Source organism: Manacus vitellinus, unplaced genomic scaffold (genome assembly GCF_001715985.3).
Source record: "Manacus vitellinus isolate BGI_N305 unplaced genomic scaffold, ASM171598v3 scaffold_3_pilon, whole genome shotgun sequence".
Lineage (NCBI taxonomy): Eukaryota > Metazoa > Chordata > Aves > Passeriformes > Pipridae > Manacus > Manacus vitellinus.
The window spans coordinates 26216151-26360329 of record NW_021940535.1 but is presented as its reverse complement, the minus strand read 5'-3'; the positions used below and the strand labels follow the sequence as shown (position 1 = coordinate 26360329).

Here is a 144179-nt window from a genome sequence, read left to right as displayed (position 1 = left end):
TGTGAGGTACTCTACTGGTTCTGTGGAAAAGATGAAACCATATGTAAGTTATACCATTGCTCTTTGACTTGATCATCACTAACGAAAAGAAAAAAAAATGGTGGTGTCTCACTAGCTTGTAAAACTTCCCAAATATACACTTCTTCTGAAATGTACAACTTGAGAACTGTTAAATAAGAACCTGGCTTGGACCATTAATAAGCACCATCTGTTAAATGGTCATGTAAGATTTTTACATCCAGAAGGATTGTTTTAATTTTAAATTTCATGGATAGATTTTTTTAAACCATATAACGTTCTCCCGTTTTTTAAGACTGAATGTTGTGACTGATAAAAATGTGTGCATTTTCATACACAGAGCCAGACAATACAGGTTTTTAGCAGTGTTTATTTTTCTAAAAAAACAAAAGAAACCAATGAATTTGAAAGGAAGTTATATCTGTCTTTTGATTGCACACTTTTTAAACAAAAATAATACAGGGTGGAGAATGAAAAATACAATTTTTATGTTGCTACTTCGAAATAACACCTATGTCTATGAATGTTCAAAATTAAAATATATATACCAAGAATGCTAAAATGTCTATTTTACATTATCTACAAAATTATGTTCTAACCCAGCCACAAATCATAGGAAAATACTTTGATACATATGAAAAGCTATAAACATAAGGAAATTTTGAAGGGAAATAACACACATAAAAGCTCATTAAATAATTACAACAACAAATAAATAGTTTGTTCAGCTTTACTTTTTGATTGCTGCCATGCATATTTTAATTTTTGGTATACTGAGATAAGAGAAAGGTGAGCATGCAAAGCATCTTTTTAGAATGAATCTGAAAGCAGATACAAGGTGTTGTATTTTTAAGCTGTTGTCAGAAGTTCATAAAACATGATATAGAAGGCAATAGATGTGATAACTGTTCTCAGGAAAACACACGACAAAGCATCTTTTTACAAAATAGACTTCAGTGAAGACTCATGGCAAATTTTCTTTGCCTCCATGGGTGGAGAAAATGTAAAAGTTTATAGTATGGGCTTGGAAAGCTTGTGTTATTCCCCATCTTGAGCATCTGGAAAATCACCCAAAATGTCCATATGCTGAGAATGCCCCTTTTGATTTTGGTCAAAGCAAGTAGTGTCAACTGAGAACACAGCAATGGCAGACTTGTCTTTAAGCAGTCAGAAGGGTAAAGCAAATGGTTACAGGTGAGTTCAGTTTTGGCACGAGGAGAGGGAGATGAGAGAGGAGAGAATGTTTGACTTCTAACTTGTACTATGTTTGCTGGATTTACTGGCTCTTTTCCTCTCTTTGTGATGCTGGATAGGTTTTGCTTGAGAGGTTCCCTCGAAGTTGTGGCTGGACTCATTGTGCTGCCTGGTGTATCGCTTGCACTTGCAGGCTGTGACCACAGTTATTTTGTAGGTTCTTATACTTCCATCCTGGCATTGAAGCTGGATCCTCTGAGTGCGAGTTTTGTCGTTGACACATCTCCACTCCTGCGAGCTCCGCCTGCTCCAGTACTTGGTTCCGTAACCTCCTCCAATCCAGTTGGGGAGCAGTGGCAAAGGGAGGCATTCACCAGCACACACCAGTTCCTTCAGGGGGTTAATGCTGGTGCACTGGCCATCAGAAATGTACTTGGTGGATCTCAGTTCCCGGCAACCAACTTGAACACGATCTGTAGAATGCACAGAACAATAAACACTGAAATTCAGAATGGAGCAATTTCCTCAGCCAGTCATTTTCACATTAACCAGGTATGTTTTGCAGAAGTTAAAAGTAGGCTGTAATCTTTACAGGACATCTCTTTACTATTGTGTCCCCCAACACAAGGGCCTCAAGCGCTGATGGTATCTCTGGGTAATACCAGAGCATAAAGAAATCCTAATGATATGCACTTCAGCAGTTGTGGTAGAAGAGGCAATTTTATTCTCTATCCTTCTTCTCAGGGACATACCTTTTAGAAGAGAAAAATGCCCCAAGGGAAGAAGTGTTTCCTGTTTGTTCTCAATCTAGGGAATCTGCTCTGTGATGTTCACAATTATGTTGGATCATTAGCAAGGGGGAAAATAATGCTTTGGAAATGGTTTGTTTGCTTCTAAATGAATTTCAAACAGTGTGTGTCTTCTCTTTCCATGGTTACAGTGGACTGAGTCTCCCATGAACTCTGTGGCCTCAAACACAGATACTGCAGAAGTGGTAACAGCTGAAGTTACCAGGGAATGGGGTTCTGCCTATGAAATTTGAATGATTAGCAGTAACAATTTCAGAGGGGTCATTTTGCCCTCAGGATAACACCGTCTTTGTATCTGTAGTAGTCTGTATGTTATATGTTACATAGAGGATCCTGCAAATTCTCTCAGGCAACTGACAGAATCAACATGCAGAGCTTCTCATACAGGCATGTTTGTACCCGTCTATATGTGCGGCTCTGCGCTCCCTGCAATAAACACAACTGTTTATTTCAGTAATTACACTTTGAAATAAACGCCCACAGCGCGCTTAATTTTAATAAGCAATCTTTACTGGCTGTGCTCTCCCTCTTTCTGAAGGACAATTACGGCGCGGATTCTACACACAATGCAATTAACTAACGCTTTTAAAATAGAAGTAATTACTAGAAACATTTCAGAATGAATCATAAAAGGCTTTGAAGGTACATCTACATATCTCAGCTACAGGCTGCTTCTGTTTCTACTTGGATTTTTGGAAGCAAATTCTGAACAGAGACACTGCATTAAGATTACTTCACCCTATCCCCTGTGTCTCATGGTGGGCAGGCAGAGGGACTGTAAATCTGCAGGCTGACCCCAGGGACTAGTGACAGGGCTGCTGTCCTGATTGCCTTGCAGAAAAGATTCAGGCTTGCCTTCCTGCAGCTGCACTCAGGAATGTACCTGGAAGCAGCTGGTCACAGATCTAAGTTTGTCTCCTGTTTTTCTGTCTTTCCTGGCTCAGCTTTTTGCCAGTGACAGCTCATTGACAACGAATACCTACTGGGCTGTTCCAGTAATCTTATAATGATGAGATGTTTCCTGTGCGCTTAAAACCTCTGCGTTCACAGAAGCTGACACACCTGGCTTAGCTGAAAGGTATCGGTGTCACTCGTTGCCTTCACTTTCCAGGGATGACTATTTTTATCGAACTGTTGTGGGTTGGTGTGTGTATGTTTCTCTGTTTGGATTTGTTTCATTTTGAGGAGGTGGGCAGGGGAGGGAACAGATAAAGTCAGCAGGTTTCCAGATCCCCGTGTATCTGACATATATACATAAAACTCAGCAGGAGAAGACTAGATATAAGAAGGCAAGTTAGAGCAGAGATCATAGGTAAATTATGAGCTGATTTGTTTACATTTGCTGGAGGTGTTAAGCGGTTAAGAGCTATAGCAGGAAGTAAAACCAAACAGCGGGAACGAAATTCAGAGTATTTCATTGCATTTGAAAAGTAGCTCAGACACCTTCCCTGCTCGTAGTGGGAGATAAGAAAGCGAGCGCTCTGGAAATGCCTTTCACCCCTCTTCCTTTATCTCGCTTCCCTGCCGGATAACCCACAGAACGCGGCATTCCTGGATGAACCTCCCTCAGGAAGTAACCTGGCCGAGCGAGCCGGTCCTACAGGACTCCCCAGCACGGGGGAGGGCGGGCTGTTGGCTCGGGGGCCGCCTGGCGAGGCAGATCCCGGCCCGGAACCAGCAGCATCTCCCCGCGCCCCGGCTCCCCCCAGGCGCCGGTTCCCTGGAGCGCCGCGCTCGGGCCGGGGGGAGCACGGGGCGCCGGGCGGGATGCGCGGCTCCGGTCGGGGGCTCCGCTCCCGGGACCGGGACGGGCGCAGCTGCCGCCCGGGGCTGCGGGACGCGGTGGAAGTACCGCCGGTGGGATACTCACTGTTACGGTCGGATCCAGTGCTGGTGTAGTGCCTGCCTCCGTTCCTGGCTTGATTCAACGTGCTGTTGCTGCTTGGGCTCGCTGCAGCGGGTTTAACAACGTGTGAATAAAGTATCTCTGTGGCATCGTTCTTGAAAGCCAAGTAGCTTCTCGTGAAGATGAAAGTCAGGAGAAAGCCATAGAAGTGAATGGCAGGGAGAAGCATGGCTGGTTCAGCCTGTGTCTGACAGAGCTGGATGAAATCTTTTCCTTCTGCTTCTTCTGGGTAACTCTGCAATTGCTCTTGAAGATTTCCTTTATATATTCAGGGAGGTTTGGCATTCATTCAGGTGTAAAGTTGTGGATAGCTTCAGAATGAAAACCCACAAAAGGGGTGGGATCCCTACATGAGCTGCGAAGACCTTTCACCAATAGGAGAGAAGACTGCAGTAAAGGAGGAGTTAGATGCACTAATTGTAGGATTCCTATTTGGGGCTTTTGAGGGTATACAGAAAACTCTTAGGCACCATCAAACAGCAGAATTCGGACTGAGACCTAGAGACGGCCGTGTCTACTCTGCCATTCCCTGTAGCCCCATGTGCCTGGCACTTTTGTGTGATGTGACTAACACGGTGTCAGAATGAGTCGCTCTTGCTCCCCTTATGCGAAGTTTCATACCGTCTTCTCAAACTGAGATGAGCTCTGTAAGGATGCAAAAATTTATAGAACTTAAAGAAGACTGCTAGTTACACAAATACTGTCTGCAGTATACCAAGATCATTTAAAAAAATATTGTGAATAATTTAAAGCTGCCTCTAGATGCTTTAAATTATGCAGCTTTGATCAACAGGGAGCACTGCAAAAGAAATTGCTTGTTTTAGAGGAATATTCTCTCCCTGGTGTGCAAAGTTACAAGTATGTATTTCTGTATCACCACATAAAAAGTATCTCCTCTAGGCTCTTAGTACAAACATATCCATATTCATAGCCTCTCACCATGCTCATTCACCAAACTAGTCTTTTTTAGTTTTGTACATTGCCTAGAGCATTCTTATATTTTAATGCATTATTTCATGTGATAAAGGAAACAAAGAGAAAACATGCAAATCTCTTTCAAATTTTCAGAAGAATAATCCTTACTTTGGCACAGTTTTACTGTGTCAGGCAGTTACTTGATTTTACATAAAATTACATGGCCCAAATCCAAACACTAGTGTAAACTGAGATGCTGCCAGTAGGTCAATGCTTGTCTATATACTGGTGAATGTTCTATAGATTTTTGCTATAAATAAAACAACAGTGATCAACACTGAAAGGTCTAGCGTTCTAATTAAATGGAACCTTTTTCTTGGGAAAAAACACAACCTTGCAGAGGGCCACATTATGTAAAGGTTAGACTCTAATCTCACTTACACACTCAGTAACTGAGTTGATATCTATAGTCATACCGGATTTTATTGCTGTAATAAAAGCAGAAGTGGAACAGAGGTTAGTTACCTCTACTGCCAGGATCAAAATCTCAGTCATTCAGAGAAGATAACTTTGTTTCTTCCTAGTCACAAGCAGAGGTTTGTCTGCATCAGCAACACTTTCCTCTTGCATCACTAAGAAAGTTATCCTGGATTTCAGCAGGAGTAAGAACAGATCCACAGTAAGTGCCAAATTGATAGCCTTTGCTTAAAGGACACAGGAAAAACAGGAGTGTTGCAAGGTGAAGTGAGTTTTACTGGCAGAGCTGTGTGTGGGGAAGTTGAGTTGATTGCCTGCATCTATTATGACTAGCCCAACCCAGTTCTGGAATAACAAGAATGTTGCAAGGCAGAGCGAGATCTTTCAGCAGAGTAATGTATGGAGGAGTGGGATCACTGCTATCCCCTGACAGAGCTGCAAGTTCCACTCTCATGGAACATCTAATTCAACCACAAAAGCAAAGATGTGTGTTTTACCTTCCCTTGAAAAAAAAGTTTTCTTAAGCAAATATCAAAAAATATATGTACATTACAGACCATTAATATTTGAGCTTTTTTTTTTTTTTTTCAATAGCAGTGAACCAAAGGTCTACTTTGTTGATGTTCAGGTCCTACTTCATTTTTTCTCATACTCACAAATCATAAAGATCTTCACATATCTCACCTTCCCTCCAGGATAGTCTCTGTGCTGAATTGAGCCACTATAATTAAAAGCATGGAACCAATTTTCCAGTTATCCACAGTACCCGTGTGTACGAGTCAGGGGACCTCTTCCTAGTAGAGAGATTTTCCCACATTAGACAAGACTTAAGAAAGTCAGAAGTTTCCTTGAAAACTGTTTTCTTTGAAATAAGGCATATAATCTTCTCACAGGGCAAGTGCATGGGGCTTTGGAGTGGTTATAGAACTGGGTCTACAAGGAGCTTGCTAAGACTTTTCAGCTTTCAATGAAAGCTAAAAGTCATCCTTTCAAATTTAGTCTACTTGAAACCATTAAGTTCGTCACGTAGATCTCTTGGTCTTGTCACTTAGAGAAGGAAGACCTCAAGACAAGCCTCTCATGTCCTTTGTAAAGGAAAAGTTTGACCCTGAATTTGCCACAGGAAAGAGAATACAGATTACCTCATTTTTCTGTGCATTAGACACAGAGTAGACATTATTTTAATTTTATTTGTATTTTCCACCTGTTAAAAATATGGTATGAAAGTATCATAATTTCAGTTCCTTGGTCAGTACAGTCAGCCTCCATGCTTTGAGAGGTAAGCAGGCTTTTGAGGAGTTTGTCAGTTAATTTGATTTATACTTTCTTAATCAAACCTAGAGCTTGCAGTCTTCCACTTTTTCTGAGTCTCCCTGAGAGAGTTTAGAAGTTGCTCGAGAGGAAGGGATTCTAGTCAGTCAAATTTGGTCATTCTTCCACAATGAACTTCAGAATCAAAAGGTGTTTCTTGTTGCTTAGCTCAGAATGAGTTCCCAGACTTTACATATTTTTTACTATCATTAGTTAGATGTTGTGATAAATTCACAAAGGTGAAGGCTGTAAGTTACCACTGTAGCTTCCAAAACAGACTTATACAATGTATAGTCCTCATTTTAGTCAGATTCAATGATTTGTTTAGAAGATTGCTCTGCTTAATCTGTAATATTGGCCATAAGGAATATATTACACAAGGTCTTTGAAGTCTGTACTGGCTTCCTTTTTGCCTCTGGGCATAACTCAGGATGTTCTTATTGATCTATAAAACCCTATATGCTTTGAGTCCTAGGCAATAAATTCTATCTCCTTTATCTTCCATTGTGATGCTCAAGATCAGCTGGGGCACACTGACTGTACCTGAGTGTCTGGAGAGGTTAAATGCTCAGTGTGAAAGGTCCAGGAGACTGGATTTCACTGCTCCTAAGGATCCAAGAGAGCTTTTTTCAACTACTTGGCATGGTGTAAAGGCCATTGTTTAGTCAGGTGCTTGAAAGGTGACTGTTGGGAAGGCACAGGGCAGAAACCCATTAACCAGATTAATTTAAATGTTTGTACATATACCCAGAAATAAAGTGCTACATTTAACTACACACTTTTTTCAATTTAACTGCTCCTCTTGTCTTAACAGCCTTGCTTCTGAGTGAACCTAAACATAGTGGTAAAGCCATCCATCATGCTTCAGAGAGGATGGTATCCAGAGTTATACACACCTTAACTCTTGCCTTTTCCATTTTCTGTGATGGAAAAAACACATTTCTCTCAATGGATGTAGAATTAGGCATACATTCCCTAAAGATCCCAGAAGAGAATTCACTTCTTTATGGTCATTTATAAGTCTGTCAAGATCCCATCCTCCATGTTTCTTAGACACTATAATGATGTCCAAAGGGCAAAGTTTTGTGCAGAGTGCACACACCTGTCTAGCAGCACAAAACAGCCACAGGGAATAGAAGGGTATGCACTGACAAGTACAAATGACTGTCAGAGAGCCTTGTCTTTGCAAATCACATGATCACTGCACATGCATAAAATAAGAAGGAATCCTCAATTTTTCATAAACTTAGGCCTGTCCTGTTTTAATAATGACAGGAAAAGGCCAAAATTAGAATGAAGGCACCTTGGAAATAAAGGTTGACAGTTTGGTTTTATATATTTTTTTTTTTAATCCCAAAGACCATTAGAGTACTGCACTTCTGACTTGTTTTCAAAGGCAGATACTTTGAGAGTAAGTATAGGCTCAGATAAATGACTGCAAAAAAGAAACTGACATTTATTACTTTGCACCTTAAAACAGAAATGACTGTCAGGCTATTTTCTGTTAAGCAATAAGCATATTAGTAATGCACTTCAAAGCAGCATAAAATGTGATTTGGAGGATGATAAGAGAACTTGTCTGAAAGTGAGGTAAAACTGTAATAAGTGCAACTGTTGAGAACTTGTAAGCTGTTGTGCAACAAGTTAAGTGTAATTTTAAAGCTCATACAGAAAACATGTTAGAGAACCAAGATATGTCCCCGTGCTGCAAATTCTAAAACCAAAGATTTTTTGAATACTTTTTTCTATAAAGACAGAAGTTTTTCTAGACAGACACTTTTTAATTTTCTAATTAAATTACATTTGAGAGATTAAATGGAAAACATAACATATATTCTTATTAGGGAGAATGACTAATTAGTTCTGATTTATGCCTTCGTCTCTCTAAGATGCCGTATTACAATTTTATTTTTTCTCTACTTGCTCTTATACATAATGTAGACAGAATAATTTAGGTCAGACTGTGGCTTCAATGGAGGTAATTTATCACTTTTATTAAAAAAGACACTGAAAAGGGGGAATATCTAAGTTTTTTAAAAAATTCTAGGAAAATGTACAGTAGAATGAAGAACTGTCCGTGCTAATTATAATTGCCACCTCTTCTTAAGCATTTGCAGTAATATTTTAACACAAGATTGGAGACAATGTGGCTTATCATCCAAAACAAGTTTTATGATTTCTGCATGTGTTGAAGAAGAAAAACCAAATATGTTTTCCAAAGGAAAAAAAAAAGAGAATAACAGCTTGTCCACTCAGGATAACATTTTTGGAAACTCTTAAATGACACCAAAATGTAACACTTCTATTTTAAAGAGATTTAGGGCAATAAATATAGATTTTATTTTTTTTTTAATGCACATAGACACTGAAGTCAACTGGACTTCAGTATCTACATACTTTCTAAAGTGTTGCCCTAAGGAGTGAAAGTCCTATTGATTTTCAGTGAGCCAGTCACTTAAATGCTTTTGAAAATTTTACCCTCAGGTTAAAATTCTGAAACTCCTACTCAATGTTAAACAGGCAAAGTCCCATCAACATGCCCTAGTTGCAAATAAAATAGAAACTGAGTAAGGGTTTTGAAGTCTGACTTGTTTCTTTACATGTAATTAACTGAACTCTTAATATATCACTATGTTTCAGTAAACTGCTTTGTGTTTCTAATTATGTGGTCTGAACTGATTACAGTGTATTTAAAAAATGCACACTCTACAACAAACCAGCTAAGAGAATCTGGCACAGTGTCAGGATTTCCTAGGCAAACACTTGCCAAACCTGTTGTTAGATCCAAAGTCATAATTTAAAAACAAGCCTACAAGGTATCTAGAAGAAGATCGCTCTTTCCTTCCTTCTGCACCATCTCCCACTCCCTTACAAGGGAATCACTTTACCTTATCAAAACAGAACAGTTACTGACATTTGTCTCCTGGTAGGAAACCTATCCCTGCTACGTTCAGATTTTAGATTTGACGAGTGCACATTCTTGTTAAAGAAAAAAAAGTTACCTTCACCAAGAATGTCCAAATTCTTCAATCAGATAAACATGCACAACTCCCTGCTGAAATTAAGGAAGTACCTGAGGGCAAAACCTGGCCCCAAATGAGAATTTTAATAATTGTAATACTGTGTAATCCTTTCCCTGCCAAGAGACAGAAATGGCTTGTTCTGCACAGCAAATTCACAGACTTACCACGCACTCAGTGTCACGATTTTGCTTTTAGCCCGTGAACCACAATATATTTGATCAAAGTGTATAGAACTTATTTTATTAAAATTAATCCATCCAATATAATGGTGCATTGGTACAGTACTGAGAATTTCTTATTTGCACACATGGGATCTGCTATAAACCACCAAATGTTTCCACATTATCACCCCAGACACAGTTTTAAACACTGGGAACCTTAATTAACATGGAAATCTGTCTCTTTCTCCAAGAATCTATCTTGATGTGTTGGTTTTACTCTTAGCTACTGAGCATATTTCCTCCCTACCTGAAGTTAGTTTCAGTCACCTAGTTCTCTTTTAAGTCCTAAACTGTTTCATGCAGTAAATGAATGAGTCAGCCTGAATGAAATAAAGACACAGAACCAAGTATGACCTGACTGCACAGGCACTACAGCCCATTCCAGACTTCCTTTCTAGCAATTTCAGTTATCTTGAATTCAGATGTAAAACAAAATGTAACAGAAAGAGCTGATAGATCCCTGCTGATTGAAAATCTCCTCACTGGAATGCTCTAGGATCTCTTTTAAAACATAATTACATTTTTACAAAAGTAAAGCTTAATAAAACTTACTATGACTACAGTAGAACGTTAACTAATGAAGTTGCAATATGTACACCAAGAGCTGAGTTTCGAAAATCCTAGGGCTAAGTGCCTAATAGTTTTCTAGGTATTTTTACAGTGAGAACACTTTGTTGTTGTTGTTGACTCATGTCATTCACAAATATAATATGTAGAAACATATGTGAAGTCATCCTGGCGAAGAGCATGACAAATGCTATTGCCATAAAGTTGGGAGGTGGGAATAAATATTCAGTACGTTCTCCAGGTTCTGTGTAAAATTTAATATCAAAACACTTTAGGGAAGAACAAGAATAGCAATTCTTTGCAGCAGTAGATGTCAAGATTTCAAAATCTTTTCTTCAATCCAAGTCAGAAAAAAATCCTCACATTCTGAGATTCTTTACAGAATAAATTTCAGATAAAGAAGAAAATCTAACCAAATGTAACTATTTTGATTTTTGCTTTTATTAGTCTTGACTTTTAATAGTGGTAGTTCAACAGTAGCAGGATAATCCCTGCCTTAAGCATGGCATTAGGTTTTAAGGGATTATTTATCTTATCTAAGCTTAGAAGTCTCTCAGTGTACCTTCATGGTAATAAGTAAGCAGTACTTGCTTGATCAGAGTTTTAAGCAAAACTATCCTCTAGCCTGAAGTGCAGTGGGATTTCAGTCTTCATCTAATGCTTTATATATCTATATGATCACAACAGATTAGCATTTTGAAATAAAATATAGTTAAAGTAATATGGTTACAAAACAACTTGACAATGAGGCTGCTGTCAGCGGATATAATCAGCAATGATTATTTTTAAATGACTGCTTCTCCAAATATTAAACTTTGTCCTTACTGTTTAAAACTGGCTATAACAGTAGCTCTTGTCATTGTTGACCTCACATCACTGTCCGGGAATTAAACAGGCTTCACAACAAATGTGTGTTACCCCATATTCAAACCTTACCATTGTTTATGCCTGTAACCTTCAGGCAATGAAGACGTTCTCTTTCCAGTGCAAAGCATGGTTGTTGTGAGCGACATTTATTTTGGGACTTCAGTATTCGGTCTATTTGGAATTACAAACTGGTTTAGATGACATATAAACAGTATTCAAGAAAGGAAATGTCAGAACATTCTGTTTGTTCACTTGGCCTTTCTGCAATTCTTCAAAGCTTTTCACAGGGTTGCTTTTCTAAAACGTATCCTAACATGGAAACATTAGACAAATAAAGCTTTCATAACTGTCAACATCTGAGTTTGTTTTTCAGGAGGAATATTTCCAATAAATTTTCCCACTGAGGAAAAACAGAGTAGTTTCCTCCCTTCTGGGAGTTTTCATCTGAAATGTAGCTCCATCTCACACATTCCTGCTTGCCTGATTTAAACAACAAAATGATTTTTACTGTAATTGAAAAATCCTGCAGGTGAAAATTCCTGGGCTGATTCTTCCCTGTTGGTAACTAGACTGGCCTCCTGCAAGTCTAGGAGATGCATATTTGCTTCATAAGGTTAGATGTATCAAGCCACTTTGGTATACACAGCCAGCAAGAGATGGTGTTTTGCTTAATTTTTGTTTTTCTTGTTACTTACTACCTTTGCTAGTTCTAAGGAGAGTAGTATCATGAAATTCTGTCTTCAAGCTTCCCTTCAGAGTTTTGCATCACAGATGCTCAATTCCATCTACCTCTTGTGCAGATGAATGGAATTAGCACCCCGTGCTGAATCCCTCCTTCTCTTTTTCCATTGCAAACTCTGGCAAGCTGTTGGAGCATAAGAGATGTGATAACAACTGCCTGTCATTTCCATGTCTGTCCGCCTGGTTCCACTGTGCAGGCAGCACCTTTAGCAACCAAGGTATGTCTCCAGAGAATTTTCTGCACAGTTGAAGAGAGGAAAAGCACTAGAGATGCTTATGAAGGGTGCATACTTGCACAATGTCAGAAAAAGTCAGTAGAATATGGAGGTCCAGGAGGCGATCTGGGGACAAATTTTATAAAATAGGTATTCTGATGGGATTCTGGTAGGTGCTAATGCATTTTACACTAATTTATGTCAAAAATTAGTGGAAAAGAATTTTAGCAGTTTCAGTGACAAAGTTCCTGTTACTGTAGAGCCCCTTACAATAGTAAAGAACCATATCTAAGGTTCTTTCCTTTAAATAAATTACATAATAGAAAATTAATTAAAAATTACTTCTATATGTACAAGAAGTTATAGCATAATTTCTGTTTAATAGGTGTAGAGGATGTCAGTAAATGCCTCTCAAATGCCTACATGAACTTTTAGATTTTGCCCACTCTAGGCTATACCCAGTTTTACAACTGCTTTTTACTTGAACTGTACCACATTTACATATGTAGTCTGTTATAAATTGTGCATAGAATAGGTATTTTGTGGTCCTTCTAAAAAATTATATGGACAACATAAAAAAGTATCTCTTATGCAGAAAAAAGTATTTCGTTCTGGGCAACCCAATACATAATTCTTGTCAACATTCAGTATCAGTATAAGGTCTGTTAAAAAAAGAACTAAAACTGAAGTGCTGGAGCAAATTTATTCATTAATGACTTTCTCTGTTCTTAAGTGAGAAAAATTGTTATTTCATTACTATTAATTCAGTCATTATAAACAAAAATGAAGGGATATGATGATTACTAAGGACAGAGATATATATGGCCATGAAATGCACTTTATTTTACATTCTAGAAAACACTAACTGTCAAAAATAAGCTGTTTAAAATAGATCATTTTTTTTATAAACTGTCAGAAGGAAAATCTACGCATTAAGGGTCCAGTTTGAATCTTGCTAAAGTCAATAGAAATCCTTCAATTGTCTTACAGGGAGTTGGGTTTAAAGCCTCCATGGAGTAAAACACTCACCAAGGGAGTAGCTGGCCAAGTTCCGATAATCTGTGTTTGGAGCATGCACATTAAAATAACCCAAAGCATTTTCCCAGCAGGTAGCACAGGAGATCTCATAGTCTAAAATATAAATACAGCAATGGCATGTCACCATCAGCCCAGGAAACTGGTATTTAACCAGTTTGGTCTGAAAGGCCAATAGGAACTTTAACTGTCTATAAACAGCAACCAGTGTGGTCTTTTTATTAGCTTTTTTTTAATTAGCACTATTAGATTCACATTTGCAGGTTAAAAAGAAACATCATATTTGTGCATAGCATGGTTCTAAAATTTTTGATTTATCCAACTTGTTAAAATCGTTTACATTTTTTCGGTGTTTCCATTACTTAATGTTTATTACTAATGTCAGCACACTTGTGCTAATTATGTGATGGCAGTCCTTCCCAACTACTTGTTCCAAACATCTGGGGGAGGACTTTGTCTCATTCTTCCTGACAGAAGTCTAGTGTGCGTTGAGGTCATTATTGAACGCATCATACCCTAGGAGCCCCTTCCTCCCCAATATGCGTTGCTTCCTATGGACTTTCATCACTGAGACTCCAATTTCAACCTCATGCCACATGCAGTAATGCCACTATAAGAAATTTGTGATTGTCCTTGGAAGGGAAGCTTGGGAATCTTTCCATTTCCATTTGAGTCCTTTTTGTATCACTAACTGTTCTTTGTTTTGATACAATAGGTAATGTAGCAGTGACTTAATACCATGTCACCACGTAAGACTTAACACCACTTTGTGAAACTACAATACCTAAAAAAAAATTCAAAATATCTTAATTATCCCCCACAAAAAGATAAAAGGAAGGAAGACAGTCCCAAGAATATAGACACTGCTAAATGTAATCTTACTTCAGGATTACTCTTGGCTATTAAGGTCCTTTTTGGCTAAGGATGTGAGCAGAGGATTGAAGTTGCTCATTGTTTGCCTATTACCTTCAGCAAAACATCTGAGGAGGAAGAACACTGAGTTTGCTCTCCAAATCTAGCCTTCAACTTTGTGGTGCACATAATCTTTGCATGGTAAAAGTTCAGGCTGTATCATGAACCTTAATTGGTTTGGGCTTCAGCATCAAAAGTTGATGGTGTACTTGAAAATATCTCATTAATCTAATCTCATGATTTTGGGGCCATTACAATGCTTTTTATGTCTAGGATTTGCATCTCTACTGTCAAGCATGTGGGGATCTCAGAATATTCTCAAGACCTAACTCTCCCATAATTAACACCACAAACCCTTAAACTAATACCAAGGCAGCATTTTAGCATGAGTACCAGGGGATGGAAAAACTCTCGCTACACTCAGAAACACTGATTATACTCAGTGGCTTTGTGTGGGCCAAGCTTTTGTTCAGGCAGCCTGCCTGGCCTGCACCCAGGCAATATCAATCATAGTAATGGTTCATCAGCTAATGCTGGGAGGTTGGTTTTCTTTATAAGAGTGTAAATTATTTAAAGTCAAGCTGCGAGTGGGCTACGTACAAAAGTAGAGATGGAAAATTTGCGGGACATGTGGCTTAGTGTGAACATGTGTGCAGTCAAACCCACTTCTCAGTTTGTAGTCTAGACATGGCCTTATGGCTTGGATTTGGAAATACTGAACCTCGCGGAGATGAAAGTAGGATTTAAATACCCTGAGGCAGATAGGTTGGAATGTGGAGAAAACCTAATAATGCAGGTTACTTTAATGTCTGCAGTACGACTGTGGTCAATCCAGCACTTTTAAATGGGGAGGAGGGAATTTTATGTCATCAAAATTTGGCAGGTACTATTCGAGATAAATAGTTTGAATCTCTAGTGACTGTGGTTTGGAAACAAAATTAAAGTTTCTGATAAATTTCTGTAAATTTTTTTTCCGAACGTTCAGCTAAACACAGCTCCTCTCTTGGAGGCAGCTGTAATAATAAAATATTTTACATTTATAAAGTGCTTTTCATCCTGAAAAGTCCCAACAGACTTTGCAAACTGCATTCAATCAAAATCACCTAAATGTGACTAAACTGCATAGGGAGCAACAACCAGACATGGAGGCACAACACATACCTTGGACCACAGAAGTTTTGGCCAAGAACACTAGACTGACGTTCTAACACTGTTGAAAGAATAATACATTTTTTTATTTACATGAAATGTCCAGGACACTGGATTTTTCAAAATACTCAGTTAATTGTAGACTTTACCACTTCACTAAGTACCTGGGAAGGCAGAAGCAGTGAAATTATTTGGTTGGGACTGGAATAGTAGTAGTCTGTGTGTCTTGAAGCTAATGCTTAGAGTGTTAGGCTTTCCTTGACAGATATATGTGGATATTAGTTCCTGTGTATTGCATGCAGATGATACAGTTGCCAGGTACAAAGCCTTAATGAGGTTGCAGACAAGCAAAAGAACTTTCCTATGGGAGAGTGAGGAACTGCATGTTACTAGCAATCATTTGCAAGATTGGTATGCTCTACTAAAAAGAAAATACTAAACATAGCAATAATTTAGAAAGAAAAGCAGTACTGCATGCAAGCAACTAATACGAGTAATAGTATCAGGTGAATGTATATGTTAAAATCACGAGCTTTTTTGTTACAGTGGAAATAAAATGGAGGATTTAGTGAGTGTTCTTTTTGTTAGCTTACAGAACTGTCATATAGGATTGTATTTTAGCCCAAGAATGCTCAACACAGGTTAGGACCAAAGTGTACACTTCTTTAGAAGCAGGAACTCTCCTGCGGTTTGACTGCAATTGTGCATAAGTGAGGCGCGATCGAGCTTGCTGAGGAGTAGCTGCACCATTCAATGAAATGCTGTTAGTTAAGACTGAAAAAATAAAAGACAGTACGTGGCATTAGAAATACCAAATCAAATTGAAACTGTACTTTTGTATATTGAGTCAAAAGTCTCAACAAAATAAAAATTTATTTCACCAGAAGAAAGAGATTTCACTGATTCTTTGTTTAGGTACTCCATGCTACCTCACTCCTGCCAAAGGGCCAGTCCTTATCCAAGAATTTTATGTAAATTATCAATAGAATACTTACGGACAAAACACAACTCATATGGTATAGATAATAAATGTGTATATAAAACATTTTAAAATGTACATTTGCTTCTTCCCTTTCAAACTGTAAACTAAAATCTACATATTTTCCTTTTTTTATCCCTTTTTTTTAATGAGTTTTTGTAAGAATTCTCTTAAAATTGGGACAATTTCATTTTAAAAGAAAGAAATTATATCAATTGATGTTGCTTCTTGGGACCTATTATTCATCAAAATTGGTTTTTAGTTTTCCACACATGGTCTACTGGCCAAGTTGTGTGTGTTGTTCTGTACCACAAACTATAAAGTCTTTATATAGTATTTCTTTGTTTCAAGGATAACTCTTTAGAAAAACAGAAGAAAAATACTCTCTTTTTAAGTATATGGAATGCAAATTTTTCTTGTTTCTGAGTTTGTACAAGAAACATAAAATAAGGAAAACTGATTTTGGATGAAGGCTTTAAAAGAGCCAAGGAAAACCAGCCATCCACTTTAGTTGGTTCACAAGGATGATTTATTTTCTATCAGCTGGACATTTATCTGAAAAAGATAGTCATTAAAGCAAGGCGTTATTTTTCTTAAGGCCTAAGAATCTGAGACTATGAAAGCCACAAAAATTGATGCAAATAATTAATTCTAAAAACTACAGATATGGCAAAATACTTGACATGCACAAGAAAAGTATTCAGATGTTATTTGTTACTCTTTTTTCATTGGAAGACCAAACAGAGCATGGCTCCAATTTTGCTTCATTTCCCAAAGCTTTTTTTTTTTGAGATTGGAAGGCCAGGGGAGATTGCTAGGTGATTTTATACAATACATCCAGGTTCTTTTGTACTGAACTTCATTACCTGTATTTGACTAAAGAACGTGTTTCAGAAAGACACTGAAACGTGAAGGAAGACTTCAGCAGAGGCAAAATCCATCTCTTCTCTGCTAATTTGGACATTCACCCTTGCAATTAAGAATATATCTCTTATCTGTAGCCTGATGGTTTGGGCTTTCGTTTTCTGGCCACAAAAAGACTTCTCAGCTATTATACTACCCAGCACTTCCACTTGTAAAGGTACAGGCCCACTAGGTTTCAGTGACCTCTTAAGTATTCTTTTATTTCTCTCTCATTTATCACTGCTCAGCCTCTCAGATAGGACCAAGCTACTCTGCTGAACACAAAGGAGTTATTTTTGTCTGTAAGAATATGGCATGAGGCCTGCTATACACTAAGTACAAAATATCAAGGCATTCATGACAAAAATCTAATGTAAGAACAGTGCTGTCAAATTCTCGGCAGTGTCAGAGTGAAGAATACCTTGATAAAAACAGTTATATCTGTGCCTACCTTTTGAAAGCTTTACTTCACCATGCAAATAGATACCTCTAGAAAATTAATTAGTTAAGGTGGACTTCCCTTGCCTCTAATAACAAGAAGTAGGTCTGTTTCAGGCTGATTGCTAATTTTTCATTGAATACTGGTAATCTGTACCTCTGCACAGTCCATTTATGCATTCTCTCTAGAAGCATCTCAGAGCAGAAAAAACAGATTCATTAGACTGATCTCATTGAAATGTACTGGTTTATGTATAAGAACATTGGTTTTGGTTCTAAAGCTGTACACAAATGGGAAGTTGGTGCTCTCAGAGATATGAAACAAATATGTTCCTAGAACTTGTGAGATGAAAGTTGGTGCCACTTAATGTGAACTGGGAGCAAGGTTATGTCTTCAGGAAAGTACTGTGATTTCACACCAAAATTTCCACCCCCTAGATGTCTATTTCTTTTGTATTTTACTAGGGAAAACTCATGAATCTGCAGAAGGCCTTAGCAATTACATTGCCCCACATAGCAGCAGAATGCTACGGTCCAGGTGCATACCAAGGAATAAACACAGTGAATGCAGACATTTTAAAACACTGAAAGGTACATATAGTTGCTCCTCTTGTTTCATAAGTGCTGTAGAAGTCACTGAGAAGTAAAAAACAACAAACTTTTACTAATAAACAAGGATTAAACACAAAGATTGGAAAATAATCAGAAAATCGGAGATGGAATACAGTGAATCAAAAGGTGGAGCATAGTATTAAATAAGGTGCTAAATATCTTCATATCATCATTAATCACTTTTATATCAAATTATGAGCTCTACCTCAACCATTTCATAAAAACCTATGACTTAAAGCCAAAAGAAGCCCGAGTTCTTTGGTTTATTGGTTTGGGGTTTTTATTTCTTTGTGCAACTTATTTATTTGTCATTCTAGGCCAGCTCTCTACATAAGAGGTCACTCACCACAAATCACAGTGCTTGAGAAGAGGCTAAAAGATGGATGAGGCCAAGACACAAAGCTGTGCTGAGAAATGTCTGCTGGGAAAAGGACTAATATGCGCAGGGCAGGAGCAGAGGGAGCCATGGAACCATGAAACCACCTCCTGAACTGTGATAGCTCTAGAATCTACCTCCTCATACAAAATAGATGGAAAGGCACACTAGGAAAAGAAACACTGACGCTCTTCAAAGTTAATGAAGTCAATCACAAATGTGAGTGTGGAATCTACATTGTATGTAATCAACCTTTCTTTACCTGTGACAATGTATCTTCTCTTCCAACAGAGAAATTGCCTTTTAGAAGCAGTTCTGATTCAGCAGAGGAAAGAGGAAACAGCAAAGGAGAATATCTTGGTGAGAGCAGTAGGAAAGGTGAGGGGAAAAGTTTGCAAACCTGTGTAAGTTTTATTAAAATGTTGATCACTGTAGTTCTTGCTGACTCAGCAGATATGGTTAGGCACATGGTACAACTGAGAATCGGACTGCTGATTTAAGACCCAGCTTTAGACTCCTCATTTTGAAAAGGTTTTGGAAGTGTTGGCTTAAATATCAAGAATTTATGAAGCAGTTTGTACAGCCTATTGCAATGAGCTCCTTCAGTTTAGTTGACACATAAATAATGAACAACACACTAGAGGAACCATAGATTCTATTTTTATTTCTATTTGGTTTTTCCTATCTTACTATTTTGCTAGTAGAGAATTTAAAGTGATACCATATTCTTTCATAAACACAGAACCAGGTTGCACTCAAATACACACCTATAGCCACATTCAGTACAAAAGCTTAAATTTTCATCTTCTGGATTTCTGTGAGATTTTTTTAGTCTGTCACATTTCCTTTCCCTATTGTTACTACAGCCTCCATGGGGTACCATAAGTGAAGATTTACCAGAATGCTCCATTGTAAGATCTTTCTTTTGTGCTGGCTTTTGTCCTGGCAGGAGATAAACCATCTCCTTCACTCTGTCTGGGACACAGATGGGTATGGGCAACATTCTTCCACTATTGAGTCATTAATCAAAAGGATCTATTTTTCCACTTTTTAGTGGCCTCCCTTTTTCAAAATTTTGTCATTGAGTAGACAGTTGAACATTTTCTATTTATATAAGCCTGATCTTTTCCTAAACCAGCTTGGATTAATTAATTTAGTGTCAATATTCTCTAAACCATGCAGATTTTCTACAGTTTCAATAAAATACAGGCACTTGAGAGTTTCCTGCCTCCATTGAAAGATAAAAATGGGCAAAATGTAATTCATCAATAAAGAGCACTGTGTACCAGTTTTTTTCCCAGATATGGCAGTTTGATAAAATGCAGAATTTTTCCTTGAGCATTCAAATATCGAAAAAGGTTTGTGACTTTCAAAACTCTGGTGTCAGTATTTGTGAAAGAGACGTACAACCCTTCCTCATTCATTCAGGTGGATCCAAAGGGCTATGTTGTGCACCACCATATGGTGGATAAATGTAGTGAAAGCATATGTTTACATTTGCAAACAAGTTCTTCTTTTTTTTCTTTGTTCTATAAAATTCGTTTTTGCCTAGATACCTTACAGCTTCCCTAGGCTTATCCATTCTCATGCTAAAAGAAAGTTAGAAGCACTATTCTAATCAAAATCCTTCACAAGCACAGCCTCTAAGTAACCCAGACTGTCAAAGACCTCTGTGCATAAAGTACTGAAATGTAACTAATTTTGAGTGTTGTTGATACCCATGGCAGCATTTAACCACTGACATTTTAACCTGTGCTTCTTCAGTATTTATCATGCTTTTAATACACATCACAAAGCAACCTCAAAGCTTTTGAATGAGATTGAACTAGAAGATATGCTCCAAAAGCACACCTTACGTTCTCCAGCCACAGGACCAGGCTAGAAACACCTTCCTGAAACGTGTAATGTGGATGTTAAGTTCTCAGCACTAACCTTTTCATGGCACAAATTCTTTTCCATTAGCCTGCACTACTTAACTAATGTAGACATCATTCATGTGGCTCATCTGAACCTACTTACAGAGCAGAGACTACTTTGATGGGTTTTGCAAATATGACTGGAAATTTCAGTCCATCCAGCAAAGTGAACTACAAATGGGAAACAAAACTGGGGCAGGCTCCTCTATGCTTGAGGATTTGTTGCATGTACCTCAGGTGTGCAATGTAGTAGCTAAGTAAAAAGCCCTGGATCAAAACTTTTCTCCTTAGTCAAACTGAGTCTGGAATAATTAACTTCCAGAATATACCTTTTTTTTTTTTTTAACCCTTGGTGTGATAGGATGAATGTTTTGAGAGATTTCCCTAGAAGCAGGATATTCTACTGAATTTCCTAGCAGCAACAAAAGAATTTTGAAGAAGAATTTTGAAGACAGCATTATTGATAATGTATGTTATACATTTTTGTAGCAAATGTGGGTAGAGTCCTTCTCAAATCTTTGTTCGCAAAGCCTAGCCATGATAATGACGTTATACATTTGCCTGAAAAATGTACTTTGTCTGCTATGTTTTTATTTCTCATTAAGGACACAAATAGAGAGATAGGGTGTCTTTTTTTAAATTAAAAAAATGGAGACAGAATCGCATCTGTGTATAATTACAGCTGAAAACTTGCAGATCTATTGTGAGCTCATCCTCAGCAAAACCTCACACAATCACCCCCTTTTTATGGCAACAAATGAGTTTAATAGCCTGAACTTTTCCACATCATATATGTAAAATGAAGTGGCATGTTAGGAAATATTATCAGTACCACTGTATTTCTAATGAGCTGTTTCTAGGTTTCTAGATTAAGCTTGGCTGTAAATTTGTAAGCACATGCAACCATGTAGTACTTTCCCCTTATATGATACAATAAAGAATCTTAAAATACACAAGCTATATATTTAAAACAAAGTAACCACAAATTCTTACAATTCAGAAAGCAACAATATTCCTGTAAAGGGAAGACATAATTTACAGAAATTACTTTTACTAGGCACATCCAATTTTGACTTTTATGAGGCCTAGATAAGTAACATGGATTTCTTAAGTTATTTTAACAACAAATTGAACTATTCAAGCTTTACATTCACTTTTAGTATTAATAATGCCTATCAGATTGATGCTTGCACTTACATAAAGCTCTTAATTTAATTTTAAGAATATCAGACAGGTTTTACTGGGTCAGACCAATGGTATATCCAGGCAAGTTTTCTGTCTCCAGCAGTGGCAATAGGAGAAGCTATTTAGAGACTTATAAACCAAGATGTTCTCAGAGATCCATTCCTCTTTCTCTTCCCGCAATACACCACTGTTGTGTCAGGGTGGCAAGAGGTATATCCTCACCCTATCGTGATATTGTCCATCTGTTTGTCTAATCCCTTTTGGAACCTCCTGACACAGTTTGCCCCTGAAATTCCATGTGATAGCAAGTGCCAGAAGTCCACTACTTCGTGTTTAAATAAATGCTTTTTAGATTTGTTTTAAGCTGATGTTCTATTATTTTCCAGTTCTCATATTATAGAATAGAGTGAACAGAAGTTCTGCCTCTACCTCATCCATGATTTTCATGACTTTGTAACCCTTCATCACTTTTCTTTCCAGCCTTCTCCTTTCATGGTTGAAGACTCACAAACTTTTTTGTCTCTCCACATAAGGTAGCTGCTCAATTGCATAATCATTAAAGTTCCCCTTGGAGTTACATGTTTTTACCCAGAATGCCAAGGCATTTTTAAATTTTTTTTAGAGCTTCTCAGCAACTTTGGGATTCAACTGCCATACTGGTGAAAAGAAAACTGAAGCTTTTCATATTATCGATCTGATTGTTACTTTTCTAGTATGATAGGTAAATACTCTATTATTTATTTATAGAGGTTTAAAAAAATTACTTTGGGAGAATATAATTTGATTTTCCTCCTTACTCAATTCAACCTACTATTTTATTCATAAGTATTCATTAACTTAAAATGTAATATTTTGAAGAGTACCTCATTTTTGCCATAGCAGGCTAATATATTTAGCTGTGCTTCAGTAATACTTACACTTTCCTCGAATACGCTATTTGCATTTATTCCTTTAATGCATTTATCTATATCTACAGCTCTTTTAATTATGTTAGGCTCTCCTGGAATGTCTTTAAAGTGTTGCTCAGAGACTTTGAATCATGTATATTCGTTGCCTTCTCTGACACTCAGTATTTCTTCTGCTCTAGCAACTTAGGCTGAACACAGGTGTTGAAAACTTTTGCTTTCATTTGAGCGGTGTTTTGTTCCACCTTGTCTGTTAGAGATTTAATTTTGCACTAGTAACTGGTATTATGTACAAGCACAGAAGCCTATGGCCACAGGTAGCTATCTTTTTTTCTCCCAGGAGAAAAATACAAGCATTGTGCTGACTGTTAGTGATTTATAGAACACAAAGGCCTCATTCATTCTCATTTTAAGGTCATCGCTGTGTGATCTTCTTTGAACAACTTGCAGATAAACATCAAGAAGGCCTCATGAATAACAATGACTAAACTGTCAAGGCAGTAATAGTATGATTGAAGAGAGCATCCTCTAAATGCAACATATACTAAGGAATGTGGAGAAAACTTCCATGTCTTACAGCTGTAATAAAATGGGAAGTGCATTTTTAATATAAAGGTGAAGTGGAATACTGGTTGGAATCAAGCCTTAAACAAATGGCTTATTTAGCCAAAAAGAGAGGGGGGTTGCATTTTGAATATAGCAGAGTGATGTGCAGGAAGCTCGGAGAATACAGTATCTTTCTCTGGCTCCTTTGTTCCTCTGTGGGAGGGAACTTTATAGCATTCAAGAAAATTCCTTGATGGTGCTGCTGTTTCATATGAGCACATTGACAGGATGCACAGTTTGGCACAATTGTCTATGTCTGATCTGAATTACAAATACCAGTGGTGGCAAAGATTCAAACTGACCTATACTGGTGGAATAATTCAAGTAATTATTCAGGGAATTGTAGTGCAAACACATTTAGTTCTTTAGGTCTGGAGTTCAAAATGCTGCAAAAATCTCTTGGTATGCTGCACAATCATGAGTTCCATGCTGCACACGTAGATTAATGATGTGGTGAGGTATCTCGTGAGACTGAGACGAGACATACAACAAGGTTCTAAGGAGTGATAAACTCGGTTTATTTAATTCCTAAATAAATTTCATAGATGTGGGACACGTGAAAATTGGATGGTAAAGATTCCCATGCCCAGATCAACTAGGAATGTCATGTATACTAATTAAGGAAACAGAAACAAGAAAATAGTTTGTATGTATTTTTGAGGTGCACACAATTCACATTTATACAGGTTTCCAGTCTCAGTGCCAGATAAGCCTAGTCATAAAGGATAATTGATTGGTTTTATGCACCATTGCACAGTGTCTAAAGGCATTCACAATCTATGGTTGATTGCATTTTGAATATTGCCAAAATGAATACAATCCCCTCACTGTTGAACAAGATCATAATATTTATATTGATAATTGAGAACCTTGAATAATTCATAGTCCCATCATGTCTTTTCTATAAAATTAGGACTCTTTTATGTCTGAAATCAAAACCAGTCCAAATAGTTAGGATTTTGACAGCATTTTTCAATTAAAATTGTTTATTTGTGTAAGTTTTTTCTTTGTCCTATAAAGATGAAAATACATTCTCATTCTCATTTTGGACTTGGATTCAATTCAACCTCTAGGTTTTTTTATATGTTCTTATAGTAAGCTATCTGCTCTCACAAAATGAAATATTAAGGAAGTTCTTAGTTTGTGAAGCTGAGAGAACAAAACAATGTTTCCATTTAAAAATTCTTTCAAAAGTTAGTATTAAATACAAAGACATCTTTCAAGAAGAGTGACCACATTCATTTTGACAAAGCACAGGCCGAGGGAAGAGTATGTTCCTGTCTGAAAAATGTCCTGCTTTTCAGACAAGATTTGGAATAAAAAGTTATTTAAATATTTCTGATGGAACATGGAAACAATCACTATATCCTGTGAGTGTCCCAGTCAAACAAGAACGCAGGATCACTTTTAACATACCAATTTTCAGGCACTTGAAAAATTATTCTCAGGCTCAAACTTCACTGCATGCATTTCAGTATTTTAAAAGTCTTTAAAACTATCTTATTAAAGTATCTTTCAATCCACTTTCTTTTTTCCCCCTTCCAATTGCAGAAAGCCCTGATATTTGGGCTTCAAGATGAGAGTCAGTAGATCTTAAATTTATTTCCATCACTGCTGTTCTGTGCTTTTAGATTCTGTGCTTTGAATCCTGCATTGATAAAAATAAGTTCTTTAGTATAAAGCTTCAGGATTTATTGATTAAAGTATCTATTCACACAAACCAATGAGAATAATTTTGGTTGCTGGGCTCACAATAAAAAGTTCTAAGGTATCTAGATATCCTAGAACAAATTTGACACCTAAAAACCCTAAGTGGAATAGGTTCACCATTGTAGTATATCCAGTGAACAAGCTCATGGAAGACTTGGACAGAAATTCCTGACACAAATCTGACAGAGGAGCAATTTGGGGTCCTCTGTACTCACTGGATTTGGGGTGTAGAAGATTTTCTCAGAAGAAAATACACACAGAAAGACTGATGGAACTGGCATGTTGTGCTGATGTTGGACAGTCTTTGTGACAAGGGGAGTCCCTTTGAGTACTGTGCCCTTGCCCAAAAGTTACCTGTGGATGTTTTCTTCATTCTTTACAGGCAGAGGAAAAGAGCACTGGGCTGCTTTGGGCACCTAACAGATGTCACAGCTGCAAATTGCATTTTCTATTGGCTAGATCAGTTTACAATCTGCCCTGCAAACTGATTTCAATTAATTCCCTTCTAGACAGCTAATTTTTCCAGCATGGCAAGTTCAATTACGACTTTCTGTAAGTGAGAGGGCTTCCAGGAGTCAGGCAAAGCAATACTAAGTTTTATAACTCAGGGTCCCTTTTGAATGTAGGTAAAAGTCTTCTGCTTTTGAGCATTAGATAAAAAGAAGATAATCTTCCCTCTGAGAAGAATGCCATTGAAGCAAGGCAATTTAGGGATTGTTAAGACAGGGGTGCTTACTTCTGGTGGGTTTGATCTTATCCTTATGTCTCTATTACTTAATTTTTTTCTTGCTTCTTGTCTACTCTTCCTCACCATCCTTGTGATACAAAATGACATGGGCTATACAATAAAAGTGATAAAGTATCACTGATGTAGATGAGTCTGCTGAGAGTCAGGGTATAACGAGAAGCTGCACGATTAAGAGTTTTAAAGCCCAACGGTGAAGTCCTGAAGGGCACCAGAGCATTGAGGATAGAGGTGACATACCATGATGTTGTCAGGAGGCTGCAAAGGCACTTGTTCATGCTGGCTGTTCTGCGAGGGCCGTGAGGTCTGCCTGCCGTGCTGAGGTGGATGAGGATGCTTTGAGGTTGTGGAACACCATTTTGGAATTTTACTGTGGGATGTCTCAGGTGCCAGTTCCAAATACTATTTGTATCACTTTTGAAGTTCTGTGAGAATTCTGCAGAACTGCTTTCTATCTTTGTTGAAGATATTTCCAAAACAATAATTGGGACTCCTTTGGTTCTTTTAGGCAGTATGGGAGAAGATCAGAGACAATTATTCAGGATGCACTGTTTAATTTTAGCACACACATTGTATGCCAGTTGTTTATGTATGTGGTTAGCACAGCAATATAGGGGAGTGGGGGGAAAACCAACAAAAATCCCAAACCAGAAAGCCGGTTGCAATGAAAGGCAGTTCAGCTTGTTCTTGTTTGTGGTGGGGTTTTGCTGGTAATTATTCTGGAAAAACCCCAGTATTTAACTACAATCCCATCTACTCTGGAGTCAAATATTCAGCACTGCTTACTAGTGACCTAGCACTAGCAATAAAAGGCATAAGTTTTACTGGCAGTTATTAATGTTCTAATAATATGTGGTTTAGTCTGTTCTGAGAGTTAAGATGGTACTGTATAAAAAGCTTGCAGATACATATCCAACTCCAGCAAATTCCCAACAATGCACTGACAAACACAGGAAATCTTGTAGAAAACTATCCCAGTGTAGACTAGGCAATATTTTATTTCTGTCCTTGTTGAACAAAATATTTTAAACACACAAAATGCTTTGTTTCAAAGTAGCATTTTTGAAATCCAAAAGTTCAGCTGTTGCAATTCTTCTTTCCACTCTGAAGTTACATAAGTTTCCTGGATCTCTAGAACTTCTTAAAAATGTTCAGTTTTAACAAACAGTAATATTTTTTAGGTAAAAATCTTCTTATCACTTTGAATGAGCTCAAATAAACAAAAGCTGTGCATGTGTATGTAACTAGAATTTTTTTTATTGTATTATACATATACTTTTTAATAGAAAATTTTTCCTACTTAGCAATAAGAAGCCACACAAAACATGGACTTCCTTGTATCAATAAGCTTTAACTAACCAAATCTGTTCCCTCACGGCAAACAATCAGGTAGCTTTGACACCTGCAGCTACTGGAAACATTCATCTAAGAAGAAATCAAACTGGTGGAAGCCTGAGGAAATATAAATACAGTAAATGGATTGAAAATACTTCATCTGGTGCTTACAGATTGTGCAATCATGAAACATTTTGCTAATAATCCTCCTAGAACTCACTAAAAGTTAGCTTACTGTGGGGTTAGAGCAATTATCAAATATAACAAGAGGACAAAATAAGAGGAGAAAGCAGTATTATGGATTAAAGCTGTGTTTATGCATCAAACTATATAAAGGTAGAACAGTACTCTAAGATGATAATTCCTTTTAAGGTCTGCTGGTATACACATCTAGCACTTTTTTAAAAAAAAGTTCTTCTGTAGAAGTGGAAATGGGCTCTATTCATATGTGATTTTGTAACAGTGCATCTTTTTAAAAAGAAATTGCAAACGCATCCTGACAGACAAAAAGTCAAATTCTCAAAGGATCAGTGTACTTAGAAGTCCAAGTAGTTCTCTTTATAATCCATGTTGTTCGAACAATTCCTCTGCATTTGACAGTTTCGAAGAGTCTACACTAGACTCAAATTGTGCTCTGCTTTGGTGACTGTTACTTGTTCGAGTTCTCCACCACTTTTACAAATATACTCTCAAGTATCTTCCTCCCCAGTACAGTTTTGTGATCTTGAACTCATATCTTTGTTAGTCATTGGCCTAAATAATGCCAATCCATATCAGTACACTTACCATACCTCTACATATCATTGCATGAAAACACTACGAAAAATGAGAACAGGGGCATAAGAAAACTTTCATCTAAATTTATTAAACTGTCAGTGGAGTCATCATGCCTACCAGCTGTAGAAAAACCTCTGAAGTCAGTCACAACTGACTCAGTAGTTTGTAAGAATCTTGAAGTTCATGAAGTTGCTTTTCAAGCACCTTCTTCTGTTTTCCACCATTCAATGTTACCTGCTCCCTTCTTCTCCAACATGACAGCAAGAAGGAAGAAACAGAATCAGAAACAGTTGTGAAACATAATTATGCTATTTTCATTCTGCTGCTAAATGTCAATAACAACTAATTTATGAATGTGATTACAGGAACATAAGGGAAAAACAGTGGATTGATTCAGAAGGTCTGTTCCAAGCTTTGAGCGTATTTTCTGTGCAGGACAGTACTGTAATGGTGGCTTTTGCTATGTACAAAAAGAGGTCACTGAGAATTAATCCATTAATTGCCTTTTATACACTGCCACAGTGTCCAGATGTCATTTGATCCTAGCTCTTTTACAAGCTTAGCTACTTTTTAGCACCTTTAACTTAGGTACAGAACTGAGTATTTGGTAATAATTATAAAATAAGAATAGTCATCGTAGTAACGTAGTGTATAAGTAATTCATTCACACAGCCTAGGTCAGTAGACCTTTGATAGACTAAACAAAAGTTACCTGATCTCAGTATATCAAATCAGTGAGGCAGATGAGTCAGGGTTTTTCCCAGGGCAGAAGGCATGAAGAAACAATGTCAGTGCTGGGTAGCCAATAAACATAATGAATCCCATTTTTAGATTAAGATGCGTGATTAGTATTACATAAATAAAGAATTTTTATATAATTCAGATAATAATTTTAAGAGTTCTGGTATTGAGATTGCACTCCTTTTCCCTTTAATGAATGTACATGCAAGTTCTTACATGTATAAATTCAAACTCTTCTTCAAGCTTCAGTTTTATTTTGTATTGCATGTAATCATTTGCATCTATTTAATATTACACTATGAATTCACTACAGGACATGTATTTGCCATGTTATATCTTCACAGCATTAACTGACCAATGAAGTTATTACACTTGCTGCTGTCACTGGGAATGCCTGTGCTCTCTGAACACATTTCCTGAACACTTCTGGTTCAACAGGTAGTGTTCAGGGGCCAGCAATGGACACGGGCCCTCCAAACCCCAATGTAATTCATTCAGACCTGCTTTTGTGCATCTCTACGTGGCAGAGTTTTGCACCATATAAACACAGCCCCACTGCCAATATATTAAGAAGACAGAATAGCAGAAGTTTACATCTGAAAATTACTTTGGCAGCCATGAAAATTGAAATGGAAATTTAAGGGCTTTTTTCAGTATCTGCAGGTTATAAAAGCAGCCCAGTGACAAAAAATTCTTTTAATTAATAGGGACACTGCCATCAGTCATTGGTAAGAACAGTATTGACTTCTACTTATAGAGAGCTCTGCAGACATTATTCTTCTAGAAAACAGCTATTACTTACAGGTTAAGGTAGTCAACTTTGTTAGGAAGCAGTATTAAAAGTTTTAAATGTGCACAATATGTTTTTATGAAAAATACCAACAATGTTAGTAACTTGATTTCAAGTATTGAATACAGAAGATTTACTTATGTGACTAACAGTGATACTTTTATAGAAACTTCTCTATTAAAATATCTTTCCATTAAGCCTCAAGCATTCCAAACTTGCACGTTACAGAGAACCAAAAATTCCAGTTATCATGTTCTGGAAAGCATATGTGATCATAGCAAGGGAGATATATATTTTATATATGTATAGGACAGATACAAACCATTGTGGAAGTGCACATATAAGATTTTTAAAGATTAGGATGTAAATTTCTAAGACTAGAGTAACAGGATCACTTGACATAATGATGTTGTTTACAAAATTTTGTTTACATACCCATAACAGAGCTGCAGCACACAATAATTTCTTTTCTGACTGTTGATCAGACTTGGAAGTCAATCTGCAGGAACACCCCAGCAGGCAGAATGGCCAGAGAACAAAGTTGAGTTGGCTGTGTTGAAATGAAAGATATGTCCAAATTTTGCTGATAGAAACATAAGACAGTATTTATATATATCTTGGAACTCCTCTCCAGCAGGCCTGTCACATTTTTGGTGGTGGTGGTCTTTATTCTCCAGGATAGTATTCAGTTGTCAACTCAGAGTGAAGCTGGATTAGAACAAGGTAGTTCATCCATATGGTGCAGTCTGTTGGGAGAATTTTGCCATAGGTTGCATCTGGACTATTTTATCTTCTTCCCTTACACTTACCATTGTGTATAATATATTAATTTATATTACACATAATACTAGAAGAACTAAATAAAGTTTCTGAGGCAGGAGCCTAACCATTCCAGTTAATCACTAGCTTCAAACTGAAAATAGTCAGAATTGTTTAGATACAGGATCAAGTTTGTATTATTTATTGGAAAAGAAGCAGTCTCCCAAAAGTCTGCTCCTGAACCTGTTACAGGGTCACTGGGATGTCGTCAGTGCCATCCACAAGATTAATAGCATGAGTGAGAGAAGCGATTCAAATTCCTGAATGTTTCAGACAGTGTGGAGTATTTGAAACATCTGCACAGGGCTTGCAGCTACTGGACCTACAGGAGAACTGCACTCCTCTGGAGGAATAGCTGGAATGCAGGTGGGATATCCTACTGATCTTTCCTCAGGCTTCTGCGTTTCACTTGATAAACACTGATAACATATTTCCGGTTACAAGAAGAAAAGAGGAAATATGCATTTATCAACAATATTTTTCATTTCACTTTCCAAGTGAAATTTATTTAACAACCTCAAAAGCAAGTTAATTGCACTAATGTCTAAGTATCATTACTATAACAGGAGCAATTTTAAATTTGTCCTAGATAATGCGGTTTTTGATGGATGTTCTGTAAGTATGCAGAACTGCATAAACATGTGAGATGGAAAATAATTCTGTAGTAGGATCTACTTTTTCTGGGGAGCTGGACTAGATGAGCTCCAGAATTCCCTTCCAACACAAATTAGTTGATTTTTTAAAATAAAGATGCAGTTTTTAAAAACACCTTCTGTGAAAAAGCCATACAGTACAGTACCTTTGATGAGAAGTATTTAATCATAGGAGATAATAAAGAACTCTGTGATCACCCTACTGTAATGTTGTATATTGTATCAATTTCTAAAAAAAAAAAAAAAAAAGGAGGAATGAGTGCGATCTTACCACTTTATTTTTCACTGTTAAATATTTTTCTTTTTACAGTAAATAAATGCGCTCTAAAAATGTAGGTCTTGTCAGGGAGATGCACTGAAACTCACTCAACATTAAATTAAGGTCAATAAGACTACAAAGATGAGATTAATGTGCAAGTAGTTTAAATTTTCTGTATGAAAATGAAAATAGATCTTACTTAAAATATTTGGGACATTGCATGAAAGAAAAATCTCTACTTGTATATTGAGAAATGGAGACCTTCAAAAAGGTAATTTTTAGAAATTATACAGGACTTGAAAAACAGAAATTGAATATAAACCCTGAAAAATACAGAGCAATTCTAATATCATAGCCAAAAACCAATTGAATTCTGAAGATAATAAAGTTCGGTATTTAATAATATCATGTTAGACATTGGTTTTAGCATGTTCCATCTTTCCAAGCCATTTGAACAACAGGTTAAGTTACAAAGAGCTATTGTGCTATCAGTTTTCCAGTAAAGCCCTGTCCAAATCATTGGGAAGTAAAAGAATGGCAGAATGGTTTAGCCCATCACCTCATTATTGTCCAAGTTTCACTTGCTAGACTGTGATAAACCTCTTAAGTGTTTTCCCCAGAGAGGATGGAGAATGTGGGTGACTGAACTAGAGAGCATCCAATGAGACAGGTTATGTTTTAAACCAGCTTTAATCTGAATTTTACTATCCAAACCAAATCCATGTTTCTATAATGTGGTCTCTAAATTGATACAGTGACAATCTCCTGTACCCTTGGTGTGTGGTTGAAGCATGGACATACCAGGAGGCCTCCAAAGTAGGGAAGAAAAGGTGTCACTCTATGAGCCAGATGAACTCCCCAAGGCATCTGTAACCTGGTGGTTTACAAAAGTAATAATCTCCTGTTCTGCCCTATCCCCTTTGTCTATCTGTGCTTTCCCCTATTTTTATGTTCTGTTATCAAATACTATAAAGTTGCAACTGTGTATCCTTATATAAGAACATTAAGTATTTTTACTACATAAATATAATGAGAACTTTTTGGAAAAACATGTACAGCAAGTCAGTCATTATTCTGGGTAACCTGAAGGATGTGTGATCATTTCACAGAAATTTCACACAATATTCTGAGTTGGAAGGGACCCACAAGGATCATCAAGTCCAACTCTTACGTAAATGGCCCATACGGGGATCAAACCCATGATCTTGGTGTTATTAGCACCATGCTCTAACCAACTGAGCTAATCTCATTTGATCATTTATGGACAGCAATCCAGGGATAGGACTACATAGGTGACAGATTATGTATTTTGGAAACAAAAAACACCACCAAGCTAGTGTAAAACATGGTGATCGTTCAGTCTGAACAAAAAAAGTACTCATTTTCTGCTCAAGTTCCTTTAAACTTGGTGGGGATTTTAAGTATCAATTAACAGATGCAGAAAGATATTAAATTTACTGAATTTTAAAGTCTCCATTTAAAGTCTCCATCCAGACTAAGTCTGTAGTTACCAGTTAAAAGAGATAAGCACCTCAAACCCCCAAAACATATCTGAACGAACCCCAACCCTTGTATGTCCCACCTCTGTGACAGAACGCACAAAATACTTTCCAGTGGTTCCCTCCCTCTCTCTCTCCTCATACTTTATTACTGAATTTGCCTGTCCTATCATGTTAATTGGACTAGTTGATATGTCACTGTTATTATCAAAGTTTTCTTTAATAATCATCTTGTGTTTTGCAATTCTAAAATGACAGATCTGTCTTGTTGATTGAAAACATTGAACTTGAATGTAGAATGAAAAAAATACGGATCTCTGTACCAGTTTCTTCTTCTCCATTGATTTCCTCTTTTTATGATTTTAAATACCCTAGAGATATTTTTAGAAGCTAAAATAAGGTATTAAAGACATTTCTGTTGTCACTTTTATCCCTTTATGATGTCTAGTCTTTCTTAGTTGAGGTTTCTATTTGTTTAAAGCTACCTAGCTGGAATGGAAGCCACCCACATAATTTTTCCAAGAAAATTAAATATTTGCAATGTAATACTTGTACTGTAGTTCCATTCCTCCATTATACATACTACATCTAGCTTCAGTGGTCTGAACAAGCGAAGGCATGCACATAATTAATTCCATGAGGGACAGCTTATTCATATATTTGCACACACAACTTTTGCTCTTTGTGTATCAGTTGCATATAATTTACAATGACTATTTCTGCTAACGAGTACTCAGTGTAAATTAAATTCTAAATAAAGCTCCAAGTTTTCAGACATATTTTTGTTGTTGCTTGATCAAACATTTTCTATTGTCCTACATGCATGCGTGCACACACACATACTGGAAATGGCTTTTTCTATTCTTCAGCTTGTGCTATGCAGTAAAATGGTTATATAAATAGCAACATGGCAACAGTTGCTTGCACATGTGGATGTCATAAACATTTTGTGTTCCTTTACAGCCAAATTCAATTCAAGGCGCTGTCGCAGCAGTGGGCCTCCTCCAGGAGCCGGCACGGGAGAGGGTCTCTCAGGCACCAAGGTGATTTGCAAGTTTCAAGGGAGTAACACATACGGTGTGGATTAGCTGTAAATTAAACACACAAGTGTTTTCTTTATAAATGACATATATATAGGAGGAATTTCTTCACATAAAGGGTGATTAGACATTGGAATGGACTGCCAGCGAGGTGGTGGAGTCACTATCCCTGGAGGTCTTTAAGGAAAGTCTGGATGTGACACTTAGTGCCATGGTCTAGTTGACATGGTGGTGTTGGATCACAGGTTGGACTCGATGATCCCATAGGTCTTTTCCAACCTAATTGGTTCTTTGATTCTGTGATTCCAGGGGCATGATGACAGGTCTTGTACCCCCCAGCCCTGCCCCACCCTTGCCCACCACGCAGCTCACACTCCTTTCCCACACATATACATAAATGCACACAGGATCTGTGCTTTAAAACAACCAACCAACCAACCAACCAACCAAAAAAAAAAAAAACCAACCAACCAACCAACCATAGGAATGTTGTTTAAAAAAAAAAAAAAAAAAGGCACCCTTTTTCAGGATTGTGAGTAAATATGACCCAAGGGGCTTCCCAGAGGTATCCCAATTCCCTCTCAGCTGTTGCCCCCCAGGGCCTCCCATCAGCCCACCCTGGCCACCTTCCTGAGCCCCAGCTCCCTGCAGAGGTGCCCCTCACTCACTATGGAGCTCCTTCCCCCAGCACAAAGCCCTGCCTTGATTAATGCCCAGGCTTGGGCTCCCATTTCAGTGTTATACCATTTCTACTGTGTCCACTTCTGGGCCCCTCAATTCAGGAACGACATCGACATGCTAGAGCATGTCCAGAGAGGGGCAATAAAAGTTGGTGAAAGGTCTGGAGCACATGTCCTATGAGGAGCAGCTGAGGGAGGTGAGGTTGTTTGGCCTAGAGAAAAGGAGGCTCAGGGGTGACCTTATCACTCTCTACAACTACCTGAAAGAAGGGAGTAGCCAGGTGAGGGTCCGACTCTTCTCCCAGGTAAACACTGACAGGACAAGAAGACAGTTTTCAGCTCTGCCAAGGGAGGTTTACATTGGATATTATAAAGAATTTCTTCACAGAAAAGGGTGATTAAACATTGGAATGGACTACCCAGGGAGGTGGTGAAGCCACTGTCCCTGGAGATTTTTAAGGAAAGTCTGGATGTGGCACTTAGTGCCATAGTCTAATTGACATGGTGGTGTTTGGTCATAGGTTGGACTCCATGACCTCAGAGGTCTTTTCCAACCAACCTGATTCTTTGATTCTGTTATTCCAGGGGCTCGACAGCGCATCCTGTTCCCCCCCAGCCCTGCCCACCCCGCGCCTCGCGCTCCTTCCCCGCGGCCGCCCAGGACGGCGCTCTAAGATGGCGGCCGCTCCCCGGCGCCGGGGGCAGGTGAGCGGGTGGCTTCTCCCCCCTTTCCTCCCCCGCCCGGTGCGCGCGCCGCCGGCCGCCGGCGGAATGGTGGCACCCCTGGCGAGACCCTCGCACCCCGGCGGAGCCTCCGCCTCCTCCGGTCTGCGGGGGGGAGAAGCGGGAGATTTCCGCACCGCCACACCCCGAAGCGAGGCGGGCTCGGTCCTCCCGCGGCGGCGGAAGGGGCTCGGCTCCCCGACCGCCCTGGGCGGCAGCGGGCGCGGCTCCTCTGAGCGAGCCGGTCCGATCCTTCTCAGGCACCGCGGCACCCCTGAGGTCTGCAGCCCCGCCGGGGCCGCCGGCTGCTGTGGCGGAGAGCCGGGAATGACCGGGAAAGAGCTCTAGGGCGGGGAGAGGATGAGCTCTCACGTAACGCAGTATGCAGAATACAAATCTTTGGGCACAGCCTTCCTGACTTGTCGAACTCGGAACCCGGGATCTGTGCTGTCTGGAGTAGGTGTGCTTTCCCCATTGGCACTCCGCTCTCGCCATCGGTCTGTCCCTCTGTGCCGGGGACAGACATCAGCACGCTTGGGGTGTCGCTTTTCTCCGCAGAAAAACGAGCTGCTTTTCTGCAGAGAACACTTAGTGTTCCCTAGGCAGATTTTGCCCATGTAGACAGAAAACTACAGCCATTTGTCCCAGGTTTTCCCCCCTGTGTGACAGCTGCAGTCTGGGAGCCATTCCGAGTGCTGGGCAAATGGGCACTGTCCCACGCCCGCTCCGTGGAACAACTGGCCTATGTGGAGTCCCGGGAGTGCTTGGCTGCTTCAGCTCAGAAAGTGCCACAGGTCTCCCTCGTTTGCAAGTTAACCTGTGTATATTCAGCATGCCCAGAACACACTGGAGTGGTTGTGCAGCCAATACAGGCCATTCTCGACATGCCTGTTGGTGCTCCCAAGGCGTTTTATATTTGTAAAGTTGTATCGGTTTTGTGGTTTAAACAGTAGTGATCCTAATGATGTTGGGCATAATAGCTCATGTAGAAAGCTCATTTCTTCTGATACACATTTTACTTTTTATCAGACACTAGTAACAGAGATCCATAATTCTCTTGTTAATGGGTTTCACTGCTTTTACAAATTAGAACACTTCAGTAATACACTCTGAAAATAAAAATTGTGTCTGCATTTTTCAACGTTTAATGTACAAGCAGTGTACTGGATGCATAATTTTAGAATGTCATGCATATAGTAAAGTTGCATAGAATGAAGTTGCAACTGTATTGCAAAGTAAACAGTTTCATGTTTATCACGTGTATGGGTTTGGCTGACCTGAGTGAGAAGCCTGTCAACAGTCAACATACATTACTTTCTCATTTCACGTCTATCAACTATGATTCTCCACAGGAAAAGAAAATTAGTGTAAGTCTAGCATAATTGTTGGACTATTTTTATCAATTTAAAATAGAGATTGCCAATTTAATATCTTTATCTCAGACTATATTACAGTTTGCAAGGTGCTGTGATATAGATATTCTTTTTGCTGTGCATATTACTTTAAACACTGAATTTGCATATGTTGTAGTGAATCCATAATGATGCAGTATATTATACTGACAAATGTACTATATACTGTTAGGCAGTAGAAAACCAGCTGAAGACCTGCGGCTTTAAGAGCAATGGGGATGTCATAGGATTGTATCTGGCTAGACAGTAAGTAAAATATGTTTGTCCTTTTGACTTTTACTAAAAGTAGAGCACACAGTAAATTGTAACCTTTCGTAGTGCTTTCTGTATCAGGTACTTGCTGAACATCATTTATATGTGAAATACCAGTAAAATATATTTGTACCTAGTCCATACACGTTGTGAATGAAGAAATGCTGAAGGTACAGTAAGACACACAGCAGAGCTGTTCTCACAGTGAAGCAGTTACCTGCCTCAGCTCTAGATACACAATCCATCTCTAGCAACCCAGAGTTGCTCCAGGATCTGTGAATTCACAGAGTTCTGCATGAACTTCTACCACAGGAGCAGAGGAATGAGGCTTGATGGCTAATCTCTGCCTGTTCTAACTGGCTCCTAGGGCTGGGTGGAAGGAGTATCAAGAAGGCAAATGTAAAAACACAGAACCTGCGGAGTCTAAAGACTGCCAAATTTTTGACCTCCCTGAAGAAATCTGTTACTGCAATAGTGAAACTCACTGGTAGCACCTTTGAAATTACCTGCATCTCTACTGTTAAGAACTGAAGGGAGGGCAGGGCAACATGAAGTGAATACAGGCACAAGAATGCTTGTTTTGGGCAGGCAGTACTGATCACAGAACTGATCTCCTCTTAGAGCTTTATGAAAAGGCTTGAGATGTAGGGCAGATGAGGAGAAGAAGCCATGCTGAAGGAAGGCAAAGCTTTCATGAACCTGTGGGTGATCTAGGTTGATAGAGGTGTATGTTGTAGTATGAACATGCTGAGAGGCTACCATTGAGGGATGGATGCATGACAGGACATACTTCAAAGTTTTTGGAAGGCGTGCTTTGAATTTCTGGCCAGGGCATAATTCCAAGTGTTGCATACCTGTTTGCAGCCTCACGACTGCATCTACTGTTCGTAAGGCTGATATCATATATGGGGAACTAATGCAGTTTAATAATTCCGGGACAAGGTTTTCAAGGTCCCTGGGTCCAACGAATGCAGAAAAAAAAAAAGGTATTATGGAATCTCAACGTTGTCTAGCTTGTTTTTAGTGGAAATCAGGTGGTATTGAAAATCTAAATGTGTCCACTAGTGTGTTTGAATTCCTTATCACATCTCTTGATTTATACTGGGAAGGTATTTGATGCTTTGTGAAGTAAACTTAAAGCATGTAGTTACTGTCAAATTTCTTTTAAATAAACATTTTAGAAAGAAGAAAACATAAAAATTAAGGGAGAAGTTTAAATAACGGAAAAATTACAAGATACATATATATATTCTAAACAAGACAAGAAAATTACTATAATGTGTATGCGTAAGAGAATTAAGACTGTGTATACAGTCTTATTAGGCACATTCTTTGATTTTAAATGCTTGAATGTATGCCCTCACTGGCCATATTTTTTGATATAAATAAAAAGAAATGTTCAGATGGCAGATATAGAAGTGATTTGTCTTCCCATGAAACCATTTTGAGGCAGATGATGCAAGATGGCTTCTTTGATGATTGGATAGAAGTGAACTCCTTTTATTCTATACCAACTTATATAAACTTGAAGTACAGCCAAACTCAGTATCAGACCATGCCTCCTTAACTGTTGGTTTGACATATTTTTCTGCTGGCTGAAAAAAGAAAGTAAAAAAATAATAATTAAAGTCAATCAAATAAGAGGGAATGAGTTTATATTTTTTAAAACACTACTCTTAAAGGGACATGAAACAATGTAAATTTGGACACTGAAAGCTGTCATCCTAGGAAAACTGATTAACTTAGCAGTAGGTAGAAAAAGAGTGCTGCAGGCCAAAAAGGATCAGTTTATAAAAGACATACAAAGTTTGGAAGGCATCTAGAAAGGGACAGGCTCTTTTAAAAATGTTAGAGGAATTAAGCTCTACCTGGGGCAAATTAAATGCCTTAAATACTACCAAAAAAAACAGATCAAGGCTTGGAGATAGTCAAAATGAGGCTGTTAGACAGGGAGTAAAGCCAATTAAAATGTAAACCTGTAAACTAGATATAGAATGGCAGTGACAAAGAATATGAGGAAATTTTGGCTTTGCTTCCTGAAAAGTAGTGCAGGGGTTTACAGGAGAATTAGATAGTAGCTCTGTAGGAGTTCTGTATGTCCTGTCAACACTCATCTGCCTGTCTGTGCCACTTGCAGTAATGTCTTTTCTGGTTACTTGTGACAATAGACACAAAAGTATGTATTTGGAGAGTTAGTTTTTATAAATTATCTGAAGAAGTTAAATAAAGTGTTTAATGAAGTAACAGCATGGGATAATCTGCCTTTCTGAAATAAAGGACACTAAAGGTACAGCACCTCAACTTTGCAGGGTTTGCTTTTGACAGATTTTTTATTTTCAAATGCAAGATCAAAAAAGGTGTCTATACCTGGAGGGTGTGTTGAAAAAAACAAACAAAAAAACCAACATGGGAAGCTAGAGACTAGGCTTCACAGCTGGAAAAACAAACATGATTTTAGGCTGATGATGTGAGGTTAATTTTTGTCAATTCTGTTCATTCTTTCTGAAACACTGGTCCCAGTCTTGCAACACATTAAAATCCACAAGGAAATTTTTATTATGTCAATTAAAATTTGTAATATAAAAGTAATCTACAATTATTCTAGTGGAAATTAAGAATATTTATTTAAAACAATGAAAAATCAAGATGAGCAATTAGTGAAAATTACTCAGCAGCTCAGTAATATTCTGTGTAATTTGTTATTTATAGTACACTAGCAAGCTCAAAGTGCTAGATACACAATTAAACAAAAAGCCCTACTGGCACATGGGAGATAGTTTCAGCCTTAGTGGATGTACTAAGTTTATGTGAGAGCAGGAGAGGAGTGAGAAAAGGGCAAAAGATTTCACAATATGCACTAATATGAAAAATAATAAGAGATGTGCATTGTTGTGCTCGGTGTCTGGCTTCTGTTGGCTTCTCTGGCACTGTGGTCGGACAATCCCCACTGCACCTTCAAAGCAATTTTCCTTTTAGATTTGTGTCCTCAGGGTGCCAAATTTCTCCTCCTGTGTTCTGAGCAGGATTTCCAAACTGCAAAGTACATGGCACTCAGACTCCCTGAGAAAATAAATGCTATTATGGAAAAACAATTAATTTATCACTTATTTTGTTGCTTGCAAGTGTGTAGAATGCTTACACTGTCTCTGCCATCTTGTTCTTTTTGTCTTTCTCTGATATAACTTGTAAGGAGTGTACCTTTTTAGTTCTTGTATAATATTATTTATAAAAAAATTAAACAATTTGTAAAATTATTAAGCACTCTTGTTAAGAATTTTGTCTCTTTTTCTTTTCTTCCACCAGAGGACTAAGAAGTATCCCAAGTCTCTCACAGTTTAATAGGTTAAAGTATTTGTGGCTTAACAACAATAAGGTAATAAGATATTCATTTAAAGAGCAGAACAGTGCATCTATGCTCCCTGATTATTATTTTTAATTTTTTTCTAGCATAAAGCATTATATAATTGTCAAGCTAATAAATTATTTTTAATTTCCAGGCATATTTAACTGTGAAATGAGAAAAGATTTTTTTTTAAACATCCCAGGGTTTAAGCTAATATATTTTCCTTTAGATTCACATCAGATTTATAAACTGTGTTTATTTAAGAAGCTGAGTTTTTTTGCTAATTCCTTAGCAATAAAAAGAAAGCAGTTCCCAGTGTAGCTGGTGTACCCTCCCCAGCAGAGCAGCAGCTCTTGGAACAGACCGAGGGGCGATGTGGTTATAGGACAGGAGAGGACGGCAGGAAACGCGTAGCTCTTGTTTCACGCCCTTGCAGACATGCAGAGTTTATTTCCTGGCGGGATGGTGGTCGAAGTGAGGCTCCTGTTTGCCCTCATGCACAAAAGGGTGACATACAACTCTTTGAAATGAGCTTCTCCCTGTGCATGGGAAGCAGCACTGGAATGCTGGGGATGATGGGGTATCTGCTGCTGTTACACAGGTCACTGTGTCACCTAAACTTGTTGGACTTAGATTTCCAGGCGAGTGGTTAGAGTGGGACCACATGCCCCGACCCGCTGGGATAAGGGAATAGGGTCGGGCACTGCACAAAGGGGTCTCTCACACGATGGAAGGTCTGTGAAGCAGTGTCACTTTATTCAGAGAACTCCAGGACTTAAATAGGGCAGATCTGAGGGGAGGAACTTGGGCTAGGGAGGAGCATGGGACTGACAACTGGGGAAACATGGTGATTGGACAACTAGGTAAGGAGGGGAGGAGTTTGGATATCTCCGGGGGAAAGGACCAATGAGAGCTACCTCTGCACTGCACCAAACTCTAACCAATGGCAGGCAGAGGAGCGGGAAAACAGGGAAAAGGCGGGAAAACTGAGGGAAGAAGAAGGGGATAACATGGTGGACAATTTTAAAAACAACAACAGGGGGTACATAAAATAGCATAACATTACAACTATAAACTGGGGAATAACTGGGGTACAACTGTCATGTTCAGAAAGTGTCATAATCAGTACTAAAGGTCAAATCCGATATATTAAAAGTCCGTTCAGGGATTATAAATTCGTCTCCAAGCTTCGTATCGCTCCCATTCCTCTTTGTCTCCTCCAACAACCACATGAATTTCTCATGTTTCCAATGGAGTGTGTGGCCCTAAACCAGTTACACAAGCCACATGCCTTACTTTCTCCAGATTGCAAATCCAGATTATAGTATTTATTCTATCCCGTGTGGGTTTTGAGACAATGCTCTGTCAAAATCTCGACACAGTACAGTTTCCAGCCAATTGTAAGCACATTTTATGTTACACAAAATCACCTCCTTGACCAGTAGAATTATCTGATTTAGAAATCTCCATATCCATAGCCAACCACTATTAAATGGTTGAATTGAAACTAAACTTTCACCATTAGCCACTGGTAATTAAAAAGCAAGAAAAATAATAAAACCCCAAGAATTCTAACCTGCTTTTAACTATCTTACTGTACAGTAGTTTACATGACTTTCAGAGTGAGCTCAACTTCTTAAAACACCAGAGTTGCCTGCTCAGGTAAATAAGTAGATTGTGAGCAGCAGGAAAAATAAATTTACATTCCATGTCTCTTTGGAGTATATGTATATCTGCTGCCCCAGGCTAACATCAATTATATGGCATCTTATGTCAACTTCATCAAAAGATCTGTGGTTATCCAACTGTTTTCAAAAAAAGCAAAAGTATAGATACATTAAAAGATTGAACACAGGTATAATAAGGCTTTTCCTTGTATTTCTAAAGGACGCTAAAGAATTAGAAGAAATGGCCTGATGACTAAGCAGAACTAATCTTGCTGACCATAAAAGATAAATCACTCTGATTTTTGCCCAGATCTCAGTTTTTTACCTAAGCAGTAACAAAGAGCATTCTTCTGGTTTTCTATATAACTTGTGTGGAATAGCCACTCAGTGGCTTTTCTTAGGAGAAGTGTCACTTAAATGCTGTAATAGAGGAAGGGTGTTTTTATGTATTCAGTAGTTTTATCACAAAAAAAGTAAATTTCAGGTGACCCTAAAATCTAGACTTGTCAAAGACAGGGAAACACTGCTATACAAGTGAGTGGAAAAACCTCTGCCTTATGCTCTTCCTTCCAGCTTTCAGATACTGTTGATGCACAGAGCAAAGCACATTTGTTTTAGAGTCAGGGGCACAATTCAAGGACATTCTCCCACTAACAAATTTGCATTTGTAAATTCAGAATTCAAAGTAATGTCAGGAATAAAATTCTGCTTGTTGTTCTGGCATTTAAACTGTAGGATAAAAACTTGGGCATACATTAGTACTCCCTATTCTCAGTGATGGTATTCTCAATCTCAACTTGTTATCTCATTGCAGATACTTTACCTTGCACTGGAAGCACTGAGCTCCATGCAAGGGGATGTGATTTCATAGGGACCAGAGAAGACTTTTTATGGGAATACACCCATGCGTTGTTTTTTTTTTTCTGTAATTGTACTTGATTCTTTAAATCTGATTAAATGACATTTTGGGAAATTTAGAACAAGGTCAAGGAATAATTTAAAAAACTAGATGCTGGGTTTATTCTAAGGATATATTTCAGGAATATCCTTAAACCAACAAAGAATTATTATGTCCTACAAGGGTCTCCTAACAATAAAAATTATTTCAAATGTGAATAGAAGGAAGAGAAAATGTGAAGGCCAGTCATTCAAGGAAATCTGTTTCCAAATAAAAATATTAAATTTGTAGTTCAAAAAATTAGGTATGGCTGTACTGCATGTGTTTGATGTGTAATTAGTATTTCTAATGAAGGTTCAGCTGTCAAAAGAATCCTTAAACCAAGTCTTAAACAGAAACATAAGAAACTACCTGTAGTTATGCAGTTTTCAAGAGACCATGTTTATAATTCTCCAATATTACATTTAGATTGACATATAATAGTTTGCCTAACTCTAATTTCAGATACAAGATTTAAATTTCTTGATCAAGAACTATTGCTTGACTGAACTCTACCTCAACAATAATGAACTGACAGATATATCAGGTACCAATATTCCCTTTTTAGGTTGTTGAGCAGAGGCCTATACTTTCTTTTCTGTATACTGGCATTAAAATTTATACAACTTGATGATAGCAAGTAACTTACTGGTTGAAAGCTCCTATATATGCATAACAATACATGTTAATTATTAGATATTTAATTGTTCGGGGATACTTGAGTGGCAATGAGGTGATATGTTTATCCTGGTCTAAGGGATGAAATGTCATTCACTTTATGTCAGGCAATTGTAAAATATTTTTGATCTTACATGCACATATTGCATATTGAGAATTTATAACCAGAAGTATTTTGCAAAGTTAATGCCAAACTTATTTTATTTCAAAATTTGCATTTGTCTTATACTTCTATTTCAGTTTTGCTTGCTGTTGTAAGTGAAAGTGGCTGTACCAGACTCATGAGTTTGTTAACAAAGAGGCCAAAACATAATAAATTTCTGTATATTTTAGACATTTTAAATGTTAATACTTTATTTTGCTCTGTCCCTATAAAATGTGCAGGGATTAATGATATTGATTAGTTTCTGTGAGAATTTGAGAAAAATTAATCTTCGAAATACAAACATGGATAAAAGAGACAATACAGATGATAACAAAATGTGGTTAAACAGAAGGGTGTCCTTTATAGGGAAATGTGGGTAGGAAACATTGTATAGAATTTGGAAAACGTGGTGTCCAATCCTGATGTGGTGTGAAAATGTGAACAAATAGCCTGGGACAGCCACAACAATATTTTGTAATAACTTTTTAATATGTCAGTAATTACTTGAAATTGAACTATTTTCTAAGGAATTCACTATTTATTATTTGAGAGGCAAAGGTGATATATTATTGTGAGGCAAAGGTAATATTAGGTCAAGGTAAAAGGAAGTGAATTAATCAAGGATTACTGGGATATAGGAGTAAGGAAGGGAGGAACAAGAGAGTTTGCAGTTGATGCTGATTTGTTGATGCAAGGGTAACCTGGGCAAATGGAAAGAACTGGAATGAAAAAAAAGTTAGGCCTGTGTTTAAAGGATGTGATTAGAAATATGAAAGGGATATTGAATATCTCTATTTTTTTTAAATTAATATCTCATGCAGTGTGTTACCAAAAGGCAAGCATAGATAGATAACTAAAATATCAAATTCAGTGTGCAGCGTAACAAAATAATTATCTAATAGAAGCAGTCTATTATGGTGAGAACGATTAATTATTTTTCATTTCATTTCAGATGCTCTGAAACACTTATGTTCGTTACAAATTCTGTTTCTTCACAACAACGAGTTAAAGAAACTTGGCAAAACAGTGAAGGAATTGAAAGGAATGATAAGCTTGCATACTCTAAGTAATACCTTATTTTTATTCTGCAGAACAGCAACTAGTAGCTTTTTAGTTTCTTATCAGGATGTTTCTTGCCTGTTTCTGCATCATTTGCCAATAGCTTTTGAAACTAATTAGAAATTTCAACCAAATGTGACAAATCTGAAGAAAGAGATCTCCAGGACATGAAAATTCCACAAAGAGTACTTCAACTGAGAAAATCCTGCTGAGTTCAGAAGTTAACTCTTTTTGGCTGCTGCCTAGCCAATATCCTGGAGGAGTAGCTTGGAGGGTGTCAAGCAGTTTACTGCTGCCTCTTTGTAAGGGAACATGGGAGTGAGATTATCATAGAGGTAGAGTTGAAAAATAGATGTTATTGTTGTTGGGAGTGTGAGTGATAGGTTATGGAACCCAAATTCCTGCCTCATTAATTCTGTTGCTTATAGAACTCCCTTTCTGCATCTTTTTGGCAGACTGTGGATTTCTAGAATCTAAGAATAAGTACACTTAGGTATTCCTCACAACAATGTCTGTTAAGTGGCATATTTTCTGATGCACTGGCTGGAAGTGAAAACAGCGCCATCTCTGAAATTTCAAATTAAGTTACACAAGACAGTGTTGATGCCACTAAGTTACAATGTAAGAAGTAGCCTCCAGGGAGAGTAGGATTATATGCTATTAAGACACTGAACATGAAAATGTAAGCAGTGTTTTCTGTGGTTCCTAAAGGAATGTCAGCATAGGCCATGACAGACGCTCAGTACTTGGAGCAAACAGGAAACGATTTTCACGCCTTAGTGACGGCTAAGGAGGTGAATGTCACCAGGCCATAACACCTCCTTAAGCATTCAGAAAACTGAATGTCTGATTGTGGGAAAGGAAAATATGACTTAAAAAGTACACTTTTAATTGAACTTGACACTGGGCCAAAACTAAGAAACAAATCAAGGGTTTAGGAAGACAACATGTCAGCCAAATTATAGTAATTTTTTTCATTATATGCAAGATAGAAAAAATAGTCTATTTAAGAATGCGGTTGTTTGAAGTGATTAAGCAAAGTCTGGATAGACATCCTATGTATGAAGGGTGCAGTCACTTGAATTTAATGTTAGCCCTACAAATTAATAAGGAGCTTCAACAAGCACAGGAAGTTTGTTGTACTTGTTGCAACCATCTGTGGGAAATACATAGCAGATAGTTAAAGTGCTGCTGAGTTGTTATGAATGGCAGTCACAAAGGCATAGTGAAAACTGGGTGCAAATTGGACTGGCCAGCACCATAGAAAAGGAAGTGTTTGAAAGAGCAATCAAACAATATATAGAATATACCAATCTACCCTAATTAAAAAAAAGTTCAAAGATTTCTACCAGAGTAAACAGTAACAGTGGAAGAAGCTTAATAACCTTAATAACCATAACTAAAGTTATTTCTTCTTGACCTTTGCAGTCATGAAAAAATTGTTAATGTGTTTGTTTCAAGGAGATTTCATAATAATGAGTTCTCAAGTTACCAGTACTCTATTTGTTTAATAAAATGCAGTCACATTTGAAGTAAATTACATCAGTAATTTACAAATGAACAAAATAAATTTTAAAAGTCATATCCTATATATCTTATCATATTACTATATAATTTCTATGACTCCTTGCAATGTTAAGAAATATGAAATGGGTGCAGAATTTGCATTGTGTAGCTTTGAAAAGGGCTGTGCCCATAACTAACTTTTATAAAACAAAGCCAGTGACAGTTCTCACTGTTATGAGGTAGATCTTTTTTGTTGCCAGACAATCTCATTTAAGAAAAAACCAAACACTTGCTAGCCTTCAGCTGAGCTCCTGGATGCTTAACAAGATTTTATAATTTTGTAGCTCTTGGGGACAACAGAACTATTAAAACACACTATTATTGTTCACTTCAGGAGTAGCATCCAGCTGCCAAAATGTTGCATTTCTCTTCTTGAAGGCTCTCTTGTGATTTTTAGCCACTGCCCTGCACTGGATGTGTAGCAGAACACCATCCTTCACCAGGCCTTTAGGGAAGACACTCAGCTTCGAAAGATTTACTGCACATGTTGCTCACAACTGCAGCCTTTGGGAGATACAGAGGGTTTCTTTATGGGCTCACCTTGTGCTCACATCTCCCTTTTGGAATCCAAGATTTTTGTTACATACTCTGTAAATTGTCTCAACTGATTTATTGTACTCAGCTGATAACATCCTGCTGCTAGACCTCAGAAAACTGTTCTTCGCTGTTTCTGCCCCGTGTGGCATAGGCACACTGTTTTCCTACACTCCAAATAGAGAAAACAGACAAGGAAGAAAGCATTATCCCTCATTTGTAGAAGTAAAACTGCATGACCTTGACAAGAAAGTAGATAGCTGAGCCAGGAATTAATCCCAGATGTTTTGTAAAACAAGACCATCTTGATCTGTACAATGGTTGGATTTACTGTAAAAATAAGCAGTAAAAAAATTCACATTCTCTAAAAAAACCCTACAAATCAGTGTTGATGAGGAGAGACGTGATCCAAGTAGCATCCAGATTCACAAGTGCTTAGTATCAGCCCCGGTTTGTGCCTTGGAAAAATCTCTTTTGAATCCTTATTCCATTCCACTACCAAACATACCTATTTTTAGAGATCGTGCTGAAACATTTTTATCTCTGGAATGCTATTGCATATTTTCTTGTCTCAAGAACAGAATTATCAGATATATGCATAATATTCTTTCTGATCAACACTTTCTGGAAAAAAATAGCTATATACTACTTTGTTCAGTAAAAATGGAACTTTCTTTTGCTGCCACCTTGTGGGTTTCTTACTAATTTCAAGTCAGTGACTTATAAAAATTTGTTTAAGAATTAAAATATTTTAAGTTCTCCTCTAAACACATGAACAGGTGTTTTATGTGCAGGAGATAGCAAAAATGCCTGTTTCAGTCTTACTGCATCCTCAAAATAACTGCTAAATTGCATCAAGCACTGAGCTCCCTTCGGCAATCATACTTGTCCTGAAGAACATGAAATGGCATCTTGTAGTTCAGAAACCCATTTGGAATATTTTCAGACTTTTTTCTTCTTCTACTATCTCTTATTTGCTTCTGTAATACCATCTTCCCCCCCACAACTGCTAAAATTACATGTAACAGGATTTTTTACCCTAGAGTGAGTATTAGCTACAGCCTCTCCTCAAAAAGAGAAAAGCAGATCCGTGTAGCAGAAGTTTGTCAGAATTGTATCAGAATTGTCAAAATCATTAAGATTTTTTTTCTCTCCTCTGATCTCAAGGTGGCAGCATCCTGATTATTTTTACTGTCTTAGAAGAACAGCATTTGTTAAAGGAGAAAAATAGAATTATTATGTCTTTCATTTAGGAAAAAAGCCCCACCCAACAACACTTGTCTGTTTGTTTGTTAGCTGATCTGGGAATGAGCCAGTTTCTATTTTAATCGACCCTAGATATCACTGTCATGAAATAAACTAATTTGGCATTCAGCTAGGTTAGTGTTCCACATTTGGCAAAGCAGCAGCATGGGATTGATACCTGTCTCTGTGTTGTAAAGGTTTGGCTGTACAGGTAAAGTGAACCTGAACATAAGCATTGTAGTCAAATTGCTAATGGTCTTTTGCAGCTTAGTATCTCAAGGTAAGCTAAGGGGGTCCCAGGTTCTAAAGAACTTAGATCACATTAAACATTTTACTCTTAAGTTTCTTGAGTTTTCAAACTCATCATCTGTCAAAACATCGCAAGACTGGGTATTTGCATTTTATATTGTGTCTATGGCATAAAGCACCTTTATATCAGCTCTGAAAAAGCCTTAGGTGTCCTAAAGCTCATCTGCTTTTAATAACTCCCTCCCCCTATAACTTTTATGCCTTACCTTTAAGCTGTCACACTTAAAAGACCACTGTTATTTAAAATAGACATCAGCTAACAATACATAAGAAAATCAAAGGCAAGCAGCTAATGGTTTTTTTTATGTATATCTTAAAAAACAGAAAAAAACCTCAAAGGTTTGGAGTGCACGATGACACCTTTACTCAATTCTTGCCTGTGTTGTTTTGTATGAAGTCCATGTTTAGTTATTTCATGCCTGTAAAGAGACTGTGCTTTGTTTGCCCAGCATAAGAACAATTTGAATTGATAATATTTTGTACAAAATCTTTGGTTCCTAGTGATCTTTAATTTTCCTGCCTTGCAAAGCTTTTGTTCTTTTGCTGGGTTTGTTTTTTTTGTGACATTGTTTTTTCTGTATACATTTTGCAGACCTATTCCAAAACCCTCTGGCATATGATCCAGACTACCGGCTTTATGTCATACACATCCTTCCTTCAGTTCAGCTCCTTGACAGGAAGTGTAAGGATTGCTTTCCTCTTCTCACAAAGCATTGACAGTTGCTTTTGATTTTAATCAGGTTGGAGAAACGGGTGAAATTATCTTGCCTGTTCTTTTACATGCATTTTTTGATATAGCGAAAGGTCTAATGAGCAGATACCCATTTTTTGCAAGATTTGTCAAGTAAACAGAGTTTGCATGGCATAAACAGTTTACTTTGTCAAAGGCTTTTGATTTCTGTCATCTTAAACTGTGTATGCTTTTCTCATGTCTTGGTCTATTTGAGTAAGACAGATAAAAACCTGTGCTTAGAAACATGTACCTACATTTGTGCATTCTCACTGGCATATTCACATGGGTGAGCATGTTTACTTAGGTATGGATAACATCCTCAGCTATCTACATGTTTCTGTACAGTTTAAATATGCACATTTCTTGATGAGGAAAATTCAGACCATGCTTTCAAATATAAATATTCATAAATCATCATGAGCTCTTTCACAGATTGTCTATTGTAAATTCAACAGAAAAAAATGTCTTAAGAAAAGCCAGATGTGAAATCAGTGAATCCATAAAATGTCAAAATGAACCCAGAAAATCACCTTTTGTGATTTTTGCCTCTGGTGTTTGGAAAGCTATTGGATTGGCAAGTGGATTGAAAATTACTCAAGAGCCCTGAGAAAGGGGTTGATTCCTGCCCCAGCTCTACCTTATAAGAAGGTAGCAAGGAAAAACAGGGCCATCTTGAAAACCTGTTCCCAGCCTCTAAGACAATCAGGATGTAGGACTTGAGCAAGGCAGATGCAGGACATCTGCAGGTGCTGGAAGACTGTGCAGCTCTGTCATGAAGGAAAGATGGTGGATGGGCCACAGGATGTGGCAGGGGTTGATGAGGAGCTGCTGGATCTGACCATTTGCTTACCCTGTCATTTTGCACTGGTACCTCCAATCTCGAGTATTTGGTCTGGTGTTACAGCTGTGCTTAACACGCCTCTCAGACTGTGTTACTAATGATCACTTTAGACTGGGGAGGGATGAATGAAGCTTAATGTTCTGAAAAATATGTGTTGCATTTACATGTCTAGAAACACTTCCGTAAAACTTCCTGGACTTAATCTCCAAATACAGTTCTACTGTAATCAGTCCTGGATTAAGACTTGCAATTATTTGTATCAAGCTGCCTCCTGGACTTCCCACTATTTCTCTAACATTACAAAGCTTCTTCACCATCTGTGGAACATTACCACAGCACAGTCCTGGCTGTCGCCTTTACAGAAGACATGTGCTCACACTTCTGTTACCTTCAGGCATGACTACTGCAGTTCCTTTCTAATTGGTCCCCTAGACACTATGACTCCAAAACTTCCCTGCATTCAAAATGCTTCTGCCAGTTACTTGTTCTAAAGCTTTAGCTCACTTCTGTTCCATAGCTGAAGTACTGGATTAGTATAAAGTTCACATAATTGAAGTTACTATCCCCGATTTTATTTAACAGCCTTAAACTATTTGTTTAAAATATAAAGTTATTTTTAATTAAAGTGAAAAACAGGAAAATTTCAAGCTTTTTTTTTGATTGCATTCCTAGAGTTTTCTTTGTAATTGACCAGTGGGAACTGAACTGGCCTTAAACCAGGATTTGATTTTGCTATTCATAAAGAAACTTCCAAATCTTTACTGACTTCTGCAGTAGATCTCATTTAAGTAGTATGAAAAGTCTAGCTTTTTAGTTTCTTGGTTTAAAACTTGTCATCCTACTGCACTCAAAAGAAAATATTTTATTGTACAGGGCTTCACCCTAAAGCCTTGGAAAGTATCATTCCATGTTCCCATTTTGAATTGTTGTGAAATGATGTAACTTACACTGCTATTGTTACAAAACTCAGCACAGAAAAAAAGTGAATCACCTTTTGCATGCTGCCTTTTCAGTTGGTAGAAAACATTTTTTTTATATCCCCTTAACAGTAGTTACACAAAGAGAAAGGGAATCAGCATTTCATCTTTATAACCCTGAAAGGTCTCTGCTTGTGCAGTCAATAGTTTTTGGGAAGAGAGTAAAGACACCCCTGGGGACTCCAATGGGATCCAGAAGATGCATTCACCCAGCCAGAAGACTGATAATGCCCTCAGGTATTTATAATAATAGAAGGAAAAGCAGACATTTTTAGGTGATTAGAATTAGAAACATTTTTTTTCCATTCATCTGATAAGAAGTTGTTGGTTTTAGTAATAGAATAAAAATGCATCAGGAACTCAGCCAAATTGCTTCATAAAGTAGTAGTAGCAGCAATAGGAAACAAATGACTTCTTACACTGACAGTTTTGAGGCAAATAAGTTCTAGTCACTCCCTGTAGTTACAGAATTACCTTTAAAGACAGATGAACAAACAACATTTTTTTCCCCAGTATGTGTCTTGCGAGTGTTTGGTTTTACTTTTATTTAACTTAAAACATCTCAATACACTTCTAGGCCAGTGACAGCCTCATAGACTTTTGATGCCCTCTAGTGCTTTCATAAAATAATCTCTCAAAGAAAGTATTTTCTTCTAGTGTTTTAAATTTTATTGTGCCTAGTTTTATGAGTAGATTCCTTTTTGTGCTTTCAAAGCTGAGAATATTTTAATGATGTCTTATAATAGCATATAAGGCAATTTTTAGAGTTCTTATAACATTCAGATCTGGAAGACAGCATGACCTGGGCACAAGAAAGCAGGTGAATACCACCAGGAACCTTGTGACTTGTACCGTATCACAATCCAGAACAAACCTTGAAATCTTGTCTGCTTTTTTGATGTTTTAAAGATAAGAAAACCAATATTGTGCATAGATGAAATCATAGCATTTTAAAAAGTAGTGTAGATGAAGTTTGGAAAGTAATAAAATATCTGTTTTTTTAAATGTATATATCACAATAGTAAGGCTGAAAGCAATATATTTAACAGTAATTTTGGAGAGGTTGAGAAAAGGAGGATAGTTTGATAATATATAATAATTTATTTGTTTTGCTGATGACTATCAAAGTAGGCGTACAGTTGTCTTTATCTCTACTATGCAATCATTCACTTATAGAGAGAGTGGCATCATTTTCTGTGAAAGAAAAAAAGCCTGGAAATGTATGTCTATGGGGAATAAGAGAACTACATAAACTTAAAAAAATTCTGACAGGTATTTCCTTCCACAGTACTTTAGTAAAATATGATCTTAACCATTTCAAAAAATCTGCTAGTTTTCAATTAATTTGAACAAGCAAATTAGGATCAGGATGGTAATCCTGAGCTACTCAAACTGCTGTACAGCCATTAATGTCTGAATCTGAACTTTTTGTTATAGGTTGTGAATTTGCAGATAACACAAATAAGTAAGTCATTTTTTTGATTTATTTTCCTTTTGCATCTCTGAAGCATTTACTGAATTTCCTCTTCTTGTGCCTAAAAAATACCCTAACCAGAGAAAACATCCAGCAAAAATGAGCTTTTCAGAGAAATTTCAGGCCTTTGTATTTAATGTACTTGCAACTCTATACTATTCTGATGAGACAGCCTACCCACTGGTGTCTGAAATTTAATATTGAAAGGTATTCCACATTTGGAACTGGGTACATACAACTGCCATTTATTTGTAAGATCAAATACTGATCACCAGAAAAAACATGCTCTAAGTATTAGAGCATCAGAATATCTGTTCTATATTATGGCCCAAAAAACACTCCCCTGAGTGGTTGTTCAAAAATACATACTCTCTGAAAAACATTGTGACTTGAAGAATGAAACTTTTTTAGTCTGTACTTGATGTTTTTTTTATTCTTTTCAGTTTCAAAATCATGGAAATAAATGCAAAACTTACCTCGGTTATCTTTGTCTTGATTGAGGCAGGAGAAAGGTTGCATTTTAATGTACCTTACATTGTAGATGCAATCTTTATAACAGTAAATTTACAAACTTTAGATGTTAGGCTTGGTTTTACTTTCTAGCTTTACATATGAAAAGATTTGAAAAATGCATTAAAGGAAATAATAAAACCCTACATATCCTACGTATCCTCTGACAGTACTGCATACAGCTATTTAAAATCAAGCTAATTTGTGTTGAAAGATTAATTCTTACCTGCTTTCAGTGGAGTTAGCTGTCCTCATTGGTAGAATGGATGTACGGCTTCCTCAAGTCTTATTTAGGTACATGCTGAAGCTTTGCAAGGTGCCTTTTCATGACCAAGTGCTTTAAACTCTGTGGAGATAGTCCTGTGGTTCATATTAGGTGTGTGTTACTACTGGTACACCTCTAAGAAATAAGTTCTTATAAAATGACCTCTAAGAAATAAGTTCTTATAAGATTTAATATTGTATCTGAGTTGGAAGGTTTTGGTCTAACACAAAGTCCTTCTCGATCCTACACTGATACGCATCTGCCGCTTTCCTCTCCCAGACTACAGCTGTGGCAGGATACACGAACAACACAAGCTCACAGTGTTCTGGATTCAGAGCCTGGAGAATGGAAATTTGCCTGAGGGCAAAATAAAAGTGCATTTGCATTAATCAGTATCAAATTGCTTGAATCATGTCCACTGAATCAGAGTATTAAAAGTATACAATTATAATTTTTGTGGGAAAAAAAATGAAAAATATTATTTTGCTTTAAGTTTACTATAAATGTATTTTAAATAATTTATACCTGATTTTTCCCCATTAGAATCCTGTGATTCTAACCTTTCCTCATTTTGTTTTGCTTTCTGAAATTTGGTAAAAGAAGAAAACCTTCTGAAAATTTTAAATTTTTAAATCCTCACTGTTAGTGTCATCATGACTGCCAACTTCACTTTCTACACTGTGTTTTGTATATTAGTTCCAAAGTAGTTTGGAAACATTCAGATAATGGACATTTGCTGTGTTCTTTTTGCAGAGTACCATTTGAGAACCCCGAAGATGCGGTTTTAGTACGGGCAATGACAAGATCTCTAACAGAATTTTCCTCTGTGGACTGGAACAAGGTAGCTACCTGTCAAGAAAGACGCCTTCAAAATAAAGCAGAAGAACCCCTTGAGAAGCTGACAGTCCAATTTAGATGAGTCCATTCTTCCTTAAGAAAAAAACAATTCCTCTCTCTAGTGCGGAGCCCCATAAGTAACAAGTTCATGACAACATGCATCAAATTAAATGAATTTCCAGAAAAAAATGTGTAATATAATGAAGAATTAAGATAACAAATGATAAATGTCAATGATACAATAAAAGTTGCTTGAAATGCAATTCTTACCATACTTTTGTTATCAGAAAGTACTAAAGCTAAACTGCATGCTAATTTTTAAGAAACTAAGGATAAATACTTTCATTGCTTATAGTTTCTGCTGGAGAATTACTTATCGTGTTCTCTAACAGTAATTTGCCTTCTTCCATCAAAATAAAGATATGAGGAAGCAACCATTAAGCTCTTCTCATTTCTGAGAGGGATATAAGTTTCAATTTGATAATTTGTGTGCTGCATGAATGTGCTGGAAACTCTCAGTTATATAAGGATACTCATTTGATCCCAAATACAGTGGATGCACAAGCTCTTAAGCATACTGATACTTGTCTCTTGTCTGTGGCTGCTGATACTCTCCCAGGATGCAGGCCTGTGCTCACTTGTCATTCTGGAGAGACAGGACTTGCCCAGGACACTGCCCCAAGACTGCTGGACTGGTTTAACACTCTCTTTTATAACACAGTGCTGGAGCATTACACCTGACACTATTGGCTTTTAAACCTGTTACCACTAAGGAAGCCAGTGGGAAGTGTGTATATAGATGGAAAATAATACATTTCCACACATATTTATCTCTCCATTCTGCCAAAGGCTTAAAATCAGTGATGCCTTTTAACATATCAAAGGCCTTCTTCAGCCTGTGACTTGTCTTCTGAGTCCATCCTTCTCTCCTAAGTTACCACAGAGCCCCAGGACAGTCTAAGTTGGCAGGGACCGCTGGAGCTTATCTAGTCCAACCCTCCTGCTGAAAGCGGGTTAGAGATGAGGTTGTCTGGTGGCCTGTCAAGGGCTATCAGATATTTTCTGTGAGCAAGGCACCACCACTGAGAGAATGAAAGCAGGATTTGTGCTGTGGATTTTAGCACAGTTCCAAAACCCTGAACCTTTTGCCCTGAAGGGCTGGCATTTTCAGAGAAACCTTGAAGAGCAACACATTCCTGTGGGCCCCAAATGCTATGTGTGGAACAGGGAACCAGGAGCACTTCTGCATTCCCCGACCCAAGAGTGGATGGTGACTACAGCATGAGTCCAGATCTAAGTTCCAGGCAGGCAGCTCTTGCTTGCCAATTGTCATGAACTTAAACTTGCACACTCAAGCTACAGGAGGCCTCTGAATGTCACATGAGAATGTCACCGTGTGTCCCAACAGGTGTTACAGACCCAGTAAACAGAACTGTCACACAGCCCCCTTCTTTTAAAAAATTTCCCTTTATTCTTCACAATCTGCTAATCCTTGAAATTAAAACACAGGTACATTCCCTGCACAGGTGCATTTATGTATCCTCACTCGTACAGTTTTCAGAATAGTAAACAAAAACTTTCAAGATATTAAATAGTAAAAAAATTAATAGCTTTTTCCCTCTGTTTTGAGGATGGTCCTTACTCCTCCAACTAGAAGAATATTGCCATGTTCAAAACACCAGTTATTCAGCCAACAATAAGACAGTTTCCAATTTTGCCATCCTTATGCAGCAAGTGATATTTTCAGTTGTGACATTCCCACTGATTTCATGAGACACGGTAATAAATCTGAGTGAAAAGCATAGTTAAGGGAAGCTATTTTCTGGATCTGGTATTTAGCTGAAAGCCAAAGTGAAATCCCAGCTGTATCAATGCATACATGAATTTCCCCATCTGTGACCAGGTTCAACATGAAAAATATTAAGCATTATTTACATTTATGAAATGATTCATTAAGAATTCATAAGCAACATCTGTGTACTCTAAGGTATCTTTACCTAAAAACTGATTTAGAAACCATTAATCTCGTCAGTCAAAATACTTTGAGTCATTCTGGTCTTCCCTTCATTAGACTTTGGAATATTTCTGACCAAACCAATAGTGAAATAATACTGTTGAAACACAAATTTCACCATCAGCTTGAGACACCTGAAACAGCAGTTTCATTTACTAAAATTGCCACAAAATAGACACTATTATTGTGCTCTCACTAGCCAAAAATATTTACAGTAATGCCACGAAAAGTTGAGAGTTCAGACTAGTATCTTCGGAAACTTAACTGCTACTGAATGCCTTCAGATAAAGCTTCATAAAGTGGAGAAAAAAGGCAATTTAACAGTTGGCTTCCCAGTGCTTTTAACTACAGATCTATGTACTTGCAGGAAAAAATATTTAAATTACAATTAAAATGAATTTTAGGCTCTGAAAACATGAATAATCCAAATCAAATTATTTTCATTTTTCACTAAGTGGTTCATTAACAAGAGATACTCATAGAATTTCACTAGGCTTACTGCTGGTATACATACAGATGGATCTATGCCACTCTAGTTTTTAGCAGATAATAAATACCTATTTTGACAATTTACAACAGAATCTGGAGTATTTATAGACAAAGTAGCCAGTATTTCATCTCATGATGAACAGAGACATTCTGTCTTTCAAAGGAAGTCTTGCATAAGCCATGATCTAAGAACTCAGACATGGTCAGCATAAAAAATGTTTAGTACCCTTGAGAATCCTCAGTCCCTTCCTACCCTCTTCTTACTCCTCAGAATCTTGAATTTTCTGAAGATTAATGTCAGCTAAGCCAGTCTCACTTTCCAGTGGACTTTCAGGGTGCAGGGCGAGTGCCTCCATCTCTTTGGTAATTTCAGGTTCTTCTGTTCGGTCAGTAGGATTATTTGGATCAACTTCTTTTGTAGGATCTGGACCAGGATCTGACTGTTGTTCACTTGCAGAACTACTCTCTACTAGTTGCATTTCATCTAAGCAAAAGAGAAATCACACAATTAATAAACACTGAACTCATTTGCAAGCAAACATTTTTATTACTGAAGAACAATAAACACTAGGAAATTTTGCATCAATTACAAATTATTAATTTAACCAAACTTCATGGAAAACAGAACCAAAACACTAAAGTTGTGCTGAAGTTGGTATAAGGTTACTCTAAGTAACCCTACCTAAAGCTCTCATTAATTTATCTTCAATTTTGCCACATTTCTTTTTAATATAGAGAAGAGCAGAGTAGGACACTACAGTTATTTTGACTTCCAACTCAAACATGTTTTATTGACACTGTTTTTACTGTTAGCTTTTCAAAGAATGGCTGCAGGCTGGTTAAACACAGAGTGCAGGTGGGTTTGGTTTTTAAATAAAAAAGGCATATTCTGAAAACTGTATGAGTGAGGATACATAAATGGACCTTTTAAATAAAAGGCATGTGACCACATAGGAAGCATTTTTGCATATAACAGACTGAAGAAATGATCTGTTAATAAACTGTTGACCACAATGAACTTTGGTTGAAGTGAGTCATCCTAGAATTTAGAATTTGATTGCATGGAATGGAATCAGCTATTGCACCTTTACTTTTCAAGCAATGTTTTTGGAGAAAAACAATTGTTAAATAACTTTTGCCCCGATTCTGCTAAGTAGGGCTTGTGTGCTAGCAATTCTGAAAAGTACAAGGGGAAGGCCTAATTGGGACTGGGAGTAGTTAAATCTTGGTTTCTTGTTCTTTGTTATATTGACAGTCAGCCAAAAATTCTGTCACAGCTAGCCACAACCCTGCCACAAGACCGTGGCAAAGCCCTGCCAAGGCCTTACATGGCTGTGGAGCTAAGAGCCTTAAGCACAGGCTGAAGTGTGGACTTCCTGAACACTCACCCTTGTACAGAGGAAACTCTTAAACTCTTGGGTTTGCTTGTAGTTGCAGCTGTAGCATTTATTTTTTTTTTTAATTCTTAGTTTCCTTTTGTACAGTATTTGTAGGGGGTATTGCTAACTTTCTGAAATAAAACTGTTGTTGATATGAAGTGCTCTGAGACACCACCATTTATGAGGTGACCAGATGAATTCAGTAGTTTGCTCATAATGCATTATCTGATAAGGTCCATAGTGTGCTGGCCGTGCACCCGAAAAAGTTAATGAAGATTACCATGTAGATAGCGCAGTAGCAACATATCAGAAAATGTTAGCTTCCCTTTTTTGGAAGGGAGAGAGAAGAGCCATCCACCAAGATCCTGCCTTTCCCTCTGAAGAGGACAGCACTTGGCCACCAACTCCTTCAGTAAATATGAACCTGTACGTGTGTGTTTGTCACCAGTGTGAGGCATCACTGCTCACAGCTCATTATGTTTTGCTGTACTAGTATGCAATATACCCAGGGATTTCTAGTATCCTTGCCTCCAGCTTCTACAGTCATCCTGATCCCATGCAACAGCAGCTCTTGTTATAATAGGATCATCACAGGAAGCTGTTGAAAACTGCAATTATTGCTAATTTATTAGTAATTGATATCTTACTATAGTTTTTTGAGTACAGCTGAAATAAATACTACACTGTAAGACAAATGTGATTTGTCCAGGGCACTTCTACAATCCCTAAAAAAAGGGAAGGAAAATCCAGGAAGTTCTAAAAGAGAAGAACTGATTTTTCCTATTATTTTGCTTAGAGAAACATTGCATCAGAGTTAAGGGAGGTGGCAATACAGTGGTTTTTCTGTTATTAATTATTTGCTTCTTGAAGGGAAAAAACCACCATGAACAGTTTAAAGACTAATGCTTGCTTACTTCACATTCCAAGTACACAACACAACTCAATACTGTGATTATGAAGAGAAAGTATTACAGGAGAATTAACATTACACTAACCTTTAAAATGGGAAGGAGCAGACTGCTTGCTTATTATCTAACTTGTCCTAACACCTCCAACAACATATAGAGCAGCATGAAACTTCTGCATGAGCTTGACTAAAGACCTGGATTTTGAAACAGTGCAGAGTAATTCTGAATGCTTTAGTTGCAGAATTCTGTGTAACTGTAGCAAGTTATTGCAAACAAGTTAAGAATGTACACAGTATATTTGTAAATTGAAGACTTGAATCTCAACAAATGCAGGCTTGCTGTTATGTTACATCAAAGATTTTTCTTCCAACCTCAGCTGTTACGCTTTTAAGACCTGTTCAACTGCTCTTTGTCGTGCAAATTAATGCACAATTAGTTTCTGCAAGCAAACTACAGATTCTAACCTTTCTTTTGCTTCTTTTCCTGTTTCCTTTTCTCTTTGGTAGCTTCTAGTTCTTGTTTCTCATGAATTTCCTTCAGGGTCTTGCAGACTTTTTTGTGTGTAAACCAGTGTATTTTCTGGCAGTTCTGGTCACAGTACATCACCTGAAAATTACCAGAGTTATCAATTAATTTTCATGTACTAAGAAAATATACAATATTCTTGCATTTCTTAGTGCACCAAGTTGAATCTCTCTATGTATAGCACTTATGGGTATTTTAAAGAAAATTGTAAGGTCATATGGAGTGATTCTAACCTCTTTAAGAATCTAGAAAGAACAGTTCGTTTTATTAACTCTAAACATACAGAAATTTTACTCTTTCTTCTTTCTTCTTCTTAAGCATACACACTTGGAAATCCAAGTACTCCTACTCATGAATTTCAAGTATCTTTCCCAGAAGTAGATGGCTTGAATATTTTCAGTGCAGACACATATGCCACTCCTCTGAAGTCTACATAATAAATAGGGAACCATTCAAAATTCTTAGCACCTCAATGGCACTATTTTTTGGATTCTTACCATTTTACATACTGAACATCTTTTGTCTGCTCCCTTTCCCCCACAGGTTGTACAGAATTCAGCATCCACAAAACCCACTTGGCCAGTAATCGCTTGTGTAAGTACAGAAAAAGCTGTAGGGTCAGAACCCTGAAGACAAGACAAGAGGTGGTAATGAGATTAAAAACCAGCACTGTTGCAAAGAGGGACACACACGGGAAAAGCAAAATGACTGTGCAAGCTTCTGTCTCACTGAAGCTGCTGCAGCAGCAAGAACATAAAACTAAATCACAGAACTTCAACTAACATGCACAACTAAATGTTCATATCATTAGATAAACTTCTGTATATGAAGTTAACTTAAGCCCTCAGCTTCTCTAGAATTTACTCTGTAACTTATAAATTATACTATTAATGAACTCAGTGTTCTTTACACACTGTCACCCACTTGCAGATCCTATGAAGCAGATTTCTGCAGATCAGTCTGTGCTGGCACATACAAAGATGTTTCACTTGTCACTGATATACTGTTGTGCTCAGTGCACTCAGATGCTACAGATCAAATAGTCAGAACTTGAAATGTTCAAAACAATTATTTGCATATTACTGTTTAGATGTTATTTGCAATTCTTCCCATGCAATGCAAGCAGTAGGATTTAGTATATTTTATTGGTAATCATAAATTAAGACTATTCTTTTGGACAATAATGTAAACATTAGAGAAAAAAAATGCCAAGTTGCTCCAGCTCTAAGTAAATCCTTAAACCGTTAGACCACCATGGAATATGCACAATCATAACTCCTGCAACAACACTGAGACACCCAGACTGAGTCCAACGTGCACTGAGAAAGGTTAAAGGCTTCCCCACAAATAAAAATTATAGCGTCTTCTCCTTTTCAGTTCTACATAATGGACAGAAATCCAATGGAATAAACAGCCATTTTTTTAAAGGCAGAAAAGACTGCTAGTTCTCCGAAGAAAAAACGGATAGGAAGGAAAATGTTTACTCTAAAGCAAGTCGTAATGCATCACGATGGCTTATGTTTTCACACTGTGTTCCTGGCTTAGACAAACAGTAGAGATTGCACTAAACCTCAGGACATTTTAGCAGACCTGCAGCCACTTAAGATGGAGGCTATTTTTAATTCACCCAGCATAATCCAAACATGTCGCAAAATTGTTCCACTTCCCCAGCATTTGTGGATACATCTCACTCTCAGAGACCAGAAAGAACATGCTTGAAAAAAAGAACAGTAACTCTTGAAAAATTTATTACAAAGTAATAAATAGTACTATAATGAAGTGTGTTAGCAAGGGCATATGAGGAAAACTTAAGATTTTTTACTTGTAATTTTGATTTCCTAATTTAGATATACATGTCGCTGTACATTGCATCATCCTGCCTCTCTCTGTGATAAAAGGAGACTCACAGAATGGTTTTTTCTTTTTCTACCATCATGTATTACCAACTTTTTGTGTACAATGGAACTAATGAATCCATTAAATCTAGGAAATAATTCAATCTTAAACTGAATTTAGACATTGTGAAAAAGAGTGCAAGATAAACTTCATTTATGTCTGAATCTACAATTCCTAAAAGCAAACTGGCAGAGAAAAACTAAACAGATGTCCCAGGAAAGGAAAAAAAAAAGCTCTGAGACAAGAAACAAATTGCTTCAGTTTTCTTTAAAAGCTGAGGTGTTTAAGCATTCATTATGGGCACATACCAGTCAAAGTATTTTAGAGCATTTTCTGCAATATGTAAATGAAACCCCAGTTAGCCACAAAGTTCAGGGACATCAAAAACCTGTGCTTAATATAACACATTGCAGAAGCTGAGAACAGAAAGATGACTCAAACTGAATTTACTATGCAAGTTGCTTAGAAAGCATTTTCTTGATAGGAAAAACTTACTATTTCAACAGGAGCAATACTTCTCACAAGCTGCTGGAGCAATGTAGCTTCACAGTAAGGAAACTTTCGGATACTTTCTCGAATTAGCTTCTCTTGATACACAGGGAAACCATCTTTATCTCTCCCTTTTAAGAGACTAAATTTTTAAAAACCCAAGCAAAATAAGAAATCACATAGTAAATATTCAAGAACAAACACACAGCATGCTGTACTCTGCCCACTTTCAAATTATACAGAAGAACTATAATACAAAATTAATTGGTACCTTCATACATAGAGGTGTTCAATGCAAATGAAATTATTTTTATTCTAATGCACACAATTAATAAATGTATGCTCTGCAACCACAACTTAGTAATTCAACCACACAGAGAAAAATAGTCATCTACAAGTAGACTAGGATCTACATCTACTAAAATATCAAAATGCTTTGTGGTGTTTAAAAATAAGCATTGTAAGAATAAACACTGACAAATACACAATACTTTAAAATGCAAAGTGTGCCTTACTTATGTTTAATAACATGTTATAGTCCTAAACACCTCTGTATTTATCTGGTTTGCTCCTACTTTTTTATATGGATCACTAATAAACTATTTGATTTCACTACATGAAAGCTTTCTTATTTTATATTCAGTATCACACAGGATTTCAGTAAAAATCCACAGAAGTCTATGGGGAATGTGATCCTTCTAAAAGTCGGGTCACTTACTTTGATATTTAAGATCAGGCAGCTAGTTTTGTAACTAAGTAGATTCTGAAGATCTGTCTAAGTGATTTAAGAGTCCAAGTCTCTGGATCCAGTCTGTGGGATTTGCAGTTCTCCACTGCTTAAGTGTTTTTGAAAAAAATCTCACCCTGTATGACTGCTGGAGAGCAAGATGGCACAAGAAATGTTTCCAGATGATCCATATCAGACATTGAGAAATTCTATTTTCAAGCCTATCACTCCCCTTTTTCTCCATCACATGTTGCTGCCTGCTGCTTCATAGTGTGTATGTGAATGTCAAGCTCTAACCAGTTCCAGCAGAGAGCTGAAACTCTAGGAATGTTTCCTTTGTACCCGGGAAAGGACAGTGTCACTTCAGACAGAAAAAAGGGAGTCAGTGCCACCCTGAAGTAAATGAAGCTGGGATTATTTCAAAATTTATTTGGCATAGCCTTTATCCAAGACAATCCAATCTATTATTGCAGCTGTCTTTTTTCTGGTGTCTGTAAAGCTGGTGTGCATATGTGCCTTCAGACCTCTCTGTAGAAATACACACCTTTTAATAAATCCATCTAGTTTATCCTCTCGCTCTTTTAGAAATGTAATACATTTCTGGAAGATGCAACTGATGTAGTGCATTTTCATAGCAAGTACTTCATTCATATCTTTCTGCTTCATACATTTCTCACAAATGAGATCCAGAACCCTGTAACATTTCTGCAGTGCTTCTACTTCGGCCAACAGAGGGTTCTCTTTTACTAGCAACACGATCTAGGAGAGAGATTGAAGAAAATGTAATCCAGTTAGGAATGAATATTTTTAAACTTGTGCATTAGCATTAAAGCTTATACAGCTCATTGTAGCTAAATTTCAGTGGAGTTTCTAATATCCCTCTACTTCCTTCTTAGGCAGTCTTCCCTTTCTTTTTTCAGTCATTGTTTAGTATTATTATTCAGTATACTGTAATTCACAGGAGGAAACAAGAGGAAATTGTATGCTGCACTCACTAAATGAGCTGCCTATCTGTATGTACCACCAACACCTGGTTGAAAACTATTGACAAATTCCGGACTTTGAATGGCAAGCCCGAGGAACTTGTATTTGATTTTAGGTGTATTCATTTCTCTAAACTACACTGGAGGAGCAAACCAAAAAACATTATTTTCAGCAAATGCCCTGCAAAGTAAAAATAAATGTTCTCTTGCACATACTTTCAGAAACAGCAGCAGTGGTAAGATGTTACTATGGCAAACCAGTGATGAAGGTAGGAAAATACATGCTGAGAAAAGCATTGTGAGAACAATGAGATTTTGTTAAGACAGGATATTGTTCTATATTTTCACTTCAAGTGAGGCTAGGAAAAAAAGCCAAAAAAGAAAGCTATTTATGGTTATTGATGTAAGAAACTCTCCACTTAAAGGTGTTAGTTCAAGATTCTCATGTATACAAACACTGAAATAGCCTAATTTTTTAATCACATCTAAATGTTGAACCTGATTCTTCCTCATTTTCAGAAGCACGTGAATTAGTGGATAATGCTTTTGATCTCAGATGGACTATCAGAAGAGCTGAATGCTTCCTGACACAAAGAAACAGCTCCCATGCCAACAAACACATAAAATTTACATATTACTCCACCTTAACAGGATGCATGTTGGTAGTAGTAATAATTTTATGCAGAGGGCCAGCTAATTTTACTGGCAGTTTTGGTTCTTTATCTAAGCCTTGTGGTTTAGTATAGTAGTCCAGCCTTTCACGTGGAAAGAAGTTGTTGATGACAGTCACACAGTCATGTTGACCTAAAGGCACACAAGAAAAAAAATCACCAGTGAAATAATAACCAAAAAAGATACTTAAATCCAAATCTGATAGAAACAGTATAAGTGAGAATTACCCACAAAGGAGCTTTGCATGATATACTTTGCACTGAAAACAGGCAACTCTTGTCATGATTTCGTGTGTAGATTTAATGTCCAGTAAGTCTAACCTACTGACTCCCAGCAGGGAGTGCCCTCATGAAAATTCATTTTGAAAACTCTGTCTCCTTCCTGCATCCTCTTTACCTGGTAAGCCAAAAATTAAGAGAACAGGTAGTTCTCCCCCAAGTTATACTATACTAGTAGTCTCATACTGGCGTTAAAATTTTTCAAGAGAAGTTCCTCCACTTTGTACTTCTAAAAATTAATAACATTTGCATTGAGACTTGTAAGTTTTCAGACCTGAAACAGATAGTAGTGTATTAATCTAAAGTGTGAGAAGTTATAAGAACAAAACATGCTTAAAATTTACCAAAACTGAAAGGACTGTGATGAAAGTAACAAGATGAGAAAGGTTACACCCTCTTGTTTTCTACTTCTGACAATATGATGGATTACTTGGCTATAGGGAAAGTAAAACTTATCTTCTTTAGTTCAGGACCACATTCTTTAAATTGACTAATTTGTCTTGGCACTAATCCTATAATCAGTACAAGACACAGCCAACCAAATTCCAGCATTTAAATCCTCCACTGTTTTAGAAGAGACAGTTCTGAGCTAATAGAGCACAGTGTAAGACAAATGACAGGGGAAGAAGTATCCTCACTTCTCACACACAGACAGATGAATTAGTGTTGATTGGGCAGAGAATAAAAAACCAACAGTAATAGATTCCAATATTCAGACTTTTACAAAGTAGTGTATCTCAGTATGCCTGAAAATATTTCTTCTACCTTGGTGACATGATGAGATTTTAAACAAGAACTCTCCAAAATTATGTTGGAGATAATATTCCCCACTCACTAATAACTCCATACAGCATCACATTGGAAAAGACTATCCAAATCCAAAGTAAAATTAATAGAAGTAAACTTCTCTGACACATTAAGTGAATAGTTAAGGTTTTGTTGCTCAAACCTCAAGTGAGCAACCCCACCCTTTTCCTTTTTTACAACAACAGAATGAGATAAGATGGAAATTGAAATTTAGCACTAAATTACTAGTCAAGGAGGTAAATCTGAATAGCAAGATAGGCTTTTGAATCCAGAACATCTAATGGACTAGCAAGGTTCTAAAGCATTTAAACACCATGAGAAGGTTGTGTTTGAAAGAAAATACAGGTCTTTGTTTTTGGGAAGGTCATCTGGACAGCAATAGCTGTATCACTAAAATGACTCCACTTTGCCTAATAATATTTTATCAATTTTCCTTGCTAGAAGTAGAAAAAGAGTGAAACATTAATCCAGGAATCTCCTAGTACTGTCAAGGTGGGTAAAAAAAGTAAAAAGGATTTATAAAAACAAGAAAAAAAGACAAGAAAAAGAAACATAACAGAAAAAAAAGCCTGTTGCATCTTTTGTTGGGGATAACTGTATATTGGAATGGGAAATCTTTTATCTTGTTCTAGTGAAGTTCAGGTCATTAAGCAGTGACTACCTCAGAACAGGTTCCAAGACCTGTCCCAGATGCCGAGGGAGAAGGGCAGGTAGTGGCTTCCTGCCAGCACAGAGCATGCTAGTGGCATAGCTCAGATGAGAGTTCCTAAGGTCATTCTTTCCCACAAAGTAAGCTCCAATTAGGCACTTTGTACTGCACTTCAGACACTTCCAGTGTTACCAGCTTCCTCTTACTATTTCCGAAGCGGCAACACTGCAAAAACTTACACACTCAAACAGCAGCATCTGTTCTCACAGGTAAGATCATCTGTGTTTTTATGAAACCAAGCATGGGAATAGAACACAAATTGACTCTTACAGGATGAGATGTGGAAAAAAAAGGTCAACAACTGTGTCAGTTCAGAACAGGTCATTAAAAAATGTTTCTTCAACAAAAAGCATCAGAATCTAACATTTTACTTCTTTAGGAATTTAGGAAATTGTAACAGATTTTCACCTTACCCACAAAAGCAGCCATCTGAGCTGCTGTCCTTCCCACAGAGTTGACAACATCAGTTTCTGCTCCAGCCTCTAACATCATCCAGGTGATTTCTTTATTTCCTGAATTTGCAGGGAAGATATGGGGAATAAGTGACAACAAATCAAAACTTGTAATTCTTTATGCTTTAGAGAAACATGGACTGAATTTCTTAAAGACCGAGCATAACAGTGAGGGAAATGAATGTTCTTAATGTCATTATTTTAAGACTGGATTAAGAGAAAGGCACAGTGCTTATTTATGGTTCCAGAGGGTAAAACTCTGCTCTCTGTAATGCACATTCAGCTCCCCATGGAGCTTATGGGACTCATATGCAGGTAGCTACACTAGGGCTTGGTCCCTCTGGATACCAGTATAGAAGCAAATTCTGCTAATCTAGTTTGACAGTTCAGCTACATTTGCTATTCTAAGAAGAAAAACAAATTCAGGATTATGATGTAGCTGGAGCACAAAGAAGAGAACAGATTGTTCCCTTCTCCACAGTGGGAACTGGGTGTTCAGACTGGGCTAAATACCAAGTAAAACGAAGCTAAAATTTGATGGGAAGATTAGATGACTTAATTGGTGCCCTTCAGAGACTAATAAGGACACTTGCCACCACTCCTGTTGGTTCTGCTTTCAAAGGTATTCTTACTGTATCAGTTTTAACGCAGCTGCTAAGTACAGAAAAGTGAATATAAAAAGTGGGTGGTGGATGAAAATGAATGTTTCTGGTTTAAAAACAAAGTCATTGCGTCAGTAGTGCTCATGTACCTTGTGTACTCACAGACAACAGACTTTAAAGTCAACATTCAGAAGTGTTCACACCCAGGATGACAGGTTAAAAGCTTAGCTGTGAGAAAATGGTAAAAGTCCAGCATTTTCCATAAAGCTGCAGTCATTTAAAAACCTCCAAGTGTTTGTTCTCATCTGTCTTCTGCAGCTCTGATATTGCTCAATGCCACAGAACATTGAAATTTCCCAAATCTTTTTACCAAAGTTTCAGCAGAAAAGCAATATGATGATCCACTTAGGGTTCAGATAAACACATAAGCCTGCCTTTCTTTTATACTTAAGATAGAAGAAAGCAGTTTAAATTCTACCTTTTAAGAAATCTTACTTCTTTAGAATCTCTTTTTCGGGAGGAGATAAGCGGCCTAGTAAAGAAGATACTTAAAATAACCTAATATTCCCAAATCTAATCTTTTCCCCAGAAGGAACAATGTTTTAATGTACTGTCTTTTTCCCACTCAAGGAAATAACTGTTCCTGTCATCAGGGAAAAAGGAGGAAAGCTGCAAACCACCACTTGAGACAGGAGAAGATATGTACAGCTATAAGCACTCTTATGAGAAGAAAAAATAATGCAAGAGGAGAGGGAAAAAAATGTGGGAAAAAATGTTATTGAAACTTACTAAATACATTTTTAAAAGCCCACAAGATAATTGCAAAAATAATGTAGGAGAAAGACAAAATTTGAAAAATACTGGATTGATTTGAGAAGTCTCAAATATTACTAAAAGCTATGGATTTGTAGTGCTAATAAGGCAGTCTAGTGCAGCAGCTTTTTCAATGTAACACAGTGTAAGTAAACCAGATTTATCCCACTGCACAAGAAGACTGTCACAGAAAACTTAATTTTGGGATCTGTAAAAACAGGACAAAGCAAAGACAGACTGAATGCCTCAAAATGCAGAAAAGCATCAACTTTTATATGAGTCTGAACAGTAGCTCTCCTGTTCCACAGTCCTTATGATTCTACTGGTCCTGACATATTGCCATGGTTCACGTAAGTAACAGTAAACCTGAATAATAAAAGCATATCAATATTTCCCTTTAAATTATTAATTTAAGGCAAACATCGATGTCATAAAAATCAGTGCCCCAAGTTTAGTAAGAAGTCACCTGAAAGCCCAGCGAACATCAGGGCAGTGTATCCATGCTCGTGTTCATTGCAGTTCACATCAGCTCCGTGTCGCAAGAGCAGCCTGCACATGTCCACCTTCCCCTTGTAGGCTGCGTGCATCAGAGGGGTCATGCCATGCTGGCAAAGCAAAGTGGAAGCAAGTAACACAGAAAGAAGAATGTTACATCTCTTTCATACCATTGATAATTTTTACCTGTACAGGCATGTTCAGTATAACTAATAAAGCCTCACGTAATATTTAAGTTACAAAAACACTCACAAAATCTTCATAAAAATATATGGTTAGCAGATTTTCCACTTCCAAATCACTTTTCTGATTATGCTGTGCTACAGATTTGAAAACAGACCAGTGTTGAATAAATGAAAACCATTTACTGCCAATTTCTCATTGGTTTTTTGTGTAAGATATTAGTGTTAAAGACAACTAATGCTTCTGCTAGCAGAAAAAGCTTGTTTTAGAAAACTTGTTAGGTTCAGACATGATTTCTTTCTTCCCCTGCTTCTGCTTATATGATAAGCAATAAGAAAATTATGAATAGGCTGTTGTTATTTTAAACATTACAAAGATCTGCAGTTTCTGAAACCCATCTTGCTCATCTTTAGTCAGCATTACTGGTAATTGTGCTATCCTCCTCCCTCCCTCCTCCCCAATACCCTTGTGGTATTGTGTGCACAATCAGCCAGAGCTCTGAAAGCCCTTGTGCAGATACACAGCTCTCACTGGACTTTAATAACCAAGCCTCAAACCTTGCTGTTGATCAAGTGCCCTGGTACAAAAACGGATTTACTTCAGCAGGGCAGGCACTGAGGTTTTATTGGAGTTCTGCTGGTGTAATTATAAATGTAAACCTGGGCAAACCTCTGGGGAAATTTTCAGAACTAGGGTGAACTGTGAGTGCAGGCTCTCTCTCTCTCCAGGGGCAGGGAGAAGCACATTTCTGTTTGAGAAAATTGCACGACATTCCATTTTTAGAATTTAATACACTTTTTCCAATATGCTGTTTATTTTCACATAACATTGAGTCAGGATTCATGTTATCAGCCAAGACACAGTAATTGCCCAAGAACACTCCAAAACTGAATACATGGGAGTGTGCTTTAGTTTGTTCCTGAAGGAAATCAGAAGGGCATTTTGTTCCTTTTTTGCCAGTCAAGGTTGTGTGCATGAATGCACTCATGTACACCATTACTGCAGCTCTGTAAATGCATGGTAACGTGATACTTACTCTGAAATAATGTAATTGTCAGTTTGAGCCTTAATATATTCCTTGTTTCAATTTATGATAGCATAAAACTCAACTGAGTTTACTTTATCAGTATAATTTTCAAAAAATTTCTAAAGATGATAGAAATTGGGAAAGTTATAACAATTTTGAAGTATTATATTTTCATTATTCTCCATCCTAACTGAAAACAGTAAAAAGTGATTACTTGATGTTTCATATTCTAGCAACCCAAATATTTTGGTAAACTGCAATATAAACTGCCACTAAAGAAACAAAAGACCTGAAGAGATCACTCCACGAACATGAAAAAAATTGGGTTTGCTGGGTTTCACTTGGGATGCCACAAATGTTAAGTAAAGACTTTTTGTCCCAATATATAAAATATATTACATTCATTATGTTACATCAACAGCAATTTTTAGGGGCCAATCCCATAAAAATGAGAGTCACAGCACGGATTCACCTCCTTTAGCAGCACAGAAAGGCACTGCTCTAAGGGGATACGAACACAATATGGTTTTCAATGGGAGAAGGAATGTTTAGAAAACAATTACTTAAGTTTGGTTATATCTCGAATGCCAGTCATTTCAATTAAGATCTGAAGATTGTAGGACAAAGGAAGGAATTGGGTTTGTTTTTGATCATCCCCTCCTCCCAGAAAACTTTTTTTATAATCCTTTGATTCAATTTTGGAAGTGTCAGGCTGTGGTGTGGATCAAAAAAAACATATCAAGTAGAAATTACATGGACAGTTAATAGAAAATTGGATTTAAAGTCACACTAATATCAGCTTTGCACATTCACGGCAAACAAAATAGGGTCAGGCTAGACACATGCTTATCTGAAAAAGCTCAGTGTCCTGTATTATATCCCTACACAGAAACTGAAATGACTGCAAATATTTTTCTCATCCTGAATGTCAAAGACAGGTCCAGCAACAGTATGTTTTCTCACAGATGACATTGGGATTGTCAATACAACGTACTTATATGACAAAACTAGCAGATGGTTTATTAAGCATAGAGATGAAACTATTTATTGTTCCACTATGGAACATCAGATGAAGAATTCTAACAGCTAGTACGTAACATTTTTCTGACCAAAAATCTGGCCTTTTAACCTCATTCCCTAGGACAAGAAGGAATCCTTCCTAGTTTCTAGTTTGTTTTGCAGGGATGTTACATGGTAACATCTCCAATCTTCTGCAGGGCTTATGATTTGGAAGGCAGTCAACAGTCACATGCACAAATAATTTTAGCTACAGCTAAGTATGAACTAATTAGAATATGAAATATTCTGTTCAGTGTCGATAATAGCTTTAGTTGTTCTCCTTTACAGTCATTCTGCTCAACTGTTGGTTTCACATCTGTAATGCATTTCATTCCTCTGATGACCTTTCAGTTCATCTGAAAGTGATGAAAAGCTAAAATCTACATCAGTCACCAACGTGAACTGAAACCAGATAATTCTTAAAAGCTGTTGAATTTTCTTTGGTTTGCATATTTTGAAGTATGTAAAAACCACCAAAAGACAAAACTCTCCTCAGTGAAGGCCTAGGATCTCGGCATTTTCTGCCAGCATAAGATGTTCATGCTGGAATAGCAAGATAGATTAACTGAAGAACCCTCTGCTGAACATAATCAGTACAAGTAAAGCTACACACATCTCAGGCAGTAATAAGCAGGCTGCTGCTGTAATTCCCGGGAAGTGCTCAGTTCTGTAATTAGCATATAGAAGGGGACTGTTTCTAAAAGATGTATTACAGAACTGAACAGCTGAATTACCAAACTAGAGGCAAAAAGTAAAGCTGCTAATGCCAGATGATAGTTCTGTATATAAGAAGATTATAAATGACCTTATAACTATTTTAAATACAGAAAAATTGTGAAGCCTTTTCAGGTCAAGTCTCTCTGTTTGATCTGCAGAAAATAGGGCACCGTAGTACTACAGTGCTCCTTTGCAGCCCTGACTACCAACATGACCAGAGGAAACTCATGGCTAGAAAGCCCATGTGCTTCCTCTAGCCTGCCTTTCTGCATGTAATAAGCTAAAATATCTTGGCCACACACTGCAAATGGATGGAGTTAAGTCAGCAAATTGCCAACATGAAATCACAACACTATTTACAAGCTCTGCCCTCTCAGGGTAAACAAAAGTTCTGAACACTTTCTTCCACAGTAAGTTTCCAAATTAGAAACCGCTCCATGTAGAAGAGGACAATAAAATGACTAAGTGGTGTGCATTTAAATAAAATATGTTGGTATTTATTTGCATTCATTTCCATAGCCCATCTATTTGTCCTAATGTTTTAGGACACCTGAGCTTAAATGTCCCTGAAGTTTTAAAGTTGCCAAGCTGTTAAAGACTAGTTTTGTGAAACAGCTATTATATTTATTTGCTTTCATAAAGACAGTGATTAAGCCTAAATACCTTCCCTTTCTTCATCTACCTAAATCCAGAAAGAAACAACAACAGAAAAAATTATTTGGTCAGAAAGGGTGCTGACAAAAAACAGGGCTGTATCTAATGGGTATCTCCAGCCTTCAGGAAGATGGGCATCTGTGAAACTCATTTGAATAAATGATCTTATTCTGCGTTCAAGTGACTTACTGCTGCCAGTAGAGCTCTGCAGATAGCAGGAGGTGAAGGGTGAATGAGTCTTGGCACAAGGAAAAGCAAGTAGACTTAGAGTAACCTTTTATTTTTAAATACACATACCAACAGCAGAAGCAATGCTGAAATACTGCGTCCAGCTCATGCCTACATTTTTGAAGTAAGAAGCCGAAACAACTGGAAAGGATTTGGAAAAGAACCACAATTATAGCTCAATTGCTGCAGAAACATAACTTTAGGCAAGATACTTAAAAGGTCAGTGCATCTGGAAGATGTTAAAATGTGTCTTGGTACTTGTCTAAAGGTACATAGAGAAAAGACAGCTGATTGTCAGTAGTTTTTAATCTAGAAGAAAGTAGATCCAAGCAGTTAGAATATATGGTCAAACCAAAAATGAAAGGAACAGCTTATGTGTATATTTTTTTAACACTAGGAAGTGCAATACGTAACAGCCTGCTTCTGGATGTGCTGTGAATTACTGAGCCTGTGGAAATTATTAAATTGTGATTGCACGCTTGCTGTACAACTAGAAGAGAGAATTACATTAAAGCTGTGCTCATTCTGTGGATTCTCTCACTTATAAAGGACTTTAGGGATGGAAATAAGTTCCCAGTTGAATTGTGCTCCCATTTCAATACCTAAGCACTCCATGTTCAGGGCTGTTTCCTTACATCCTAACATTAGTAAAATAACTAACAATAGTAATATAAATAATAACATGAATTTCAGGATAAACAACTAAGGCAAAAAAGTAAGACCTGAGGCATTGAGAGAAGTCTCCAGTTGTGGTGATGTTGAATAATAGATGAAGGTAATGCTTAACTGGGATTTCACACACTTACTTTTGTATAGATATTTGAATAACATATTGGAGCAAAAATGGCTTATAATAGAAAAATTCTAAAAGTTCAGGTAAGATGACTGATGGATTTAAGAATCCTAAACAAATCTGAACTCTTTCCTGTTCAACATGCATGATTACATACCACCCTTGGGAATAAAAATGAGATGGCAGAAAGTCCCTTGCATAAACATTCAAAGTGTTATGTGCCTTGTATTTAGTCAGATGTTAGCATTAGGCAAGTATTGTTAATACTATTTCTTCTTTAACAACAGCTCTGAGCATAACTCAGTTATGGTTTCTATTACTAAACCATATCCTTTTGACAGTAATCCTGGATGGTGCACTAATACTGCATCAAGGGTGCAGTCAGCAATTCACTACAGGAAAATCTTACCATAAAGCACACTTGCAAACATACTTACATTGTATCTGGGGTTCCTGAAGTTCACTGTAAAGCTTAGTGTGACGAGTTTGTCAGAAGCTTATTACAATTTATGTAGTGGTAATTAAGGTTTAAATATTTAACTGTTATTTAAGAGCATTCAGAAAATGGATCTGTTGGCAGCACAAAAAAGGCTAACAACATTCCATGGAGATATCTGGTAGATGAAGGGGCAATTTTCCTCCATTCAGAATTCATGGGACCACATTTACAATACCCTGTCCAATTCTGGGTCTACCAGTGCAACAAAGACACGTATAAACAGCAGTAAATTCAACAGAGTACCACCAACACATGGATGGCGGGAACTCAAGCACTTGTGTGGTGAAGAGAGGCTGAGGGAGCTGGGTTTACTCAGCCTGGAGAAGAGATGGCTTTGGTGGAGCCCAGGAGCAGCCTGCCAGAGCCAGCAGGGAGGTCATTGAGAAGACAAACCCTTCTGTTGTGGTGGCAGGAGGGCAAAAGACTCTGAGCCTAAGCTGAGGTTCTGACATAAGGGAAACACATTTTCACCAGAAGCACAGTAAGGCAGTGGAACAAGTTGCCCAGAAACACTGTGCAGTCTCCATCCTTGGAGGTTTACAAGGCCAGACAGGACAAAGTTCAGAGCAACCTCATCTGACCTCGGAGCTGAAGCTGCTCTGAGCCAGAGGTTGAACTAGAGACCTTCTGAGCTCCCTTCTAGCATGAATGTTCCAGTGACCCTATGAAATTATAAAATTGTGAAAAAAAACACAAATTGACACTTAAATTAAGAAATTAGACATGGATTTAACATGCATGGTGGGGAATTACAGTTTTGCTTGCATGTTAGACTTCTTATTAGTGCTGCACACTTCAAAACAACATTGTAAAAAGAAAAAGAAGAGGAAACATGAACATCCCACAAGGTTCCTTTCCCCACGACCGTACTCTCATCATCAGGAAACACTTAAGTGTTTTATCTTCTACATGTCCATCACACCTGCCTCTGAAAAGACTCTGTTTTCCACTTTTGATCTAGCTATTCACCCTCCCAGTATGTTTACGGTTTAGCAAAGACGGGGTTTTGGGTGATGAGATCAAGCACAAGATGGGGGCAGGTATTCTTTATCCCCACTGTCTGCTGCAGAGGAACTACAGGGTGGTGGAGGTGACAAGAAGCCAAGGAGCAACCCCCATGTTCTTGCTGCAGTATTTATCTTACCTTACAGACACCTAAGTTCATGCTGGAAATTGAGAGGAAATAGAAACAGTGTAGTACTTTAAGTAACATTAATCTTTAAACTTTCTTAAAAAAAAACCAGTAAGAACTCCTCAAAGGTTCATTATTCAGCTGCAGTCTGGTAATATCTTCAGAACGACTCTGACTTCTACGAGTCTGTACAGCAATGATATTTAACAGGAAGGCCTTCAGACCTAGTATTTTCCTTGCTAAACTCAGCATAATGCTTGTAGTTTTGCTGTACCTCATCCAAGCAATTGACACGGACATTCTTGCTGCCCAGTAGTCTTCCAGCCTCATCGGTGTTTCCTTAAATTTAAAAAGACAGAGATAGAAAGGGGAGTGAGAAACAGAATAAACTGAGAATCAAGAGGAAAGTTATCATTTCCATTCCTCATTAGAACAGAAATCTTTGCAGATTAACCACGTGGGATGTAGATCAACCACCAGTAAATCAACTGCACTTAGTGAAGAGGCTTAGGAATAAACAGTGTTCTGTTCTGGAAGTTAAAAGGCAAGAAGTCACAACATCAAGGAGAAGTCAGAGAGCATGCACTAGAAATAAACATCCATTTTTTGTGAACTAACTGATCTACACACACACAAGAACAGGACACTAATACATCTCTTCATAAACAGCACCAGAATAATTCTGAATGAGTACAATGATGCTGAGCATTTTAACACACTTTGAACTTTGACTTCTTCTGGAGCATCCGGAGCATGCCTGAAAGAGTTATCTAAGTTCTCACAAAAGGGAATTATCTCATTTATAAGACTTTCTGGTCCGAATGAAACATGCTTCATCATTTACTCACATCATCTTTCCTGTTTAAATTTGAAATTTGCACCATACCACTTCCCAGGTCCACAAAAGTGGAAGGAATTTGCTTTTGGTAATAGAGAATAGAGGTGGAAAGGACAAGGGCAAAAGTAGCTTGATCACTGACATTTCTAAAAATTGCCAAATACATAAATAGACTGAAGTCTGGAAAAAAACATGCAAGGAAAAACAGACCATAACTTCGTATTTTCAATTTGCTACAAGAATCTTTTTGGTTAGGCCACAGGTCTATGAACCTGATTTAAAGCCCATTGAAGGACAATTCACTTAATATCAATGCAGCTTCTACAAGCATTCAAACAAATAGAAATGAAAGAACATTCAAAGACTCTGAGTTTGGGGAGATAAACCTATTGCAAATTAACAGAAACTTCTGACCACTGAATCAATCACAAGCACAACTCTTTCAGCAGTGATGTGCTTAATAAAAATAAGCATTGCCCCCCTCGTTTTAATGACAGGATTCATGCTTATCTTCACTATATCACAAGAAGGTGCTCTTCCAGCAAATTTTCAGCAAAGCAGCTCTTGCAACTTCAGTTTTGGCCAAAAACCCCATTACAAATACTACAAATAATTTTTTTCACCAAGCTTTTGGTGTGGTTTAACTATACTACAGGTTTCTTTCTTCCTTTATTGTTAATTTAGGGAAAAAAAATAATCACCTGAGTCATCTCACACACTTGATAAAGACCCAGTCAGGGAACTGTCAACCAGCCTACTCCCCCAGACATAGATATTCTAAACATTGGGAAGCTTCTTAAGACCTGGAGAAATTTTCAGAAAAACATCCCAGCAAAAGAATGAACATCAGTAAGAGCAAGTCTTAAAGGGGTGATCTTCAAGTAAATTTCAATACAATCAAAGCGAAGTTGTGTTTACAAGTTCAGAGTTGTCAAACACTGAAGGATTTCCAAACATGACACTGAACTGCTGGAAGCCAGACTTCTAGAATTGTGTAGAGCTACAAGTTGGAGCCAGGCTGCTCATGGTGGTGCATGGTAGGAGGCCAACAGGCAACAGGCAGAAGTTGACAGAAAAGGAAGCTTAAGACTGGATACATGCAAAAACATTTTCACTATGGGCCCAGTAAAGCAGAACAGGTTGTCCAGAGATGCTGTGCAGTCTCCATCCTTGGATGTTTTCAAGGCCTGATAGGATAAAGCCCTGAGGAATCTCATTTGACCTCACTGTTAATGTGTTTTGAGCAGGAGGTTGGCCTAGAGACTCCTGAGGTTCCTTCCAACCTGATTCATCTTGTGACTGTAATCATAAGCAATCAGGTAAGTTAGATAGAAGTGCCTGCAAGACGAAAGCCTGAAACTCTAATTAAAGTGTCTGATTAAAATCAGACTGATTTTGATTCACAATAAATTCATTCCTGGCTGTCCTATGCCTACGTCTCTGACACAGAGCAACATTTTAATATAGCTGAGAGTGAAGCCCCAAAACTAAAAATAAAACTTCTTAAGGGTTCAATTTGACTGAAAACTACATATAGAAATGCATGGGACACAGCAAGTGTTTTTAGCTTACCTCTGACTAATGATCACCAGTCATGATTTTCAAAATGCCATTTGGAGTATAACTATTTAGACAGGGCTGTGGAATTCATGTTGCTGGACCAGGAAACCCAAGTGTAACACCAAGCATGACAGAAAGCCCTCCAACAATAAGCATGTGTGCCACATAGTGCAGTGTGCCACGACACTTGTGTGAAATGCAAAACCAAAGAATCACAGAATGGGTCAGGTTGGATGGGATCACAGCAGGTCATCTGGTCCAACCTCCCTGCTCAAGCAAGATCATCTTAGAGCACATTGCACAGGATTGTGTCCAGATGGTTCTTGAATATCTCCAGGAAGGGAGACTCCACAACCACATTGGGCAACCTGTTCCAGTGCTCTGTCACCTGCACAGTAAAGAAGTTCTTCCTCATGTTCAGGTGAAACTTCCTGTGCATCAGTTTCTGCCTGTTACCTTTTATCCTATTCTGGGCACCACTGAGAAGAGCCTGGCCCCAACCTCTTGGCACCTTCCCTTCAGATACTTTAGACATCGGTGGGGTCCCCTCTCCTCTCTCTAAGAGAACAGTAATAAAACAGTATAAGGGATAAGAGGTGCACAACACCCTGGACAAGTTGAGTTCTGTTAATTTAAGAACTACCTGTCTGCAAGGACATCCTACTCTGGCAACCACACATGGGGAAAACCGTACAGTGGGCCAGAGGAACGGATTACTACCAATAAAACTTTTTGTTTGTTTTTAGCAGAGCACATTAACACCAAGCATTAGGTAAATGTCAACAGACATTAGTAATAAGACGTAAGCTTTCCCTGGCAGAGTTAGACCCGCCTAGCTGAGCTTCTCCAGCCCCACTGCACCGCACCGGGCCCCCACCGCATTCCCTGGGTGACACGGGCCTGCCTGAGAGGGAAGTGGACCAAGGGAAGTCCTCTTGCAGGCAGGGAGAAGGGTGGTGGGGTCCGAAGGCGGCCCCGGAGCGGTGACCCCAGCGCGGAGAGGCCCGGGCCGGAGCGGGGGCAGCGCGGCCGGTAACGGGGCCTCACGCGAGAGCCTCCCGGGGCACGGCCGGCGGGGCCAGCGGAGCTGCGGCCCAGGGCCGCGAGTGGCGAGGGCCGGGCGGCTCACCTGTGCGCGATCACTGCCAACAAGTCCTTCTCCTCCGGGTCAGGTCGCCCTTCTGGGGGAAGCTCATCGCGCAACAAGCCAGCGGACGGCCCGACGGTGCCGGCAGCGCCCCCGCGCCCCTCCCGCGGCACCCGCCCCCTCCCGCTCCTCGCGCGTGCCTTCCGCCCGCAGCCCCGCCCTTGCCGGGGCCGGCCCGGGGCGAAACCATGCCCGCCTGGGCATGGGGGCACTGGCGTGCGGACCTCTCCCCTCCGCCGGCCCACCCCGCTCGGCGTTGCCGCTGAGAAGGAACGCTCCGTCTCTTTTCCATCATTTTCAACTTGAAGAAACGCGTTTCTGGTTTTCTTTCGTCTCCCCTTTTTGGGCTTCCCCGCGCGCCTTCCCTTTCCGTTCCTCCCCCCGGGGAGGTGCCGGAGTGGGATGCGAGGGGCGGACGGCGGCCCGTGTTGTCAATGTCCGTCCTTCATCTCCATTGTCTCTCGCCGTCGCTGCCGCCGCCGCGCTCGCTCGCCCTCCCGCCCCGGACCGCCGCAACCACCCGACAGGTGCGGCGGAAGAGAGAGCCCAGGCGGGCGGAACCGCGCCAAGCCCCGCGGCGGCGCTGCCGGCGGACCGACCGGCTGCAAGGTGTGGCAGCTCCGGGCGGACGGGCGGGCCGCGCGGCCATGGCGGCGGCAGGAGCGGGCGGCGTGCACACCCCGGTGCGAGGCAGGTCGCGGAGATCTGGAAACGCCGCCGTACCGCGGGGGTGCGGCAGGCCCCCGCACGGGCGGCGGCCGGGTCCGCTGCGGGAGGGCGGCGGTGCGCGGTCTGGTGCCCGCCGGCTCTTCCCTCTGCGATCCTGCTTTTCTGCCTTTTTATGGCATCGGATTGTGGGGTAGAGGTTGTTTTTTTCCAAGGCAGGAAAAGCGGTTTGTTCGGCTAAAGCGGCCGAGTGGAGCCGTGGCTCTGCCGCGGCATCGTGTCTCCGGGAGGAAGCGGGCGTTGATGGATCGGGAAGGGAAGTAACGAGCTCGGGGCGTTCAGAGCGGTGCCTTTTGTTGGCGCCTTTCTAAAATTAAACTGTCGGTGGAAAAATGATCTTTGTTACGGATCCAACTTTCCACTCCTCCAGTTGAAGCTCGGTAGGCACTAGGACGATCCTGCAGATCTCCAAGGGACGGAGGCTGAGGTTTAACATCCGTGGTTTCTGCCTATGGTTGTACCAGAGGGAAAAGCTGGATCCTGATACTTGGTGCTGACTTTTTGCCCTCTTCAGTGTAGATTTTTTTGTACCCTTTCTTTTAAAGAACCCATTTTTTTCCTGTAACTAAATTTTGAAGGCATAGCTTTATCAGCAAGATGATTATTTTTCTTTCCATAGTACTTGCAGGTCATCTAATGGTTACTTAGGTATTGGAATTTCTTTCTGAAATACTAATCTTGCTCTGTATTTTGACATCTGTTAATGGCTTGACTGACTTTCAGAAATGGTGAAGTCCCATTGTTTGCTTCCTGGTTCAGGGAAGAGCATGCTCTCTGAGCATAGTGGATCTTCATAGCTTCTACAAAACCAAAATGTGATACACTTCTATTTTAACAAAACAGCAAAATTATGTTTTCATGATTTTAAAAATCATGGAAGTACAGGAGCATACCACCATCTAGTTTTACTTACATCAACAAGTGTAAATCACATAGATTGCTTTGGAGTTCATATTATAACAGATTTCCTTGAGGGTTTTTTTTTGTGACAAAACAAAAATGCCTTGAAATACCCTCAAAGCATTGCCTAAAAGTAAAAGTGCTTTTAATACTCTGATCCAGAAAAATATCCCTATGTGGTGCTAACAGAATTCTGTCACTGGCTCAACATGAAGGCTGAAATTAGGCTTTAAGTGCTCTTTTGTTGGTTCACAGCAGGGTGGGACTTTTACCTGCTGTGAACAAATTTTGTGATATTACAGTGCACTGATAATGCCTGTGACACTATTAAATAACAAGTGCCTTCAAACTTCCTTTCATATTCCAGAAAAAATCCCCAAAACGTGTTAGGCATGCAATGTACAAAAGTATGCATATTATATTCCCTTTTTTTTAAATATGAAAATGTCAGTACTGTCATTGCACCCTAGCTTGCAGAGTGAACAGGCAATCAGTTTTTCCTTGGCGGCGTCACTGGAGCTCACTTGGTGAGTAAGGCTGCAGGAGTGCTTCATCTGCAAGGCTAATAAAATAACACTAGTTAAAAATGTTGCTCGCTCTTACCTGTGGAAGGACTGTATGACCTTCAATCCTGTAATATGCAGGCATTTCACAATCTTCAGTTCATCCTTGTGAGATTGTGATGAGGTAATAAAGTGGTGTTGCCTCCATTTTGTGAACATAATCTGAAGCATGGAGGCAACAAGTGATTTTTTTCACGGCAGTGCAGAGAGTGAGTGTCAGGGCAGGCAACTGGAATGTGAAAATGTAGGTTCTGTACCTTTGTGTCTTGTCCCTTAATGCATTTTCTTTTATCTGCTGCATCTATTTGTTTCACATATTTAAGTTGTGGGTATTACTGTTTGGTAATTAATCATTTACGTTTTGGGTATTACAGAGGGAGAAGGAAATGTTAACCTCACTGTGACTGAGGATATTTTTTTGATTTAAAAAGATTAAGTGTTCATATTAAAAATTCCTTATTTCCTCATCAGGTGATACATGTGATACATGTGATTTGTGAAAACGGGGACCAGTGGGGACATTTTTCCCCAGTGGTTTGCTGGTTCTAGTGCGTGCAGGTGTGTTAGTGGGGATTTGTGATGGCTATTGTTAACAGTGTATAGGTGATCCTAAATGCCTGACACTTTCTGCAGTTGTTGAGAGCAACATTCATGCAAGAAAATAATAAGTATTTCTTTAATTAAGGAACATTTATTTTTGGTGAATGTACAAAACAGTAAGCTTTTTCTTGGATCAAACTGGGGGAGAAGACTGTCCTGTGCCCTGGAGAGTGCACCATGAAATGCTCAGTCTTTGGACATAGAAGAGAGGAAAATGAAATGCTCAACTGGTTTCACTGGTTTTAAGCTGTTTTCTCTGAAATGACCACTTGTGTCATTCACTTGTGTCTTGGAGGCTTGCTAGAATTATGGCTGTGTACTCTGCTGCTCTGCTAATGGTAGCAGGGGTCAAATATCCTATAACCTCTCTCTGTGCCTGGGCCTGTCAGGATCAGAAACTTGGTCTGACTCACTACATTTTGTCTAGGGGAAAATAAAATAATAGGTCAAACAAATACTCATATTTCTGTGACTTATTCTTCTAGCTTACATCTCACTGGTTCACTGCTAGGGATTTCCTCAACAAAACGTGGTGTCTTTGTGTTTACCTTCATATTTGATAGCCTGTGGTAAGTTTTTTGAATTTAGGTAAATTGTGTGTATGCAGCATCCTGTGATTATAACTTTCACGATTGCTTGAAAGAGGACCCCTTTTTACTTGTTTTTGGACTTAGTACTTCATGGTTTCCTTTGATCCCCCAACCTCCAGTTCCTGTTTTGGGAGACAATGAGTCCTGTTCACCCTTGACATGCAGTCATGCCTTGACAGAGCTGTGTTATCCCTGCCATTGTCTTTTGTGAAGTTGAAGTCTTAGGACTATTTAGTTGTTCCTATGTAAAAGCCATTTCATATGGTTGCCAAGTGTGTTTTTGTGAAATGGTTCTGTCTCCTGCATGGCCTGGGCTACAGGAAATATCCTTCCAGTGGAGCTGAGCTTTGCAGACAGACCCCCACTGGGTTTTGGTCCTGCTGTCTCCAATCCTTATAATTATATCCTGGCCAAAGTTAAGAGGATCTAATAGGATTATTCATTTAGATCAATTCAAGTTCATGCAAGTTCAAGGGGTTTTTATTGCTAGAAACATCCTGGTTTTAAATCTCAGATCTCACAAATAGCAGTCTGTGGATAGGTTGCTTCCCCCCTCCTCGCTCAGTTGATTGGCATTGTATAACTCTGACTTCCTTAAGTATTTTTATTTTATTTTACGTGGGGGTTTTTTCAGTTTTTATCTAATTTTGGATCTCAGCACAGCCACTTGATCCTTGATGTGATCTGTCAGCATTGCTCAGGCGTGTTTGTACCTGAAGGTAGACTATAAAAAGACCACAAAAGAATAACTGAAACTGGGGAGCACCAATGCATGTTGGAACACAATTGGTATAACCACAATAGCTATACACAAGGTATTCCCATAGCTAACATGCATACTGAGACATGGATAAGGATTCTCATCTGCTACCTACTCCCTGTGGGACCTTGCACTAAGTTAGGTTTTCTTTACACTCTGCAAAATCTGAGTTACTGTTAGGTCAGATGGAGAAGTTTTGTATGGAGATCACTTACAGTTATTGCAGACTCATAGGAGCAGACTAGCAAGATTATTGCTTTTAGTCAGCTTGTAAGAAGGATGGATTGCCTCTGGTGAGAATTAGGAGTGAGTACAAACAGGAAATACTAGACACAGTCTGGGACAGAGAGGTTGGCCAGGGATACAGGAAGGAAGCATCTCCTGTGATGTCCTAAATCTCAAGGAGTTACACCCTTCTACAACTCTTTCAACTACCGCAGGCAGAGCAATTAAATATGGCTTTGGGGTTGTACTTCTTTGTAATAACCACTGTTTCATGTGTTTTCCTTAAATGTGTTTTCATGCAGAAAAAGAAGTCTAAGCGGTTCAACGGTTTGTAATTTGCAAGCTAAAGTAATCCTTTCATTTTGGATTTTGTTTCCATAAATAAAATCCTCTAGTTCTCTAGAAATGTTTTTAAGAGGGAACATTCATTCAGTGCATTCAAGTTAAACGTTAGTTGTTTTTCTTCTGATAAGACACAGGGTTGAAATCTTGGGAAAATACTACAGAACGTTAGCAGATACAGGGCTTGTCATTTATTTTCACTACCATTTCATTCCTTGAATGATAGAAAATTAGCGAAACAAAGTATGCTATTTGTTTTAAATGCTCAAGGAGTCAACCCTCTAGAAAGAAGAGGGGATGGTGAGTTTCTTTTCAGTCTACCACCTTCTCTGTATGCACCAATATTGATATGAGTTTAGTATGAGTCTTTTTGCTGCACCTCTCCAAGGTCTGTTTTGTCAAATCACTTCTGTCTTAGGTCTGCTTTGATTGCATCGTCTTAATGTGTGGTTTCCTGTGACTGAGACCTGAGGATTCCAAAATTGTCAGCCAGTGCTATTGGAGCCCAGTTTTGTGCTGTTGAATACCGTATTCTGCCAAGATGTTTGTGTTTTTTTTCACCTGCATTTCATGTGAAAAGAGCCCCCAGTCAGTGTTTCCCCAGGGCCATGTGAATCTTTGACTCTGCCCTTGAGATTTATCATCCTGCACATCAGTCTCAGCTCCCTGTGCAGCACGTGGAAACACCTGCTTCTTCGGTGCTCAAGCACGTGCTCAAGGTCTTTTGCCAGGTTTTGGGTTTGGCTGTCTTGTTTTGTGGAGCTTTGTTAGAAGGCTTGAATCAGAGAACAGAAAACATAATTCTGTAGAGGAGTCAAGGGAAGGGCTTTATTTTGTCAGTTTTATTCCTATTAAAATGTTTATTGGTGTATGCTAAAAAAAAATGCCGTTTTCGAAATGTGCCCTGCCATCAGTATGTCAATTTATTTGCATTGCTGTTGTGCCTCCAAGATCCTTCATTAGGACTGGTTGTTTAGTGACCTACGCTGCAAAATTATCAAGACATTGGACTGTCGGGTCTCTCCTGTGAGGATGTTGGGTGATTCTTGAACGTTTATTTGTGAGCAGTGGTCCCCAGGTCCCTGAAGCCAAATGTGTCAAACCAAGGCATTTCATAGGTAGCCTGTTTGATGCTAGGATTAGTTTAGTAGTTTAGTGCCCTTCCTAAGTTGTATTTTGTTTCCTGGGTATAGGAAGGCCTGATTCTGTCCCCATTTTCCTTTATCCTGTCAGTTTAAACAGTTCTTGACCTTTTCAGTGGGTATCAGCTCTGCAAAAGCAGTGTTATAGGATGAGGAGACATACCATAACAAAAAGCCCTCTGAAGCTGAGGGAGAGCAAAATGTTGGTGATGGGAACAAGAGCACTGTCTTCCTAGTGCCACGTTCCCCATTTATTATTTTCAAAGTACTTTTTCATTATTTGTTTGTAATCCCAATATAAGTTACTCAATTCCTGTTGAAGAGTAGGCTATTACATTACTGAATAAACTACCTTAATTCGTGTCCTTAGCAATTGGTTAATAAAGGCCCATATCAACATATTCTTAATCTGAAATATCAACTTTATTTTTGAAGCATTGTCAAGGATAGCAAAAAAACCCCACCTATTGCAAAGCCCCCAATTGAAAGTCATATTGAATATCTGCTCTCTTCTAGAATTAAGAAAAAATTAATTTATGTTGGCACTTCTATTACCTTTGCATTTGTATCCTCCATTAGCAAAGAACATATGACAGTTAAACTCTCCAGAGAGTATCAAACTAGGAAGAGCAACATTTGAGGTGGGATGCAAAGGCGTTGGTCTGCATGGTCTTCAGCAGTCAGTTCACTGACTTGGAGAGTTTGACTGTGTCCATGATTGAACAGCTCTACATTTTGGGATTTCGCATCAATTCACTTTTTAAAATTAGATTTTTTTTATTTTCCTCATTTTATGGTAGGTGCAGTAGCTATTAACAATTTTTTGATTGTTAAAGAGCTTCTGTTCCTTTTACAAGGAGAGGCAGTGTAGAACTGAAAGGTGTGTGCCCCTTTTTCACTGGAAGTTCATGTATTTTGTAGAATGGTTTTCTAGATCCACATTCAAGAACCCAAGGTTGACTGGCATGTCCTTCTGAAGCCTCAGAGAGACCAGGCAAGCCTTTCATTGTGGTTTCTCTGTCCAGAAAAAAAAAACCTTTAGCTGTCTCATTAGTAAACGTTTTAAATTCTTCATATCTTGCCTCCTTATAGGAAGTGAGTTGTAGAAATCTAATGTAGCTTTTATTGTTCTTGCTCTCTTTTATGTAGATGTATACGCTACACCTACAAATACACATTCCATGGAACCTTTATTGAGTTATCTGCAGAAGTAGGTTGCTGATATTGGTCTTTTCAGTGCATGAACAGTGATGCTGTAAACAAGGAAATAGATTTCCCTGTTAATAGTGTCAAATAGCATTGTGCCAAGCTGACATTGATATAGTCCAAACAACCACAAAGTGCACAAGTGCTTTCTCTGAAGGAAGCCAGGCTATTTGGCACAGTGATGTTTTATGCCCTTTAAAAAAGATACTAAACCTATTCCGGTTGGAAATCCATAACTCCTGCAGTAATGTCAGCTTCAGAAACTGAGTTGGGTGTGGGTGGGTGGCTGTGGTCTTATGCTGAGCCTATTTTCACAGCATATTTGGGGTACTCTGGATTTTGAAACTTCTCAGCCAACAATGAAAATTGTGTGAATCGTTTCAGAAAGATAAACAAGCAGGTCTGCTGAATTAACTATAGAATGAATAATATACCAATAGTAATTGCCCTATAGTTAATTTTGGGTGGGTAACTAAACTCTTAACTCTGCCTGAGATGTTTATAGGCATCACTGACTTTCACACAGATGGCCAATCTGCAGGTGTGAAGTTTGATCTGGTTCGGATATCTAAAAAGTGCCTAAAGCTGAAGCTGTGAAGTTGTTCACCCATTTCACTCTAAGATGGGCAAGCAGAATATTTTAGACTAGCTGTTTTCTGGAAATGTTTATGTTTCTCCTCATGGTGAAAAGAGGCAAGGATTGCAGGGTCAGACCGAGATGTCTGTTGCCGTTCATTTTTAAAGTTAGGTCAAATGCACCCCATTTTTGGGTTCTGACAGTTGGCTGTTTGTTTGAGAAAAGTGGATATTAGGTGATTGCCTTGTGAAATCATGGACAGTGAAATAGGAAATGATCCTCAAACCCAATAGTATCAATTAAATTGCTGGGTTTTGCATTGAACTGGGCTGACTGACCGCTGTCCATGCTTCCATTACCAGTGCGTGGGCACAATGTGCTGCAGTGTATCCAGCACTGCCAGCTGGTGGGATTTGCTGCCCCTGTGATGGAGTGGGGTAAAATATTATATACCTGCTCTGGTCTACATCTGGGTGAAACAGATGTCTCAATAACTTCTAGCTTCTTGTGATGTGATTATGCTGTTAGGAGATGACGCTAATACTGGAAAATAGATACAAATTATTGACACAACCGGCTAGTTACTCTGGTTTTTTTCTAGCTCACATCATTTGCATTGCTTCTTTATTTGACTTCCTTTCATGGCAGTGTTTCTTAATTCTGAGATTTTGGCTACCTGTGTATATAAATTATTTTTGAGAACTGAGTTTTCATCTGAGTGCAATTATTATCAAAATTGCTTATGACTTTTTGAGAAGCAAAACTATTGTGATGCATTCATAATAGCCATTGTTTGAAATGTTGTGTTTATAGATAGACTGTGAATTCTTTGGGTTTAGTGTGGTGGAATTAAAGGTCTTCTGAGTCTGGATTACCAACAAAGACATATTCTTGGGTTTATGCATTTATGTTTTCAGATAAGTGTTGCATTTAATGTCAATTATGTCTGGATAAAGTGTGGAAAAAGATCAAGAAAAGCAAAGTTGAACTGTTAAAATTGAGAGAAGATGTGGTGCTTTGAGCACTTCTGTGACTGTGTCTGGTGTACCAAAATAAGGGAAACATGACTGCTTACATTTGAGTCTTTGGTTACCAAACCAAGACTGATCTCCCAGTTCTGATAATGTGAGTAGTGTCAGAGTCCAGTACTCTCTGATCAGCAAATTTTAGATATTCCACATGTGGAGGATGTGATGTTCAATATCTAATTCCTCATCTGGAGATAGTTGATATTACATGGGATATATGATTTAGCAGAGTAATACAGATAATGCTGAAAACATAATACAGTTTTAAATGCATGTAACAAAGTAAAGCAATTGCAATACACAGTTCAATCATAATATCAATGTGGTTGCTTTTATCGGTCTCTACAGTGCTCACTGGGCACGATGCTGGGCATTTGCAATCATTGGGAAGAAACACTGGTGGGTTGAATCACAATATTCTGTACAGACTGGCTCAAAACTTTTTGTTTTCATCACTGAAGATAACTAGTTTGAATGTTTTCTCTCATCTTAGAAGAAGCAACATGAAGTCCAACTACAGAACTGGTAGTACAACAAGCTGACCCAGGACAGTCCTCTTGGGATTTTTGTTTTACTTCTCTTCCTCACCTGGCCTTACTCAGCTGCCACCCAGCTCTGAGTGCTGTTGCCATAATACACTCAAGTGGAGTATGCTGTCATGGGCGAGTAATGCTTGTCTTGTGTGTTTGTGGATTTAAGAGAGCACCTTCTCATGCCAAAGCTTGGCTTACTGGGAGAAATTTGCCTTTGGTCTAGAGTTTCGTCTCTGAAAGTGGCCTGCAGTAATGGGTAGATGTGAAGATAAAACAAAAAAAAAAGAATGGGGAGGTAGGAGAACGTGGTGGTATGAATTTCTGCATTTCTTTCTTTCATGCCCTTGTCAAACCCACAGCAATTTTCAAACTTAGAAGGTTTTATCATCCCTGTTTTTAATAGCCTTGGTAGACTCTTCTTCCATGAATTAATCTAAGAGCTTCCAGGCCTCCACATAGAGGTGAAGAAGTGCCTTTCTGAAGTAAACCTGAGAGCACCAGGTATGTGAGCTGCCAAGCAATGGGTAGGATAGCGAGTGCCCTCTCTCTGTGTGCTCAGTCTGTAATAGTTGTTTTTCTGACTCACCTAACAAGTAGTGGATTTTGTAGGCACCGCGTGCCATATACTGTTGGGTGGGCTTTGTTTCTTGTTTTTCCCAACACCTATTGGGTATGAATCAGTATCTATTGTCATAGAATTCTCTTAGCTTGATCTGAGAGGAATTGTACCCATGACTACCTAGAAAATAATTGCTGGTTGAAGCAGTCTGAGCACTGACTGCTTTATTCCTCACTCCAGGACTTTGTTCACCAAAACTAGTGTGTTCTGTCAAAATGTTCAACCTGCCCTGCGGGAACATGTGGCTTTTGGGATGCAGAGTGATACAAGTCAGTTATGGACTCTTTTTTTGTCCGAGTGAATGCTGCTAACAGCATAATTGGTGTTAGCTGGTATGTTTGGAATACTTGACATGGTGCAAAGCATTGTGCCCTTTGTACCATCTCTTCTTGCCAGAAAGATCAGAATTCAGATACCTGGAAGCTGATTCAGTTTTCTGCAGGTAAAAAACTGTGCATTACCTTGGTGAACTCTTTGCACCATACTTTGAAGAAATAATTAGGGAGGTCTAAATTGAAACTTGCTTTAATGCTTACAGCAGTTGTTCTGTCAAAGCCAAGGCCTTCACCGCTTGCAAGTGTGTAGGAGGTGCTGGCTATTAATATATCCCTCCTCCAATTACTGTATTTAGTTCATGAAATAATAAACTGTTAGCAACTGGGAGGCATTGCTTTCTGGAGAATGCAGAGATTGTATTTATTTATTTTTATTTTTTAAGCTTAACCTTTGTAATTTTGAAGGCAGTTTTGGGTTTTCAGGTGCTGCAGTGCTGTGTCCTTCTGCTCTTCCTGCAGTGGCCTTTATTACTGAACTGTTTTGTATTGTCTTGTGTCTGACAAAATTCACCGCTTGGAGTGAAGCTTCTCTGGTAATTCTTTTGACATGCCTTCTTCCAAATACTTGTGTATATTGGTTTATTGGAGACTGGTTCAAGGGCACCCTATAAAGTAATTCCATTAATGATTTTTTGCAGGTGTACTGTGAACAGTGGCTGCTGCAGTTTCTTTGCCAAACATTAATGAAGGCTTGAGCTAAGTTGCAGCAGTACCTTTATAAAAATGTTTTTGCAGAATTTCAACTATACCATTTTTCCTGTAGTGAAATCATCTCTACTGCAATTGCTGAGACAATAATTCTTTTCAGGATAAACAGGGCATCCAATGTCCCTCTGAATTCAAGAATCCTGTTCTAACATTTACACAGTCCATTGAAAGTGTAAATGTAAACGGTATCTTGTATAAGGAAAAAAACCTTGTTAGTTTTGGAAGAGTATTGTCTTCCTCTTGTTTTCTCAGTTCACCTGACCCGGATCTCTGCCAATCCTTTTTATCTCCTTCTTTTTCTAAGAGGTTTTCCCGTTGCCAAGGCATGCAAGCTTGGAGTTGGATGACTAGCCATCACCTTAAAATGATTGTTAATTGGATATGAATTGATCTGTAGCAATACCCCATCTCCATTATCTCAGCCTACTCCAGTTAAGAGCACAGCGCCTAAGAGAGCTCTCAGCAGTGAGAAAAGCTCCTACTAATACCTTGTCCTTGAAGAATTACATCTAATTCCTCCTCTTCAGTTGCTGAAAGAAACCTTGTTACCGAAAGACAACATTATGCGTGTCAGCCTGAGTGTGTGATTATTTTCTTGACTTGTATTTCTACCTGTCAGTTGTTAAGATTTTTTTTCTCTGTTTTTTTTCTTTCTCTGACTTTGCCATGACTAATGCATTTTTCATATGGTTGCTAGTTACAACACAGAGAAGTCCTTTGTCTTGGTGCTTCAGTTTACAGTTCTCTTGACATTCTGAAGTGCATCTGGAGTGCTTCAGGAGTCTTATTCATCTGAGCCACTTCTGTAGAAATTTTTGGTTAATGACATAAAAAGTACCCAATCTCCTGAAACAGGTGCAGTGAGGTGAATCTCTAATGCAGTGTGTGATTGTACATTCATTGATGGCAGTGGGAAGTGGGTTTTTTTGACTGTTTTTCAAGAAATGTCTTCCTACGCATCCCAGTTTAGCAGTTAGGTGATGTGATTTATGGTGCAAACTTTGGTGAGTCTGTCTTCTCATTTTTTTTCTCGGCTTAGAGTCGTGGAAAAGACCTGTAAGATCATTGAGTCCAGCTATTAACCCAGCACAGCCATGGCCATCACTAAACCATGTCCTTAAGTGCCACATGCACACATGTTTTAAATACCTCCAGGGATGGTGACTCCACCACTTCCCTGGGCAGCCTATGCCAATACTTCACAACGCTTTCAGTGAAGAAATTTTTCCTAATATTCAATTTAAACCTCCCCTGGCACAACTTAAGTCCATTTCCTCTTGTCCTGCCACTTATTACTTGGAAGGAGAGACTAGGCCCTGCCTGGCTACAGCCTACCGAGGTAGCTGCAAAGAGCAGTAAGGTCTTCCCTCAGCCTCCTTTTCTTCAAGATAACTACTCCCAGGCTGCCTGCACAGTTCTTGACTGGATAATCTTGCATGAGCATAGGTTTTTATTTTTTATTTAGCACGTAGTAAGTTTCATTGTCTTTAGGTATTTGTTTGTACTTCCTGCAGAATGAAACCAATTCCACTTGTTTCATGTCTTTGTTTTCTCTCTCCCAGTAGGCATACTAATAAAGAACTAGTACTTTTATTGCGGTAGATACTTTTTGCTGTGGACAAACACTGTTCTGTGATGAAAAAACAAACATTTTTAAAAAAATTAAGTGCTTTGAATGCTTCTAGAAGGCTCATTTGGGAAAGACAGGGCATTCAGTGTGTGTTGAAAACCTGCTACAACACTGTCTTAAGATTATGTACATGATAGCCACTGGTGACTAGGGCATGCTTACAAGTATGCAATCAAAGGTATTTTCAGTGGTAAATATGTGGATTAGCAATATGCTTATTTCTTGTAAATATTAAAACACAAGGTTGCTTGTATTTACCCTGCACATCCTTACATGACTGCTTAGTCCCTGCTTGTTGCTGTTGAGGCCATTTGTGCAATAAAATCAGTGAGGTGATTTTAATGTGGTGAGAGCCTGGCTCCGGCTTTACTGTGCCTAGTGAATGGCACCTTAGGAATAAAGATTTCATTAACATTGTAACTGAGGGCAAAACAGCAAGATAAACCTGGTGGCTGCCAGTGTTGCCCTTCCTGGTGATTTGTGCCATGGTTGATGTTACAGACCTTCAGCTTATGAGTGACTTCTTAAAAAAAAACCCCTATGTTTTAGGAACAGGGGGCAAGAGTCAGAAAGTACTGATGAAATGGCACAAGTCAACCTGCATAGAGAAAACCTGGTGTGTCTCACTAAGTAGGTGCTTGGTCTTGCCATCTCCCCAGATGTGCAATGAAGGAGAGGAGAGGTAGCTTCTTAACACCACTCTGGACCTGTTCTGAGCACTTGGGATCCTGGGAAGCAGAAAATAGAGCTACTTATTTTCTTATTTTTCAACAGTATCAAAGTGAGCTTTTAGCAGGAGTTAGGGAATATTGGACCTACTCTTCATGTTGTGGGCTAGCCATTGTACTGCCTTGAATATGGAAATAAAGTACTTTTCCTTCACACTGACCAATCCTGGGAAATGTCAGGAGCTGAGGTGAATTTCAGAGCTTTATGAGGGTGCAAAAACTGTATTAAAGCAGCAGATGCTTCACAGCTGTCTCAGCAGTGAACACTGCAGCAACCATGTGGGCTGCGTGACCAATGTGCAGTGGGATCACTTGCCACACCCGGGTGTTGGGAAGTGCTTGTGGAAAAGGAGGACTGTCAGAGTCCCCAGAGGGACTCAGTGTCCCAGTGGAAAGTGGGAAGCCTGATGAGGATTTGGCTAGAACTGGTGGCTGCATTGCTTCCGCTCTGTCTTGTCGTCCCCTCATGTCGCTTTGTTCCTCTGTGCTGGTAATGATTTAAATGGTTTCCACCTACGGATTTTGTTAGCTCATAATCTAGCTGCCTGCTGCCTTCCCAGAGAACAGAGACAGCTGCTGGCTTTGTGCTGACATGTTTCCTCTACAGCAGAAGTGCAGGGGCAGCTCTTCCTCCGTGCTACTCAAGTCTGGTCATTTGCTCTTAATGTAACTTCTTGCCTTGCCGCTGGAAGAAGAGGAAAACCCTCTTTACCTGGAAGTGGAACTGTGAGAGGATGAAAATGCCCAGTAACATTGGTGGATGAAAAAGACCCAATAAAGCCTTTTAAAGTCCAGTAAAGTCCTAGATAGTCTTTGGAGAAAAAAAAAGATTGCCCTTGATTTGTAGGTTGGGGTGTTTCCTTCATAGCAACACACCCCATGCTTCTATTTTATTTGACTTTTTGATGAGTGCCCCTGTCTTACATGATATCTCAACAAGGGAAGGAGATGGAAATAATTCCTGCCAAGCATCTGTTCCTGTGAAAGCTAGTGGTGCTGTGTTGGTGGTGCTCTGGCAGCTCTCTCCATTTCCCTGCCAGTCAAATGCCATTGGTGCCAGTCCCCACAGCAGCAGAGTCCTGTGGAGCAATGCTGCCAAAGCCACCCCTCCGCTGGGCCGCCCAAAGGGTCACTGCTTGCCCCCATGGGCTGTTTTTGGTGCTCTGTGTACATGGAGCCATAAAATCTTGGTAAGGACTTTAATAATGAACTGTTGTTCTTATGTTGTCTGGGATTGATTTCCCTCTCTCCATACCTAGGGCAGTGGAGTGTCGCTGCTGTGAAACAGTTGTTCCTGAATTCATCTGAGCATGTTAATGTTTGAAGAATCTCAGGTGATTCTGAGATTTTGGTTAAAGGAAGTATAAAATGATGCTTAGAAAAATCATGTTGCTTTGAATAAAGGTTTTCAGTATTTTTTTTTCTTAACTTTGTGCAATATGTTTCCAAGAACAAGTGCTTCCAGTATTTTAGTGTGGTAGAAACTTCAGCCTTACCAAGGTTTTAAATAATTCAGGAGTTAATCATCATAAGAATTTCCCTGTGGTATGGATAAAAGACTGCATTTTTCTAACTTGTTAAGCAAGTTCATACTTGCTGAAGTTCTAAAGTAACTTCTACAATCTGTTGCGGGGTTTTTAAATTAATTTTATTAATTAATCCTGGATTTATTAATTAAAACTGTTACAGTTTTTATTAATTGTGTGAGAAGGATTGGTGGATTAAAGCAACTACTGTATAATACATGTCTAGTTGTCTACAACTGTAGATGTCCTTCCATTTTATTTTAACTGTGTAGGGTCTTTAGCATGTAAGTGAGGAGCAACAATAGAGAAAGCTGAGCATGTGGACTTCAAGCAGTTTCAGGAGAATGTACCAGCTCACCAACTTACATATTTTTAAAGTATGAATCTGTTTTATACAAGCCTGTTAACAAGAGTGGAGTGGAATTTGGGAGACTTTTAAGTCATGTATTTTTTATTTTCTGATGAATTTTGTAGCTGCAAGTTAGCAATTAGCAGGCTTAGGCATTTGTGGTTTGTGTGAAAAATGAGCCGTTTTCCACAGTCCACACTGGAGTGTGTTGCCTGGTTCCGTACTGCTCTCTGACATCTGCTTGAGTATCGAGCGGTAAATCGAGAGTAAAGCTTCCATTGCTGAGCCCCTCCCATGTTCTGTAGAAGAGTGGAGTCTGTGAAAGGAATGAGCTCTCATTTTCACACTCGCTCATTTTCCTGCTGACAATTCATAGGAGTCCTGGAGGATGTTGGGCTGCAAGATCCAAGTTTAACTAGTGGTTTGGGTTTTCTTTTGGAGGCTATTTCCTTCCTACCTCTATCTGTCCTTTAGTTCTTTATTCTGTAACCATTCTGATTTTTCTAGCTGCCATTTCAAAATTTGCTATTGGCTTTAGCCTGCCCAGATGCTGTACCTTTCAGAATGGAGAATATGTGTTGTAATAGTTCAAGGCCTTGTGATTTCAAGGTTTTACAGCAACAAGACACCTGACTGCACTCTGATGCAATCAAATGTGCTGTACAAGTTTATATGCTGCCACCCTGAATTTACAATCTTCAGCCATTACTTTTGTCCTGTTGTTAGTGTGCTCTTGATTTAAAAAAAAGTAAAAGAAAATCCAGGCATCTGTTGTGGTGGCAACAGCACTTTAAAATCTCATTTGCAGGAGCTGCTGCTATTTGTATTATAGATACATCCCGGGCTGTCATATAGATCACTGGGTTGGTTTTGCACAGCCTCATGCTGCCATTTCTTGATGAAAGATCCTGGGCCAGTGCTTGAGGCAGTGCCTTATAAAGCCAGACCCTCACTGTAGCAGATTAGAGCACAGAGCACGTAAAGCTAAATATAGAAGGCATATCCTGTCTTCCTAGTAATTAACTATTAAAGAGTCTCTTCTGTTGTACTGAACCTCTGGTCATTAAATCTGCCACAAGTGGTGAGTTTTACTTCAACAACTTCTTTTTTTTTTTAAATCTTGTTCCCATCTGTCTTAAAGGACATACTTTATATTCCCAGGGAACAGCCGTGTTCGATAGTCATGCTTCAGGTGCATGCAACTCTTGCAGTTTAAAAATACACTGCATCAAAGGGAAGGAGAAGACTGGTGCTAAAAATTTAGCATATGCATTTCTGCCGTTTATAGAAACTGGGAAACTACCAATATGGCTGCATCGAAGGCTTTTGTGTGTTCATTAAGGAAATGGGCACTGTGCATCCCAGCCTGATGGCATGTTTGTGCTCAGGAAGATCTGTGAACAAGCAGATTAATTCTTACCTGCTGCGTGTCTTGCTTGACACTTTCTTTCCAAACCTCATGGGCTCCTGCCATCTCTTGGGCATTTTCAGACCCAGAACAAGGCGTAAGATGTCCAGGCCAAGTATAAAAACAAATCAGAAATGCCTGGGTGAATGTTATAGATCAGTCTCTTTACAAATAACTGAAGGTCAGAAAGACAAACCAGACAAGCATGTCAAATCTAGCCTGTCACTGGCTAAAGGGTGGGCTATTGCTTATCCCTATAGACTGCTGGATTATCTGCCTAATTAACTTGGAAAGCACCTCCTGTTCATTGCCACTGAGACAGCTCAGGAGGGGAAAGAGCCTTTTGGGCTCTACTGTGAAGGGAGTCCTACAGCACTTTAAAAGATCTTGGGTCCTATAGCACTTTAAAAGATCCCGTGATATCATGGTTTGCAATGTTTAACTCTCTTTGCAGATGAGCAAATCATTTTTCCAGAAGGCCATTTAGTGTTGCAGTTGTTTTGAAATGCTCCTTGGTCTGTTAAAACTCCAACTTTAAACCTCAGCGATAAGTGTGAACTTCTCAGTTTAACTGCTTGTTATATCTTTGTGTTTTTATGACTTGCAGGAAGCAAACCCAGTCTTGACTCTGAACTTTACTGGCTATTTCCAGTGCATGTGGGCAGTTTTTGACTGTGGATAAGTGATAAGCCTACACTAGAAAGCAGTAGTTTGCCAGGTTAACAATTTGAAATGCTGCAGAAGTGGGCACCTAGGGATGCTGCAACTAGAAAGGGAAGTCTGGCAAATAGCAAGACACTGTAGCATTGTTAACAGAGTTAAATGAGCTTTCAGGGGTAGAAAGAGCATTACTTGGATAGTAACGTGATTTCTAGCCGTGGAGCTTGAATTTCTTTTCATTCATAGTAGGAAGAAATATTGGAAATGCAGAGTCTACAATGAAGATATAGAAATAATACAGATTTTTTAAGAACTGAAGTTATTAGAAGAACATGCTCAAAGTCTTGCATGGGAAGGCTTAATTCTGGATGAGCAAATCATACGTAACAGCGTCCTAATGACCTGCAGAGTGTGAAATAGGTGGCCTCTGAGTCTCAGGGCTGGCACTTGCTGTTGGCAGGACAGGAGGATGACCTGTGATGATTTCTGCATGCAGCAAAGCTTCCTTTTATTTGCTGCTGTTTGCATTCAGCTGTCGGTTTAGCTGCTCTTTGTGGAAGCTGTGTCTGTGTGATTAAACTGACTATATCCAAAGCTGAAAAATAGTTTTGTTTTCTTTAGATAAAATGGCATTAATATATCAGCACTTCCCAAATTTTTTGACATTGTCTGTCGAGACTCAGCGTTAAGGTCTGAAGTTGTACAAGCCCAATATTTTTTACTGTTACATGATGTGCTATGTAGGTCCTTAACTGTATATTTATGCACAAAGTTGATGAAGCAAGGGATTTGTTTATCTTTTAGTATTTCTACAAAACCCACCTGCTTTTAAGGACTAAATGTTATTAAGAATTTGATTGGGATTTGATGATTAAAACATTGTAATTATGGTTAGACCACAAAGTCACATCTTTAGCAGGACAATATGTAGCCCTGGGATCGATCTGCCTGCTGAACATTCCCGAGGGTGAGACCTGTGCCATGACGAGCCCCACCAGGATGGTTCTCAGACTTTTGTCCCAGTGGCTTCTGTGCCCACAGCATCCCCATGAGCTGGGTGGGCAGTGGTGCTGTACCCCTGCCACAGGGGTAAGGGCAGCGACTCCATCACCTTCCTGTCCAGGTTTGAACCTTCAGGGTTTTTTACAGAGATGCCAAGAGCCAGGTTTTGGCAGAAGCACATCTTGTCAAAGTCATTCTTGGATTGTAGTGCTCTTCATCTTTAAGATAATGTGAATTACTTTTTGAATATGCATCAGGAACTCTCTTGCCCTTTCACATGTTGGGATTTTACTACAGCGAGTGTTTATTTTGCCTTTAGATTAAACTGTTGTCTGTAAATGCCAGAATAAAAATATTTTTCCTTTTTTTCTTTCTCCAGAAATTTTATGAATAAGAATCAGAAGCCGGTGCTAACAGGCCAGCGGTTCAAAACTAGGAAGAGGGGTAGGTTGCATTACATTTCTTACTTTATTTTCCTGTTTGTTAAAATGACTGCAAACAGGGCAGGTGGAATAGTTTAAAGTTCAATAACGTTAAAGTTTTTCTCCCCTTCTTTTCAGTCATGTCAAGATTACAGATGTTATGTTTAACTAAGCTCTATGAATTTTATTATTTTCACTGTATATCTTAGGACTTTATTTAAAATTCGTGTTTCTTTGCTATGAAGTCTTGTGGAAGCCTCAGTTAAAAATGGAATTCTGAGTTTACAATATATCTACAGATAAGGATGAAAATTTTAGATGTTTGTTTTGCATTTTTCTTAAAATTTTTTTTCAAGTAAGAAAGCAAAATATGAGCTCTTATTTAAAGATTGTGTAAAGAAAATTATCTGACTTTTTGGGGTTTGATTTTTGGTTTTTATTTCTTTGACTCAAATCAATGCTATATCTATGAATGAACCTTTCACATCTAGAAAGGAATTGTCTCACCTTCCTTCTCCATGAGATGGTCAGATCATCTCATTGGCCCTACTTTCTGTAACAACAGAGGTGAGAAAGCTCCTTTTTCAGAAATACTTCTTTCTGCTGTGTTAGCGTAGTCTTTTTTTATTGTTAAAATAAAGCAATTACCATTGTGTGGATCCCATTTTACCCACTGTGATACTGATTTTCTGTAAACATGACCAACACTCTTTCCTTATGTACAGTAAGCATCAATTTTTAAAAAAAGCTGTATGGTGCTAATTATACTGGTTATCCAGGTATTCTATACAGTGGGTGTCGTCCTAACATGTTTGGTGATACTATACTCGGAGTTCATTTGTCATGTTTTAGGTGGCTGAGATTAATGCCCAACAGTTTGAGGCAGAAAGCAAAAATATGTGTAATAATTTATTTTTCCCCCACCAAAAAAATGTCTAGTTTATTAAAAGAAAGCTCAGATTTTTTACTGGTGTAACAGCAGATTATTACAGCAGACACAGGTGAAGATCCTGTCTGTCATGAAACAGACTTTTTCCATCTTGACTTCCCTGTTTCTAATCAAAAACTAACACCTGGTCTTAATCTCTTGTGACAGAAAATGTAAATAAGAGCGTTTTTCTTAGTGTGGTTGAGAGAAACAAAAAGAGTTGGTAACCTTTCTTAGAAAATTGCAAATTCTGTCACGAGTCTGAAGAGCCGAATGAGTGAGTACCATGAGATCTAGGATGATCACGAAGCTTAGAAGAGAATTGCAAAATAATTTGATGGCAGTCATGATAAAAAGCAGTGCCAGCTTTATCATCTTTACTTCCTTGCACCCAGCACTTCTTCAGTTTGTTTGACTGATGAAGTGTCTTAAATGGAAAGTGTATTTTTTATGGTGCATATACAACGTTTGTAAGTATAACTCATTAAAAAAGAAACCAGTATTGTTTGTAATTAAATGCCACGATGTTCCAGTAATTAGTGGGATTAACTTTCCATCAACATGGTGCAGAGCGTTATTCCATAGGAACTGTACTCTGTGTTAACTAGCAACCACATAGACATAGCTGGAGGAGTGGAATTAACAATCCCTAAAAAATACATCTGTCAGATTCACCAGTGAAAGCAATGAGACATGCACACTTCTGGATTGATGGTATGTATTTTTCAGTCTAGGTCAGTCAGTTGTGGTACATGTTATTTGATAAAATTGTCTCAGAAAATGTCCTCTTTCTCATGAAGACTTTCAGCCCGTGTTTTGCACTGTGGCATAATTTGGTCTTTGACTCCTGTTTAATACAAGCAGTAATTAGAATAAATAAAGAGATCTGATTTGTATTTCAGTGCCTATCTCTTGGATTGCTATTACAGTGATTGGGAGTGGCACTTGTTGACTACATGGAAGAAGTAAGAGACATGGTGTAGGGCCTGAAATATTGGGAGGTGGGTTTTTGGTTAGTTTTTTTCAGAGAGGTTACTTAAACAGAATTGTGGATATTAAATAGCTTTAATATAGAAATTTTAATATGCAAACATTTCTTTTTGTGCTCAAAGCATAAAATCTCTTCTTCAAACACAGTGGGATCCTGGTTGCCTTAATATTTGAATATCCTGCTTAGAAAATTGTAGATACTTGTTTCTTTCTAGAAGCAGAGGGCTTGAAGAAGAGAAATGGTTCCCAAGTATGTTTATTCCCCTCTGTTTGCATATACTTTTTGTATCACAGCAGTGTCACAGACTGTTATGTCTTGGACTTAGACTAGAAGATAGATTAGGCCTTTTTTGGTGACTTTCAGTATATCTGGGGATCCCAAAATGTCACCCAGGTAGGACAGAGTGCAGTAGCTGTGGTTTGACCATATTTCAGTTGTCAGAGACTGTTCTGTTGTGTGTAACAGGCAGGCAGGTAGCGGGGTCTGAAGTGCACAAATGCTGCAGGCAGTGTGCTGGTTGAGAGACGACTGTGTGTTTTTACCAATTGATTTGTGTCCCATGATACTCCATTTTCCTTTCTGCAGCATCCTGGAGCACTGCCCTATGAGGAGACAGTGAGGTGTGACACTTCAGTCAGGCAGCTAATAAAATTAATTGCCTATATGAATTCTTATCACTGGTCAGCTAGCTGCCACTAGTCTCTGATTGTGAACAACTTCTGAGCTTTTAGAGAGCAAAAGAGGAAGAATACAATGTTTTTTTCTTTAAAGTTTAAAAGTGTCTAAAACATTTTTGAGAGAGGACTATGAAGGAGGAGCTTGTAAATCCCACTCTTTCCAGTTCTATTAGTTGACCAAATAAAAGGAATAAGCCTTGCCTCCAGCATATGTAGTGGCAGACATGAAAATCGCTTAAAAAAGATTTGAAGGAAGAATGATGTTGTTAAAGGAAGAACCTTGCAAGGGAGGGAGGCATCTTGCAGTTCCATATCAGGGTTTTAGCAATTTAGGCAAAGAAAGTAGTTTTGTTAGTTTTCAGTATAGTTTCTGTACTTGTTGAATAATGCTGTTTTGGTGACTATCAGCAGTAGTGGCATCTGGACAGTACTTGTGTTTATGGAGCAGATACATGGGATGCAGACTGCATTGACTGCATGATGCATGCAGAGTAATGTCTTCGTGTGTTCTGAAATGGAAGAGCAAGAAATAGGAGTAGCAAAAATGCCAGTAGGTAGAAGGGAAAATTTATGTATCCAGACAATTGACAAATACGTGAAAGACGAAAAGCATCACAAAGCATTAACAGGAACAAACAGTGCACGTTGTTTGAAGTAAGCTGACAGGCAATACCTGATACCTAAGTTTATTCCTATGGTGTAGATAACATAGGATCGATATATGCTAAAAAAATGGCGCAAAATAAGCTAAGCAAAATGATGTGTAACGCTTTCAGAAAGAAAATTATCTAGTAAGAAGTCAATATTAACACCTTTACATTAATATGAAGTAAGAAGAGGGTCCAAACAAGGCATCTGTTTTTTCCCACAGAAATACAGTTGTGGGTGTTCTGTTGAGTAGTTAAAATTCGTTCTTAAGGAGAGGGGTATAAATGTACTTTGTGATTTTCTTAGAAGCAGAAGAAAGGATATAAGGATCTGGGAACATGGTGAAAATTAAAAGCTGTGTATAGCACTGCGTCACTGGATATTGTGTGCATCACATCTGCAAGCTACACCTGCCTCTGCTAGCCTGTGATTGGAGCTGTACTTGTTTAGTAATTGTGCTTCTGACAGCTCAACATACTGTCACCCCTTCTTGATGATGGCTTCTTATTCACCCTCTTGTACTACATCAGCATATTCCTCTTCAGTACATTAGCTTGGTAGGCAAATGTTTCAGTAAAATTATAAATAATTTTTCATGCAATGAGTTCTCCTCCTGTGTAAAATTTTTAGATTGTGATAGACAAGAAAATAGTAGGGTACTACAGATGAGAGGAGGACTTCTGGGGCAGAAGAAGAATATTTAAAAGAGTTGAGAAATATTAATCATGGTGTTTGTACTGAGCATTGTGTACCTATGATACCAAGCATATAACACTTTTCAGTTTAAATATGAACATCTTAAATTTTTAGACAAAATACATTTGAAAAGGTAAAACAGGATTTTATTTTTTTAACTCCTCTCTTAAGACTGAACTGTATTCTTGTTGGTTGATGTATCATTGAGCTTTTTTTTTTTTACCTCACAAGTAATTCATACTTATTTGATAATGCAGAAGAGAATAATTATACTCAAATACTTGTTTAAGGGTGGAACTGTGTTTCTTCTGAGCAAATAAAACTGCCTGAAGTACACATACTGGAGTACTTACACTTCAGTAAAAGACTGATTTGCTTGTGGGTCGGTTGGTTGCTTTGTTCTTTGTTTTGGGTTGTTTTTTGTACTTCAAGTTGGAAGAGAGCTGCAGTTGAGTATTTTGTAGTAGATCTGATTGTTCATATGGGATTCCAGTAGTATGCTTCTCTGTAGACATTTCCCCAGAGCAAAGGCACATTCCTCCATTTCCCCCCTCAACCCTCTCCGGATTGTCTACCACGAGCATGCCCTGCAGATATGAGAGGTGGTTGCTCTAATGGCACACTCCAGATTTTAGCTGAAGTCAGGGTAACACAGCTGAGAGCCAGAATGTCTCCAAGATCTGGTGTGAAGTAGAAGCCTGGGAAGAAGTCATTTGCACTCCAGAGAAGGGGCATATTAAGTAGTGTATTGGATTATGAGAGCGTGGTAGGGGAGAATCTAGGCTGGCACTGTGGTTGTGTGCATCACTTCAGGATAAGCTGGTTTCATGAGCATATATATGGGTGTCCATGGAGTTGAGTAATCATCAGCTTTGATCTGAGGATGTCAGATTTTAGAGGATGGGGAAGCAGTCCACAGGGAGATGGGAAGTAGACTTAGTAAGTCACTAGAAGCAGGGGATTTCTGGAAAATAAAGGGATACTACAGTTTTCCAGTGCTTCATGCTTGACAGGCAGCCTTTGAACTGCAGTTGGCTGTGTGCTGCCAGGCTCCTTGGAAGGACAGGTTGACTAGTCACCTGAGCTTCCCAGTGGCCTGAGACACTTGAGTGGAAGGGACTGCTTTGTGCCTTCCAGGTATGATTGTTATGGAGGAAGGAGATGCACTGAAAGTGGTGGAGAATGTGCAAGTGATGTACTAAAGAGGGTAGAATGAGCACACCCCAAGTACGAGCAGGGGAACAAGGAGAGAGAAAGTCTTTTGTGTATTAGAAATAAAAAAATTATTTAAAGTAGGAATTATGTGGAAAATAGTTATTGCCATAAGACTACTGTGGCAGGAGGGAAGAGATTGGGGAAGAAAGGCTGTTAGAAAGCAAGGTCTCAACCAATCCTCATTTATCTTAGTAAGTAAAAATCTCTGGATTGATTCTCTGGATATAGTATTTGCAGGTTTTTCAAGAACTTGTATCAATATTTGTGTCAGCAGGTGATAACAAACCTGGGTTTTGAGTGTACAGACCAGTTTGCAGTTCTGCTTTTGAAGTTCAGTTATTTTGACAGTAACAGGCATTTCATATGTGGCCTTATATAAAGCCAGGGCCTGTTTTCTTAAGAAGCTTCGAGTGGTAAGCTATTAACAGCCTGCAGAAAAGGGAACAGGAGGTGTGGGTAAGTCTACATAGATTTATCTGGAAGTTGCAGTTATGTCTGTTGTGAGTAATGACATTGACATAGGGCATTGTCTGTACCTTAATAGAGTGCAACAAGGGACAGCTGTAGAAAATGCAATGTGAGCACTGTGTTTCTGTGTTCCTAGTGCTGCTTAGATCTGTGAATATGAAAGATAAATTCTTGGTTACACTGTGTTGCCTGGTCCTAAATGTTTATGCAAAAACTAGTTTTATTAATACCTTGGTCTCTTTTCCTGAAGACTTGTCTTTTTGAAAACATTTTAGCTGTATGACCATAGTTATTTAATGAAAAATGGAGTGTTCCTACAGTGACATTATGTATGCATAGCTGACATTCCCTTCAGTCTGCTCTCAGATTTAGCAATGCACAGTGATACACACGTGATAATACCTTCAAGAAGAGAAGTAAGAGTATGAAGTTTGAAAACAATTTCAGTAGTTGCTTTTCCTTTCCTTTATTTATTTATCGTGATATGTTTGTGTGTGTTTTGGTGTTGGGAGATGAGGAAGAGAGCTAAGCAAGGGTAAACACTGAAGAATTTCCAGAGGCAGTACAAGCCAAACAAAGAAACTTTTGTTGTGTTGACCAGAATAAGAAGAATATATTTAGGTGCTGTGATCATTTCAGTTGCTGGCTGATACAGAATTTTAACAGACAGTTTAAAAACTGGTTCTCTCCTTTTCTTTCTCTCCTATCTCTGTTTCAGATGAAAAGGAGAAATTTGAACCCACAGTCTTCAGGGATACAATTGTCCAAGGCCTCAATGAAGCTGGGAATGACCTGGAGGCTATAGCCAAGTTTCTGGATGCAGCAGGCTCACGGCTTGATTATCGCCGCTATGCTGACACACTCTTTGATATTTTGGTAGCTGGCAGCATGTTAGGTAACCTGCAGAATATCTGACAGAGAATTTTGATGATCAGCCTTGCTTGCTTCTTTCAAGATTCTGTCTTCCTCTACAGTGGAAATTATAACCTGTATTACAATTTCACTTATCTAGACACTGCTTGCATCTCATATCATAGCACTGTTTGTTGTTTGTCATGCAGTAACACCTCGGCACTTGATGGATACTGCTCTGAGAAGCAGTATCTGAGCTAAACCAGCATATAATTGCAACAATGAAAATGAGAGATACACTAACTAGGGGAAGCAGAGGGACTTATTAGCATAAAAAGGCTAATACAGCACTCCAGCTGTTGCAAATCTTCCTTTGTAGATGTTGCAACAAAGGCTAGCTGAGAGAAGAAGTGAAGGATAATGAGTGCTTTATGGATGTTCATGGGATATTTCTCGCAGGTATCAGTGGCAGCTTTGGCAAAAACGTGCCTTTCACCTTCCTCTGTATTTTGAATAAGTTAGCTCCTTTTACTGGTCATGTTGGTTTGATTCCTGCTTCCTGGTCTTTGGTATGTAAGAAGAAAAGATGTTTTTCTAAGATTTGAGGTAATGCAAGAAACAAAAGCTAGTGGAAATACCTAGGTAAAAAACTCTCAACGAAATAAGCTAGTGTTTTGAATGTTTACATGAGCCTGCTAAGCATTAAAGGAATTAGTAGGATGTTCCAAGTCCTCAAATTACTAAGAGTGCTAATACTTTTCTCTTTGGAAAGAATTTTCATTGATGTTTAAAGCAGTAGTTGAAATACACACAAGGGTCGTCCTCCAACCCATGCTTATTTGATCACTCTCAGTGTTCTCAAAACCCACTGAGATGTGAGAGAACTGAATCACTCAGTCCTCTGAGGTCTGTGTGATCTGAGGTGCAGCATATTGGCCAGGTTTACCTTCTGTCAGATGCCACCATAGCTTAGCAAACCTCGGTCTCTCTCTATTCCTCCTTTTCCCCTTCCAGCTCTTACTCTGGCCTTTTGCCTTAGTGATACTAACGTAAGACTGACCAGACTTATTAAATGTTGCATATAGAACATCCTCTAAAGTAAGAAATTGTTCCTTGCCTTTTTTCCCTTTCTTCTAGCTCCTGGAGGCACACGCATAGATGACAATGATAAGACCAAGATGACCAACCACTGTGTATTTTTTGCAGATGAAGATCATGATGCCATCCGAAATTATGCTCAGGTCAGTTAAGGCATAGTTGATTACTGTTTTCCATTTATGTATCAAAAGGGATTACAGTGGAACATCTACAGACTGTCTAGGCTGCAGTAGGCTAGTTATAGGCCAGTTGAAAAATCCAGTTAATCAGTAATCTATCCTAACCTATACATTTTAGGTAAAAAAATAGGATATCTAAGATAATCGTATCACAGTTGGCAATGCTTTCTTTTACAGAAAGCAGTTTTGCTTATCTCAGTCTGCTGTTGTTTGGGTCTATTTCTGGACACCACCCTTATTATTTTTGTTGACCTTTTCTGTGTGCAGACTGAAAGATTTATATGAACGTATTTTTAGAAACAAATGAACTGTATCAGAAATACAGCCTGATCATTCCCCTATACTTGGCACTGGTGAGGCCACACCTCAAATCCTGTGTTCAGTTTTGGGCCCCTCACTGCAAGAAAGACATTGAGGTGCCAGAGCATGTCCAGAGAAGAGCAGATGGAGCTGTTGAAGGGTTTGGAGCACAGGTCTTATGAGGAGTGGGTGAAGGAGCTGGGGCTGTTTAACCTTAAGAAAATGAGGCTCAGAGGTGACCTTTATCACTCTCTACAACTACCTGACAGGAGGTTGTAGCAAGACAGGGCCTGGTCTCTTCTGCCAAGTAATAAGGGGCAGGACAAGAGGAAATGGCCTCATGTTGTGCCAGGGGAGGTTAAAATTGGATATTAGGAAAAATTTCTTCACTGAAAGGGTTGTGAAGCATTGGAATAGGTTGCCCAGGGAAGTGGTGGAGTCACCATCCATGGAGGTATTTAAAAGATGGGTAGACATGGTGTCTAGGGACATGGTTTAGTGGGACTTGGCAGTGCTGGGTTAGCAGTTGGGCTTGATAATCTTAAACGTATTTTCCAACCTAAACAACTCTGTGAAGTATAAAAATGACAAAAAGTAAAAAGCTCATGCCTCCAACCTTTAGTTGTATATTTAGTTAGGAATTGGGCATATATTCCAAGAGCTTTCATTTCTCCTACATATGTGATATATGGTTTCGTCTTGCAGGAATAAGGCTTGCACAAATAGGCCTATGTGAAATTAACACAAAAAAGCAATGAAGCCTAAAACATTCATGACAAGAAGCTAACTCCTTAATGGAAGATAATGATTATATGAGAAAGTACAATAAGAATTCTATGGAAAATTCAAATCCACCGTTCAATTCTGGATATAAGAAGGGTGGCATAAAAATGCAATACCATTGCAACTCCCAGATGTCAGAAATCTGTCATTAATTAAGTAATATATTTGTCTTCTAATAAAATATCTTCTAATAAAATAACTAGTTATTATTGGAATGCTGAAGACAGCAAGTAGGAACATAAACACCACTGTCCCTGCTAAGGTGTCTAGAGCGTCAAGCTGCTGGAAGGGTACTTGGTTGATTTAAGGGTGCTGGGATTAAAATGTGCATCAGTAACAAATGTTTGTTTAATAGCAGAAAGCTCCTTTAAAAACACATCTGTGACAATCTAAAGAAGTGAAATATACTTATTTTTTGAAAAAGGGTCAATATTTCTTGTGCGTCAGCTTTATAATTTCTTAAAACAGGGTAATCTGCTTCAGGAAAATCCATGTTACTTGTAAAAGCATTCATTATGTCTTCTTGAATTTTAATATTTTAATGATTTTGTAACAAAAATTGGCAGTACCAATCCTCCAAGAATAAATTTAACTTTAAAGTGGAAGCTTGCACACTGGAAAATAGAAAAGAAGGCTTTACTTCAGGATTTGAAGCAGTGGAATTTTAAGTGTATTCTCTGCATTTCAAACCAAAAGCCAGCAATATAAGTCAACATTTTGTAATTAATGCCTGAAGAGATGTGTGCCAGGTTTTTTTCCATGCATAATAGAAAATAGAGTTCTTGTGCTATTATCAAAAAGTCAAGTAAGTCTAAAACAGTGTTTAGAACTTCTTTATCTAGAAGATACCTATAAGGTAATTTCTTACTCTGACTCCCAAATAAACCAGTAGTGTGGTTTTTTTGTGGATTTAGTCATGGAAACCATTAGAAGAGTGAAAAGTCATCAAGTAAAAAGACTAATGCTCATATTTTAGCAGATTGTACGCATATCAAGCACACTTCTGTCATTTACAGGGACTTAAGAAAATATACAAACTTTTGTTTGGAAATATGAACAAGGAAGTAGCTTACATTTTCATCTTACACCTTATTTTATTAGAATTTTTTGTGTCTCTGCTTCTCAGCATAGCCACACCTTGATTTTTCACTTGTTCTGAGCCAGAATACTTCCATTTAGGATGTTAGAATGTATTTTATGTTCTGAAAAGTGAACTGAAACATTCTAAGCTTGATTCCCCCCATCCATGACATTATGTGGCAATAATGTCATTTGTTCTCCGCATAAACCCTATTACTTGTGACAGTGAGTCATATGTTTTGTGCCTTTGCACAGTAGTGCGAGCAATTATTTGTTTATTTAATTTCTTATCTCTTCCTTCTTCACCTTGAATGCAGTTTGCACCTGTGCTGCTGCTGGTTTCATAATCTGTGGTCACACGATGGGAAACAAATGGTGAAAACTGTAGAACAAGTGTTTCCAATAACATAATTGTTGGAAAAGCTTTGTTGAATGTTCTTCCTCTTTCCTTGGCAGGAGCGTGTTTTGTTGTAAACATTTATGCTAGTTGATTTGCAAAGATGTTGCATCTGCTGAAGATGCTCAGCATCCTGACTGCCTCACTCCATCAGCCTTAGCTGACAACTTCCCCAGAGCTGCACTACCAGGGGAAGGGTGCAGAGTTAACCTTCTCCTCCTCTCCCTTGCTTTTGATCTATGGATAGGATGAAAAGTAGAATAGGAATAAAATTCTGAGAAATGTGAAAAGAAGACTTTCAAACTGCAGTAAATTCCCTGACTCAAGTATCATTCTGTGAAGCAAGAATCTCAAAACTTGTATTTTTCCATTTGTGGACAAACTGATAGAGAAGAATGTTTCATGGTCTCCATGAGGCAAACAATGCAATAGATAACTGCAGAAATACCATTCTGCAAGCTGCTTATTTCCTAGAAACATGTCTAAAGAAAACTGTGCAGTGGAATATAAGAATGTGAGAAGCCAGCAGTGCTTTCTACATTTCCTTTCCTGCTGTGGAGATAGTAAAAAGAAAAAAAGTCATGGGTTAGTCAAAGATGGGCTTTATGGATTCAGTAGTGGCAGTCTTGTTTCCTTTGGCTTTTTTTGTAAAGAAAGATGGCTGCAATTGTTACACTTTTTAAGTCAATCTGTGTTTCTCTTTAGGTCTTCAATAAACTTATCAGGAGATACAAATATCTGGAGAAAGCATTTGAAGATGAAATCAAAAAGGTAATGATGATGGCAGTCTTTCCTGGAATGTTAATATTTTTTACCCTATTTCTTATATAATTGTTCATGTACTAATGTGGCACTGTTAGGTGTTTTATTTAGCTCTACTGGAAAAGAGGATGGAATCTACAGGAGGGCAGCTTTACTCTGCAAATTTAGCTCTGTGGGAATACTGCAGGCAGCACATGATGTAGAGTATTTCTGAATTAATGATTCTTTCAGTTACTCTGACCAAAATCACCTTCCTATTCCAGTTTTTTTGTGCACAACTTTGGGGTATAGTTGTTAAAGAGAGGTGGTGTTACTGTCCTGCTAATAGAAAAGCTCTCTTTGTTTTTTTCCAAAGAATAGATGCAAATCTGCTGTGCAGACTGTCACTTGATGTATGAGTTTTAAACGACTTCTGCTTTGTGGAATGCATCCTAACCACCAGTTTTTTGTATTTGAGACCAGAGATATGTGCAAGAGAAAGTCCTCACCACTGGCAGTGTGCTCAGGATTTGCCTGTTAGACTGTAGTGGATATTTGTGGATATTGGTTTGTTTTGTGATACTGAATTCTAAAGAGACAGGAGAAACCAGGGTAGAAGTGTTTGAAAAACAAAATACAGATTTCTTTTGTCTATTTTGAGTTCCTAGTAACAGATGTAAATATATTTTTCTAATGTCCTGAAGGAGTAATAAACACTGTACTGTACTGTAACTTAACTAGCATGCTGATAATGGCAAAACCTGTCCTGTGACTAAAATACCATGTTTATTAAATGTAAAGGTGTGGGTTTCATACTATTTAGACATTAGAAAGATTTCTGCAAGGGTCAAATAAGGGCATGCCTGGAGCATGATGCCTCACCACCACCTCTTGTGACTGAATGAATTTGGCTCTGATTTATGCATTCTTTCTCATACAGGAAATTATTTTTACACTTATGGCCAGCATGCCTATCAACTGATGCTGATTGCTCAGTACATCATTCTAAAGACCTAAATTTACCTCTATCCCCACACAAATCTAATGTTCCTGCTGTTAATTACTATAATCACTGACATGAGAAGCGCTGACTCACTGCATTCAAGTTTCAGAGCGTGTTCAGCATATTAAGCAAATGCCATGTCAATTCAAGCCGCCTCCTCTCTCTTCTGTAACTTGCTTTTGGTTTTGAAACCTCTAAGTTTAAAAATTCACTTTGTACACTTAGTGACAAGATGAGACTGTGGTTAATGCATAATAATTTAACTCTTCAGGTGAGGAACAAGTGCCTCTGATGTGAAGTTTAGCCATATGTCAGCTTAAAAGAAAGCAGTATGACTGGAGCCATGCCACTCATTTAAAGCCATTAGAAACATTCTAGCCATGGCAGCACAGGATCAGAGTGGGCTTGTTCACCTTGCAGACTGCCTTTTATGTACATGCTTTTTTTGTAGTTTTCAGTGTCAGATTACATCTTGTATGACAAATTACAGGATGAGGTTTGCATAGTGGTCCTAGGCTGAGGGGAAATTTTTCCATCAGCCCTTCCATCACCGTCCATGGCACTGGTGCGAATCTTGGTGTGGCTCCTGGGGGTTGCCAAGTGCACTCTCTTCCTTAGTTAATGCAGTTTATTATAGAACTAGAACCTAAGAAGGTGATTGTAAAGGTGTTTGGGCCTGTGTATTGCACCTGCACTGCTATTGCCCTTAAAACCCTTGAGACTATTTTTAGGTGCCTTTTGTTTACCTTCTCTCTCCCCCTGCTTGTGGGAACCCACCAAGTGACTGTATTCTCATTTATATGAGTCTGCTGGGTTTTTAACTAGTTAATCCTTTAATCCCTGTGTGCTGTAATTTGTGCAGGAGTAACTGCCCATATAGGGCCAGAAGATAGGTACATTCATATTTTTAGAAGGTGTTTCTGCAAGATCAAGTAGTTCAAAGACTGCTGCAGTTAGTGGTGGTTAGAAATGCGAGAGAGCGACTCCTTGATGTTTTTTTCATGGGTCACTGTCCCAGCAATGAAAGTGATTTTTCTGGCATACTCATTAGGCAGATAGAGCACTTGAGGGAAAAGTAGCTCTTCTTGCAGAAAAAGGCATGCTAAAAAACCAAGGCAATACCAGCAGTTTCACTCTAAAGAAGCAGATGGTGTCAGTGAGACCTCTCTTTCAAGAGAGATTATCTTAAATGGCAGTATTTGCACAAGTATTTATCTTTTAAGTCATAACTTTGCCATTAGGACAGTATTTTCAAGCATCTTTCCCCTTTTTGTCTGCTTCTAGCTTTCAGATGTTTTATTTCTTAATTCCCAAAATTGCCAGTTATTCTTTTTTCTAATGCCATAAGCAAACCATATGTCTAAAGTCTTACATCTAAATTATTTTGTGCAAGTGATTTCAACAGAAGACAAATACATTTAAATCCATTGCTGTTTTTTGATGTAGGCAGCTTAAGTTCATATGAGCGCTGCCCAGTGTACTGGCAGACCTATGACAACATTTTGCAATAATTTCAGTAAAATTCTCAGTTCCAAATTTGTGTTCATCTTTCTTTACATATGTACTTCTGTTTAGGTCAGTGGTTGAAGAATGCAATATTAGCTGTATGTATAGTGTCTTTGCATGTTTAAGTATATGGGTTCTATATAGGTTTTTTTATTATCAAAATTGGGATAAAGTACAGGTAAGTTTATTTTTGATCTTAACAGTGGTAAATATTACTGAGTCATGTGAGGATGTTGGAAGTACTGAGAGATGTTGTGATGTCCTTTATTCATGTTCCTATTTTCCTGATGAAAGAACCATAAATCAGGCTAAGAATTAGGAAATAGGAGGAGAATAACCTTCTGAGATCAAATGGGGAGTAAACAGAGATGCTTTAAGTCAGCTAAATGAAAGGCAAGAATCAGTCTACAGAAATCTGTTGTTACGTTACCTGCTTTCTCTACTGCTGACAATTCAGTGCTGTCTACAGATGTGACCAACTGTCAGCAACAGACCAGTTCAGATAATGAAGATATAAAAAGACACCATGCTCCCTGTGTTGGTAGAGTTCCTTAATTTTCACTATTAAGATAGATCACAGGAGGAGAGCGGAAGTTTTTCCTGTGTGCTTTTTAATGTTGCATGTGTGTCTTAACTTGTACATATCTTTTATGCCCAAAATTTGAGCTTAAAAGACAAAAATAGCATGGAACAGCACATTAGGTCTGGCCTTATACTTATTAGGTATTCTGAACTCCCACTTACGCAGGTAGGAGTTCTTATAGCTATAATAGAAATACAAAATTGTGAGCCAGAATTGCGCTTTTTATGCCTGCAATCAGTCTGTATCTCCAATGAAAGCAGTAATGTCCATGCTTGGCTAACAGCAGGGAAGCATCAGCTTGGGGAATGTTCTGTGGGTGGTTGGGTACTATTCTGAAGTGACTTGGACATTTTGTGACCTCCCTGCTGAGGTTGTAATCGTGATGGTAAAAGAAGAGCTCTTAAATAATCAGCAATAAAAATCTGAAATAACAACTTTGGACTGAGATTTTTGTTCCTTTTGATGTTTTTAAAATGGGTTTATGAAAGGTTTTGTTTCTTTCTATTACCCAGTCTCCCCCTAAATTAGACTATGCTTCACAATTGCTTGAAAATATAGAATAATTGCCTTAAGTAGCAGAAAATTACAAGTCAAAGTTTGAGCCGCTTCTAAGAAACAGTAGTAAAACAAAAATTATGCTAGTAGCACTAACAATACTTTAGGTAGTGAGAGATGTGTAGAAGATGAGGGTGCTGCTTAAAACGTACTGCAGTGGGGTACACCAGAAACCACATTCATGCTAAGAGACTTGCAAGGAGCACATTTCAGAGGAAAGGGAAGAAGATAAGGCTGCAAACTGCATAGATATGTGATTTCAGACCTTCTAAAACATTTGAACAAATACACATTTCTCAAAAATAGACTTGATAAATTTTTGGATGTCCTTCTCATAAACTCCGTCTCTACCTTGGACTGTGTAACTCTGGTTTTGCAGATGGATTTCCTGACATCATTGCTTTCCTGACTCAAATCTGGCATGAATGGGTATAACTGTGCATGATCTACACATTACTGGCGAAACCTAATGAAGGTTACAGCTCAGAAGTATGTCAAAACCCAGTCTGTCATGGTAAAGTCGTCAGTGTGGCCAGTTTCTAATCAAAATCCTTATCTATTTGCTTATATAGAAGCAAAAGAAAAAAGAGTTAAGTAGGCTACACAGAAATCTGAAGCTGTTTGTTAACAATCTCAGTACTTACAGCAAAGAGCAAAAGGTCTAGTTCTGATTTTTTTTCTTGTGGGGATCTCAGTTTAGTACAGTGTTGCTGACAAAGCTTGTATAAAGAAAGTTTTAAATCCCCAGGCTTCCATTTTACACTAGGTTTATATTGGAATTCTGTAAAAATATTTTCAATCTTCCCTTTAAATGTGGACCTGGAGTTCCTTTACCTGCACCATTTATATACATCAGTTAGTTACTGCATTTGGAAATACAGCGCACCACTTATTTGTCATTCATATATTTAGAAATAATAATTCCATTCTTCTGTATCCGAAATTTTTGTATATTTTTTGGGTTGAGTCACAGGTTGTTGAAATAAACTTAACACCTTGAGATTTTATACTTTCATAATATTTCTTTTAAACTAAAAGTGCGTGTTGCAGTGAGTTGGCTGAAGCCCACTAAAAAAAAAATCCCAAATGATTTGTCTGTGGCTGAATCATTCAAGCCTGTGTAAGCTGTAATTTAAAGCTGATGTTATTACGTAAGTACTGCTGTATGAATGAGGTCTTTTTTAGTTCTGTTCTCTGATACAGAGCAGAACTATTCATAAAACACTGCATGAGTTTTAATAACTTCATTAGTTATCTGGATTTTTAAAACATCACTGCATTCAGAAAGCTTATAGTTAATAAGCTGCTTAGATATCTTGGAGAAGATCTCTCCTGACTATGGTAACAAACAAGCACAAGTACATGTGTGGTATTCTGTCCTTTTGTATGGGTGGAATCTGGTAATTAAGAAATATGTGTAATGTGGAAACCTGGTGGGAATTTTCCATCAAAACAAGCTGTTTTGCTTTGATTGCATCTGTTGCTCATTTGGAAAAGGAAAAAGGGTGTCATGACACCAGAAGGTCATGACAACCTTTTGAAGGGGTATCATTTCTTCTTCCTCATGAAGAAGAAAATTAATTCCTTTTTAACTCCAGAAAATCGTATCTGCAGTATTTCTTTTTTCTCTTCTTTTTTTCCTTTCTTTTTCTGTGGTGGTGGTAAATTTGTAAGCCAGCATCTGATGGAGTCAGCAGCCTTTTGCATTGAATAAAGCTGTCCTTTGTTGTCTCATCTCCTTTTACCCATCATCTGTATTGTGATTGCTTAACAATAATGCCATTGACAAAATCTCATTTTGCACGACGTTTTTTCTGATGTAAAGGAAAAGGTGTAATGTACTTCATCAGTATGCTCTCAAGTCATTCATCTTAACATATGAAATTACGATTTTAAAAATAAGGGCTTAATTGCCATTTTTAGACTTTTAAGAGGTATATATGTAGTCTAGATCTTCTAGCACTTCAGACAATGAGATTTGCAATTTTTTTTCCCAACCTGCTTGTTTCTCTTGTAATTAGTGGTGGGAGTGGTAAGAAGGTCTTAAAGCAACTTGTGTACCTATCTGTCCTTTGTCAGCTTTATTGAGAATGTCTGAACTTGAAATATATTTCTTATTTTAGCCAGTAAAAAATCTGTTGTAATTATGCTGTGTTCCCTTCCCCAAAAGAAAAACAGGAAACTTTCTCATCCTTTTATTCTTCCCATGAGCAATAGTTTTTGAAAGCTAGAAAATGAACTGCAACTCTGTGTGGCTTGGCTGGAACTCTGAGGATGTGAATAGGCATGCTCCTGGCTGTGATTTCTGTGCATCTCAAGCCTGTAGCAAGCACTTTTATCTTTACACATATATACGTATATTTGGAGAAGACGGGTCTTTTCTACCTGACTAAGGCCATATTCCATGTAGAATCATAGAATGGTTTGGTTTGGAAGGGACCTTAAAGATCATGCAGTTCCAACCCCCTGCCATAGGCAGGGACATCGTCCACTAGACCAGGTTGCTCAGAGCTGCATCCAACCTGGCCTTGAACACTTCCAGGGATGAGACATCTACAACTTCTCTGGGCAACCTGTTCCGGTGTCTCACCACTCTCACAGTAAAGAATTTCTTCCTAATATCTAATCCAACTCCCATTCTCAGTTTGAAGCCATTCCCCCTTGTCCTGTCACTACATGCTCTTGTAAATAGTCAGTAATCTCTCTTCATCTTTCTTGTAGGCTCACTTCAGGTGTTGGCTTGTGTCCTTACAGAAAGTAAAATTACAGGGGATCAGTGAAGTGGCGCTGCCGTGCTTCAGGATAGATTTTGATGTGATTGCTATTATTTGTAGTGGGACTTTTGAGAAATAAAAAAATTAGATTGTTAATATTCATCTCTACCTGTTATCATTGCCTGTGCCTCAAATATATATCTTTTTTTTTTCTTTCTCTGACCCACAGCTCCTGCTATTTCTTAAAGCCTTTACTGAGACAGAGCAGACAAAACTGGCAATGCTTTCTGGCATCCTGTTAGCCAATGGGACTCTTCCTGCTACAATTTTAACAAGCCTCTTCACTGACAATATAGTCAAAGAAGGTAATTTTCTGTACATTTTTTATTACTTAGCTTTTTTATAAATGTATTTTGTTGCAACATAATATATATGTTGCAATAAAATGGAAGTTAGAAACTTGTGACTACAACAGAAATCAGTATTTCAAAGCAGAAGCATATACAGACAGCAACGGCCAACTTACTTTGTGGAATCTACTAAGAGGACAGTCAAACATAGAAAAAAGCAACAAATAGCAAAAACAAACCCCGAAGGATTTATGTTTTTATGGAAGTCATAGTTGTGCATGCCAAATTATAGAATGTATGTATTATTGTGATACTATAAAGGTGTGAAGTATAACATCTATCCCAGAGATATGTCTGATAGCGTTTTTTCAAGTGTTGCCAGTATCTTCTGCATGTGAGTGGGAAGTGGGAGAGGGAGCATGTGCAGGCCAACCAGATATTGCAGAAGAAAAAAAATCAGTCCCTCGTTTTACCTTCATACTAGTAGTGATCAGTGATTGATAAACTTTCCATGGACTTGTATTTACCATATGCTGAGTAAATGTTCTTCAGTCTTAGGGTATAATGCCTTTTCAAGATGACTTTTTTTAAGGATTTTCGTTATATATTTGTAGCCATCTACGTTGGAATCCTGATTTTCCAACTGCTTGCTCAACAATTTCTTTCTCTGACAGTTACTGACTACCTGACATAATTGCAAATGTACTTTCAGTGTGGAACAGTTTTTGCGGCCCTTTTTTGGTTTTGTTAAAGAGTTATGTATTATCTAAAATGTATTCTAACTTTCATTCAAAAAAAAATTATTCTAACTTCATGTTCTCATTTGCAGCATGCTAACCATTATATTTGTTTTCTAAATGCTGCAGAAAGAAGAGCCACAGCTGCAGCTTTGCTCTGTCATCATTCACAGCTTTTAGAATCAGAATTAAACTAGGAAAAAATCAAACAAAAGCACTAATCTATGTTTTAGGGTGATTGTCAATAATGTTTTTACATTAAAGTCTTCCTAGTTATGGGAAGACAATAGCCATCTGAAAATTCAAATTTTTAAAAATCATGTAAATTTTTATGTTTTAAATTTAATATTTTAGGAATACAATTCTTATTTGCATTATGAACTTAAGTTTCTAGGAGCCCTCAGCTTTTATTAGGAGCTTACATACACTTTTAGTTCTTGGTTTATATGTACTAAAAATGTACCTGCGACAGCATTTGAGAAAAGATTGTTCAGTCAGTGTCCTGGAATAGATATTGTATGGAAGAATAATTAAAGATGCAAAGATAATTGAAAAATTAGAAGAAGAGCAAGGCAAAACACGTAGATCACGTATTAACAAACTTGAAGCTTTCTTTGATTTACAAAAAACAATACTGCAGGCAATTAAGGTTAAAATACACAAGGAAACAACGAGGTGAGCTGAGAGAGTTGTTGATCAGCTTGATAATTGTAACACTGGCAAAGAATTGGCTGGAAGTGAGACAAGGGTAGACTGTTCAGACAGGAGAGCTAACAAGTTGGAGTGCAAATACCTAATTTATTTTCAGATTACCCATTTCAGTGTTGTCGTTACTTTTACTGTCATATATAGATGGAAAACAAGGATGTTCTTTGTGGGTTGCTGACATATTTGTAGCAGAGACAGAGAAAGGTCTAGGCCATGGTGGAACCTCATCAGCGTTAAGTGTACCCTTCTTGTCACCCATGCTGGAAAAACAATGCAAATGCAAGGAGCAGCTAATGGTGTTAATCAATAAAATAAATGGCTGAAGTTACTTTCTGCAAATAGGGAAAAAAAAAATTAAAAAGAGAAGAACTGTTTAAAAGCAAAGACAGTTGGCAATACATTCATAGAGTATAGGAACTGGCCAGTGATAAATTTGGGCAGTAAATTAGAAGCAAGTTTGAACATATGTGGGTAGTGAAGCCCTAGAACAACCTCAAATACTGATACTGGCATAAAACTTACTTTGTTTTAAGCTGAAACTTGAAAAAGTGTTTAGGACATGTATTAGGACAGTGCTTGGTGACAGAGGCCATTCCATTCAATTTTGATATTGGGCACATAAGCACATATTGGATATTCTGAAGTGTGTTTGCAGGTCGAAGCTATTCCTAAGTCACCTATTGGTTGACCAGGTTTGTGAGACTTGGCTGGTATGAGGGTAGTACAGAGGAGCTTAACTGACCTGCAGGAGACCTTCCTCAAGGATGAGCTGGGCCTCCATCTCTGAGACCTTTCAGCTTCCTTCAGCTCCCTGCACTTGCTGCTCGCAGACAAGAAGCTGGAGCAGAACTGTGGTGGTGCAGCTCTATGAAATAGGAGATATGGGCCTGATGGTGTATTAGCTTCCCTGCTAGTGGAGGTGTGATGTAATGCACAAAATACTAACTTGTGCCCTGAGGAAGGAATTTTTCCACTTAAAATAGTATTTGTGGCTGGTCCTACCAGCTACTAAATGCCTCCTAGGAGGACATAGTACAATCAGTCACCTTGAAGTTCCAAAATTTTTTAACCCTATTCCAGGGCTTGCTAAAAAACCGTTTGAAAATCTGTTCTTTCGGTTCTTATTCCTGACTATCCTTTATTGTTTTGTGCCATCATTTCCTAACTGATTTAATGCCTGATTTTCCTTTTGCATTCGACTCAGTCTGTGAATTGAGAATGTAGGAAAAATAATTGCAAAGAAAATCTTTGAACAATTGAATGGAGATTGAAAATCTTTTCATTCTGTATCACCAGTCTCGCATACTTCAGAAAATTAGTATTGCATTAAAGAAAAAAACCAAGCATTTCAGCTCTATGTGTTTGGTCCTGTAGTCATAAATGCATTTTCGTTCCATAGTCTTGTAACTTTTTTGTAACCTTATAATTCTTATAATCAACTCTAATTCATGTTGAAAATCGCTGAAACATGCTTTTCTCAAACAGGGATTGCAGCCTCTTTTGCTGTAAAGCTTTTTAAAGCATGGATGGCAGAGAAAGATGCCAATTCTGTTACCTCTGCTTTAAGAAAAGCCAACCTTGATAAGAGATTGCTAGTAAGTACAATATATTTTCAATAAGCTTTATCTCTCCCAAGGAAAAAGAAGGAAATAAAATGCAGATGGTAGTTTGCTGTAAGCATGTTAACTCCCCCTCAGACTCTGTTAGAGTTTTTAAAATATTTTGAATCACAGCAATATTGTTATGGCTGTAGCATTGATACAGGTTCAGGAATATTAAATATCACATGTTTTTACGTTCTGTCTATTTTTCCTGTAGTCAAGTGCCTTCTGAGAGACTGTATATATGGGGCTTGGGGATTAAATGGTTTTTTTTCCTAACTACTGCTAAGAAAACACACATCACCAGCAACCACACATCTCAACCATCAGGGCATGAGAAGTTGGGGTTTTTTAATATATTTTCCTTTTGTAAGTTATAAATAAAGTATAAAGGATTATGATTAGAATGTAAGTTTCTGAAGCAACAGTGTTTAAATAGTATGGTGAATGCACAGTAAGCTAATTTTCTGCAGCACTAGCCATCTGGGTAGCATAAATGGTCCTACAGTGTTTGCAGCAGACCTAGTAGGTGCAGTGCAGGAAGGCTTTCAGCCTTTGAACTCAAAACCTGCTTTCTGGGTTTGCAGCAAGGTATTGATAGAATATATGAATATGTAGCAATGTCATGTGCCTTTCTCTCACAGTGTCTCTCTGAAGATCAGTAGGGTTTTTTTAAACCTCTAAAAGATTGCTGCTGCGATAATCCAATCAAATACACATCCTGTGTAGCAGTGCCTGGAGACTCAGCAGTATTTCCTGTTTCTGCTTCAGTAATTTATAATTAAGCAAGTATCTTTCAAAAGTGAAGCAGCATTCCAGACCCCTTCATGTCTGATGTATTTGATTTTAAGAGTCCAAGTTATAAATAATTTGCCATTAAACTGGGAACTGGGCTAATTACGCTGTTTATTAGAGAGTGATGAAAAGCAAACTGCATCTTATTTGTATTTCAAACTTGACTGACTAAAACTTTCAGCTGTTGACTCTTATTATGCTGCTATATTAAACAACTATAAAGTATCAGATGATGTTACCTAGCACAGATGCCTTCATAAAACTGTAGTCTTAATCTCATGAGTCAGTAAGTAAACAGATGGAGAGTCTCTAACTTCTTTGTTAAAAAAAATGTGCCATCCATCCCACAGATCATTGTTAAGACACCAAGAACTGGGTGGTAAATAAATGCTGTTGAATCCTTGCCAATATGGGGCATTTGCTATAGCAATTTTTAAGAATAATTTTAACTTTTCTAAGTAGCTGGACTTTCATAAATTGACAGTGTCTTTGAATGAGAAATACGTACAGGAGTTAATGTTAACAGTACATAGTGGATTTTGCGATTTTTGTTAAACGATGCATTAGTGGTAGGCCAGGGTACTTGGGCCACTTATTGAATATTGCTGAGCATATTTTTCTTTTGAGATAAATGTGTGGACACACTGGGAGGGCATGGTAAACATGCTGTGCATTCCCTCCACTATAATGAAACAGCAATATGAATGAAGTGTTGACTTTTCCAGTGTGGATACAAGTATTCACTTTTTTCTTTAAGTGCAGTACCAGGTTGTTCCCACTGTTCATTGTGAAAAAATGTTTCTTCCATTCTGTCAAGATTCATAGTTGGTTATTTGTTTAACAGAGAGCATTCCTGTCTTTTTAGGAACTCTTTCCAGCCAACCGGCAGAATGTGGACCATTTTGCCAAGTATTTTACTGAAGCAGGTCTAAAAGAACTCTCAGATTTCCTTAGAGTTCAGCAGTCACTGGGGACTCGTAAAGAACTTCAAAAAGAACTACAAGAACGTCTCTCTCAGGAATGCCCAATTAAAGAGGTAAAAGTGGTTTTTTATAACTTCTGTTTATATAATCATAGCCAAAGACTTAAATCAACACTAAGTAGAGAGGAACACATTTCCTCTGTTTTCCTCATAGATTTCCTCTGTTTTTCTTTAAATTATTTTAATTTATTCATCTGTTCATTCTGTGCTTAAGGCTAAAGCAACAAAATATCCTCTGGATTTACAAGTGCAGCAGATTATAGTTTTTTTTTTTCCATTTTCTTATGCTTGAGAAAGTATTTCCTTTAGCTGCATTAACTGTTAGATTGGAGGGGAGGGACAAAATTTGTAGTCATGTTACAGTAATGTCATGCTAAATTCTTCCTTTATTATTATTCTTGTTCTGATTTCTTTCTTATTACTTCTACACCATGGTGTCACTTGTAAATGACTGTAAGTATTTGGAAAGTCAGCAATTTCTGGTTCACTGGAAATGTCGCTTATCCCCTGCTCCAGGTAGTGCTTTATGTAAAAGAGGAAATGAAAAGAAATGAGCTGCCAGAGCCAGCAGTGATCGGTCTCCTCTGGACCTGTGTCATGAACGCTGTGGAATGGAACAAGAAAGAGGAGCTGGTTGCAGAGCAGGCCCTCAAACATCTGAAGGTGCGTGCATGGGAAGGAAGTTGTGAGTTAACGATACATCCTATGGCTGTCAAGTTTTTACCTGTTTAAATCCAGGAGATGTAGAGTTTTGAAGTATGGATGCTGAGCACACCAAGCATTGTGTGTAGTCTGACTTCAGTCAAATGAATGCAAACCTGAGGTAGTTCAGATCACTGAGTACCCTTAGGCATTCAGTGCAGAGGGCCGGGGGAACTGAGGTGATCACAGCCTGAGCACCTCTCTGTTGTGCACTGGGACAATGCTAAGCAAGTGCTGGGATCCAGCCTACTCAGATCTGACTATTAAGCCTGCAGGAACTGCCTTTGGAATGTCTTTGCCAGAAGCAAAGACATTTTGAGAGCATGGTGAGGTGGCATCTGTGGTGGCTTTGCACAGAGCTGGTTAGATCCAGGCAGGAATGCTGAGGCCAGAATCTGTGCAATGGTTGTTGCCATTTGGATACTCAGCAACTTGTCAACTAGTGAGCCAGAAGCTGGCTTGGGACTGTGTACGCTGTTTAGTGTTGTTACTCTCTGATCCAGGTACTGCCCTTGTGGATGAGGGAATCACCAACTGCGTGTTGATACAAAAACTCTCAAGAACTTGAAGTAGAAAAAAAACCCCAAACCAAAAACCAATGCAGAGTCATTCCCATCATTGGTATTCCTCATCTAAGTCTGAAGGAATTGTGCAGTGCAAGACACTTGAGCTGAGAACAGAGGCAGAGAGGCTTTTCAGCAGAATTACTCCTTTTAAGATGGTAAACCATGACCAGGAGAATACTCTCTCATAGCCAGGGCTGTAAAGATTTGCCCTAGGACAAAAGCAATCTGGTCTTTATTGTTTATGGTAAAATAGATCTTTCTTTTTCATATTGGATGTCTCTCCATACTTGGGAGTTCCCACATTGGTTTAGCTCCTACTACTGCTGTCCTTTCATCTGAATTTGGTTTCCCAATCAGTTATCCTAGAAATGTAGTCACTTGGGATATTGTGTAGTCTTTGATGGTAAGATTGAAAGCCTTGAAGTTTTCTCAAGTGACCCAAATAGCAGTAGAGATGAGATAGTTTCCAGAAGGAAGAGACGTTGTTTTTCTTGTTCTTTTGATGTAAAAATTGATTATATCTCTTTGAGTTGTAACAAAGTATCCATTGAGATTTATTGTCTAGTGCTGCAGGGCAAATTAAGAAACACTTTCTGGAATATTTGAACATTGGGAAAAAAGAAACATAGCTGGCTTTGTGCAAATATTGTTGACTGGATGTTTAGTCCTGTGCATCTCACTGACCCAAACCATCAGCTTTATATGTACTCTCACTGAATTAGGTAAGGCATCTTGCCTTAGATAGGCAACTTTCTAGCTACATCCACTTTCTAAAAACAGAGGATGAATTTGTATGGGGTATTTACTATTTGCACTTAGAGGTAAGATTTTAATGGAAGCATTAGAAATAAAAATTTAAACTTTGATAGCTGCTTCTTTTGCAGTTCAGTGTTCAAAAATAAGAGCATTTGTTTCACATCCTTCCTCAGGATAGGTGGAGGCAGATCTTGGATTCTTCTCTTTGGGCTCTCAGCTGACCCAGTGTGTGAGCCAACTCCAGAAATTGGATTAACAGTGTTAGTATGATACAGATGTTAGTTCTGGGCCCTCCTGTGCATCGACATGGTAGAAAACAATCAGGGGGTTGCTTTGATCTGGTGGCGTGAGTCAGGATGTGTATAAATACATACTTGATGTGTGACATGTCAGATGGTGGAATTTATTCTTGTATGGCTCTAACTGACAGATAACTTCACAAAGCACATTCCAAAATCTTTGACATCTGGGTACCAGTCTCTTTAATTTATTAGATTTCTTTTGGTAAGCTGTATATGAGGCGCCCCTGAAAAGATGTGTCAAGGAACAGAATGTTGACCTAGTTTACAGACCTTAAAAAGCCTTGCTGGATGGGCAGCTACTTAATGGAGGAGGTGGACAGCCATGAACCAGCATACTCAGGCAGTGCAGTAAAAGTCATGTGTCCCATCCATATGGCAGGACTGGCAGGAGATGAACTCAGGAGGAGACAGGGCAAGCTGTTGAACCCTGAATCTTATCGAATAAGCTCCTCATTGTCCCAGTAACCTCACTATGACACTGGGGCATAGCACCTAGGCCGCCTCCAATGTGGAGAAGAGATGTTCTCTATGGATGGGGAGAATCCTCCAGACAATTCTCACTGGAGGCAAGGCTGTGATGAGCTTCATGACACTGCAGGTGCTGACCCGATGCTCCCTAACCTAGCACAAATGGAAAATAATGCCACTCAGCTCAGCCAGCAATGAGAGAAAGCTACTTTTATGGATTCTTAATAATTTAGACATTGTGAAACTTGTAACTGTAAGTCTGTACTGGTTGAGAGGTGAGAGAGGAATGCAAAGGGAGTCAAGCTAGATGTGACAAAATGGAGATATTTTACTTCTAAACTGACAACATAAGATTTTTATTAGAAATTACTTAATGTTTATAGACAGCAGCTCTTCATGAATGTATGGATGGGGGTGAGTTCTGCTGAGGCTATTAAATAAACCACCTGCAATGTATATTGCCCTGCCTCCCTGCAACAGCTGGATGCTGCAAGGGCTAAAATGGGAAAAAAAGCTACCCAAAACCCAAGTTTTTCAGTGCTTTTACTAAAGTAGTGACATTGTTTATTAAGATGTGGCTATACCTGCCAGAAGTGGAAAAACTTAGCCTCTGGTGTTAGCTAGATCTCACCATTTCTCATAGGTAAGGGAGTTTCTTCCATAAGTACTAATAGTGTCTGCCTGCTGAGCTGCTTGTTACTGTTGCTGTGTAATTTCTTGCTCTCTCTCTGTCTTTAAATTAATAGCAGATAATTATTAAAAAATACTTTTTTGACCAACTGTTAAAATGTCAGTGATTCTCATGCATTTTAATAGTTATTTCTGTGGATTCTGTTGGGTAAAACCCTCAGGATTTAGTCCCTTTCAGAGAAGTGCTGAAGTGTATGTACTTTTAAACATGCCCATCAGTGATGGGTGATTTGTTACCTGACCAAGACCATCAGCAGCCCTGGTCTCACATACCAGAACTGTGTGATATCAGGCCATTGCAAATGCAGCTGAAAAATGTCAAACTGGGTGTTACTGAAAACAACTAAGAAAGGCTGAGCTGGTCAGTGCAAGAACAATTTAAACGGTGACATTAATGTATATTTGGCCTGGGGCTCTGAAGATCAAGGGTAATTTGTTTTCCCTTCATCTCTGAAACATGCTCTTAATATTACCTGAAGATTGCAGTCTTAGCTGGACTCATCACAGGCTAAGATGACAGGAAATTAGAGAGATGTGGATACAAACACTAGCTTTTAAGGAAGAGTGAACACAATATGGTCCTTTAATGTAATTTTTAATTTTAACATCTGAAATAAGAGGGGGAAATTGCATAACAAGTAAGTTTTTACTTTATGTTTTATTATATGAGTAGGCTCCGGGAAAAGACAATGAAATGCACCATTACTGTCTTGTCAGAGTAACATTAGCAGTTAATACTGTACTTGGAAAATGTTGCTGTTTACCAAAGAAAAGGTTGTCATGATACTCTTGATTGTGTTAATGAGAAAAATTAATGCCACTTGATCACAGTTCACTTGGAATAATTTAATTTATTTCAGTTTCCTGAGACTTCTGAAACCCCTATGAAACTAGAGATTTTTATTTTCATGCTTTTCATCTTGGGATGTCTTACATTATGGACCTCAGTAAAGCATCACTCCTGAATCAGCAGCATGCCGTCTTTTGAAATGTGTGACAGTAGTACTCCCAGACTGTGGGCTTTATAAATTTATTTTATAAAATGCAGTATCGAAGTGGTACTGAATTTTAGCTTACAGCATGCAGCACATGCTAGAAAAACCCATGGATATTTATGTATATGCACTGTGTGTGTTTAAGAAAATACGGTGTGCAAATAAATCTAAGGTTTCAGTGAAACAGATTTTCAGGGATGAAATTCATAATGCATATTTTAAAAAATTCTATTTATTTTTATTTTTAGTATACTGACATTGTTTTTTACCTTCTCTGCCTTTCAGCAATATGCCCCCCTGCTTGCTGTGTTCAGCACTCAAGGCCAGTCAGAGTTGATCCTTCTCCAGAAGGTGCAGGAGTACTGTTATGACAACATCCACTTCATGAAAGCCTTTCAGAAGATAGTGGTACTCTTTTATAAAGGTAAAAGTCTATATCCACTGTTGTATTCTGTGCTTGGATTCTCTCTGCCAACCACTCTCCTATGATATATCACCCTGTATTGCATATGAGAAGACTGTGTTGGAGTTGAACTCTGAAATACATTATGCTTTGATAGCTCAAAGGAGTGTGTGGCAGCAGGAGAAGCCCTTCTCTCTCTCTGTTGCTCTTATCCCATAGTCAGGAAGTATGAGGAGGACCCAAGCACTGTCCAGACTATTCAAATGCAGTTTAGTCTTTGTATAAAACCAGTTCTAGGAAGACATGTCTATAAACTTCTGGCAGATGTAAAAAGTAGATTAGAGCTTGGTTTTAAGAAACCTTGAAAGTGCAAACCTTCTTGTCAGGAAGATCCTTCAGGGTTTTGGAGCTGTTTTTTTTCAACTCACTCCTTGCCAGAAGGAGCTTTCCTTTTTCTTCTTTCCCTGCCAACTTCTTACAGGTGCTATAGTTTGAAGGATTTAATTTTTATTGTGAAATTGACTTCTTCACAAGTTTATTCTGATCAGGTTGTCATAGAGACTAATGGTCTTGCACTGCATGTGATAGGTGGGCGCCAAACAGTTTGTTCTGACGTTCTTGCTATAAATAGTTGAAGAAGAAATATCAAGAGTAGAAACCCAATGTTGATCTTTGTTCACCCTGTTGAGTCCAGGTACATGTTCAAGACAAACAAGTTCAGACTGTTAAAATAGTTTCATGGTTTCAGAAGGCAGAAGAGGAATCCTGCGGATTTATTTCCATCCTTGTGACAATATAGTGTGGCCTCAACAATAAATGAAAAATCTGTACACCTTGTCCCTCTGCCCTGAAATTCTACAATTCCTAAATACTATTAATGAATGTAGAACAACTTGAAACTGCAATCTGCAGCAAGCACTTTATTCAGTTTTCTTTGGAAAAGAACATTCACTTCAGACACGATGAATGAGAGGCGTAACTGCTGCGCACTTAGAGCATAAGCGATGGTTAAACCAGAAATAGTCTTGTGTAGGATTGCCTTCAGAATTTTTGTAGATTCATTACTGGGTTAGCCTGCAAGAGCAACCCTGACATTCCAAAGCATTTAAAAATTAAAAAGAGAATAAATCACTAAATTGTATATTAAACATCCCATCTACTCTGCTCACCCCACATGCTCTTGTTCTGACTCTGGAGATGTACTTGGGCAGGTTTGTTCAGAGGTGTGAGAATACTTTAGCCTCAGCACTACAGGTGCCACAATATTGTTTAGGATTCACCTGATGTCTAGAAGAGTGTTTGGAGCTACTGTATGGCCTGTCACTGGAAGCCACGAGTTCAGCATGTCCAGAACGTGCAATATGCACTGTGCCTGTATTTCTGCTTTGAATATCTGGGACAGGCATGCAGCAGCACCTGCCTCTCTGCCATCTGATGCAGTCATGTGGTGACACAGCTGCCAGCCCTTCCTGGCCCCGTTTAGGCTGAAGCTGGCTCTGTCCTGTTTGGCAAACGAAATTCTGCCTGCTGGAAACTGCTCGCCCGAGTTTACAGCTGCTTCCATAGGGCCCTTCTGAGCTCTGGACACAGTGAGGAAGTAGTCAGCTCCATCTGTTTATGGCAGCTTTGGAGTTAAACAGTGTCCACTGGGCGAGGACACGCTCCTGCATTAACCAGGGAAGATTCTGGGAACACTTGTCTTTCAATTCCTGTTTCTCCCACAAGATGCTATTGAGCTTTGATGGATCATGGTTTGGATTGTCCAGAGCCATGCTGCCTGTCTCTTCATTGTTTCAATGCTGGTAGATCTCACCCTCTCTTTCTCCCCATTCATACCTATCCATGAGAAACAAGTCACCAAGTCTTTTTAGAGACATACACTTTATTGTAGATCATTTGCTGATGACAGCATATCTTTTATTTCCTAATAGTCAAGGAAAACAGTCCCCTAAAGCTGCTTACTGGCCGTGGTGGTGGTGAGGGAACAGCAAACATCCATCCATATTTCCCTTTCTGTTTTAATGAAGTGTAACCTGCATAGGATCTGGAGAGGTTTTAAGGTACCTAAGGAACTTTATCTAGTGACAAATAAAGGTATCTGAAGTATTTGTGAATTGGCTTTCTACCAGTATGAATGTGGACAGTTTGCTGCTTGTTACTCATTATGAGGGAGTGCTTCCTGGGCATGAAAACAGTCATCTGTGGTGATAAGCACCAGATGCCAGTCAAGTTTTGACACATTTAGTTCTATGACTACTCTCATCAGCATGTCCAACATCTTGCATCTCAGTGCTTTCCATATTTCTATCATAAAATAGCCCTTGGATTACTTTCTTGTGAATTACCTGGAAATACCTAAACACATTGACAGCTGGGGCTCATTAGCACCTAAAAGGTCTTGGAAGCCTCTGGTGTTGATTTTTGTGTTTATTATTCTGTCTCTACAACAAGAAGGAACTTTTTCCCTAATGGAAACCCAAGCCCTATTTTCCCTTAAGTAGTAGCAGCTTCTTACCAGCTTGTAGGTATAATCTGCAAAAGCAGTTATGTAGACAGTTAAAGTTTGTTGACATCATTATTATTATTATTAGTCTACCTTTGTGTTCCTGATACAGTATAGAGAAAAATAAGCTGTTGTCGTGACTGTAAGCCCAGATGGACTGGATCTATGCTACCCTAAGTCTGTCCTAGCTGAAACCAGGACAGCTATGCCATTCTGTACTGATCCCCACCTGTGATGTTGCTTCTCTGGTTTTCACTTAAAGCCAGTACAGTTGTTAATCTGCCATCTGCATTTTGACCAATAATCTAAAAGCCAGTTGCAGAATAAGAATTTCTGAATTCTTTTGAATGACACCCAAGAAGTTTGCCCATCTCCTTCTATATGTTGTTTGTTAGTTTATTCTGTGTTGTGGTGTGTTTCATAACTGTGGGTAAAACAAGCACAGTTGTTATTGGGTTACATGCTATATATCATATTCATCTGCTGAAACTCCTTTCTTTTAGTTTGTTTCCATCCTTAAAATTACAAATGTGAAATCAGTGCTGTTGAAATTAATACCCATTCCTTTGATGAGAATCAGAATTTCACCCTTTGAACAGAAAACACAAAACCTCTGTGTACTTTTTTTTTAGAATTCAAGACAACATTTACAAAATACAAAAAAATAATTGATCATAAGTACACGTAAAGTAAGACTCTGTTTTGCGGCATAATTAGGTCTCAGATACACTCTTTTGCAGTATGGAGATACAGTAACCAAATGATGCAGACTGTCAAGAGATTCTCAAACTGCGGGAACTCTGCACTTACATGAATGGAATCTTCAAGTTCCACTTCACAGACAAGTTTTGGTTTTTGATGGATCACAACTATCTTTAAATATCTTCATAATTAAAGTACTTTCTTGTGGTACTGGATGCAAAATTTTCCTGGGAAAAACCCAAAACAAACCATAAAGGCCTTAACTATACTGTGGGTGACATTCCTTGCATTGAAAGAACCCTTGCCCTAAGGCTCTGTTCTCCCAGCTGAGTTAGCTGCAATAGAGTTGAATTTTACAGATTGATTGACTGTTTTGGCAGCTGCCAGGGTGTGCTTTTCCCTTTACTGCCCGTGGCTATGTGGTTTGAGTTGAAAGCAGAAATTCATTTGAACTGGGTGATTGAGTACAAAGCTGAGACCTGAACTTCAAGTAACTATCCAGTTAACCCTGAAGTAAAGACACTGGGCTGTTCAGTCTTTTTGCTGTGCAGCTTCTCCCTTTTATGAGGGACATCCCTGGAGGCTCTGGCCGTGGGTGGTTTGAGTGGCACTGGGCTGCACCTGCAGGAAAACCAGCTCTCTCAGGCTGACATCACCTGGGACTGCAGTGAAAATGATGTGCACACGCCCACAAGCCACAGTGTTCAGCTTCAGCCATTATAATATATCTATAATCAACTTTAATGAGGAATAACTATATATATACAAAATGAATCATTCCCTTCATCCTCCTTCCATTTTTCTCCAGTGTTCCCACTGCTTCAAAGCAACCTAGAGGTACAATTAACTACACCCTGTCCTGCATGATTGTTGGATTGAGCATCTCTGTGCTGACAGGAGAATGTCATCCCTTATGACCACTGGAGGCATGAATGTATTACACATAATATTTCTCAGAAATGAGAGTTGCAGTTGTCACTTTTGTAGTTCAGTGCATTTTGGTCTTCCGTTAGGGTCGGAGGTTTATTGCTTTGGAGTTATATACAGGCAAATTTTTCATCCTCTGGACTTGAAATGTTTTAATCTTCAAGGTACACCTGAGATTGCATGCTGCTATTATCAGGTTGGGCTTTTGGGGAGAGAGGGAGAAGTTCCCCTTTCCTCTTTGGCAACAAAACCATTGAGCTTACAGGCTGCAAATCACAAAAAGCCAGACTTAAATTCTATTACTCTTGAACTGAGCTATGTGCCTACCAGCTTCCTTGTACAGTATCATAATGTGAACTGTCATGCAGCAACAGCTTCAGCAGTTTGTTCTATACAGCAACTTCATGCTTGTAAATGTCCACAGTACCCCAGAGCTTGAGCTGGGGAGGGGGTTGCTCTACTAATTTTTTTATTGTTGTTGTTGGTTTGGGAGTTTTTTGTTGTTTGGTTGTTTTGCTTTTTTTTTTTTTCTGAAATCTCCCATGATTTTCTTTACCAGTCCTTAAGATTCATATGTGTCATACCCTGTGTAATTTTGCAGGTGTAGTTGTTGGAACTTCAGGACTCTGTGGTAAATATAAGCTTTTCACATGCATTTTTACATTAAACTGCAGATTCACGAGCCCATGTTAAATATTTTCAGGTTTGCTAAATTAATATCTAGATTTGTTAAATACTGTAATGCCTTTGAGCTGTTGCTAAGGACTATTGACAAGTATTTAATGCAGCATGTTAGAAACCTCTTTCTTAGCTCCAGCATTTCTGTAGCATTGGCGAAAAAGTTCATTGTGGCAGGTTGTGATTTCAGAAAGGTAGTGGCTTTGTGTGCCACTTGTAGGGTTCACTAAGCACAATTTATATGTATGGAAAAAAGCCTAGAGCTGGCGTAGTCCTGTTTTCCCTGCATTTTCTCTGCATTAGTATCAGTTGCAGCAAACTGCAGAAGAGGTTTTATTTTGGAAAAGAGTCTGAGAGACAAGGAAATTTCCAGTCACATGCACTTACTAAATTCCTGATTTTCAGGGAGACTTCAGTTACTGTTGGATGTCTTGGGATAGTTTTGATTAAGTTCAAATGTATCCCTATTGCTTCCATCTGTTTATTATTCAACAGCATATGTGAAATGTGTCTCCTCTGTCTCATTTGATCAGATGCTTTGGAGTTCTGCTGTCATGTATTTCAGTTGGTCGTCTTCCCTTCCCCGCCACATCTGCTGTAACTTCAGGCTGAAGCAGAAAGTGGTGATCAGGGTCGGTGCTTTGGCAAGCAAATACCCAGTGGGTGGGATGGGACTGAGGAGCTCAAGGAAGCAGTGAAGTACATAAATGCCTTGATTTTGCAGAGGAGGGAGAGCAGTTTGTTCAAAGACAAAAAGAATGGAAATTTTAATGAGGTGTAGAAAGCTGTCTTTAGTCTTTTTATAGAACCCATTTTGATTTTTTTGTTGATGTTGTTGTTTGTTCTTGCCTCTTACATTACATAACTGCCAAAATACCATTGTCGATCCCAGATTTTGCCTCCACAGCTGTCAATTACTGAGATACTTGGCTTGGCTGGATCACAGGAGCTTTGTCCTGGGGGTAGAGGTCTGTTGCTAGACCTAAATTTGCATCTGTTGGAAACAATAAGTGTCCTTGCTGTTTATTAGTATTTCTTTATTCTGAATTGTACTCAGCCTCACATTTCCTCACTGAGAGCTATTTTGTTCCTGATGCTTGTCATAAGAATGTCAGCTGTGCTGTCCATCCAAGCCAGTCCCTTAAAATGGGTGGTCTGAACAGTGAACTTAAAACTTATTAGCTAAAAACAATATAAAGCCTTTAGGGATTGCAAAAATCCCTACTGGTTGTCTTTTAAGTGTTCAGTCAGGAAGTGTCTGTACACTTCAGGTTTCTAGAACCATGCACAGTTCTGTGATACAACAGCAAGAAAGAGCATGGTAACTCTTATTGTGGTAACTTCCAAGATGTGTAGGCTGATTATTTTATTTGTTTTATCTAACTGTCTAATGTGGTGTATTTAAAACAGATGAGTAGAGAACTCTTCTTTACAGAGGCACAATATTTAATACTTTATTTTAAGCCTAATACATTACACATTTTATTGCATCTGGAACCCATAATATGCATCAAATATTCTGTATTTGTAGCCTAATATAGATCATGCAAAGCTTGTTCCACTGCGATCATATTAACTTATTTTATGCTGCCTTTAAAAAATCTCCTCTCATGTTTGAAATCTGCTAATCTCTAAAAAATATGTTGATTTTTTACAAACACTGATCTCTATTTCAGCTGATGTTCTGAGCGAAGAAGCTATCCTCAAATGGTATAAAGAAGCACATGTTGCTAAAGGCAAAAGTGTTTTTCTTGACCAGATGAAGAAATTTGTGGAGTGGCTGCAAAATGCTGAAGAAGGTACGTGTTCATTTGAAGAACTATGGTAGTCTCTTTATAAAACAATTTTATTTTTTCAGATTTCAGTTGTACCAGGCATATACAGGATTTAGAATAGAAAACAGCAGGCATCACTGTCCAAATTGTTTCTGGACAAGTTTAACAACATTTGCTGCTTTTTAATGATTGTGGTATCCCTATGAAGTCCTTTAATCATCAGGTACCACTTGTCTGTAGATAAGATCTTTAAGCTTCTGCAGGGAGGAACTCTGCACTGGTGACAGGATGAAGTACCTTGGTGTTAGCTCGCACTGCCAAACAGTTGTCTTGGTGTTTTCTCTGCTATTATCATGTTTAATGGCAACATGAACATAGCATAAGCCTGCCTGTGCCATGGTTCTTGAAACTGGATTTAACTGCATGTTCAGACTAAGATTATGTGATCTGTATTTGCTGCTTTAAAATGGTTATTTGGGAGAGGAACTAGTTCCTTTAGTCCCTAACTTGGTTTTTCTCATGTTCTGCATAGGAAAATACTTTCGTTTGTACTGAATACGTAAGTTACCTTTTTTTGCACAGAAAAAGAATTCTGCATCAGTTGGGAAGATAAATCCATGTGTAATAGATAGAGATAGAATAATTAGTGTTCATTTGAATATATTTAATGTAATTAGTTTTATAAACTTGGAGGGAATATGTAGAAATGCCAAGGAAGAGATAAAACTTTGCAGCAATTCACATGTTCAGATAGCAGTATAAAAATGGCAGCTCCTTTCACACTTGAGATTTTGGATGGGCAATCTTGGTCTGATTAAGCAGTATTTTCCCCTTTTAATTTTCTGATTGTATGCCTTTTGGCTGCTCTTTATTTTTATCCTTTCCTGCATGTCCCCTCTGCCAGATGTCTTCATTACAAAATCCAGTACAAACGGAGACAAAATGTTTCTGTAGGAACACACAGACCATGTTTGCTCTGAGAAATCTGATCTGTGGTGTAGTATTTGTTGGCAGTGAGCCCTTTCCTGTCAGCTGAACACAGAAATACAATATGATGCAAAGGAGCTTTAGGTGACAAAATCACCATGTATATTCCTATTTCTAAGCTACTTCTGCTTCTACTTCTAAATAACTTTTATCTTAGGCTGTGCAAATCATAAAAAAATCTTGTTTTTACAGGCTTCATATCTGCTGTAGGGTAACACCACTTCTGCCTTTCTAGATAGTCTGGATGATGATGCTGAGTGACGTTTGCAGAGCAAATAGTTTTAAGGGTGCTTCCTGGATGATAGCAGTACCCTCTACTCGTAGAGATTAGAAGAGTGAGCAAATAATGCTGATCCTTTATTAAACTCAGCTCAGATATGCATTGTGTGGCTCTGCAGATGAGGGCCAGAATCATTCATAGCAATGTGGTGAAAATTACAGTGATAGATCTGTACTACATTTCAGTTGGGAAGGATATCTTGTTATTTTTATAGAATAACTCATGTCACTGTCCTTGTGCAACTTACATGAAGTGTTTTACTTTATTCTCTTCCAGAGTCGGAGTCTGAAGGGGAGGAGAACTGAGACGGTTCCACAAAGCCCAGTCTCAGTCTAGGTTAATGCCAAATGCGCTTCGGAATGCCGTACTGTTCAAGCAAAGAGGCTTTACTTCAGTGTCATACAGAAAACTATAGACTAGACTTTCCTTATGTTTAGAAGAATAAAGGTTTTTAATGGAGCCCTGAGGCATTAGATGCTTTACTTGGGACTCTTACCTCTGGCTCATCGTACACTAACTTAGGCAAAGACATCCAGCAAGGAGCCATATAGAAAAAGTGAAATTAAATACTTATGGACTCCTTTTTATTAACGGTCTTTTTCAGGTACTATGGTATATGAACACTCCAATTTCTGTTTATAGAACTGTTTGGTCTGTGTTTGTAGCTCAATATTGGCTTGTGTATGTGATTTGACACCACCACATTTTTTTGAATAAATGGCTTTTATATCTTAGTTTTGTGGTGCTAAAGTGTATGCTTTCTCAATTTGGCTTGCCAAAGTTTTTATGATTCTTCAAGTGAAAATAACACAAGAATGTCAAGAGACAGTTTTCATACTTCTTACCCAAAAAACCAGCATCCATAGTTAACTGGGATCATTATCAAACCTTTATTCCTGTCCTTCCGTATAACTTTGGACAGATTAACCATATTCCATAGCAAGTGTTGATTCATTCCATTAATTAATTCAAAGAAAATGTACAGGAACAAATCTGTGGAGTTGCAGTTTTGCAGGTACAATTTATGTGAATGATAAGTAGAATAATGTGCTCTCAGTTCAAACTACACTCAGTTTCTGGTGATTGCTGAGTTTTGCAAGACAAATCATCTCGTTTTAGAAGTATTAGCTTCAAAACATGCATGACCAGAAGTCATTACATGTGAAATCTGAAATTTATTTATATCAGGTTTAGAAAAGACAGGCTTGTATTCTTACAGGGGAAAAGCATGAAAGAGCGTATTTAACTAATGAAGTGGTGTATTTTGTCATTAGAAACCAATAAGCTAACAGATAGTACAGATTTTTCTATAGGAAACTCAGCACTTCATATTAACCACAGGTCATATCTAAGTCTCTTGTCTCAGTATATATCTAGCTTTTACTGGAAACAGCAAATAGCAAGTGGAAATAAGTGCTGTTGAATGCCAGCTTTTCATCTAGAACAGCATTTATTTCTGTAACAGGTATTGATCTTTGGATGGGGAAATATGTCATGGGTATATTTCCAGTAACTTAGAGGAAACCATAAGATAGTCATATTAAAAAGTAGAACTGATGCATTAGCTGTGCGCTTTTCATTTTGGTCTTTGTTATTACAGAAAATAAATTTGCTAGGCATGACTGTCCTGGGACCATCTTTTCACAAACTCTGCAGCAGTGACATGGTACTATTGAGTCATTGATATGGAGCCACTATTGCTAAAAACATTTCAAATTCAAAATTGCCATTTTTTGAGGTACTAATGAATACTTAGCTTGGTGTACGTAAAACCACTTTTCTGTATAATTTGAAACTTAAACTGACTTCAGAGGTGCCAGTCTTGAATAACACAATGTGCCTGCTGTGAGATTGCCAGGGAGAGCAAGGCTGGCTGCGGGCTGGCTGGGCCATCTGCTGGAGACAAGGATCATCAACAGCAGGAGGCACTTTGAGGCCAAAGGCAGCAAATCTGGGGTGCTGCTGTGACTGTGTCCCTGGCATACTGCAGATATAAGCAAAGTTCAGTGGGATCCACTTCACTGAAGTTCAGGTACCTACAAGCCAGGCATGCACCGAGTTGTGCCCAGTGATCCTTATGGGTCCCTGCCGAGTTGAGATATTCTGTGATGGCTGACGCAGTTGTCCCAGCTCCATTTATAGATGTTGTGTTGGAGAGAAATGAGTGTTTTTAGCACAGGGCTGCTGGCCAAGTTGAGACTTGTGATTTAGAGCAGGGTGAGGAGTTGCACTCTGGACTGACAGGAGTTGTCCATTTTTCAGTCACAGATCACCCAAAATCCAGCATCTTCTGTGTTCATATCATGTCTAATATGTAGCTCCTGGGAGCCCCTCTCAGCTTGCCCACCTCCTCCCAGCAAAATTATTAGGCACTAGGTGTTTCTGTATCTAGTTTTCAGGAATTTTCCCCATCAAATCTCTGAGATCAGTTCAGATGGGGACTTTCAATGCACGTGTATTTTTATATCAAGCATTTTGCATATATGCTCGTAACTGAACGAGGTAGGGGCACAAATACAAATTGATCTGGTTTGTATCAGACTGAATTTCAGTACAAGTGTGTGTAATGATAAGGTTTTTCAAGAAACCTGTGGTTTAGAAGCCAGGTGGAGCTTTTGATGTGACTCTCTTCAGGCAAAGTGCCCTTCCCTGGAAGCCTTCACAGAATCTGCTTTTCAGTTAAAAATGTTCCCAACCCAAAGCATTTCTTCAACACAACCCTTGAATTAGTGTTTCTCTGCTAGAGAAATGGAAGCTATAGTCAGCACTAAATATATTTTTCAAATAAGGAATCCATCTTGTAAAAATACAAATATACTTCATAGAAAATGTGCTTCACATAATATATTGCATTCAATTTTGAAACATCAGTGCAATCTAAATGTCAGAACTGTACATACATCTTTTACTTGACAATAAATTGCAATAGGATGCACTTCAAAATGGGGACTACTGAATTTGAAGGTGATTCTTCCCTTCTGGCCTCTCTCCCTTCTGAAATCATCCTGAGGTTTTAACTAAGAAAGCCAATTATATTGCTTTAAAATGTTCCTCTGGTGTGCAAGTGCTCTCCAGGAGAGGGATCACATCATCATTGGGATTTGAGTGGCACAATTTTATTTCAGGACAGTTTCTACACTTCAGCAATGACAAACCAGCACTTCAAAGCAAGCAAAGAGCGAGAAAAGGTGGCCCAATCCCTTACATTCAGTGATGTAAGGGTGGGTGCAGGGTTGCTTGTTCAAAATGTGACTTTCCAGAACCAGCTATTTCAGGCCTAGATTGGTTGCAGATGTAGGGCACATGGTGATTCAGCAGGTGGAGAATAAAACCTGTCTCTCCCAAGCATGCCCTTACTGAGCCACTGGTAAACTGCCTGGTAATTGTAATGGGTCTCCTCTGGCATCTCAAGGGCTTTGCTTTAAGCTCTTATCACATGCATGGACAAAAGTAACTACCTTTAAAATCACAGTTGCACTTAAAATGGGGATTATCTAAAATAAGGCTTGTAGGCTGAGACAAACCAATTCTTTCTCAAAAAGAGCCACAAATAACATTACATGGGTTAATTGCAGCCAACCAGTCAGCACTCGCTGAGCTGTGATGGTTATTAAGAACCAAAATGAGGACAAATTACGTAAGTATACGTTTTCCAAAAAAAGCCACATCTTTTGATTTTGAAGGGGGGAAAAGCAAATCATCAGAGCTGGCTTCATTCACTTTTCACAGGCTTTTGATTTTGTTTTTGCTATGGTATTTTAAGGAAAAGTTAATTCTTGCTCCTTACCAGCCACATGGGCCTTTAAAACTTCATGTAAATGGAAACAAATCCCAGGAGGGGAAGTTAATGCCAACACCTGAAGACACAACTGGGGCAGGTGAGCACTCGCAAGCTGTACACATAACCTATATTTGGCCCATGTCACAGAGTGCTGTGCTGGTGTCCTGGATGACCTGCTCACTTGCTATTTTTTCTTGTTGGGAATCTGATTAACAGCACTGTGGTGGCCTCGGTTTCCTCCCACAGAGGCCTGACAGCTCATGTCACACCACACACTAGCAGGTTCAGATGCTTGGCCCCCTCTGGGTCTCTCCAGTTTACCAACATTGTTCTCTGATGAGAAAGAATTACAGGATTACAAGGGACCTCGTGAGCTTTAGTAGGAGCTGTGCAGGTTGGACTCTCACCTCACCACTGCTCCCTGCTGCCTTGGGGCACTAGGGGCCATGCTGTGAGAGCAGTGTCCCTTGTACTCATCTGAGGAGATGTGGATTAGGGGAGTGAAGAGTGTGTGCTTGCTTTCCCACTGCCTCTCCTACATGGATGCAAGAGAGAAATGCACTTGTCCGTCTCAGCCATCACGCAGCAGGACCACACGGATGGCTCTGTTTTGCAGACATACAGAACATGTCCCCTACCCACTGAAGAGTTGTTGCTGGACTGGTTGCCAAGATCCACCATCTTTTCCCAGTTAGCATGAGGAAAGAGGCTAGTGCTGGAGATGCTAATATGACACAGCTGCACAGACAGGTAGCATTTTGGTACTTGGATCTGTCACTCTCATGGCTGCTGGCTCCCAGAAACTCAATTACCTCAGCCCAAGTACCTCATTTAACAGTTCAACATTAATGACTGCCACTTCATCCTACACTCATCACAGCTCTTCTACTAGCGGTGTTACAAGACTCAAGTGTCTGCTTCCATACTGTCCAGCACCCTTCATCCAGGGGACTTCAGGGAAACTGCAAACTGTTCTGAAACTCCACCAACAGGGAGAAACGCACCCTGAATACCAAATTCCTCTTACATAGGAAAACACGGGAATAAGAAAAAGATTGATTCAATCCAGAATGAACAAATGATTGTATCATGGCAACTTCATAACAAGAAGGTGCTTTTGCGTTGCAGTCTCTTCCAGTACATCAGTTGCCTGAGATTTTTCTGTTTATTTTTCCCTGATGAAGATTAGGAACATTGCTGACAGGCCAACATAACACTGTCCATATCATTACTAGCTATTGCTGGGATATTTGCATAACACTGACAGCCATAAATTATTCCAGAAGAAATAACAAAACAGTGTTGTTGATGTATCCAAGGATATGACTAAAATAAGGCTTTTAGCCAGACCTATGTTATTAAACCCACTAGTCTAGTTGGGAAAAATCAATAAGCTTTCAAATACATCAGTCCTTCCCCAGGTCCAGAATAGAAGCAGCAGCCTTCAAAAAATAAAAATCAGCTGAGAACAACTGATCTAAAATTTAGTTAGAGTTGTATTAATAAGACCACCTGAGAGAAAACAGATGGTGATACTGTGATACTGAAGGAGATTCTAAAGGAAAATGAGAAGGCAGATAATTTAGAGTTCGTGGAATAAGTAGGACATGTCAGTGAAAGAAAAGGTTAAAAGTTGTCACAGACTCTTGTACTGTGTTGATCACCTAAAGAAGTTTAAATAAAGGAAATTCAGACTTTTCCACCTTTGCTCAAGAGTCTCAGCCAACACTGCACTAGCGGAATAAAATGGTATTTATCATGAGGCTTGGTGCCCATCCCTGCATCAAGTCTCTCCCTATGCTATAATCCAGGCCCTGATATAATGCCAATGCAAAGATATCATCTGAAAGAGCCTGGAAATGACACTTATACTTCCACAGCCAGAAATTTTTCTGGTATCAAGAAATTGAAGCAGTATATGGACAGATGTGGAAGATTGCATTTTTCCTACCTTTTGAAAATAAAAAAAAACAGTTTTCTGTGATTTTATCAAGACAGTGGGATTCAGGGGTTAATAGAAACAACCTTGTATTTCTTCCTGTTATCACAGACTTCATATTTTCTGCATTTTGCTTTGAGCTTAAGACATTAGTGAATCCAGAAAACTCTGAACCTGTAAAAGCTGTTCCAGAAGAACCCATTAAGGCTGATTTCTAACTAAAGGGTATGTCATCCTGTCCCCAGCTGAGAACATCCTGAATTCTCTCCCATCACAAACCAGACATAATTCAATAAATTCAACATGGAAATGCCTTCTGCTCCCAGACAGATCACCTCTCCCCTTCGTCTTCATCACAGGTTGGCCCAGATTTCCAGAAAGACTGGGAAAACATTTTGTGACCCTCAGGTAAACTTCTGGACTGGCAATCAGAGCTGTCTGCCCTCCCATGCTGCTGAAGAGCCTGTGCAGCAATATGTTCTGCAGCCCCTTGCCTGGAGGAAGGAAAGGGGATCCCTCCTTTCCCAGGGCCCAGGGCAGGGACAAAGTGCCATTGCTTCAGTCCCCTCTTGGTGCCCCTCCAGCTGGCACACAGCCTCCCTGCCAAGCCCAGGGGAAGCAGAGCACATGAACCACATCTGGCACAATTCCAGGGAAATTCCTCAGGGAAACCTGCATTGAGTGCTAAAATAATCACAGCAGCCCAGACTTGTAGGGATGCAGTCTCCAGAGACACCAAATAGGCCAGTAGCTTGTCAGGGAAAACGGCAGCAAACACTGCAAAGACAGAGAGGGAAGTAGCAGTCCCAAGAGAAGTACAGCACACAAAAAACAGGACAGAAAGATAATTCAGAATACTTGTATCATTCAAGGTCATGTGTGTCCCTTCTGCACCGAACAGCAAGTATGCACTGCTCCTCTTACAGTCACACCTGTTACCGATGAGCAGAGACTGCTTTACCTCAATTTTTTTCTTCTATTTCAGCTTTCAACAGCATTTTGTGCATAATCACATTCACAGTTCCCTTTGTATGTTTTCTTAGTTTTGTTTGTGTGGGTTAGTTTTAGTATTTTTATAATAACTGATTATAGTTTAGTGATTTCTTTAGCATTTGTGTCATATTTATGTTATAATTTAGTGGCTGTTACAGCAACTGCTTTTTTTTTTTCTAGAAACCTTCCTGAAACAGCAGCTCATGGTGCTCCTTTAAACTGAAGGATTCTTGGGGCAAAACGCAACTCAAATGATACAGTCACACATCTGGATGACTTATTAATAAAACAATCCTCCCTTCAAGGACTAGAAAAGCAAACAGACACTTGTTTGTGTTCTGCCTGTGTGCAACTTCACCTTTATACATTACTAAACTTGAGTAGGATGGATGAAATGCAAGAATCAGATGCAGGCAAGAAGAATCAGCATGGATAAATCAAAGACATGAATATATCTACTAAAGATGTCCTAAAGCAACTGGTTCTCATGACCCTAAACTCCAAATGGCTTCCATGGGGTCTGGGAGAGGTCTGAAAGCTGTAAGCAACATATGGACAACTGACTGAAGAGAAACACATGGTGGTGCTGATGCTGCAAAGCAACTCTGAAGCTGTAACATGAAAAAGGCACAGAGGAAAAGTGTGGTCTTCCTGGGAATGCTAATCCTCAGAGAGGAAGAAAAAGGACAACTTCTTCCCACATCAATGGAAGAATCCACTGGGGCCAATTTTAATAGTATAGATGGGAACCTAAAAGTAAACTAGAGGAAAAGCATAAAAGCGTGGCCTTCTACAAACATAAATGAGAGAGTGACAGCAGAGCAGAAACCTGCCAGTCCTGCAACAATGTTCAGTCTGTTCAGTCTGAATCAACTGAACCATGCTGTAGATGACATTTATGCTGGAATTTTGTTTCCATACTGAAATTCATGCTAACTGTTCTCACAAGAAGTCACTTAAAATATCAGGAACCCAGAGATATTCTGATTCCCAAGGGTTCTTACTCCACCCCATAAAATGGAAGCATTGGAAATTAAGATATTCCCCCAAGATGAAACAGATTCCCCAATCACAACCAGAGACTCCTTCTAGTTTTGGAGAAATATTTGGAGACAGTATCATTATGTTACTCAACCACCTCTCCCCAGCCAGGTTTCACTGCTGTCTAGTCTGTAATGAGCAGAACTACATTCTTCTTCAGAGGCAAACAAAAACCAGAAATCACCCAGCTCAGGAAAATAATATTAAACAGATCTGATAAAGTACTGTGAAAAAACCTCAACTATTGAATAAAAATATCAAGTGTGTTCTGCTCCACAAATGCAGAGGTGCCTACAGTATTTGTTTAGTACAGGGTACATGCCTTTGACACAGGAATGTCAAATAAAAAAACCCATACAATTTGAAGGACAAACTGTCTTAGCAGTTAAGGATTTACCCGGTGTTTGGAGTAAACCCTCTGAGGGATCTTCCTCTTTTTTATATCAGACCTGTGACCTTCCTGTCCTTTGGCTCAGAGATAAAGATGACAATTAAGGCAGACATCAAGACACCAGGAAATACTTTATGGATTCTGACAGCAAAGACTTAGGAGGATGAAGTTGTGGTGTCTCAGCCCCAACACAGATATAGTAATGGGAAGCAGGAAAAAGAGACCTAAGTCCACTACTTTCTTTCTCAAAGAAAATCTTTGCACCAGTAGCCGGCGTTGAGACTAGAAATAGACACTAGCCTGCTGCTGACAAGGAGAGAGCCATAAAGTCTGTCTGACATTTGCTGGCCTGCTTCTATCACAATATCACTTGTATTAGCTGATAGCACTCATAATATGTTTTATCACTCATGCCAGCAATCCCACTGAACAGGTGCAAAGCAGCATCACAATGCACCCACAGGTTTCAGCGCTCCAGATCTGTCCGCTCCTAGTATGAGATTGCTTGGTCTTTCTAAATTACATGAAGAAATATTTCCTGGGGAAAAGCAGCCTTCAAGAGCACTTTATTCGGAGTACACAATATTAATTTAAGGCTGGATCCTTTAAAAGGTGGGTTCATATATAAAAAGGTTTGCTACTGCTGAAGCAGGCTTGTTTTTCATCAGCATCCCAGTTATTGCTTTGTCAGCTGCTGTGGCTCTCTCGGTGGCATCAACAAGACAAGTAGAATCAAGCATACTGCAAGCTGCCATGACTTGGGCTACTATAGGGAAACAGTGCCATTAAGTTTCAAAACACCTCTAGAAGAAAAGCCACTCCTGTGGCGACAGGCTGGCAGCTTCCAGAGCTGCCATCTCTCACTCATACATAGAAGGTGGAAATAAAACACAAGATGGTGTCAAAAACACTTTCCAGCTGATACTAGGAAGTAAACTAATTATTTTAAACTTTTTCAGCAGAATTAAGTTTAGATTTACCTTTAGATATGATTAGCAGTCAGTGTACATTCTGTAAAGAACAGTCACTACAAGTATTCTCTATTTAAGGATTCTTCAGTTATTCCCTTGAAAAAAAAAAAAGAAGAAAAGAAAATAGAACAGTATAAACCCCATTGTGTCCTTTCTTCATTCTTAACTGTTTGCTTCTCTTACTTTCTTGCAGAATGGTTCTTTATATCTGTGAAGTACACAATTAAATGGAAACTGTATTAGCACACTGACAGAACATTCTTCTCTGTGTGTAAACTGTACAGTAACAAAAAACTGCATAGAAAAAAAGAACAACCCAAAGCTAATACCTGTCCAATTCATGTAAAACCATTTTCAAGTGATGGCTGTTTTGACCAGCACCAACTAGAAACACAAACATCACAGTTTCAAAAGGGCAAACCCTAAATTGTGAGGGCAGGTTGGGTAGGGCGACAATAAAAAGAGGCAAATCTTGGGACTCCAAGAAGAAATTTTGGTGAAAGATAAGCCATGCCCCAACAACGTTATCTCTCCTTTAGGGAAATTGTACCAAGTCAATTCAACTGATAGAAAATTCCTGTGTGCTTAAGGGATTAATTACTTATTGCAGATACCAGTGTCTGCCTGTCAGCTTGTGTAATGTCCCTAATGCAGATGTTTTGGCAGTGATAGCAAAAAGCACTGACACTAGACTCCATAAGCAGCTAACTTGTAGGATAAAATATGAAGCTAAGTTTAAATGCGTAAGCTTATATACTGCTTATTTTACATTAAGTCAGAAGTGCACTCCACACCAAGACAAATAGGCTGATTTTCAAAGTGTTATGTCTGCTGCTGTGCTGGAGCTGGATTTATATAGCTCAAGAGCAAAGTAGAAAATTCAGAATAAACATGAGACTTCAGGGTTTCACTGTCAAACTCTGGATATCACCTGACACTTGAAGTAACAAACAAGGTTTTTTTCTTTTATTTCCTAGTTACTAGATACCCATTCTGCTGTTAGTGTCATCTGCTTGCAAGAAGACTACTGGAAAATAAGGAGCTGTTCTTATAGATGAACATACTCTTGAGCACTCATGTTGCTTTAAATTTTTATGTGAGGGCCTGATACGCTTTTAGTGCTGTCAAGGGAAACGGCCAGATGATGAAACTGCTTTCCAGCTTGTCCCCAGCTTGCACACAGATGATGGCAGTGATGCAGCAGAACTGGCTGGCAGGAGCAGGTTGTTTTCCTAACTAAAGAGTCATAGCTTTTTCTATATGCTCCTCACACCTGCTCAGAAGCCCTGTATTCACAATACTGGCAGCTCGTGGCTGTAGGTCTTCTCTTTGCAAGAAAAGAAGTTAGACTGTTCTAATAATGTGACATTTTAAAGAAAGATGACTTGCTAAGGGCACGTATTTTTATCACTGAACCAGCTGCTTCAAAATGTATGTCAGGTGTCTAAGTTAGTTATGACACTGGTTTAAGATCTGATATTAAGAAAGAAATTAGGTTCTTTAAATTTACCTTCTGAATTTTGAGCCATTTACTACTCATGTTTTCAAGGTTTTGCTCACAGCCAAATTGTCCATTTCTGAAAGATTCTTACATCACCACAGGACCACAATAGCTAACTTTACCACAGCTAAGCCACACTGATGGAGCAGGGTGAGCACACTGACTGTGCTTTACATAAACCACAGAAAGAAACAACAGAAACAACAAAGCTTGGCATTCTTTTTCTTTATCCTATGAATTTGTTTCACCTGGGGACTGCTGGCTTGAATGAAATGTCTCTATTCTCTCAGAAGTGATCTACCCCGCATTATCAGTATGTCAAAAGAAAATACCAGCTCATGATGTCACAGGGAAAAAAATTACTGTTCTGGCTCCTGGACAAATGACGTAGGAATGACAATGGAACTGTGTTTATTTAACCTACATAGAAGAAGGCTGGGGGTAGATCCGACTACAGTCTTTCACTCTCAAAAAGGAGTTAGACTGAAGACAGAGCCAAACTTCTCAGATGGACACAGAAAAAGAACAAAGCAATGGTCACAAGTTGCAGCGAGGTTAATTCTGATAATGGAATAGTTTTCACAGTGAGAGTACTCAAGCACTGGAACAAATTGTTGTGGCCCTTCATCCTCAGAGATGTTCAAAATTTGACTGAACATCTCTCTGACAAAACTGCTTTGGCTTTTGAGCAGAAGGTTGGATCAGACAACCACCAGGAGTCCCTTCCAACCTGTGCTCTCTGTGGTTCTGTGATGGGCACATCACAACTTGTCACAGCTCACATGCACAGGAGGAGCAGTGACACAGCCAAAAGACAGACCTGGTGATTATCACTTAAATAATCAGCTTACATCAGAGCCTTGGTGCTCAAATTTCCTTTGTAACACCCAGCTTTTCTACCCACCCTTATGCTTCCACTGTACAAGGTCTTGCTCAAACCATCCTCTACTGTTCTGCTACGTACTTGTAAAGACTTCGGATTTCTGCTTCTTAGGATTTCTTGGAAGTCTCCCAGGGAATCACCTGGGAGGGCATTGGGCAGATGGTATCCATTTTCCCTTTAAACCAAAATCAAAGGGTGATGGTTTCCACCTGAATGTGATAAATAGGAAATCTTTGGGATGCAATGGTAATGAGAACTTCCAGCAGACATAACATAAAACCAATAAAACCTGCAATTAATCTGAAAACTACTTATTCTCCTGCTGCTTACACCCCACTGTTAGTCCACAAGCATTAACATGTCCTGTTAATCACAAAATTATTGTCTTAACTTATATTTGCTGTTGAAGTTTGCTGGGTTTATTTCAGACCTGAAGAACAGACGTGGTGATGGGTCAGGTGCCAGCGTATTGCTCTGACCCACTTCCTGCGAAAGCAGAGTATGATACACACAGTCTTCCAGAGGCTACTTTCCCAGTAGTTATCCACCTCTCCAGAGAGACATGTGAGTGCCTTATACGTAACAGGACAGGTAAGTTTGGATTTGTCTGCAGGAAGCACTAGATCGCTTCACTTCCTGGATCTAGAATTCTGCCTTTTTCTCTTCCAGACTTCCCTAGAAACAGCCCAATTTCAGAACATTTCCAAATCCTGGTCTTGAATAGAAGAACTGGGCTTTACGTCAAGCCTTTCACGTATACTACTATTCGAAATATCATTATACTGGTATTTTCAGCCTCTAGTTGTTTCTTTAATACATTAGATGCAACAAACTCTCCTTATCCTCATCCTCTATAAGCTTAATTAAAA

The 144179-nt window shown here is 38.6% G+C and overlaps 4 protein-coding genes across 5 annotated transcripts; 2 read left to right on the top strand and 2 right to left on the bottom strand.

Moving 5' to 3' along the window:
- Positions 1–370: 370 nt before the first annotated feature.
- SOSTDC1 (sclerostin domain containing 1) lies at positions 371–4287 on the bottom strand. The gene is made up of 2 exons (XM_008920361.2): positions 3892–4287; positions 371–1685 (listed from the first exon to the last, which is right to left on the bottom strand). The coding sequence occupies exons 1-2, from the start codon at positions 4094–4096 to the stop codon at positions 1270–1272; spliced, it is 621 nt and encodes a 206-aa protein (XP_008918609.1). The 5' UTR covers positions 4097–4287; the 3' UTR covers positions 371–1269.
- A 32026-nt stretch (positions 4288–36313) lies between these two features.
- On the top strand, positions 36314–54258 carry LRRC72 (leucine rich repeat containing 72). The gene is made up of 10 exons (XM_029961776.1): positions 36314–36418; positions 36636–36709; positions 40019–40088; positions 43128–43209; positions 44438–44551; positions 48791–48880; positions 50822–50986; positions 51926–52021; positions 52187–52214; positions 53752–54258. The coding sequence occupies exons 1-10, from the start codon at positions 36314–36316 to the stop codon at positions 53915–53917; spliced, it is 990 nt and encodes a 329-aa protein (XP_029817636.1). The 3' UTR covers positions 53918–54258.
- A 1025-nt stretch (positions 54259–55283) lies between these two features.
- Positions 55284–78205, bottom strand: ANKMY2 (ankyrin repeat and MYND domain containing 2). The gene is made up of 11 exons (XM_029961775.1): positions 77914–78205; positions 77668–77805; positions 74640–74704; positions 68045–68183; positions 66125–66223; positions 63889–64049; positions 62807–63021; positions 61542–61677; positions 59648–59776; positions 59090–59231; positions 55284–56822 (listed from the first exon to the last, which is right to left on the bottom strand). Exons 1-11 carry the CDS (start codon positions 78203–78205, stop codon positions 56599–56601), a joined length of 1740 nt encoding a protein of 579 aa, XP_029817635.1. The 3' UTR covers positions 55284–56598.
- Positions 78206–78365: 160 nt separating this feature from the next.
- On the top strand, positions 78366–132544 carry BZW2 (basic leucine zipper and W2 domains 2). 2 transcript variants are annotated; one of them, XM_029961764.1, is made up of 12 exons: positions 78366–78437; positions 96447–96511; positions 102831–103007; positions 104102–104205; positions 107507–107572; positions 114133–114268; positions 117184–117293; positions 118960–119130; positions 119593–119739; positions 123841–123979; positions 130445–130567; positions 132087–132544. In XM_029961764.1, exons 2-12 carry the CDS (start codon positions 96454–96456, stop codon positions 132113–132115), a joined length of 1260 nt encoding a protein of 419 aa, XP_029817624.1. In that variant the 5' UTR covers positions 78366–78437; positions 96447–96453; the 3' UTR covers positions 132116–132544. The 2 variants fall into 2 exon arrangements, with proteins under 2 accessions (XP_029817624.1, XP_017930815.1); XM_018075326.2 differs by lacking the exon at positions 78366–78437 and adding an exon at positions 78929–79016.
- Positions 132545–144179: the final 11635 nt, after the last annotated feature.

Coding starts and splice junctions, on each gene's coding strand:
- SOSTDC1 (XM_008920361.2), bottom strand. CDS start 4,096: ATGCTTCTCCCTGCCATTCACTTCTATGGCTTTCTCCTGACTTTCATC. Junction 1,686..3,891: donor CACTGGATCCGACCGTAACA/GTGAGTATCCCA, acceptor TGCATTCTACAG/ATCGTGTTCAAGTTGGTTGC.
- LRRC72 (XM_029961776.1), top strand. CDS start 36,314: ATGGGTTTGGCTGACCTGAGTGAGAAGCCTGTCAACAGTCAACATACA. Junction 36,419..36,635: donor CACAGGAAAAGAAAATTAGT/GTAAGTCTAGCA, acceptor ATATACTGTTAG/GCAGTAGAAAACCAGCTGAA. Junction 40,089..43,127: donor TGTGGCTTAACAACAATAAG/GTAATAAGATAT, acceptor CTCTAATTTCAG/ATACAAGATTTAAATTTCTT.
- ANKMY2 (XM_029961775.1), bottom strand. CDS start 78,205: ATGATGGAAAAGAGACGGAGCGTTCCTTCTCAGCGGCAACGCCGAGCG. Junction 68,184..74,639: donor GTGTCAATTGCTTGGATGAG/GTACAGCAAAAC, acceptor TTGCTTTGCCAG/CATGGCATGACCCCTCTGAT. Junction 63,022..63,888: donor CCAACATGCATCCTGTTAAG/GTGGAGTAATAT, acceptor TCTCTCTCCTAG/ATCGTGTTGCTAGTAAAAGA.
- BZW2 (XM_029961764.1), top strand. CDS start 96,454: ATGAATAAGAATCAGAAGCCGGTGCTAACAGGCCAGCGGTTCAAAACT. Junction 104,206..107,506: donor CCATCCGAAATTATGCTCAG/GTCAGTTAAGGC, acceptor GTTTCTCTTTAG/GTCTTCAATAAACTTATCAG. Junction 107,573..114,132: donor TTGAAGATGAAATCAAAAAG/GTAATGATGATG, acceptor TCTGACCCACAG/CTCCTGCTATTTCTTAAAGC.